At 36.3% G+C, this 121896-nt stretch overlaps 1 protein-coding gene across 3 annotated transcripts; it reads left to right on the top strand.

Annotated features, from left to right (window-relative positions):
* Positions 1 to 238: 238 nt before the first annotated feature.
* Positions 239 to 60845, top strand: LOC137254654 (glycerophosphocholine phosphodiesterase GPCPD1). Of its 3 annotated transcripts, none has more exons than XM_067792501.1 (2): positions 239 to 422; positions 58357 to 60845. In XM_067792501.1, the coding sequence occupies exons 1-2, from the start codon at positions 411 to 413 to the stop codon at positions 60280 to 60282; spliced, it is 1938 nt and encodes a 645-aa protein (XP_067648602.1). In that variant the 5' UTR covers positions 239 to 410; the 3' UTR covers positions 60283 to 60845. The 3 variants fall into 3 exon arrangements, with proteins under 3 accessions (XP_067648602.1, XP_067648601.1, XP_067648600.1); XM_067792500.1 differs by lacking the exon at positions 239 to 422 and adding an exon at positions 35350 to 36004; XM_067792499.1 differs by lacking the exon at positions 239 to 422 and adding an exon at positions 53365 to 54326.
* The last annotated feature ends 61051 nt before the right edge of the window (positions 60846 to 121896 follow it).

The raw sequence follows: 121896 nt of genomic DNA, 5'->3' as shown, positions 1-121896 counted from the left end.
TTTTTTAATATCTTTTTTTTTGTCTCAGTTTCAGTTACGATAGTTGCCTATTGCAAACAAAAATTTCAATTCAAAATATCTACCCATAAACAATAATTTGCATATATAAAATAACGTGCAAAAATGCATTACTATATTAGCTCTAATTCAATTTATCCATTTTTAAATTGAAGATTTAGGTCGCACAATTTTCTCAAAATCTCACATTCAGCGTTTGTTCAGCCAACACGAAAGATATCTCGAGTGGAGAATTTTTATATTAAAATTGGAGGAAGAAGGATAATAAAATTTAAATATAAACGCGCGCAAAAAAGGTCGAAAGAAATATTAAAATTCTGTTGCCAAGCAAATAGTACTAAAAGTAAAAATATTTTATTAGCTGATAAATCAAAAAGCAAAATTAAAAATTTATGGCGCAAGAGGTAATTGGTATTTTAGAACATTGGACTTATATCGTGATAACTGTCGAAACAGGGATTGCAAATTTGCAAAATTTAAAATAAACAAATCACGCTGAATTAGTTTTTTTATATTTATCGACCAAATCAAATGAGTTTTGTTGTTTTTATAAGTTTTTCGTATTTTTTTCCATTATCTTAGAAACTTTTATTAAAACAAAATCAAAAGATGTTTATTATTTGTCGTCCCACAAATAAAAAAATCATAGAAAAAACTTATATCTGTTACGATCCCTAGTTAAAATAGTATTTTTTAATTACATTGTTTGTTTGCTACAAAAAAGCTAATGCAATTAATTTTATCTTTCGATCGTTGTGATAAGATGAAATGAGTGTGGACCTGCTATAAAACTCACGCCATGCGAATGTGTTTAATTTGACTTTAGTAACATCAAATTTCACGCTATCCGATATTTGTAAGATTGCGATATAGCTAATCCGTTGTTGTTGTTGTAGCGATAAGGTTACTCCCCGAAGGCTTTGGGGAGTGTTATCGATGTGATGGTCCTTTGCCGGATACAGATCCGGTACGCTCCGGTAACACAGCTCCATTAAGGTGCTAGCCGGACCATCTCGGGAACGATTTATATGGCCACATTAAACCTTCAGGTCATCCCTCCCTACCCACCCCGAGTTCCATGAGGAGCTTGGGGTCGCCAGAGCCTCGCCTGGTAGTGAAACGGGATTCGCCGCTCGAAGGTGAGGTTGACAATTGGGTTTGGAGAAGCTATATATTGTCCTGGCACCTGAAAAGGTTGCGTTACACAACCACTTGAATCTGGTATCTTAGACGCCTCTTACGACAGGCATACCTACCGCGGGTATATTCTAACCCCCTAACCCGCTGATCCGTCTCTGCATTTATTTTGTCCTTGATAGCTCAAAGTGGAGCTGCCTCTAAGGCTATGCCTGCCTTATACGTATATGGCAAACAACACTGACGCACACAACTGACTCGATACACAAGCTTCAATTTCCAGTATATGAGTGAACTCACAATCCTTACGTGTACGAAAGAAGGTCCATTAAAAGTTTCCAAAACTTTAATAAGACAAATGAAGTCCTTTTGGGATGGCGTCTCACAAACAGGTTAGGTTAGGTAAGGCTAGGTTATGGCGGAACCATACAATGTGACATAAGTACAAACATAAATACAAATTCCATGTACTTTGTTTAAGTAGATCGATGGCCTAATGTCAAAATAGTACTGCAACGGAAGTTGAAGTGTCAAATCATATTAAAAATGTACAAATCAGCTGATTGTTGGCTGTCACCTGTTCCTGATTCCGCCATGGGCTAGGTTTACGACCTTAGATATATACTCCAGCGAGCGGAATTTGTTCCAACCGATATATTTACGCCTCGTTTCAACAAGACTTGACAGCAATCAGTCGATTACAAAGTGACTAAATGCTTCCACCTCATCGTCTCCCATACAGCTATTACAGCTGAGACTGTTCAGAATATTTACACCACATGAGCTTTGATTAGCTAGTACCCTTTTATAATTTTAGCAGCCAGGGATAGATACACTGAAAAATAAATGGACTGGATGATATTTAAAATTCTGTCGAGCGTTTTTAGTCCACAACTGGTCAGAAAGTTCCCTACCCCTACCACAGTGGATTAAGGTTGGCGTAAAAAATACTGCAGTAATGCATGACTGTCGTATGACGCGGCTAAAAACAATATAAAGGAGCTAGAATTCCAAAAAAGTGTCAGCCCAGCGCTTGCTTAGCTGATTACAGGCGCACCTGTTTAGAAGTAGGCCCAGCGTAATCCCAAAATATTTACTGACAGTCATATTCAGCTCGCAAGTGCTTGCTCGGGTCAAGAGATCTGCGTGAGAGTTGCCAAGGATATCCTTACACGGGTAATCAGACTATTTAAAAAAAAGTGTGAAATGCCGTTGAGATCAAACAATGCATGACCGGGAAGGGTCGACCCAGAGAAAGGTGAGAATGGATATGTCACAGGAAGGCGCAATTTTCCCCCCGATCGAACTGCTTCAGAGAGTTTGGACTAGCTTAGCTGTCAACCCAAGAAAAACGGAGCTGGTATCATTAACGAGGAGTCGCAACATTACTATATTTAGACCAGCAAAAATTGGGGAAGTATCACTTCGGGCTGACAGGGTAAAGTACCTTTCGATTAAGTAAGCTTAATGTGGAAGACACAGACGTCGTCATCCTAACAGCTGCTATCTTAAATGCATTCTAAGTTGATATATGCCAAGCCAATAATCGAAGATCGTTTGTAATGCTGAAAAGCAGGATCTTTTAATGATTGCATAATAAAGTTTTCTAGCTCGCTAGTTTTAACACGTGGCCTAATCGGCTTATTCAATATGCCCCAGTACCAGTACTTAGGAAGCTATAAAACAATCAAACAATAAAAGCATATTATGAACAAAGAAATTATAAAATAAGCCATTATAAATGTGCGATAAAATGTTACTATAAAATAAACTCAAGAAAAAGAAAACAAATATTAAGAAATCATAGTTTGTCTGAACCTGACATTATATACCCAGCTGTCACATAAATAGCAGGGATGAATTTTCAGAGAAAAGGCAGATTAAATAATATTAATAAAAAATAAAAATAAAAAAAATACTTGGCGGAATTTACCTTCGTGGAGATTCAGCCCGAGGTTCTCTACCCGCTTGTCTCTTCGTCTTTCAAAAGTTTCCTAGAAATTAGTGGGACGGGGCTTTCATGTTTTATATCGACTCCAAACGACAGCTGCAAAGCAGATGAATATTCACTAAGAAGTTTTTCATGGCAGAAGTACACTCGAGTGTTGCGATACCACTGCAGTAAGGCCCGGTTTTTCAGTGCTGGTTTAAATTCTAGTTAAAGCTGATTAGATTTTAGCCCTGCCACTTAAACTAAGATGAGCAGCAAAATTGTATGCTATCGAACTGAGTGACAAAGTTGATTAACTTTAACGTTATTTTAAACTTTCTTCTCTCATATGAGGACGCTTATTTTTCAAAATTTTTTATCTTGCGGCTTAAAGTTAATGCACTCACCAAGTTTCATCAAATTATCAGTATTAAGTAATGAATTATCGCATCATTTCCTTTTTTCGAAATTTACAAAATCGAAAAAGTGGGCATGGTTATCGTCCGATTTCACCGATTTTCGATACCAATCTATGCTGGCGCCAGATAAGCTAGTGTAAGTACCGGATTCGGTAAATATATCTCCATTTTTAACTCATGTTATCGCGTTAAAGGTCGGACGAGCGGATATACGGAAGGACGGGCATGATTCAATTAAAGTTTTTTTTCGATGCTGGTAATTTTCATACAGGGAAATCTATCTTTCCTCTATGATTCCTCTACAACGAACCGCTAACCGATTAAAGTTAAAATACCGTTGTATACAAGTGCAGCTGGGTATAAAAAGCACAAAAAAAAAAGAAAAAACTACATAAAATTGTACTTTGTACCCATCAATAGGCGAATATTTTGTTTTTGTTGTTACTATATACAATGTTGACAAATATGCAAGTACCAACAGCAATAACAATAACATTTTGTTGCTGTTCAAAATATAAATACAGAACAGCAACAATAAATACAAAGACTGCAACAACAACTAAGTACACATTGGTTGGTTTATACCTACCAGGTAGTAAACAAAAATAATGAGTTTATAGCTGATTCATAACAATGAATAACAGAATAATAAAATTTATGTTTATTACTTGAAAGTTATTGGGGGGCAATCGAATAAGTTGCCGAGGCGATTGCCTGTTTCGCGATGTCTGACGTTTTCATTCATTCATACGATTTGTCCCGTATCAACCATGGTATGTTCGAATGAAACTCGAAAATGAAATTCGTGGGTAAGCAAGACCAAGCTTACACATCTACAATAAATCCAAGATAGCTATTCTAAGCGTTCGAATGTGTCCCATTCCTAAGAATTAGATTATAAGCCGTAAAATTGCCACGTTTATGACACCCTGAAGATTGTTATGGGACTAGGAAAAAAATCACCATATCTAAAATTTGTTCATAGGTAGTTGACGAATTTATTAATTTATTACCGATTTGGAACAAAGTATGAAAATGAACATAATCTGGTTATACGTAAAATAGATCTAAGAAATGTTATATTGAGTAGGCACTTGCGAAGTATCAATAACCTGCAAGTATGCAACTCTAGGAATTTTTTTTTTAAATTGAGCTGTAATGACATTAAATAGAACAAAGCAAACAAACAAATTATATATCAGGAACTTATCACATTACAACAAAAACAATATTGCAGTAAAGAACACATTTTGCTGCAAAGATGTGTAAAAAGTAATTCGATTACAAATGAATGTTTCGTAGAAGTGTCAAGCAAGCGCAAAAATGTAAACTTTTGCTTATGATAACACTAGTCAACAAGAGAAATTACTTTGAAGTCTAACTATTTAATTTCCATGTATTATGGCCCCCTAAGTACAAAAACACCCAAAATTTAAAATTCTATGGATACGATTTTTTTCTCTTTTTCTAAAATCACGAATTTTCATAGAGGTCTTTCCATTTATTTTATCATATCTTGGAAATTACTTATCTAAATTCATTGAGAGAAACAGCAGTGGATTAACCGCAAAATTTTTTATATGATCGACGGTTTTGGACTTATTCACATAAAAATGTAAATTTTTTTTTTTTTGCAAAATCGAACATTTTTTTATTTTTCAAAAATTAATAAAATATCGAAGGTTTTAAAAACTTACCAATTTTATTTCACGGTCTTAAAACTGTAAATATTATAAATTTTAAACGTTATTTCGTGAAAATACGTGAATAAATGTGGTTTTATTGACAATAAAGTGAAAATACCCAATTTAGCGAAAATTTGGCATATCAAGCCTTTTTTGACAAACAAATCATTTAGGTATGACATTTTGCGCAACTTTGTCTTCTTAAAGCTTACTACGGGCATCGCCAGAAATGAGAAAACTCCATAATGACACTCAAGAAATTTTTCCCCGTAAATTTTTCTTAAGGCAAAACGCAGATCATACGAAAAAATGCCTCATACTGTATGGAAAATTTAAGTTGCCAACGCGGGTTTTCGTAAGAAACAAGTATGGTCATATATATTTGTTATCAAATATATACAACTTTTTCCTTGAGGCATTTCTTGCGATGTTCTTAGAATGCTTAAATCATAAAAACAAAAAAATCAAATTATCACTCCGTTATAGAAACTGTTATACCTACCTCCTGAACATCCCAGGCCATTTCCCATAGCATATGAAGTTTTTTTGAAAACCCTTCTTTTTCAAACCCTTTCGCAGGTAGTGGTTAAAAAATTTACAGAGTCATTAGACGCCTGCCCTGTATGGTATATTGTCGCCGATTAAGACAAACTTAACGAAATAAAATAATTTAAAAAAAATTTTAAGTTAAACGGTTTTATTGAAAACAATACTTACGTGAAATAATAAAAATACGAAAAGCAAGAAAATAATTAGGTAGGTCCTAGGTACTAGTCATCACACTCCTTATCAATCTAGGGCGTTGATCAGACAATTAAATAAAAGCGTTGGGCGCGTGAAATTTCTAAAAATGTGAGGCGTAGCATAACCTGATTAAGGTTCAGTTGGTTTTATTTATGACTATCAATAGAAATATGACGCGTCCAACGCCTTTATTTAATTGTCTGATCAACGCCCTAGATTGATAAGGAGTGTGATGACTAGTACCTAGGACCTACCTAATTATTTTCTTGCTTTTCGTATTTTTATTATTTCATGTAAGTATTGTTTTCAATAAAACCGTTTAACTTAAACATTTTTTTTTAATTATTTTATTTTCAAGTTTTTAGTCTTTATTTAATTGCCTATTATTTCTCATTCTATTTAGTTCATTTAGTAACTCATTATTACAAGGACTCTTTCCTGACAATTTGTAACAACCTAAGTCCTCAATACATAATCCTTCCAAAGACTTTACTCGACTCTGCGCCACGTATGCTTGTCCCTCCTCCAACTCCAAAATATTTTGATGTCACTTCTACTGGACTGTATGCAATATTTGTTCCAAATATGAGCCAAATCGGGCATCATAGGTCGCTTTCTATTCATGTATGTATTATGTGCTTCAAATATGGACCTAATCAAATCGGACCACAAATACGATTTTTGTGAATATCTCGATCCTTGCGCCACCTAGCGGCGATTTTTTTTGATAGGTCGCTTTTTATTCTTGTATGTATTATGTGTTCCAAATATGAGCCAAATCGGACCACACATACGATTTTTAGGAATATCTCGATCCATGCGCCATCTAGCGGCGATTTTTTTTAACAGGTCGATTTCTATTCTTGCACGTATTATTTGTTCCAAATATGAGCCAAATCGCACCACAAATGCGAATTTTGCGAATATCTCGATCCATGCGCCACCTAGCGGGTTCTGAACTATATTCCAAGTTTCAAGCTTGTAGCTTATCGGGAAGTTACTTAAATTTCAATTACAAGATTCGTTCACAACGGCCGTGCATGCGGCCGTGCAGCCTGTCAACTCAAGCTAAATAAAACCGTTTAAAAAAAGATACATACTTTTGAAAATCGAAGTGGCTTGCGAATATTTAAAGTAATTCATTTAGTTCATTCAATGTTATTTAACTAGCATTCCTGATCGCGAAAAGTCAAGTTTTCAACAACAGCGAAAAACTATTAATTGGTTAGTGAATTTTAAAAAAATTAATAATAACAGTAGAAAATTTGTCTGCAAAAATGACCCGAATATATTTTGTTATGTATGTGGTCTTTACACTACAGCAAAAGGGCGGAGAAATTTCACTATTTCACTACAAAATTCATATAAGGATTATTTTAAAATAGATGTTGAGAATTTGAGCCAATATTGGACGCCAAATTCAATTTGTGATAGCTGTATATATTTTAAAGAAATCCTACCCTCAGTAATTAACAATTACATTTATTAATTAAAAATATTTATTTAGACAAGCAAAAAGTAGAAACTATTTTTAAATATTTCAGGTACTAAATTTTGTAGAATTTTTTTAATAAAGGTATCTTAAATAGCTAAATAAACAAAAATATTAAAAGTACGTATTTTCCCCTCATTCACTTAATTTTTAATAATATTACCGTTTATCCATGGATTTTCATGAAATAAAACTTGCCTTATTTGGAATATTCATAGTTTTACGATCATCTAATAAAAGTTGTAAGTTTTTGTTTCTTTCGATTTTTTAAGAATTAAAGAGAAAAAAATGGAAATTTTTAATGATTTTTTTTTATAATGCGATGCAAATAACTCTGAAACCAATAAGTATTTAAAAAAATGATATTTAAACAATTTTAAGGTAATTTCATTTGATATTATATGCTGTTTTCTCCAAGAAAATCGGACAACCCGTTCCAGAGATATGATAAAATCAATGGATCTCCCTTTTCAAAAAAGGCAAATTTTAGAAAAAAAAAAAAAAAAAAACGTATACATAGAATTTTAAATTTCGACCATTTTTATAAGGAGACTATAGCAAATAAAAAAAAAACAGTGGTGATCCAGGGTAAAGTTTAATTTTGTAGAGCAGTGTAATTTTATAAATAGATGTCAATCGAAAGCCGCATATATTATGCACTGTGAAATAAAACATTGGTTCAATTGTTTGGCTATTATAATCGATATTAAAGGTTTGTCAAATATACTAGGTTAGGTTAAACTGGCCGGTAAATAAAGACCTGACAACTGAATGTGTAATTTGTTTGGTGATCAAACGGAATGGCCCCAATCAGGTGCCAGGACTTATGTTATAGAATAAGTTAGTCTTCTTGGCAAATACTAGTTTTCTAGGACCATTATTTGCTGCAACGAAATCTTGCAACTCTGCCGCCCCTAATAGCTGAAGCCTTCAACTGGCGAGCGCAGTACACGTACAGAACTTACTCAACCGTTTCTTCCCGCAGCTCGCGCTTCCTACACGTACTGTTACTGACGAGGCCTAACTTATATGCATGTAACGCCAGAAGGCAGTGTCCAGTTTGACAAGTTTCAAGAAATCGTCCATAGCATTGCAGTATAGTTAGTGTAGTGTCGTTTCGATAGATGTACGCGATACATGTACTCATTTAGCCCGTTAGTCACATATTAAAGCAACTGACTCAGAATCGCAATCGCCTCGTCGTCTCGTCACTATAGAATATTTTCAAGTGGTTTAACCGACAATCTGTCGATTTTTAGCTGGGTATATCACAAAAATTGTTTCTGAATTCACCAATCTCGGAACTCAACTGAAAAACGTCTATTCTATACGCTCTAACTCAGCTGAAAATGTGTTAAAGTGGTACTGAGATATGACATTCCCTAACTATATTGTGAGATACAGCGGTTAAAGGGTCTTGAATATACCCGCGACCGGGTTGCCTGTCGTAAGAGGCGAATAAAATACCCTAATGATTCAAGGGGTTGTGTACTGCAACCCTTTCAAGGGTATGCCAACGCAATTTACAGCTTCTCCAATGCTGCTGTCAAATGTTAGCCGATTTTCACCAATTTTTTCTGTGTATTTGGTGAAAAGGAAACTTTTTCTGCCCGGCGGTTTGAAATCGAAGTTTTTTTTCAAAAAAGGGCCCGTCTAATATACATAAACAATAATAATCACAAATAAGCAAGCGCTTATCACAAAATACATGTTGCATGACAGACGAATGCAAGCCACGTGAGGCATTGCTGATTGCAATACACAGTGGAAATTTCTACTTTGAAAATTAGATTAAACACAATAAGCCGGAAGCAATGAAAGATTAAGATTAGTTATATATACATATACGATAGACTTTTTTGTTTTTCTCCAGTGAAATTGTTCTCTCAATCACAGCGTATGTAAACTTTGACCGATTTATGATTACGAGTAGCGTCCGCAGTGAGATGGACGTAGCTTGCTCGCCTACCATCCAATCCTGGGCAGTGTAATGACAAACAGTCCGAATGTATTGCTGTCATGAAAAGCTTCTCAGTAAAAGCATATAACATGTCGGTCCCGTCCCGCCAATTTAGGCCGAGCTCCTCTCTCAATTTGTATCGTGATACCTTTTAACTGTTTTTACAAAGTCGCAGAATGAGAACTACATGTATTATGCCGACTCCGAATGGTATCTGCAAGCAGATGACATTTTCGCTGCGAAGCTTTCCGTGACAGAAATACATTCGGAGTGTTTGCCAAACTACTGCAGAGGGGCGAACACCTTTAAACATTTTTTATATCTATCATGAAATTGTGGACTAAGTTTGTCAGGCATCTCAAAATTGTAAGTCCCTTAAGAAGAAGGGATAGACCCATGTCTGTCCGTCTGTCTGTTTGAATGCAAACTAGTCCCTCAAGTTTTGAGATATCTTGATAAAATTTTGCCAGACGGTACCTATATATTGATCGTTCGGAACGGACCACTAAAGCATATATCCCCCATACAAACCGATTGTTCAAATAAGGAGCTTTTCGTAACTTTTTCTAACAAAACTGTCAACAATGAAACGATTTTTTGATTTTTTCCCTATTCGCATAGACCCTAAATGAAGGCCCGCTTTCTGGAATGCCCGTTAGCGTGGGGATAACACAACGGGTAGATAAATTTGTCAAGGTGAAAAATTCGGTTTCGTTTTCTCCGTCCTGCTAAGTATGTAGGTGTTCAATTATTGAGAAAGTGTGACAGCGCTGGGAATGGATTTAAAAGATACTGTCAATATCAGATGTAAACAAAAAAATATTTTCTTTAAAAACTGTGTAAATTTTGTGAAATAATTTTAATAGAGGTAAACAGAGAAAGAAATAATCATTGAAAAGTTAATGGAAGAATTTAAGAACGTAATACAAAGCCGGACGCATTGATGCGACACAGGAAATGAAAATATTGCACGTGACAGTCAGCTGTTTCTTTTTTGAAAACGAAACAGATGACGCTGTCGGAGCGACAAATTTAAAAGGGTATATTGGTTGCCTGTCCAATTTTCCGACAGGCCATTGCAGAAAATGAAATTATGTTTAAATGAGAGATAAATTTTAACGAGAAGACGGCCCTAAGGCTATCCCATATCATTTGTTTTTTCTTTTTATTGTTGTTTTTTGTTTCATTATTTTCATTTTTATTTATTAAAATAACAAAATAGCTTAGCAAAAAAACAAAAATAACTTATAACATTTTTTAATTATTAGACCTGCTGTTTTTGTGAGCACAGCTGTAAGTTGTACTGGAAATGACTAATTAAATTATATGCCTAATTTAACATACCTACCCGATTGTTGTTTTCTGCAGTATCTCATTACTGGATTTTTATATTTCAACAGAAAAATTAAGTTATCCACAAAATATTAGAAATATGCGCAATTTTCGCTGTAAACAAGCCGTAATGACAATAATATTGCAAAAAATTAAATAAAAACAAAGAAACGCGAAAATCACGTAAAACTAATTTCATTGTGTTGACGTGTTGTTTTTGTTTCATATAACCAACTACGAAATGTAGCTACCAAGGCCGTAGAGAGAAAATCCGGGGCAGGGACTAAACAATTTAAGGGCCCTCTATAAAAAATCCACTAATACTTTTGATTAATTTGAATTAATGCCGTCTCATTCATGAATCATTATTGATGGATTACATCAAAACAAATTTTTGCCACATAAACTAAATGATTTTTGGACTAATACTGTTTTCACACAGACGGCTTATTGAATAATAAAGGCAGTTTTCTACATTAAGACGCTTATTGAGCTCAATCTTCCCTACAAAATTCGAATATATAATTATTTCATTAGTAGCTAATCGAATGCCTAATGAAGTCAAAAGCACAATGCAACTCTGTTGGGAGCGTTCAGTTTCTTAGTTTTTGGTGTGTTCAGTGCTTAAAAATGTCATTTATCAAATCGGATTAAATTAACGTCCCATTAACACTTAATACAAGATCTTGTTTATGTCAACCAACTAAGCTTCGAGCAGTGTTCTTGCTCCAATTTTAGTGCACTGCCCCCAACTATGGTTTTTAAAACACATGGAACTAATTAAGTACACACTTTGTACTTTTCTCTATTTATTAAGTAAAAATACAGTCATTGTATATATATAAAAATAAACAACTACAGAGAAATTTCCTCTTGTTAGTTTGATAGAACAAAAGCTGTTTGTTCAGTTTTTATTATACTTGAAATTTTATCAGGTAATTTGCCCAAAAATTTCCTCAAGTTATAATGAGCCGAGTGAATAAAACACTTCAATTCTTATTCCTCAGATCTATGTAAAGGAAAAAACTTTTGTTTGTTATTTATTTACACAACAAAATTGGTATAAATAGCGCCCAGAAAAATTAAATTGATTCACTTTAAACTTAACAATCGACGGAAAGTCTTAAACTGAAGTTAATTTACACAGTTCTTTCGCGATCCTGTTTTTCGTCCTTAGCTGTCTTTTGACTAATTCAAATTCGAAATATCGCATTATAGGTGGCAGTGATTGAAATATACAGGATAGTCCATACCTGGTATCAATACATTATGACGGCTTATATAGATGCGTTGGTTCCTTAATTACTTTTTGGCATGTGCTTACAACTGCGTATTGCGTGATAAATTTAAAAGCGAATTACATCACTGTTTTAGCTGGTGTATCCGATTTACTTGCTATACACCAAAATGGACAAACCCGCATTGCGCAGCGTATAGATCGTCCATATAATTTTAATTCGAAACAAGTAAGGAAGGTTAAGTTCGGGTGTAACCGAACATTACATACTCAGTTGAGAGCTATGGTGACAACATAAGGGAAAATAACCATGTAGGAAAATGAACCGAGGGAAACCCTGGAATGTGTTTGTATGACATGTGTATCAAATGAAAGTCATTAAAGAGTATTTTATGAGGGAGTGCGCCATAGTTCTATAGGTGGACGCCATTTAGGGATATAGCCATAAAGGTGGATCAGGGTTGACTCTAGAATGCGTTTGTACGATATGGGTATCAAATGAAAGGTATTAATGAGTATTTTAAAATGGCGTGGACCTAAGTTCTATAGATGGACGCCTTTTCGAGATATCGCCGTAAAGATGGACCAGGGGTGACTCTAGAATGCGTTTGCACAATATGGGCATCAAACGAAAGGTGTTAATGAGTATTTTAAAAGGGAGTGGGCCGTAGTTCTATAGGTGGACGCCGTTTCGAGATATCGTCATAAAGGTGGACCAGGGGTGACTCTAGAATGCGTTTGTATGATATGGGTATCAAATGAAAGGTGTTAATGAGTATTTTAAAAGGGAGTAATCCTTAGTTCCATAGGTGGACGCCGTTTCGAGATATCGCCATAAAGGTGGACCAGGGGTGACCCTAGAATTTGTTTGTACAATATGGGTATCAAAGGAAAGGTGTTAATGAGTATTTTAAAAGGGAGTGGGCCTTAGTTCTATAGGTGGATGCCGTTTCGAAATATCGCCATAAAAGTGGACCAGGGGTGACTCTAGAATGTGTTTGTACGATATGGATATCAAATTAAAGGTATTAATGAGGATTTTAAAAGGGAGTGGTGGTTGTTGTATAGGTAGTCGCCTTTTCGAAATATCGCCATAAAGGTGGACCAGGGGTGACTCTAGAATGCGTTTGTACGATATGGATATCAAATTAAAGGTATTAATGAGTATTTTAAAAGGGAGTAATCCTTAGTTCCATAGGTGGACGCCGTTTCGAGATATCGCCATAAAGGTGGACCAGGGGTGACCCTAGAATTTGTTTGTACAATATGGGTATCAAAAGAAAGGTGTTAACGAGTATTTTAAAAGGGAGTAATCCTTAGTTCCATAGGTGGACGCCGTTTCGAGATATCGCCATAAAGGTGGACCAGGGGTGACCCTAGAATTTGTTTGTACAATATGGGTATCAAAAGAAAGGTGTTAATGAGTATTTTAAAAGGGTGTGGGGCTTAGTTCTATAGGTGGACACCTTTTCGGAATATCGCCACAAAGGTGGACCAGGGGTGACTCTAGAATGTGTTTGTACGATATGGGTATCAAATTAAAGGTATTAATGAGGGTTTTTAAAGGGAGTGGTGGTTGTTGTATAGGTGGTCGCATTTTCGAGATATCGCCATAAAGGTGGACCAGGGGTGACCCTAGAATTTGTTTGTACAATATGGGCATCAAAAGAAAGGTGATAATGAGTATTTTAAAAGGGAGTATTCCTTAGTTCCATAGGTGGACGCCGTTTCGAGATATCGCCATAAAGGTGGAGCAGGGGTGACCCTAGAATTTGTTTGTACAATATGGGTATCAAAAGAAAGGTGTTAATGAGTATTTTAAAAGGGTGTAGGGCATAGTTCTATAGGTGGACGCCTTTTCGAGATATCGCCATAAAGGTGGACCAGGGGTGACTCTAGAATGAGTTTGTACGATATGGGTATCAAATAAAGGTATTAATGAGAGTTTTAAAAGGGAGTGGTGGTAGTTGTATATGTGAAGGCGTTTTCCAGATATCGACCAAAATGTGGACTAGGGTGACCCAGAACATTATCGGTTGGATACCGCTAATTTATTTATATATGTAATACCTGGCAAGATTTTAGGGGTGTTTTATTTCGCCCTGCAGAACTTTTTCATTTTCTTCTACTTAATATGGTAGGTGTCACAACCGTTTTATAAAGTTTTTTCTAAAGTTATATTTCGCGTCAATAAAACAATCCAATTACCTTACCATGTTTCATCCCTTTTTTCGTATTTGGTATAGAATTATGGCATTTTTTTCATTTTTCGCAATTTTCGATATCGAAAAAGTGGGCGTGGTCATAGTCCGATATCGTTCATTTTTCATACCAAGGTAAAGTGGGTTCAGATAAGTACGTTAACTGAGTTTAGTAAAGATATATCGATTTTTGCTCAAGTTATCGTGTTAACGGCCATGCGGAAGGACAGACGGACGACTGTGTATAAAAACTGGGCGTGGCATCAACCGATTTCGCCCATTTTCACAGAAAACAGTTAAAGCCATAAAATCTATGCCCCTACCAAATTTCAAAAGGATTGGTTAATTTTTGTTCGATTTATGGCATTAAAAGTATCCTAGACAAATTAAATGAAAAAGGGCGGAGCCACGCCCATTTTTACATTTTCTTTTATTTTTGTATTTTGTTGCACCATATCATTACTGGAGTTGAATCTTGACATAATTTACTTATATACTGTAAAGATATTAAATTTTTTGTTAAAATTTTACTTTAAAAAAATTTTTTTTTTAAAAGTGGGCGTGGTCCTTCTCCGATTTTGCTAATTTTTATTAAGCGTACATACAGTAATAAGGGTAACGTTCCTGCCAAATTACATCATGATATCTTCAACGACTGCCAAATTACAGCTTGCAAAAGTTTTAAATTACCTTCTTTAAAAAGTGGGCGGTGCCACGCCCATTGTCCAAAATTTTACTAATTTTATATTTTGCGTCATAAGTTCAACTCATCTGCCAAGTTTCGTCGCTTTATCTGTCTTTTGTAATGAATTATCGCACTTTTTCGATTTTTCGAAATTTTCGATATCGAAAAAGTGGGCGTGGTTATAGTCCGATATCGTTCATTTTAAATAGCGATCTGAGATGAGTGCTCAGGAACCTACATACCAAATTTCATCAAGATACCTCAAAATTTACTCAAGTTATCGTGTTAACGGACGGACGGACGGACGGACGGACGGACATGGCTCAATCAAATTTTTTTTTGATCCTGATTATTTTGATATATGGAAGTCTATATCTATCTCGATTCCTTTATATATGTACAACCAACCGTTATCCAATCAAACTTAATATACTCTGTGAGCTCTGCTCAACTGAGTATAAACACTAGATATGGATATAGCTATGATTAAAGCGAGTGAGCCCTTTGTCGGATGTGATACAATAAAAACAATAGAACTTTGCAATACTCCATTAACCCCGCGTACAGAAATGCGAGTAAGTGGATGGGGTTACATAACTCCATACAATGGGGTCCTCTCGTATCCGCTGTGCATCCCGACTTTGTCCATTTTGGTATATAGCAAGTAAATCGGATACACCAGCTAAAACAGTGATGTAATTCGCTTTTAAATTTATCACGCAATACGCAGTTGTAAGCACATGCCAAAAAGTAATTAAGGAACCAACGCATCTATATAAGCCGTCATAATGAATTGATTCCAGGTATGGACTGTCCTGTATATTCCAATCACCGCCACCTATAATGCGATATTGCGAATTGGTATTAGTCAAAAGACAGTTAAGGACGAAAAACAGGATTGCGAAAGAACTGTGTAAATTCATTTTAGTTTAAGACTTTCCATCCATTGTTAAGTTTAAAGCTGCGGTCATTGGTGCCGTATGTCGTATCGCTGTATCCGTATCCCTAACGTAATCAGCTGTTTATCGTTACGACGGTAAACCAAAACCCAATTGGTTGGCTACGATACGGTAACGACTTTAGCGGCACCAATAATCGATTGCATTGATTCTCATAAGGTTGGTCGAATCAGCTGTTAAAAGTTTACCGATACGTTTACCGATAAAGCACCAATGTCTCCAGCTTAAAGTAGGCAAGTTGACTTTTCTGGGCGGTATTTATACCAATTTTGTTGAGTAAATAAAAAACAAAGGAAAGTTTTTTTCCTCTAGATCTGAGAAATAAGAATACTTTTTAATCAGGATTAAAGGAATTGAAGTCAATGCTAATTGTTTTATTCACTCGGCTCATTATAGTTTGAGGAAATTTTTGGGCAAATTACCTGTCATTGTTTGCATGGCGGAACGATACAAGGTGGCCGCTTCGATGCTGATTATAATCTTTTTTTATTTGATTTGATACATCAACTTCCGGCGCAGTACGATTTTGACATTTGTCCATTGAATTTACAAAAACAAAGTACATGGAATTATTATTTATGTATGTAGGTATGTCACCATGCTGCCACCTTGTATCGTTCCGCCATGATTGTCTGTCATATAGCATTGTCATTTTATTCGCTTGACATTTCATCCTTCATACTAATCGAGCAGTTACTTCTGTGTGAAAGCAAAAAATTTACGATTTCATTAGAAGGTGAAATGAGATCATTAAGTTTCTGTGTGAAAACAGTATAAGAGCTGAAAATAAAATTAACACAGAATATTTACTATTTATTTTATTTTATTGTAACGTAGAAATAAAATTCTCTTTTAACAGCCACATATTATTTCAAATAATCTTTTCTAGTTATTTGGTAACATTTTAATACATGTCTGATAAATTTAATGATGATAATAAATTTTAATTATTCAATATATGTAGAAGGTTCGGATATCAAAGAGTGGCTTTTCTTGTTTTTTCGCTGCAAAATTTTGTATAATAATATCAAAATTTAACTGTCTTGCCAAAACGGATTCAACACAAAGCGTGGCAAGTCCTGAAATTCGCTCTTGGGATGAACACGATCTATGAAAGTTTTTGATTCTTGAAAGAACGCTGAAGGAACGTTCTGCACTAGCTACAGTGACATGTTTAGTGCAAAAGATACGTAAAGCAACACAAATGTTGGGGAAAATTGTATACAGATTTTGAACATAGATGGCATTTAGCAATTCCAATGGTGACAGACATTTATCAAAATTTGCTTCGTAAATGTGTTTCAAGTGAATTGTTTCTCATTCTAAGCTTTGAGAAATGTCCGACTTGTATTTTTCGGCAAATTTTGTTGCGCTCGCCCGAACCGTAGTTTCATCCATGTCTTCAAATTGCCACAAAAAGGAAAACGTCTCGCTCAAATTTCTCATAGCTGCAAATCGTTCAGTAATGCCAGTGATTACCGAATCAACGATCACCAGGAATGTATTGTTTTTAAAATCAGACTCTGAATCATCCGTAATCATCTCATTTAAATTATCTTCAGAACGTCTTTTGGGTTTTCTCTTTCGAATATCCGGAAACTTTGGCGCGGAGTTTAAAATGGTTTCCCATTGGTTCCTGATCAACTTAAAATCAGCTAATAAGGCATCTAGATGTCGAACCTCAACATTTATGGTGGCGTCTCTAGCTTGGAGGACCACGTTTCTTTCATTAATGGTAGTGAGTATTTTGAACCAAATTGAGGACAGCAAGATACATTTGAACTTGTTGATGTACTGGAGAATGCCGGTAACATCTCCGTATGCTTGCGCACTGAAATTTGTCTTTTGTCTGAAAGACTGTGAAGAGAGCTCGGTACATTTTTTTTGAGGATGTCCCATCGTCGTGGAGTGCTGCTGAAAATAGTAAAACATTTTTGTACAACTCCGAAGAAAGTAATTGCAGCCATACAACATTCTGCAGCATCATCACCACATAAATTGAGACTGTGGGTTGCACAAGGCGAGTAATCAGCGTTAGAGTTTTTGTCAAAAATGTGACGTAGTACTCCTTTCATATTGGCGCCGTTATCGTACCCTCGTGCACGACAATCTTTTAATGGGATTTCATGTTTACCTAGAGTATGGCAAATTAGATCAGCGATATTCTGACCAGTTTTTTTTGGTTACAATTCACGAAAGCCAAAAACCGTTCTTGAATTGTAAAATTTGTTCCTTTCGAATTGAAATGGAGTTAGAAAATGAACGTAGTCAACGTGGCATAGCATCAACGATAATAGCTAAATACTTGGCTTTCTTGCCTTGATCTAATATAGTTTCCCTCACGTGCTTTGCACAAATTTCTATAAACTCGTTCTGAATGTCTAGGGAAAGATAGTGAACTTGTAAACGTTTGTGCTGTCGTTGTGAAATCCTAACTTTCTCAAAATGATCTCTAAGTATCGGATTGTAATGGCTTATGAGTTCTAAGATGCCCAAAAAATGTCTATTGTTTCGTTCACCAAGATATATACTTTTGCCTTTCAAAGCTAGGCCTCTGTCACCCAAAAATAAAATAGTGTCCAAAATTCTATATAAAATTTCTTTCCATTTTTGAGTTTCAGTGATTAGCTGTTCATTGATAAGTGTATCAATTGTAGCCTCCTATTGAATTAGATTTCGTAAAGATCGCCCCCTGAATATAACATTTAATATGATCTTGAGTATTTTCGTGTGATGGCAATTTATCATTTCGAATATCCGCCAGGACAACAAATTTTAAGTCGATTTAAAATATTGGTGCTTAACAGACGACATGGTAGGCAATAAAAAGCACTCCCCACTAACCAGTCACGCTCCACTTTCTATCCATTTGCCAAGATTCTGTTTAACAACGAGGTAGGAATTGCCTCGTCATGACAATCACGCGGAAAAATAACAGGACACTTGATGATCTCGACGAATTATTTCGTTGACTCCTTCAGATCGCAAAAACTCATTATTCACGGTACCGATATCGAAGTCGTTTAAATAATCTGGACTTTGATACACAGTTGTTGGTATTGTTGGAAGACTTTTTGAAGATGAACCTTCATCAGTGTCACCACGAAAACTTTACGATTTCGGATTCATGTAAACATACATTTTTCTTTGGTGTTTTTATTGTCTCCTCCCTGTTCGAAGGCCCAGGCAAAAAATCATTATCAATATTCGTAGCTTTTGAAATTCGGCTTAAAATTTGCACATGGAACAACTAAAGACTCTCCTGAATTAAAAAACAAGTAAGGACGGGACTTCATACCTTTCATGAATGGGGCTGAACAATAATCTTATCCCGTTCGTAATCTCCAAATAATCGGATGTATAAGATAAGAAATATATAGTGAACAGATGTACATACCTAAACGATTTTTAAGATAAATATAAAATAAAAAATGCCAAAAAACCCCCTTAACTGAACGATCGGTTGTATGAGATATATATTATATATAGCTCCGATCGGAATGAGTTTTACAGGAACTCTTCTTTGATATATTAGAATATACTATATCACCAAGTTTCACGTTTTTATATTGGAAACTAAGGGAGAAATGGCCAAAAATCTTTCTATCTGAACGATCGGTTGTATGGGATAGGTATATACATAGCTCCGATCAAAGTGATTTTTCCAGGAAATCTTCTATGATATATTAGAATAAATATCACTAAGTTTAACGTTTTTATATTGGAAATTAAGGAAGAAATGGCCAAAAACCCTGCTATCTGAACGATCGGTTGTATGGGAGATATATGTTATAGTGGTCCGATCCTACCGGATCCAACAAGTGTCTAATATAATACAAAAATACATCCTTGCGCCAAATTTCATTGAGATATCGCAACATTTGAGGGACTAGTTTGCGTTCAAACAGACAGACGGACGGACGGACAGACCGACATGGCTATATCAACTCAGCTCGTCGCCCTGATCAATTCGGTATACTTAATGGTGAGTCTATCTTCTACATATATTTCTCAACGTTACGAACATCGGACCAAAGTTAATATTCCATTTCATGTTCATGAAAGGTATAAAAATGTCTTAGTACCTCTAAATCGCGGGCCCTCTGAGATACCCCGGCCCGGGGGGAATCCCCCCATTTCATCCTCCCTCCCGTCGGGCCTGGTAGCTACATGCATATAATAAATAAATTTGTTTACCACAGTCTATGTGATAAGAACAGGAAATTTACAGTTTATTGTTCGCTATATTTTTACGAATACCACTTGGCAAGTCATGTAATACATATATTCGACGACAAATAAAAAATATCAGCTGTAATGATATCAGAAACGAAGAGAGCATGTTGGCAATACGTTTTAAGGGAATGTTGTTTACACAATTAAATGGAGTTAAATCTATAGAAATGTACATATGTATATATCATTGAATGTATGTCTTTATGTATTTAAAAAAAGTGGGCATGTGCTGTAGCGTTTGTATTGTCAACTGCACGTCAATAAAAACTAAACTTGACATGTTAAAGATATGTATGTACGATTCACGTGCTTGTGCTTCTTCTTAACGAAACTGTACCTATTGCCTTTCAAAAATCATAAAATAATAATACGAGTAGCGGTACGCCAATGCTTTATGTACATTCCAAGAGAAAAAAGTAAAGGTGAGACCGTCTTCGGCTGTGCCTACGACTTCATACCTCTCATGAATGGAGCTGAGCAACAAACTTATCCCATTCGTAATTTCCGAATAATCGGCTGTATAAGATATGTAAAATATAATGAACAGATGCATATACTTAAGCGACATTTTAGAAAAGTAAAACATAAAGAATAGATCGGAACTTTGTGTGGGATACAAAATTTCACGTTTCTTGTGGTCTGCATGAGATACCTTTGACGATGAATCACATATCTCTTAACAACATATAACGTATGCGTAAGTATCTGATGAAGTTTGAAGTTTCTAGCTGCAAAAACGGGAACGAAATTAAGAAAAGCTCCTTATCGGAGCAATAGGTTTGTAAGCGGTATACACTATATACATATACGACCGATCTCTAAGAATTTTTCAAACAAACAATATAAACTATAGCTGTTAAAATGGTGTAGAAATTGCGAAATGTTTCTTATCTGAGCAATCGATTGTACCGGATATATGCTATATACACTACCGATCTAAAAAAAATTTCAGACAACAATGTATGATATATACACAAGCACTTAATGAAATTTTAAGCGTCTAGCTATTAAAATGGTAGAAATCGCGAACAGATTCTAATCTGAACAATCGGTTGTATGGAATTTCTGCTATATATACGACCGATCTCTTCATACAATAATAATATGTGCCATATAAGAAAGCATTTGGTGAAATTCGAAGATTGTAACTGATAAAATGAGAAAGATATTAAAAAAACATCTTTTCTGAAAATTCGGTTGTATGGGGGATGACCAATGATATAGTGGTTCGATACCTTTGGTTCCGACAAATGACTAATCTGACACCAAAATATACTAGCTGACAAAATTTCAACAAGATATCTCACATATTGAGAGACCAGTTTGCTTTACAGACAGACGGACATGGCTAAATCATTGTCAACCTAATAAATTCGGTATACTAATGGTGGGTCTATATTTCGTACCAAACCTAATATACTATTTAATTTTCATGAAAGGTATAAAAAGCATGTTTAATATATTTCTATTTTATAGCTTTTAAAGAGCCTACGAATTGTGTACAAATTTCGTATATAGCATAAATGAGCAGTCGCACAGAGATATGTATATACATTAGACTGGTTCGATTTATTAACCGATATCGCGCCATCGATTTTTTTTTTATTTTTAAGGTTTTTTTCAAGACCTACGAAAAAAATTTTCATGTATACCCTGTCGGACTCAAAAATGTCCGCTAAAAACTTGGCGATAACAGTTAAAAAAAAAAAATACATATACAAATTTTTTTAGTAGGTCATGAAAAAAACCTTAAAAATCAAAAACCAAATTTCGCAGCCTCGAAAATTATTTTTTTGGGTATGATTAGTGGAATTATTTTCCTGAGCCCAAATCCTATCGAAAAATCGATGGCGCGATATCGGTTAACTTTCGTCCATATAAATCGACCCAGGTTAATATACATCCATACATGTGCGTATAAATATTTATAAAACTTTAAAAGTTTCAATAGCTCCTAACAAGCACAATATTTACCATACAATCTTATTTTGTTTTTGCTATTCTATTCGTTTTCATGTACATACGTTAATGAACCAACTGTGCACGTGTTCACGTAGTAGTTGTCTTTAACTTTGCACAGTGTGTTAAATCGAATAAATAAATATTCGTATAGATTTATTTCAAAAATCATATTAGAAACATAATACAGAGCATTTGAGCTATTTATCGAACCTTTCTAACATGCTTCATTCTGGGAAAACCAATTTTATTCGTTGATCCCTTTGGAATAAGAGCTTAAGTAAATTATGTAAAATTGTTAGATGCATATTTTTGGAAACAAATTGATATATCAAAAGAAAATGTTAAAATTTGATGATTACAACTCAACATAACATGCCTTTATGTAGCCGTTACTCATACGCTCCGTTCAACAAATTCACATACCTACTCGTACTTGGGGCAATCCTTGCCTACTCATCATACCGTTGAATTTGATAGGAGCGATTTCGCGGGTACCTGCGCATCTTTTTTGTACCGTTCAAACAATTTCTTGAATTTGATTTAAAAAGCTGTTGTGGTACTCTTAAATCACAAAATTTTTATACTCAGTTGAGCAGAGCTCACAGAGTATATTAAGTTTGATTGGATAACGGTTGGTTGTACATATATAAAGGAATTGAGATAGATATAGACTTCCATATATCAAAATAATCAGGATCGAAAAAGAATTTGATTGAGCCATGTCCGTCCGTCCGTCCGTCCGTTAACACGATAACTTAAGTAAATTTTGAGGTATCTTGATGAAATTTGGTATGTAGGTTCCTGAGCACTCATCTCAGATCGCTATTTAAAATGAACGATATCGGACTATAACCACGCCCACTTTTTCGATATCGAAAATTTCGAAAAACCGAAAAAGTGCGATAATTCATTACAAAAGACAGATAAAGCGACGAAACTTGGTAGATGAGTTGAACTTATGACGCATAATAGAAAATTAGTAAAATTTTGGACAACGGGCGTGGCACCGCCCACTGTTAAAAGAAGGTAATTTAAAACTTTTGCAAGCTGTAATTTGGCAGTCGTTGAAGATATCATGATGAAATTTGGCAGGAACGTTACTCCTATTACTATATGTACGCTTACTAAAAATTAGCAAAATCGGAGAAGGACCACGCCCACTTTTAAAAAAATTTTTTTTTAAAGTAAAATTTTAACAAAAAATTTAATATCTTTACAGTATATAAGTAAATTATGTCAACATTCAACTCCAGTAATGATGTGGTGCAACAAAATACAAAAATAAAAGAAAATTTCAAAATGGGCGTGGCTCCGCCCTTTTTCATTTAATTTGTCTAGGATACTTTTAACGCCATAAGTCGAACAAAAATTAACCAATCCCTTTGAAATTTGGTATGGGCATAGACTTTATGACGTTAACTGTTTTCTGTGAAAATGGGCGGAATCGGTTGATGCCACGCCCAGTTTTTATACACAGTCGTCCGTCTGTCCTTCCGCATGGCCGTTAACACGATAACTTGAGCAAAAATCGACATATCTTTAATGAACTTAGTTCACGTGCTTACTTGAACTCACTTTATCTTGGTACGAAAAATGAACGAAATCCGACTATGACCACGCCCACTTTTTCGATATCGAAAATTACGAAAAATGAAAAAAATGCCATAATTCTATACCAAATACGAAAAAAGGGATGAAACATGGTAAGGTAATTCGATTGTTTTATTGACGCGAAATATATCTTTAGAAAAAACTTTATAAAATGGTTGTGACACCTACCATATTATGTAGAAGAAAATGAAAAAGTTCCGCAGGGCGAAATAAAAAAACCCTTAAAATCTTGGCAGGTATTACATATATAAATAAATTAGCGGTATCCAACAGATAATGTTCTAGGTCACCCTGGTCCACCTATAGAACTGAGCCCCACGCCCTTTTAAAATACTCATTAACACCTTTCATTTGATACCCATATCGTACAAACATATTCTAAAGTCACCCCTGGTCCACCTTTATGGCGATATCTCGAAAAGGTGAACACCTATAGAACTAAGGCCCAATCCCTTTTAATATACTCATTAACTCCTTTCGTTTGATACCCATATTGCACAAACGAATTCTAGAGTCACCCCTGGCCCACCTTTATGGCGATATCTCGAAACGGCGTCCACCTATGGAACTAAGGATTACTCCCTTTTAAAAAACTCATTAGCACCTTTCTTTTGATACCCATATTGTACAAACAAATTCTAGGATCACCCCTGCTCCACCTTTATGGCGATATCTCGAAACGGCGTCCACCTATGGAACTAAGGATTACTCCCTTTTAAAATACTCTTTAACACCTTTCTTTTGATACCCATATTGTACAAACAAATTCTAGGGTCACCCCTGGTCCACCTTTGTGGCGATATCTTGAAAATGCGACCACCTATACAACAACCACCACTCCCTTTTAAAACCCTCATTAATACCTTTAATTTGATACCCATATCGTACAAACACATTCTAGAGTCACCCCTGGTCCACCTTTGTGGCGATATTTCGAAACGGCGTCCACCTATAGAACTAAGGCCCACTCCCTTTTAAAATACTCACTAACACCTTTCGTTTGATGCCCATATTGTACAAACAAATTCTAGGGTCACCCCTGGTCCACCTTTATGGCGATATCTCGAAAATGCGACCACCTATACAACAACCACCACTCCCTTTTAAAACCCTCATTAATACCTTTAATTTGATACCCATATCGTACAAACACATTCTAGAGTCACCCCTGGTCCACCTTTGTGGCGATATTTCGAAACGGCGTCCACCTATAGAACTAAGGCCCACTCCCTTTTAAAACACTCACTAACATCTTTCGTTCGATACCCATATTGTACAAACAAATTCTAGGGTCACCCCTGGTCCACCTTTATGGCGATATCTCGAAAATGCGACCACCTATACAACAACCACCACTCCCTTTTAAAACCCTCATTAATACCTTTAATTTGATACCCATATCGTACAAACACATTCTAGAGTCACCCCTGGTCCACCTTTATCGCGATATCTCGAAACGGCATCCACCTATAGAACTAAGGCCCACTCCCTTTTAAAATACTCATTAACACCATTCGTTTGTTACCCATATTGTACAAACAAATTCTAGGGTCACCCCTGGTCCACCTTTATGGCGATATCTCGAAACGGCGTCCACCTATGGAACTAAGGATTACTCCCTTTTAAAATACTCATTAACACCTTTCATTTGATACCCATATCGTACAAACGCATTCTAGAGTCAACCCTGATCCACCTTTATGGCTATATCCCTAAATGGCGTCCACCTATAGAACTATGGCCCACTCCCTCATAAAATACTCTTTAATGCCTTTCATTTGATACACATGTCATACAAACACATTCCAGGGTTTCCCTCGGTTCATTTTCCTACATGGTTATTTTCCCTTATGTTGTCACCATAGCTCTCAACTGAGTATGTAATGTTTGGTTACACCCGAACTTAACCTTCCTTACTTGTTCATTTTATATTTATCTTAAAAATCGTTTAGGTATGCAGATCTGTTCACTATATATTTCTTATCTAATACATCCGATTATTCGGAGATTACGAACGGGATAAGATTATTGTTCAGCCCCATTCATGAAAGGTATGAAGTCTTCGGCACAGCCGAAGACAGTCCGGTCCTTACTTGTTTCGATTTAAATTCAAGTAGCACTAAACAAGCGAATTAAAGTATAAATTTTTGAACAGAAAAAACAAATAGAAATTCGGACTCTAATTCTATTCACGTTTTGGCTAGAACCGGAACAGGGGAGGGTGGGGGGGGGGGGGGATTGCTGTTCTATTTTGAACATTTCGAAATCCTTTTATATAAACTATAGTTTAATTAATTTTTATCACCGTTAATTGGAGCTCTACCGCCTAGGCAGTTTTGGCAATTGCATAGCAAGTTACACTTCTACAAAAGTCAAAGGAGGCCTAACGCTTTCTCTACTGGCAAACACGGCTGTCGATGGGAGAGTGAGTCTATGTCCCATGGCATAAAGATACCTAGCCAGCGAATTCTTTGTAAAGAATCATACCTTGCCCGGGATACACATGACAGATACAATAAAAAACTAATTGTGTTCAATTTCTGTTCGCTTAAAGAGGAACTTAGTTTTGAATTGCTGACTGAGTCCAAAGTATGTACCACTTGTAAGAAATAGTAATTTCAAGACTGTTAATGGTAGTTCCCTAATAGACGAATTTATATCGGTCTACAGTGAAGTGGCAGACAAGGCCTGAATTCGAGGTGTCTTCAATTTCAGCAAGACCTCTCTTTGTTGCCTTCTTATGCCAGACAAGGCAGATCTTACTGCCGGAATATTACTATTTTCTCTTCGTTTTGTGCGGGTTATATTATATAATTCTGCAACCAGGGATTGGGTTACGGCAGCTCCCACGGTATCTGGCAACGAGGGGAAATAATTTCTCCAAAACTCAAGAATGTTCGTACGTCGACTGCAGGGTCACCATTTTCATTCCTGTTGGAGATCTGCCTCGTTTTTAAAAATTTCAGTCATATGCCGGGTTTTCTGGGAGAATTACGGAGCATTATTTGTATCTATTTCCGTGAACGACAGGGCTTGGAGTTGAATTCTTTTTCTTACCACAAGGCCAACACGTCGCCTTTGCCTTTTCCTTTTCCTGGCCACAATAGAAGATGTTGCTGTTCCTGTATGGCGTTAACGCCAGCCTTTTTCTTATACCTTTCAATGGGATGTGTTTTTACGTAACGGGTCTCAAAACCAGCGCACAACCCTGTTACTTGCACCGTAGACCTAAAATTATTAAAAAAAATCATACAAACAGACAAAATTGGTTAATTCGTTGTATTTCTCTAAATAGAACAAAAACAGCAACAAAACCAAAGTTTCTTTGAAAATCGCCGTACCAAGCATAGCTTTGGCACATAGTTGCATACGAAGTATGCAATGTGTAAAAGATTAAACTATGCAAAAAGAAGGCAATTGGGAAAAACTTTACAACAACTAAGGCATGACGTAGCTGAATGCGTTTATAACCATTTCAACTATCGTAGGAGTGCGAGTTCGACTCCCACTCCCGGGAGAAAAGGCTTTGAAGAGATTTACAAGGTATAATCGAAACAGCTGTCGCCTTGTCCGTCCTGATGTCACGTTGTTTAAATTTTTCCCAAATTATTAAATAAATTATAAAATTAAAAAAAAAAAAATTGCTTCAAATAAATGCTTTCATACATTTATAAAAGCAATATGGGCAATCCCCGATTATTAAAAAAATCATACAAACAGACAAAATTGGTTAATTCGTTGTAGTTCTATAAATAGAACAAAAACGGCAACAAAACCAAAGTTTCTTTGAAAACCGCCGTACCAAGCATAGCTTTGGCACATAGTTGCATACGAAGTATGCAATGTGTAAAAGATTAAACTATGCAAAAAGAAGGCAATTGGGAAAAACTTTACAACAACTAAGGCATGACGTAGCTGAATGCGTTTATAACCATTTCAACTATCGTTTAAATAAATTATAAAATTTAAAAAAAAATTGCTTCAAATAAATGTTTTCATACATTTATAAAAGCAATATGGGCAATCCCCGATTATTAAAAAAATCATACTAAAAGTTTTTCTTTAATATTTTTTTCCATATGCCATGACTTCCATCCCACTGTACAGCAGCGCTTAAAGCAACTACATTTTTGTGGTTACCTCTGCTAAGTAAATCGCCTAGACACTGTCTTTCGCAGCATCAGCTGGCTTTTCACGGTACGCAGCAGTGTAGGTATCTGCGCCATTGTGTTGTTTTCACAGCGCATCAAGTACCTATTCACAAATGTTTCTGAAAATGCAGCTATGTACTTATATTTTCATACATATGAGGATTGGAATATATCTACATATATATGTTTTTCTTATATTAGACCTGTATACATACATACGTATGTATGTAAACAGAATACAGCAGATTTCTTTGAATAATATACACGCTGTCAAAATAAGTAACAAAACAACAAATAAAAACAACTATGCATTAATATTGTACTTATGTCAGCTGATCTGAGTATTTTTATAAATGAGCACGAGAGAAACGATAAAAACTCAAACATATTTACATTAAAACATTTGCCTTTAAGTGAGAGTTGAAAACAAGGTATATGTACATAACTGCGATAACAATTTATGTCACAGCCAGTGTTGCCAGGTTAGCCTTTTCGAGGCTAGATTTAGCCTTTTTTTTGCCTTTAGCCTCGAAATTTTGTTTTAGCTTCGTGACTTTTTTCTAGCCTTTTTTACTCGGAATGTATTTTTAAAAATTTCTAAAATAAAATAATTTCAATAGTTCCTGTGAACACCTAATACCTAATAATATGAGTTCTCTACAAAAGATTAATTCTTTTTCTGCTGAAAATTCGTTGAAAATTTCAAAGCCAGATGTATTTTCTTACTTTGAAAGAGAGAAGTATAGTTATTCTTGAAGTCAAATAGCATTAATAGAGCTGCAGTGGCGAAAACTTATAACTATACAATGGAAAAATGTACACTCCACCATGGAATTTACATAAAAATACATTAAACGAACCTCATTTTTTAGAACTTGTCCATATTTAGTTTTTTAGTATTACCTCTCAGTAACGCGGAGGTTGAGAGAGTTTTTAGTGGCATGAAAATTCTGAAAACTAAATTAAGGAACAAACTAAAAATTAAAATGCTTAATGCGCTGCTTAGTATTAGATGCTCGTTAAAACGATTATCTAAATGTTGTAATGACTTTGAAATTACCGATGATCTCATATCTATGGTAAATAGCCAAACTTTATACCCAGACTTGAGCTCTTCTGATTCTTCAGACGGAGAATATTTTATATAAATAATTAGTTTGTAATATTTTTTTTATGGATATACACATATGCAATCATTTAAAGTAATTCCATGTGCTAGTCAAAGAAAATGTGCCTGATATGTTTTGAAACAGGAAGTTATGCTTAAGTTATGTTTATAAGTTTTTATTTACAAATGTGTAAACTAAAATACAAAAAAAAATTAATGAATTAAGGAAAAAATTTCTGGCCCTTTTTTAGCTTCTTTTTTTCTAAATTTAGCCTTTTCTAACCTTTTTTTTTGCCAATCTAACTTCTTTTTTTGCATAACCTGGCAACACTGGTCACAACAAACAGCTACTAATTACATATGGTTCTGTTAGCGTCATCAAATATAATTTACGTACAACGCAACAGTTATGCGGCAGTTACCCACGAACGTACGTAGAAAAAACGTGTCAGCTGACAGGACCTATCTTATGAGTGTGCAATGTAAACGAAAACTCACCGACGTGCAACGCCCGTACGTACGTAGCCCGGAACGTAGAAATCAAAACAATTTTGATTTTTTCCGTAAGAACGTGTCAGCTGATCGCTCTCTCACTAGACAGAGTTGCCTAATAAACTTTTGTGCGCTAATTTTTGACCGTTTGCAATTTTATGCAAAAACGCCTAATTAAAGTTTGAAAAATTGTGGAAATAATTCGAAATAATTATGTAAAAGTGCTGATTATAAATATGTAATCTAGTTATACTTATTTAATATGTATTCCGGCCTTTTACAATATCAAAAATTAAATTGGAAAAAGTTGATGTTTCCATAAGCATACATGCAAAATGGTCAATGGCAACAGTGCTTATCTGTAAACAATACACACACAAATATGTTATGTACATGTACACAGACGCACACATTGATTCCTACGGGCTTGAGAGTTCGGTCAAACGTGCTTCGTACGACAAACGTCCTTACGTACGACACACGTCGGTGGGTAACTGCCGCATTACAGCTACGTACTCAAAAAACAAGAGAGCTGAGCGTAGAAAAATATAAACCGTTTCAGCAATGACGTGAGCACCGCCGTCAGCAGCAAAGCATTGTCATACGATTAGGGTTGACCGCCAGTGCGTGTGTATGAGTATATTTGACAGCTTTAGTTGCTATTGTTTGTGTTATCATTTTATTATTTGAATCGTACGACTTTTTTTTATGAAGAGAACACGTGAGTGTGAAGAGCTAAGTAATCTTGCACATAGATATTTCCCCGCAAAAAATTTTGCGATCTATCTCTAAAGCAGGCATGCTTAACCAACGAAACGATATCATTTCGTTACGATAATGACTTCGTTTCGTTTATTAACGTTAAGATCGTCAAATTAACGAAATTATTTCGTTTCGTTTTCTGCCATATCAAAACGAAATCAAATCGTTTATGTTGATTATTAATTTCAAACTATGCTGGCAAAGCTGATTGATGGCGGAGTCATTAAAGGTGAAAGCATTATCCAAGCTGATTGCAACTTTTCTCATGAATTTTGACAGTACGAACATTTCTCAGAGTATTTTTGACATTACCACCAACGAATTACACAAACAAATTACATAGAGTTTGCGTATGTATGTGCGCTCGTTGTTGCCACCTTACGGCTTCACCATGGCTATAGCATTGCCAGCACAATTCAAACATAAAGTATCACGTTTCTGTTAACGTTTTTAACGCTAACGAAAGCTTTTCGTTTCGGTTAAAAACGAGATACAATTTATCTTGATAATTTCTTTATCGATAATATTTCGAAGTGTTTCAACGGAAACGGTGGAAATTTTTTGATAAACGATTAGCTTAACGTTAAGGTGCATCCCTGCTCTAAAGATAATTATTCCGGCTACGTCTTTTCCGGGTACAATGGCGGCATACAGATCATAAGAAAACGCTCAAGAAATGTTTATACTCAGCTGAGCAGAGCTCACAGAGTAAATTAACTTTGTTCGCATAACTGTTATCCGTAACGGCATAAACTAATCGAGATAGATATAGACTTATATATATCAAAATGATCTGAGTGAAAAAAGAAATTCATTTAGCCATGTCCCTCCGTCCGTCCGTCCGTCTGTAAACACGATAACTTGAGTAAATTTTGAGGTATCTTGATGAAATTTGGTATGTAGGCTCCTGGGCTCTTGCCTCAGATCGCTATTTAAAATGAACGAAATCGAACTACAACCACGCCCACTTTTTGATATCGAAAATTTCTAAAAACCGAAAAAGTGCGATAATTCATTACCAAAGACGGATAAAGCGGTGAAACTTGGTAGGTGCGTTGACCTTATCACGCAAAATAGAAAATTAGAAAAATTTTGGATAATGGGCGTGGCACCGCCCACTTTTAAAAGAAGGTAATTTAAAAGTTTTGCAATCTGTAATTTGGCAGTCGTTGAAGATATCATGATGAAATTTGGTATGCATGTTACTCCTATTACTATATGTGTGCTAAATAAAAATTAGCGAAATCAGATGACGAACACGCGCACTTTTAAAAAGAAAATTTTTAAAGTCAAATTTTAACAAAAAATTTAATATCTTTACAGTATAAAAGTAACTGATGTCAACATTCGACTCCAGTAATGATATGGTGCAACAAAATACAAAGATAAAAGAAAATTTCAAAATGGGCGTAACTCTGCCCTTTTTCATTTAATTCGTCTATAACATTTTTAATGCCATAAGTCGAAAAAAATTTACCAATCCTTGTGAAATTTGGTAGGGACATAGACTCTATGACGATATCTGTTTTCTTTGAAAATGGGCGAAATCGGTTGAAGCCACGCCCTGTTTTTATATACAGTCGACCGTCTGTCCTTCCGCGCGGCCGTTAATACGATAACTTGCGCAAAAAACGATATATCTGAACTAAACTTAGTTCACGTACTTATCTGAAGTCACTTTATCTTGGTATAAAATATGACCGAAATCCGACTATGACCACGCCCAATTTTCCGATATCGAAAATTACGAAAAATGAAAAAAATGCCATAATTCTGTCCTACCAAAAATGAAAAAAGAGATGAAACATGGTAATTGGATTGGTTTATTGACGCAAAATATAACTTTAGAAAAAACTTTGTAAAATGGGTGTGACACCTACCACATTAAGTAGAAGAAAATGAAAAAGTTCCGCAGGACGAAATAAAAAGCCCTTGGAATCTTGGAAGGAATACTGCTCGTGGTATGACATATATAAATAAATTAGCGGTACCTGACAGAAGATGTTCTGGGTCACCCTGGTCCACCTTTTGGTCGATATCTTGAAAACGCCTTCACATATAAAACTAAGGGCTACTCCCTTTTAAAACCCTCATTAATACTTTTAATTTGATACCCATATCGTACAAACACATTGTAGAGTCAACCCTGGTCCACCCTTATTGCGATGTCTCGAAAAGGCGTCCACCTATAGAACTAAGGCTCACTACATTTTAAATAATCATTAACACCTTTCATTTTATACACATGTCATACAAACACATTCCAGGGTTACCCTAGGTTCATTTTGCTAAATGGTGATTTTCCCTTATTTTGTCTCAAAAGCTCTCAGCTGAGTATGCAATGTTCGGTTACACCCGAACTTAGCCTTCCTTACTAGTTTTTTTTTATACCCTTGTAAGCGAAGCTTGACGTCTTTTTTATTTGAAAACGAAATACGAATTTTCCTTTTAAATTACTAATTTTCTTAACAAAATTTCGTCAGAGATGCGTTCTACATGCATCAATTGAAACGTTAAAGAGTTGCTTGGACATTTCTCTAACGGTCCAAGAAATGCTCAAGAACTCTTTGTAAGCTTAAATCTATGGTTGCAACACGCATCTCGAAAGAAATCTTGTAAAAAAACTGTATAGTAAAGAAGGAAAAACATATTTTCAAATGAAAAATTTTCAAGTGTGGCTTACAAGGAAAAACAAACAAAAAAATTCCTGAGCGTTTTCTTATCTGAATACAGCACTATAATTGGGCATTGTTTCTCCCCGGACAAATGTATTTTGGGCGCAATTAGGGCCTTTTTATACTCAGCTCAGCAGAGCTCACAGAGTATATTAACTTTGTTCGCATATCGGTAATCCGTAACGGGATAAACTAGTCGAGATAGATTGAGACTTCTATATATAAAAATGATCTGGGTGAAAAAAGAAATTCATTTAGCCATGTCCGTCCTTCTGTCCGTCTGTAAACACGATAACTTGAGTAAATTTTGAGGTATCTTGATGAAATCTGGTATATAGGTTCCTGGGAGCTCATCTCAGATCGCTATTTAAAATGAACGAAATCGGACTACAACCACGTCACATTGTTGATATTCTCTTTTGCTTGCATGGCAGGGCTGTCACATCTCTCCCTTCTTTTTCAGTTTCAGCTTCAACCCGGCAGATGGATTACCTAGGCCGACATTCTTCATTGTTCGTTGACGATGGGTCGGCCTGCTCCACTTGAGATTGGTCCAGGATTGTTGAGTTGCGAATGCCGGTGTCAGCCGTTGGTAGTTAAGCTGATAACACCTTCTTGAAGTGTCTTACGTTCCGTTTTATCTTTCTTTCCTCACCCAGTAGCTCCACTTCATTGTCTTTTTCTTCAACAACTTCATATTCAGTTAAGTCATAATTTTGGTCTAACTTCGTAATTTTCTTGTATTATTATATTTATATTTATGGTCACTTACACTATTTTTTAATGGCTGAAAACAACGACACGCATGCAGCATAATAAACAATACGCGCTCCAAGAGAGACGATAAAAATCTTTTCTATCAACACAACAGCAATATACACTCTCACAAAAGACAAAAAATCAAAACATACATACATACTCAAGTGTGATGATAAAGGCGTTCGTATGACCACCTCACGCTACTAACTCTATTATACATGTATTTATATGCGCAAATAAATTGAGCGTGCTCTGACGCTAAAATCGTCGTCGTCGCACTATGGCGCCTCTGCCCGAAAAGCCTGGCAAAAATCAAAAATTTTATGAAAACGTTTGATTAACCCGATACATGTATTTTCCAGGGCGACTGAAAAGGATCAAAAACAGCATTCCCACACCCCCAAATGTGCTACCTAGCTGCTGCTATCTGAGCTGCTACTTCAAAAGTATCCTGAGAAAAAGCTCACACCAATGGTATATAAAATTTTAGCCCATGGAAAAGATTTAATAGAATACCAGTGTTTACCATTAGGAGAATTGTCTTAAGAATTTAAAAACAAGGACTACAAAAGATATAGAAGTACTAACCCTTGCAAAATCTCACGAGTTAGACAAAACGAGGACCTTTCCAACATGTTGGCCATCTCTTCTGATCCAGTCATATCATCCATGAGGCATGTAAGATCACAAAAGGAAATGGTTTCCTTGTTAGATATGTATTCAAGTGACGAAGACTACGTTAAGATTAAATAAATGATCCACCTTTTTCTATCACCGCAAAAAAATTATTTAGTACTTAGTTTTGTTATTTTATTGAAAAAAAAAAGAAATCAATAAATACAATTTTATTATTTATTATAAATAATATAGTTATTTCATTTAGTAATTATAACATATAATTTTCGTTTTTACACCTTTTTAAAATTTATCAAATTTTAAGATTAGTTTTGAAGCACGCTTTATGGTATATTTATGTTAAAGCTTAGGCTTTGGTTATCAGATGAGTAGTAAATTTTTACAGAAATCAATAAAATTGGTAAAATGGGTTTTTAAAATACAACTGTTTATCATAAGTGGGCAGTTCTAAAAAATTTATTAGTTTTTCATCTTTGGCACAAATACAATAATATTGAAAAACTTTTAATAAATTTTCTTAGTTAAGTATTAATAAAATAATTGGTTTTTGAATTTTTCAAATTCAAATTTATACAATGAATTTTCAAGCAATGTATATATACTTATCCCCTAGCGTACACATTTCACTTTTATAAGAGTATAACATCTTAAAAGAAGTAATTCGTCCATCAAATTTGGTGGATATTGATAACCTTGCTACTAAGACAAAACTTTTAATCATAAGTGGGTAGAGCCACACTCCTTCATACAAATCATAAGTTGATCTGATTTCATGTTCAAATATATCCTCTTAAAAAAAAATTTGAAAGTTTTTCCTTCAGTTTTTAACAAAAATTTGAAAGTTTTTCCTTCAGTTTTTAACAAAAAATTTTTTTTTGTATTTCTCTACAATTTTTCAATTTGGACGAATTATTGTGAAGCACCCTGTTCTTTGGCATCCTGTATTTTAAATTGTGCAAAGTCTAAGTAATTAGCTTTCAGGTGCAATATAAATCTTTAAAATACCTTCATTAGTTCAAAAGTTATGATTTTTGCAAAGAAAAAACTCAAAGGGCGCCATAGTGCGTCGCTAACGGCACCCAGTTATTGCTTTTGTGTGCGGCGGAAACAACGCAAAAGCAGCGAAATAAACGATTTAAATTGAGACGTTGCCTGCTCTTCGGCTAACAAAACGTTTTACACTTTGTGGCGAAAAAGACATAGTACAATACTTAAATAAATACTCAGCGAGGAAGGACCTCTAAAAGAAAACAAGGAGAAATGTTTTTTATGGAGAACAAATAAAAAAAGATAAAAGTGAAATTTAATTTATCAAAAGGACAAAACTAAAAAACTCAAATACAAAAACAATGTGTGGTGAAGCATAAAAAGTGAATGCATAGCATAAAATTATTTAATAAAGCAAATTAAAACTAAACCGAATTTATTAACAAAGAATTTGCATTTTTTATTAAAGTGCCAAATGTTTAATAAACACACACAAACATATAAAAATGTCTAAACACAAAATATGCTCAAAAAATAATAAAAAATTTACTTAAAAATTCCTGCGCAATATTCTAAAATTGCCTCATTCTTCAACAAGGCGAAATAAGAGAATTTCCGCTTCCGCTTTACTGTTTGCTGAATTTTCTTAGTTTCTTGCTGAAAAATCTACGCTTAGCAAAAAATTAACGTTTAGTATACAATTTTGAAGAAGAAAACGAAAATTCATAAAATGTCTGTGCCAATACTTTTAACCATACCGAATCCTGCCATCAATTTGGGTGCAGAGCTCACGGAAACGCTGCAACTGGATGAGCATATCACTAGTGTAAGTATTGTACAAGCGTATATCAAAATTCATTTATTAACAAGAATTTAAGTACGAAATTGGAAAAAAAAATTGGAGAATTGGAGAAAAAAATTTGAATTTTTTTTTTTTGGAAAATTTCAAAAAATTAAAAAAAAAACAATACTTACAACGCATTGCTGCTGCTCGTTCGCTCTTGTCCTTAAACATTTTTTTTTTTTAAATTGCTTCATATATACAGTCATACATATGAAGTATAGACAATATTACTTGACAGCTGCACTTCAATTAATTTGAAACGATTTCTTTTAATTAAAAAAAATAATAATAAAACTAAAAATTAAATTTTTTTAATTTACATATATTTCTTTTAAAAACGGTCTAAATTGAATATTTTTAATGTATTGTTTCTCTGCATAAGGCTTTTTCCAAAATTGAAAACAGTTTTGTTTTTTGTGTTTGAAAAAAAAATAAAATGTTTAGACACGACATAGTTAACCTTTAATCTAAATTTTGCAATACATATAAAAAAGAAAATCAGTATATTCTCTTGTTACATTTTTTAAACGAAGTTTTTCTGCATTATCTTTATTTAAAATTAAAAAAAAAAAAATAAAACAATGTGGAAAAACCAGTGGAGGCTCGGATTTTAGTAAAATATTTAAAACTGTGTTCCTTATTAAAATTATTAGATTTTTTATATTACATTTAAAAAAAAAACAGTTTTTAAAATATTTTTGTTTTAAAAAAAAAATTATGTGCGAAATTAAAAAAAATTAATTAGGCTTAAACATAGCTTTGATACAATTAATTCTTATACATTTTTTTATTTTGAAATTTGTTTTTTAACTGTCTTCAAGAGAACAGTTAGTTTTTATTTTCACTTGTTTTCATGCATTGCTTTTATTTTAAAAATGTAAAACCAAATTCGTAAATTTAGAAAAAAAATTGTGTATGAAAAAAGTTGAAATTAGATACGTAATTTCTAAAAAAATCTTAAATTAGTTTTGAAAATATAAAAGAAAATAAAACAAATTAACCAGTAACAATGAGAGTGAAAAAAAGTTAAAATTGGACAATTCTTAAAAAAAAAATAGATTTAATTTCTAAATTATAAAAAAAAAATTATAAATTAAACAATGATGTTTTTCATCATACTTCAGTGCTTCACACATTTTCTTGGGAAACTCACTTATGAAAAAAAAATTAAATTTTTGCGTTGCATTGAACAAATATTTTATAAAAATATTTTCTAAATTTCGGAAAATTTGTATATAGAAAATTAATCACAAAAATTAAAAATAAGAATAGAATTAAAAATAAAAATCGAAAATTTTCTTACAAAAGTTTTGCCCGTTAAAAACATGTCTTTGAATTCAAAATAATTTTGGGTAAAAAAAAAAATATATATATATTATAATGTAAAAAGGTACAGCCGGGTTAAAAATGTGTGATCTCAAAATTTGTATTGTTTTACGACGAAGTCATGTGAAAAATATTTCGAAAAATTTCTGAATAAATTAGTCATATTTATTTAAAGAAAATTTTATGCAATTTATTAAAAAAAAATTTATAGCAATAAAAATTATTTTATAATTAATTTATAATTTTGTTGCGAAATAATTAATTCTTTTTTGTTTTGGAAGTTCCCAAATCAAAAAATTGTTTGCTGAATTTCTTCTTATTAGTCTACAAATTTTTTGAGTCATTCTTCCTAGAAAACTTTGCAACAAATTATGTTTTTTTTTTTGAAAAAAAGGAAATTTTGTAACAATAATTAGATAATACAAAATTTTTTTAAAATTTTTATACCAACCAATCTTTTTTAGAACATAAGAATAAAAACCGATCTTTAATATTATATACTTTCTTGTAATGTGTTAAACATAAAATAAATTTTAATTAAACGCTTAATCGCTAAGAAGCAAATTAATTAAAAATGTTAAATTACACTGTGGAACAAATTCAGGTTACCAAAGTTCCGTCGATTCTGAGAATAACGGGGGAAAATAGAGGCTAAATTAGAAGAGCCGTATCGCGGAGTTTGTTTAAGTTAGTTCGAATTTTTTTGAATCGACCTTCGAACTTTGTAGTCAAATGCCGATTTTCAGCATATTGTTTGTATGGTTTTTTGGCTATAACTCGTCGACTAATTGATATTTTTTCAATCTGTTAAAGACAAATTATTGCTAGAGATCTGTGCAACAATTAAAATTAAAAAAAAAAAAAATTTATTTAGAACATTTTTGTAGGGCTTATGAAGCAAAATGTTGGAAATTTTTTTTCATGCTTTTTGAACATATTTTCCACAAAACTCAGTCTTTTTTTCCTCTGTTTGATCTATATTATGCTTCTTAGTTTCTTCAATAAATTTCATTTGAAAAGAAAACAATAATAATACAAAACTTGCGTTTTCCAGCTTAATATTAATTTACTTCTCATTTCTTATGTACCAAATTTTTCAGTGTTGGTTTTGAAGAAACATTGAAAAAGAAATTATAAAAATACGGAAAAAATATAATTTTGAAATGTTAGTTATGAAAAGTTTAAAGTAAAAAAATTAAATAAATTAAATTAATGACTTGGCCAGTCGCAGTTTAGCAGGTGGCTGTGGAGCAACATCACTGCTCTCTCTTGGCATCTTGGTCATCGTCATCATGCATGGATATAGCAGCGTCGGTTGTAGTACTGATATCTGTTTGAAGATCAATACTTCGGTATGTTGGTACTGGAACGAATTCTGTGTGCGGCAATGGTAATTGGACACTGGGCACTACTACATAAGTTTTATTCTTTGCTTTCCTTCTATTCAAAGTTTCATGGTAATGGATACATCCATAGCAATTTCCTTGTTGATGCAGGCTGTTGTCTAACCACATCATTGGTATACCAAAAGGCATAGTCTTCTTCTTTTCACTTTTCCATTGCAGAAGACGTGAATAGCAATTAAAGTAAACCTTTTTAAGGGCATAGTTTACGTCAGTGATAAACTCTTGCGAGAAATATTGTTTATAGGCTTCTAAAAACCAACACTCGTATTGCCACATTTTTCATCGCTTGCTATGAAACGTCCACAAACATTACAAAAAAGACATCGGCTTCGGCTGAGTATCGAGTCTTAAATGAATCTTTATTTTTGATATTAGTCCGCATGTACGAAATAAATAAAAATCGCTACCTGTGCGGTGGTTGGAAACAAAAAAGAAGACGAGGAAGAAATTTATTGTATTTGACTGCAAAGTTAAAAGGTCGATTAAAAAAAATTCGAACTAACATAAACAAACGCCGCGATACGCGTCTTCTAATTTAGCCTCTATTTCCACCCCTCACTCTCAGAATCGACCCAAATTTTGCTAACCTGAATTTGTTCCACAGTGTTATTTTGTGCAAGAAAATCGTACACAAATAAACGCAGTAAAATTGTCGCAACAGCTGTTTATTCAGACTTCAATTACTTTGTTTTGAATAAATAAATTCACCTATCATAGCAAACCTCCTCACAGTAAGTTGATACTCCTCTCTCATGCGCACTCCTAAACCCGCACCGTTTCCAACACTAGGCATTGAAAAAGTTAACGCCCGAGCGTTGTATAGGTGACGTTGTTGAAGTCACTGGTTTTATTTTCAACGCATATTTACTAATTATCACGTTTTGTATTTTGGTTTCCATTCGCCCTCTTTCAATATTTAAACAAATAATTATCTCTCTGGTTCGCGCGTATTTGTTTGCTTAGCAACATTTTCGCCGCGCTGGTAAATTATTGCTTTGCAAACGCCCTTATTTGTTGTTTTTTGGCATTAGTATATATGTATACATTTTTTTTTGCTTTTTGTTTCTCACTTTGCTAGTCGTTCATTGTATATTTTTGTGGCAACTGTACACTGCGAGATATTTTTGTTGGTAATGGTTCAAAGTACAGTTGATGCCGTACAAATTTTATCATACCATTCATTGTATGTAGGGATGCAAATTTTGAGGAGGAACATCGATACATCGATGTTTCGATGTATCGACAAAATAAACATCAATGATAAAAAGCATCGGAAGAAAAACATCGATGTTTTCCGATGTTTTTTTTCAGTAGAATTCAATTTAGGAATAACTACGTGGCTCTAGTGGGTGGGTGATAATTATAGTCGCCTAGTCTATGACATTAGCTCACGCACCCCGAAATCGAGGAATTTTTAAGAAAATTCGACCAGAAATGTATTTTAAAGGCCCCTTTACAATGTGCAGAGGTTTTATTATATATGTATGCAGTTACCGGCCAAAGGCAAAATAGACACTTTGCGGAGTTGGCACTTAATTTTTTAAAATAGCGCCACACCTTACTTTTGTTCGGCATATTGATTTCGGCAAGAAGCTGGTGGAAAATAGAAATTATTAAAAATGTGCAATTTTGTTTTAATTTAATATTAATAATTATAAATGATAGCAGTGCAAGCAACTTCCTTTTAGAAGTAATCAAAAAGCAGCCCATTATTAAATAAAAGCAATGTTGGTCAAAGTAGCTGAAAATAAAAGCTATTACGCTGTTACCAAAGGTAATCAAAGGCGATTTAAAAATTAATTATTATCCACATAATAAAATTATTCCAAAAAGCCCGGGATACTACTTCACGATCTACATATTTACCTCACGCCTTTGCACTGGCCATACTGCAATTTCGATTAAGATATTCACCTATTTATTTAGTATAAAATATTCATTAGAAGTCACATCATAATTTGAAACAATTTGTTATTAATAACCTACCATTTTTACATCAGGTTGCAGCAACTTAACAAAAAAAAAAAAAAATAATAATAATGGAGTCAATAAATGCAACTTTAGAGATGTGGATGTTCGAAACATCGTCAAAGTTGACATCGATGTATCGGAAATTTTTCGATATTTAGTAATTTTGAAACATCGATGTTAAACATCGGATTTTCATCCGATACTATCGATGTTTTAAAAACATCGATGTATCGTTTGCATCCCTAATTGTATGGATTGAGTTGAGTTCAAATGTGTTGGTGAACTGTCTGATTGAATGGCTGACTTTTTTATTAGCGTCGCGCGTTGATTGTCTGTACTGCTTGTTTCACACTGTTGATTTTGTGTTTGTATTTCATCTTCACTTGTGGGGATGTAGTATTAATAATTTAATTTCTTATATTTATTTTTTTCAATATATTGCTTAGCTCAGAGCCCCCAGTGCTCGCCCCCACATTAAATAAATAAAAGGTGTACTGATGCTATGCATCCTCCCATGACTTAAACACACCAATAACACTAAAACTACCCAACTTAATAAACTGAATCCCTTAAAATAAACACAAATAAATAAATAAAGGTGTACTGATGCTATGCATCCTCCCATGACTTAAATACACCAATAACACTAAAACTACCCAACTCAATAAATGGAATACATTAAATCAAAAACCCCATAAACTCAATACAGTCCATTAATAACAATAATTTATAAATTAAAAAAAAAAAAAGGAATGCTTGGTGGGAGTTGAACCCGCAACCCCGGGCGCTTGGTCGGGTACGTCAGCCACTGTGCCACGACTCATACGCTTACAAGCACATAAAATTGCTCATTTATAACTCTTATTAAACTGCTCGCCCTCAATTGCCCAAAGCTTAGACATGGTCCTTCGAGCCGTCTCACTGGCTCGTATGGAAGTTTCATTAGATAACTAAGCCGTCTAAGGGGGGAGTATGTTTAAGCGACTTAAACTATGAACATTTTTCGTTCGTTTGTTTCAGTAGCCATTGAGTGTGCTTGTAATTCTCAACTGGTTAGTGAAATATTCTAAAGACATAGTTTGAGTTTTTTAATTAAAAGCGAGGTTCTTCGGATGGTGTGCTAATACATCAGAGCCCAGTGCTCGCCTCCATATCACACTTTGAAGGGGTTCTTCAAATAGAAGATGAGGTGGCTCATTAGAGCGAAACCTCAGAGTGCCCAACGCTCGCCCCAAATTAAATAAATAGAGGTTTTTCTTGTAGAAAATGGGGTGCCAATACCTCAGAGCCGTCCCGTGCTCGCCTCCATATCACATTTTAAAGGGTTCTTCAAATAGAGGATGAGTTGGCTCAGTAGAGCGAAGCCTCAGAGCCCCCAGTGCTCGCCCCCACATTAAATAAATAAAAGGTGTACTGATGCTATGCATCCTCCCATGACTTAAACACACCAATAACACTAAAACTACCCAACTTAATAAACTGAATCCCTTAATACACCAATAACACTAAAACTACCCAACTCAATAAATGGAATACATTAAATCAAAAACCCCATAAACTCAATACAGTCCATTAATAACAATAATTTATAAATTAAAAAAAAAAAGGAATGCTTGGTGGGAGTTGAACCCGCAACCCCGGGCGTTTGGTCGGGTACGTCAGCCACTGTGCCACGACGCTTACAAGCACATAAAATTACTCATTTATAACTCTTATTAAACTGCTCGCCCTCAATTGCCCAAAGCTTAGACACATATTGACCCAAAGATGAGCCGCAGGAGACCAGAAATGTGCTTTTCTAATACGGACATTAAACGAACGATATAAGCGACGTCTGAATAACTTTTCGCATTGTAGATTGCACTTTTCCTTTCCACACATATCTAGTTATATTGATCTAAATACCGTGCCTCTTGACGGTTGCCCCGTAGCAAGCTCGTTGTCCTTACAGTGAATTTTTTTTATTTTCTTCATAAGGCTACGCTGTAGTATTGACGTTCTGTAATTTCGTTCCCTCGGATTTGGCAGGGCCTGGGGATCCAGCAAAGAGCAATTATTATCGAATATCTTTAAGGTAGCCTGGCTGTCAATTAAAGATCATTTTTGGTGCCGCCCTGTCATGAAGCAATCTAGCTGGTAGTTTTAATGCATAGACCTCGGCTGGGTAGATATTGAAAGATTCAGGAATTCGGTAAAATTATTTGACCTCACACGCAAAGCTGCGTTGACGAATCTTCTCCACAGTATGTTATGAATTCTTTCAGCTTTATGTTGCATATCATGCAAGTGCCATGCAGATGACCTCCGTAAAAAAATATACTAAGTTTAAACTTTTTAGGATAAACTGCATTCTATCCACATACAGTAGGTAAATGGTTTTATATAAGGTTCAAGGTATAAAAACCATTGCTAGTATGTCTCAAAAGCCTAAATCTAGATTATGCAACTACAAAATTTTATGCGACCAGCCAATTAATATCTAAGTGGCAGGAAAAAACAAAAGCGCAAGTGCTCTTAATAATTTTTTATTTTTTTTAAATTTAATCAGCAATGCAAATTACGTTATTCAATTACTTGGCGACGAATTGTCTGCAGACTAAAGAGAAACAAAGGAAACAAGTTACAGCTTGTTTACATAAGAACGAATAACATTAGTACCCAGCAGTATAATCATCTATCTAGCTGAAAACTTTTTGACAACTAGTACGACGACTAATCAGTAAGATCTATATGTATAATATCAATGCAGCGACTAAACTGAATGTCGAGAAACTCGTGAAACACGTCTATTTCAAGATTCGAGAATCTCACAAGAGTCGATAGTCGTGATAAATTTCTTCTCGAACAAATTCGACAAATCAAAAAACAAAATCAAAAAAAGCTTTAGTCAAAATAAGAAAAAAAAATACTCCAGATTCAAGGTTTTTATTTTAAAGTGAATAGTACTATTCGTCGGACGGGGAGCTGGTCCTGTCTTCGAGCACTGATACACTCAGAGGAAAACGCCGTTCTAAAATCCAGCACCACCGGACTCAATTCATGCTTTTCATGTTCTTACTTTTTTGTTCTTGAAAAACGAACGACCTGTTCTCAAAACAACAACCTTGTTCTTGAACTGACAACCATTTTCTTGAAAAGAGAACGGCTGGTCTTAAAATATAAACAAATGTTCTATTAATGAGAACAATGTTCTTAAATTAAGAACAATGTTCTTAAATTAAGCTCAAGAAAAAAGAAACGGTATAATTCGTGTGCACTAAAATGTTAAATACAACATTTGGCACAAGTTACCAAGGAGTTGTAGTGGCCCAGCGGCTATGATGTTGCGGTTGTGATCGTGTGACGTGAGTTCGATCGCCGTCAAACTCTGAAGTTTTTTAAAACATTTTTTTTTTCTAAATTTTTAACTCTTATTTTTCGTTCAGCTCCATTCACATATGCACAGGTAATTCCCAAACTTGTTATGAAATGTTTTAAATATATATTCAGATTGCATTATCAAATAAGAAAAAATTCCCGATAGGAGAAATATATGAAAAAAATGCATATTATGCGTTTTTTCAAACCTTTTTGGAATTTTAATAGTAATTTGTTTTGTTATTAATACTTTTTATTAATGAAAAAGAAAAAATTATTTATTAATGGAAAAATTACCTTCCCCACTCCCCCCAAACATCAAGCACAAACCGTTCTTGGACTGACACCGAAAAATCTTAAATCGACCACAAATTGTTCTCGAAGCGTGAGATCGCAAAATCTTAAATCAAGCCCAAATAGTGCTTGAAATGAGCACAGACGGTTCACACATCAATACCAAAGCGGTCATAAAATACGAACGGTGTGCTTGGAAAAACTGTTCTTAAAACAAGCCCATCGGTCACGAGTTAAGAAAAAATGTACTTAACAGACTTTTGTCATCGAATGTTCTTAATTTTGAACGTGCTTCATTCGTTTTTTCTCTGAGTGTAGCAGAAATCGAAATATAAACCTAGAAATTGAGCAAACACTTCTACTAACTGTATTCTCAACCCAGTATTCTCGAAAAATTTTAAATTGCAGTTGGTTCAAGTTTGTTCTTTTTCAGACTACTTCGATATTAGTCAGAAAATCCTGTTTGTAAACTACAGTATGTTAAGCGCCTTGTTTGGTTTTTGGCTGCGGGGTTAAGCGTTAAATATATTAACTATTTACATTAAGGTGTCCTATTTTAAGGTGATTTTTTTATTCTTTGTCCTACATGCTGAATTTGAATATGTTTTTTAAAGCATAATATAAAAAATTGCAAATTTGTTTGAATGAAATGAGTCAATAGCTGTTATAAGGCATAAAATTAACTACAAAACAGATACTCTGCTCAAATAAGGTTCTACCAATATTTGTTGAGTTATAAACCTGAAAGATCGCAGTTTTTGTTTTGTAGACAAAATACAAAATTGGCAAAGAGGATGAAGTTTGTTGAATTTTCACCGCAAAAAAATTTCAACTTTCCAACGCTATAACACAAAAACTATTGAGAGGGGAACATTTGCATCGAGAAATTGTTTTGTAGTGAGCTTCATGCTCTATAAGAGTTATGTATGACAAAGAAACTAAATTGCTTTGTTTAAAAGGACTAAAATACACAAAAGATGAAGAGCATGAAAGGTGATGGCCGTACACATATGAGTACGACAGAAAAGGTTTGCAAAAACACCTATAGTTTAGTATAATACAAACAGCTATAAAAAGCATTTCGCTAAAATAAAAATGATCTCATCACGAAAAACTAACAGTAAACAAAATGAAGAAAAAAAATTTGATCCAAAATAATGCATTAAAAAAAGTTTCACATGTACAAAAAGCGAATGAAGAATATGAAAGTAAAAAAGACTAGGAAATACTATAATGATATAAGCAAATATGCCACATTTACATACATATGTTTGTACATTAGATCGGCCCTTATTTTGACAATTTTTTTCTCTTTATTTACGGACAAAAAAAAATTTCCTTTTCATCAATAAAAAAATAAAAATAAATAAATGTAAGGGGCGATAATCTCCCAAGATATTTTAGACCGAGCTTCTCTTCCAATTGGCGTCGTGCTCCTTTTAATTTTCTCTACGAATTGGCCGGACGGGAGAGGTTCTTTGCAGGCTCCGAACGGCATCTGATGACAGAAAGACAGATGAATTTTCACTGAGAAGCTTTTCACGGCAGAAGTACAATTAGAGAAAACACACAATAAATGCTGTCCTTATTCGTCCTTAAAATTCAGTACACATTTTTCAAAAACGTTTTTGTTGTTGTTTTTTATTTCATTATTTGCTGTTGTTCTTCATTATCCTTTATTCTGGCCGATATAGCCACTTCCAAAAATAAAATAAAATTTTCCGAGTCTTCATAGAGAAATATTAACTTTAACCACTGTGCGACCGACCCACTTAACCGTTTTCAATCAGCACCAAAATTTAGATGTAATAATTTAGCTTAAGGTATTATTGTGGAACTGGCGAGACAGGAAACAATCGTTTATTTAATTTATGAAGACCACCCTTATATACATATACCGGCCTCTGAACAAAGATATTTGCATATGAAAATCAAAGCTTCCAGTTGTTTTGAAAAAAAAAATAAAATATTTTCAAAGCGAAGCAAAGAACTTAAAAAAAAGAAAATAAAAGCGCGAAAAGTAACTGTTGTTCTCCGGGTGAAATAAAAACTCTCATTTTCCAAGAGAAATAAAAAATTCCTAAAATAAATATTGTATTTCGAGCGAAATAAAGAACTCAAAAAATAACTGCTACTTTTCGAGCGAAATAAAATATTTCCAAACAAAATAAAAAATCCGGAAAAATTGTGTTTTTGTCTAAGCGTAATTGAAAACTAAATGTATAGGTATTGTATTCCAAGATAAACAAAAAACTCAAAAAAAAAGATATTCTTTTTCAAACGAATTAAGAAACTAACAAAAAAAAAAACTATTATTCCAATTTTTCGAAAAAAATAAATAACTCAAAAAAAAATTTATTATTTTCAGATTGAAAAAAAGCTAACAAATTATTTTCTTTTTCTGAGCGAAAGATAACTCTTGTTCTCCAGGTGTAATAAAAAGCTCAAAAAATAGCTCCCATTTTCCGAGGGAAATAAAAAACTCAAAATATAAATTTTATTTTCCAAGCGAAACTAAAAACGACAAAAAAGTATTAAATTAAATAAAAAAACTAAAAAAAAATAAAATTCCTATTCAAACTCAGAAAATTAATATTGTTCTTCCAGCAAAACGAAAAACTCCAAAAATAGCTAATATTTTCCGAGTGAAATAAAAAAAGCTCAAAACTATCTTTTATTTCCGAGCGAAGTACAAAATAAATAAATGTAAGGCGCGATAACCTCCGAAGGGATATTAGACCGAGCTTTATTTTTCCTACAAATTGGCGGGACGGGACCTACTCGTTTTATGCCGCCTCCGAACAGCATCTGCAAGGCAGATGAGAAAAATTGTATTCTAATTGAAAAACCTTGTTTCTAAAATTTTGATGTTGCTTTCCCCGGGGCGTGAACCCAGGATCTTCGTTGTGGTAGGCGGAGCACACTACCATCACACCACAGCGGCGGCGGCCGAGCAAAGTAAACACTCAAAAACTAGCCGAGTGAAATAAAAAACTCAAGAGCTAGCTATTATTACTCGAGTGAAATAAAAAACTACAAAAATAATTAATATTTTCCGACGGAAATAAAAAGCGTAGAACAAAAATATTATTTTCCGAGCAAAATGAGGAAAACTTTTTTTTTCTATTTATATTCATTGGTTCAAATCTAAGGCTGTTAACTTTTATAAGTATTATTTTCCGAAAAAAATAAAGTTTGACCAATAACAGTTATTGGCCTAGAGTTTGGTGTACGATATGATATTTGCTGGCGCTCCATATCTATCCAAAAGTAAAACTTGGTCATGTTGGTCACATCTTTTTTGCGTTAAAGACTCGGTTGGTTAAGTTGACTACTTAAGTAAAAAGAGCCCAGTAGGAATATCCCAGTTGAATATGAATACTGTGCGTTTTAAAACTTTGTTTCGTTTTAGGACGGAATTTGATTTGTACACTAGATTTACTTATACAGAGACCTCACTGCATATTTATTCGTAAAAGTACATTCACATTGCTTTCATAGTAAATTGGATGACAGTAACTGATGAGTCATAACTTGATAAACTTTTATGGGGAATATATGAAGTTGGGTTGAAGGTGAAATAACATCAAATGCACAATAAATCATATATGTTTTCTTGTAAGATGAGTATTGCAATAAACAGCTGGAATAATGTTACAATGTTTGACCTGTCTCTCGTGACACTCTTTTTGCACAACATAAACAAAAATATTAAACTTCAGCTCCTTAGATATGTGTAGCGCATGCGCTCCTTTTCTCTGGATAGTGAAAAGGATTAAAAAATTGAATAAAATTGCAAACTCGTGCACTTGAAGAGCAAAGTTGAGGCGTGTTGCATTAGGTCATTATGTGTCAACTGGTATACATAAAACAAATTATTTACATGGCAGTGTTAAGTGAAATTATTTAAATTAAAATAATGCGAGAATTTACAAAAATAACAGAACTAGGAACACAATTCGGAAAAATATTAGATAATGTGACTATACCAAAGTGAATATCTCAAAGTGTAAATATCTACAAACAACCTGAACGAAAGCCCATTCAGTGCTTTGCTATGAAATAACGCAAAAATGAGAAAGTTTGTAGTGTTTGTTTAGTGAGGAATTTGCAAAAATTACTTATTGATTTTTAAATTATTATTTTTTTCGAATTCCTTAAAAAGTTGGTAAAACTGGGGAAGAAGAGAAAAGTGGAATGAAAGAGAAATTAAAAACTGATTTTGAATTAGCAAAATAATTTAAAATCGCAAAAGTTCAAACAACAGAAATGTCTTCTTAGTCATAGGTATATCTTTTTTTTATACTCAGCTGAGCAGAGCTCACACAGTATATTAATTTTGTTCGCATAACGGTAATCCGTAACGGTAAATCCGTAACGGCACTTCTATATATCAAAATGATCTGGGCGAAAAAAGAAATTCATTTAGCCATGTCCGTCCGTCTGTCTGTCCGTAAACACGATAACTTGAGTAAATTTTGAGGTATCTTGTTGAAATTTGGTATGTAGGTTCCTGGGCACTTATCTCAGATCACTATTTAAAATGAACGAAATCGTACTATAACCATGCCCACTTTTTCGATATCGAACATTTCGAAAAACCGAGAAAGTGCGATAATTCATTACCAAATACGGACAAAGCGATGAAACTTGGTAGGTGTTTTGACCTTATGACGCAAAATAGAAAATTAGTAAAATTTTGAACAATGGGCGTGGCACAGCCCACTTTTGAAAGAAGGTAATTTAAAAGTTTTGCAAGCTATAATTTGGCAGTCGTTGAAGATATCATGATGAAATTTGGCAGGTACGTTACTCCTATTACTGTATGTGCGCTAAATAAAAATTAGCAAAAACGGATGAAGAACACGCCCACTTTAAAAAAAAAAAATTTTAAGTCAAATTTTAACAAAAAATTGAATATCTTTATAGCATATAAGTAAATTAAGTCAACATTCAACTCCAGTAATGACATGGTGCAACAAAATACAAAAATAAAAGAAATTTTCAAAATGGGCGTGGCTCCGCCCTTTTTAAATTAATTTGTCTAGAATACTTTTAATGCCATAAGTCGAACAAAAATTTACCGATCCTTGTGAAATTTGGTAGGGGCATAGATTCTATGACGATAACTGTTTTTTGTGAAAATGGGCGAAATCGGTTGAAGCCACGCCCAATTTCTATACACAGGTGACCGTCTGTCCTTCCGCTCGGCCGTTAACACGATAACTTGCGCAAAAAATATATCTTAACTAAACTTAGTTCACGTACTTATCTGAAGTCACTTTATCTTGGTATAAAAAATGAACGAAATCCGACTATGACCACGGCCACTTTTTCGATACCGAAAATTACGAAAAATGAAAGAATGCCATAATTCTATACCAAATATGAAAAAAAGGAATGAAACATGGTAATTGGATTGGTTTGTTGATGCAAAATATAACTTAAAAAAAACTTTGTAAAATGGGTGTGACCACCTACCATATTAAGTAGAAGAAAATGAAATAGTTCTGCAGGGCGAAATCAAAAGCCCTTGGAATTTTGGCAGGAATACTGTTCGTGGCATTACATATATAAATAAATTAGCGGTACGCGACAGATGATGTTCTGGGTCACCCTGGTCCACATTTTGGTCGATATTTCGAAAACGCCTTCACATACAAACATATTTTAGAGTCACCCCTGGTCCACCTTTATGGCGACATCCCGAAATGGCGTCCACCTATAGAACTATGGCCCACTCCCTTATAAAATACTATTTAATACCTTCCATTTGATACCCATGTCATACAAACACAATCCAGGGTTACCCTAGGTTCATTTTCCTACATGGTGATTTTCCCTTATTTTGTCTCCAAGTTGAGTATGTTCGGTTACACCCCAACTTAACCTCCTTACTTGTTTTAATGTACTTTTGCTGTACTTCCTTCCGCATTTATCTTCAATTTAGTATAGAACAAACAAAATGTGTGCGAGTACCTGGGAAGTCTATCAAAAATCTGCTGCACGTGCTGCTATTCTTTTGAGGTGCTAATTTTAAATTTTGTTTGCGTAATTTTCATAACAACAATGAAACAACAACCACAATTGCCTGCCAAATGTAGCTTATTTTATATGAGCGCTTTCTCGTATTTTATTTTTGCTTTCATTTTTGTATAAATAACGATTTGTATGTTGTATGAATTTGCTGATGAATATGTAAATGTAAATGATTCTGCATACACAGCAGCGAAAACGAAAAAAGCAGTGGCATTTCGTTAAATTCATTCTTATTTTTTAAGGTAACTTGAGAAAAACTTGCTATGAATTTTGTAACTGAAACTTTGTAAGTCAATCTCAAAAACGTTTCCAGAAAAATTAAAAAATCGTAAAAAAAAAATATCGAACTTTTTTTTTAGGGTTCTGTAAGTTTTTTTGAGTACTTAGTTTTTCAGTTATAGGTCTCACAAAATTCGCATTGATTTTTAATAATTTTTTTCCGATGCGTGTTTCAGATTTTCTTCATTATAAAAAATAAAGCTATGTATGCGTCCTTCGTATGAAAGAAAATATAAAATATCCTCCGAAAACAAGTTTTTCAAAGATAAAAGTACATACTCGAATAAATATAAAAAAAATTAAATAAAAAGTTCGAATTTTCGTAAAACTTTCACGAACTTTCGAACTTTTTTCGAAAGTGCTTTTGAAGTTGAATTGCATGGTTTTAGTTACAAAATTCATGTAAGTTTTTTCGAAAGCAAGAAAAAGAGGAATTTAATTGACAAAGTTTGATAAATATTGCCACTGCTATATTCATGTACGCTGCTGTAGCACCTGCCTTAAATATTTCTAAATCATGTGACTGCGCCAAAGTATGCCAACGTTGAGACATAAATTTGAGTTGAAGGAATAACGAGAAGAACTGTTAGTAGTGACTTGGTAAGGATTTAACAATGTAGTTAGTTTCAAAAGCAATTTTGTGGTGCTAGGAAATAGTACCATTACCGATAGCTATTCAGAAATAACTAGATTCAAGAAGTCTTCGTGAAAGAGAAGAAGTTTTTTTTTTATAAAATTTTGTTTTGGCTCAATCACTGAAAGGATCTCAACTTCCTTAAGGTAAGTGAGATTGGTTTGAAGCAGGTATAGTTTGGTGTGCAGCTAAATAACTACAAAAAATTTTTATTTTCCGACCACAATTAAAAACTCAAACAAAAAGGCTAAATACATAACTAAACTAAAAACTTCCAAAAGCTTACTATTTTTATTCAAGTGAAATAAAAAACTCAAAAAAATTCTGGTTGTTTTTCGACTCAAATAAAAAAAAATCAAAAAATTACTATTATTTTACTAGCGAAATATAAAATTATTTTCGATTTTTATAGTAACACTGAAAAAATAAAATAAAATCAATCCAAGTTAAATCAATTAAATTAAATCTGTCCAATTCATATTAAAAGCGACTCTACAATCCACTCTAACTACGTATTGAGTCAGTAGTCCCTCATACTCAAACGTAACGAACTGATGGGATGTATATTGGAACGATTTTCCGCCATCTCTTGTCTAATTTGTTTTGGAGATGAAGCGGATTCGGCTTTGTGCCATCTTCAGTATAATTTTTTGTTCTGATCTGTTGTTGGCCGTTGTCTGGTATTTATAGTTCGTAGAATGTTTGTATATGTGTTATGTGTTCATTCAAAAACGGGAGTGGTTTTTGGTGACCAATTTGTGTGGATAACTGAGGCAGGTAGAAGTCAGTTATTTTAGTAGCGCAACCTTTTTTGAATGAAACAAAATTAATTAATTTGCGCTAGAGTGCCGTGCATCTCCCTGGGGAAGTTGTTCTTCTCTACTGCACATTTAGAAGTTTTCGAGCTCTTTTTCTTAATGAGGCCGAGCTCTCAGGTGCCGTATTTCCTCATTACGCTTGCGGAGATGACTTCCTAAGTCCCTTAGAGGCGTGGTCTCTTCAATAAAATGTCCTTTGGGATGTTCAGGCTTTTGGGTATTCAGTATTAAGTTTGTGTGTTGAATTCACTTACCAGCAGATAAGAGAACGCCCTAATTCATTACCAAAAGAAATTCAAGTTTGCTCGCGAAATTTTTTGCTTATATCACTCAATTAATTTAAAGTGTTTTTACTGCTTTTCCTTAAGTATTTTAGAGGTCAAATTGCAAACAATCATTTGCAATACTACCCACAGACTGCATGACAAACCGAGCTGATAGCAGAAATGAATGAGCAATGGCTTGTTCTATTTTTTAAAAATTGTCAACAATTAAGATTTTAATGGGAAGAGGAAGAACTAATTTAGTAAATTTTGAAACATACATATGTTTATGTTATTGATATAAGAGAATAATAACAAAATCTACACACGGCAATGGTTACGAGGACATGGTTATGAATTTCACTTCTTCATCCGCTAGCTTTTCGATAGCTGAGTATTGAACTCGAAATCTCTTTCATACTTCATACTGGTGTTAAGGCCTTTATGGAATAAGCCATATGAATGCCCCATTGTTTGTTTTGTAAATTGTCTCTAGGTATTGCCTTTTTTGTCTCTTTTTCTTTTTATACACCATCTGGTACATACCATGTATACATGATGTTTTTAATCCACATTGTATGGAATATTTATAGGCGCGCTTTTAACAGCTTAGTAACATTGGCTTTTGAGCAGTGATTTATAAGCAATGCTTCCGCTGTTCACAATTAGATCAATATTGTTATGTCTATTTAATTAGGGAGCAAGACTGATATTATTATTGTTAGGGAAAAGCAAAATGTTAAAAAAGTAGAGCGGACAAAGAAGAACTCGTTTTAACCTTCTTACTACGCCCCATTGTCTAGCGTTTGAAAAGATTTGCGAAAAGTCAAAGTATATTATAATGGTGTAAAGTATCTGCATGAAATAAGTTGAACATTTGCCAAACATTTTTTGTTGAAAAAAAAAATTACATATAAATGCTGAAGCAAAAAAAGTAAAAAGATGAACTGCTAAAAGGAATTTACAATACTAACTCGCAATTGTGTCTATAGACAATTGTATTGGCCACAATAGAAACAAATTTTATTTACCTAAAATGTTGACACGTATCTGGGCGAAAAAAAATTGTCAGTCTAAGGCCTGCTATTGCTAAAATTGTTTAGTTAAACATCGCGAATTTCATAGCAAAGACGCTGAACGCTTGTCTCTTGTAAAAATTTGTAAAAAAGAAAGCCAAATAAAAGAAATATAAAATTATGAAAATAAAAAAAATGAATATATATAAAAATGATGTACCACTAAATATATCAAATTTTCAAATTTAATCAAAAATTTTAAATCAAAGCTAAAAAAGACAGAATAAAAAAAATATTATAAGGAATACATTTCTATAATATTTATACAAAAATAGTTTTCATACAAAAATTAAAATAAAAAAACTTGTAAACGCAAGCTCTTAAAAACTCGCTAAATACAATTTCAATGCGTAAAAATTTACAACAACGCTATCTGGCAACCATAAAAAAATGTGCAACACCAGAAACTATAATAATAACAACACAGCCGCAAATGCAATGTCAAGAGAAAACACAAGCAATACAAATACAACAACAAACGCAGAAACAAACAATCCCATGCACAACAAATGCATCGCAACGCTATGCAGTGTTGAGTGATATTGGTTTTTGTTTTGAGTGTTTGCATGTGGCAGCAGCTATGGTGACAAAATTACCGCCATATAGTTCAAGGCCATTTACGTCAAGTGCAACAACATCAACAACGAAACAAACCACAACAACAACAGACATAGCAACGCAAGCATCCATTATCAAAACAGCTGAGACAATACCAGCCGGCGACGTTGATAATCAAATAACACGAGTAGCGAATAAAAATATATTAATAACAGCTGTTGTGGAAGAAGAAGAAGATAAAGCAATAACAACAACAACAACTAAGCAAGCAAGTGACGTAGAGGTAAAAAGTTGTACACATGCTGCTAATACATATTAGCGCGTGTTAAAAATTATAATGAATTTTTGTGTGCAAAAGCTTTGAAAGCTCTCGGGCACGCTTTTCGTTACGTATACGCAGTGTGAGACAGGGTGCAGAGAAAAATGTGAAAAAAAAATGCAAAAAGAACACAACTTTTGAAATAAATATTACTGAAATATTGTAGACGTTATTGTTATTGATAATAGCGCAAGAAGAAAGGTAAATAGCGCCCTAACCAAACAGTGGTCCCCGCTGGCTGCATGGTTGTGTGGACTATGCTGTGCAGCTTTCTTACATACCTACAAGACGCGCTGTTTGTTGTCACGTGCATTGTGCACAAAAAAAAATATTTGTTTGTATTACTACCAAAGAGTTAAACTTGCTGGAGCTTTGTATTGCTATAATAAACGAGAAAAGCTTTAAGGGGTTCAAATTCAAATAGATTTGAGCAAATGTGGACACATTTGTTAAGAAAAATGTTTCTATTATAAATATGTACACATATAGACATGTTTATTTATGAAAGTACAGCAGCGATAAGAGAAATATTGGTGGAAATTTTAATAATATTTCGGGAATTTAATTATTTTTGTTTTCGGTATTTTAAGAAAAAACTTCTATAATTGCAGCAGAAACTATGCAATCCAATCTCAAAAACATTTTCGAAAAAGTTGGAAAACTCAAGAAAATCATACGAAAATTTCGAGCTTTTTATTTGAAGTTCTCTAAATTTTTGGGCATGCAATTTTGTAGCCAAACAAATTTTAGTCTAATGAACTACAAGTTGTAGGCCTCTCAAAATTCGCATAATTTTTTGACAACTTTTTTCTGTTTTAGATTTTACTACATACAAAATGTGAAAATTTTGTTCTAAATGAAAGAAAGTCTTAAACACACTTCAAAAAAAAAAAAAAAAAAAAAAACAATGGTAAAAAATCAATGCAAATTTTGAGAGACTTATAACTTGTACTTTGCTAGACTAAAATTGATTAGGCTACAAAACTGTATACTCAAAAAAATTCTGAGAAATACAAATAAAAGTACGAAATTTTTTAAAAAATTTTCTCGAATTTTAAAATTTTTTCAAAAATGTTTTTAAAATGGATTTGTATAGTTTCAGTTACAATATTCATAAGAGTACTCATAAGATATCAAAAACAATAAGAGAAGAATATTAGTCATAAAATTAAAAAAAAATTGCGACTGCTACTGTTTTGTTCGCTGTTGTACGTCGAATTATTTAAATACCCAGTGCCTCTTATCTTAAGCCGATCTCGTTTATTTGTTTCGTAAATTATGCAAATTTATTCTCTGCACAAAACTTATTTCAATAATATATATTTTAAGATCACGCTTTTTGATTAAATGTTTGTTAATACAGGCACGTGATGCCGTTGGCTGACGTTCGTATTCGGTTCGTTAACGCCAAAAAATGCATATTCGTAGAATACAAATTATAGATAATAAATTGAAACATTTTGATTAGAAAATCGTCTTTAGTAATGTGCTTTATTTCAAATTTATGGAAAGCAAAAGCTTTTTTGATAAAGCCATTGTATCAATAAAAATTTTATTGCTATCCGAATGTTTGTATAATTAAATTTCTTGCAAAAAGAGCTTATTTTTCTATTAGGGCGGTTTTCACTATATTCAGTTATTCACTTATCTATAAGTTATCGAAACTCCCACTGATGCATCGAGTGTCAGTTAAGTGCTGGGAAAAAGTGTAAACAAAAGTCATCTGCTTCGTTGATTTACGTGGGTCACCCTGTGTCTTTGAAAGCGAATATGTGAAATGAAGCTTTCTGAAGGTTCGAAGAAAGTTTTTTTAAGTAAGGTTGCCCCTCGGCAGTGTTTGGCAAGCACTCCGAGTGTATTTCTATTTCTGTCACGAAAAGCTTCTCAGTGAATACTCGTCTGCCTTGCAGATGCCAGTCTGAGTCGGTATAAAACAAGTAGGTCCCGTCCCTTCAATTTGTGGTAAAACTTAAAAGGAGCACGATGCAAATTGGAAGTGAAGCTCGACCTAAAATCTCTTCGGAAGTTATCGTTCCTTACATTTTTTTTTATTAGTTCATAAGTCTGTTCAAGAGATTGTTGTCACCCTGTGAAAAAAGTTTAGTAGGCAGAATGACAACAGGGCTTTGGCAGCAAAATGCACCAACACTGGGATACTCATATGGTTAACAAAGCTGGACGAGTGGCGTCCGCTGAAACGCTACTACTTCTTAGTTCACTATGGTCATCTCAACAGTGTTGTTACCCTGTGAAAAAAAGTTGGTAACTAGAATAAATTTAGCAAATAAATGAATCAACGCGGGGATAGTCACATGGTCACCAAAGCCGATCAAAAGTATTCTGTTAGGGATAACGTCCGCCGAAATATATGAATAAAATAAAAATAAAATAAAAACTTCCTTTATATAAATATTTATGAGAAGTAAAAATATAAAAGTGGAGGGTACATTGATTGGAAAGTTGGTAGGAAAGGAGATATTATTAGTCAATCAATTGCGCTCCACCTTTATATTTTTACTTCTCATAAATATGTTTGCAATTGCTATGTCAAAATTTAAAAATCAAAGTTTAGCAAGAATATGCCTTTATATAAGGGGCCTTTTTCTGATTTTTGTCCATTTATATAAAGGAAGTGCTTAAAATTTTTTTATTATTTATTATTTCTCCTTTTCTTACATTTTCTCGGTGTTTAAATCTATCTGTTAAGTCTTATGCTTGTAGCGCAAAGAGAACTTACATAAAAATCAATCCCAAAATTCCCTCCGTTCCGTTTGATTTTTCTAAATATCTCAGTCCATGCGCACCCTATCGAAACTTTTTGTATTGTGTCATCGGCTGTCATCGACCTATGAATTAAGCTCTAAATTTTTAGCCTCTAGCTCATCGAGAAGTTACTTAATACCCGGTTTCAAATTTCCAAATTATTATCTAATTTTTTCGATCCGTACGCCATCTAACGGATTTTTTCTTTTGGTTGCATTGTCACGGTGTTCCAACCTATGTGTAAAGTTTAACGTCTGTAGCTCAATGAGAAGTTACTTAAAAATCGATTGCAAGATTTGTATGAAAAGCGGAAAAACATTCAACCGACCTAATATAAAGGAAGTAATAAAATAATGAGAGGCTAATAAAACGGTGTATTATCTGGGTATAGATACATGTTAACTTTGCCACCAATCTGCGATTAAGGGAAATGAATAAAAATAAACTTTTGGTTTGTGTTCTCTGGTATACTCAAAACGTTGATGGTTTTTGACATAACTAGTACAGTTGTTAAGCATACTTGCTTATAAAAATATGCTACATTCGGAAACTATGTGATATGTGTTTACAATATATAGTTTATGCTTGATTGATGCCTAAATTACGATTGAATATTGAACTAATGTGAACGTAGTATAATATGATGTTCGAATTTTATAGGCGATAGTTTGATTGCTGGCCAGAGTTAGTTATCACTCGACAACGTAATAAAGCATTACGTTTGCGATGTTTTTGCTAATTCGAAATCTTATCACGACTGCGACTTTCTGGTGCATTTGCGAAGGCTGGACTGACGCACGTGAACTCAAAGCCGAGACCTTAAAAATAAATTGAGCCAAAAACTTTATCAGCGGATTTTTAAACACTGAGCAGTTCAACTATTTACTCTATATTTTACACAAAAAAAAAATACTTGTATATACATAAGTGAAAGAGCTTAGCCGCCTATTAAAATTCTAAATTTTATTGTTTTTGCAAAACCTGATGAAAATGATAGCAGCAAGATTGCGGAAACTTAGTTGCTTAGATTTAAGTCAAGGTTCTAAATAAGCGTGATTGCATTCAAAGATTAGCCTGTGTTTGAACAAGTTCGCGCTTATATTTTAAAGAAATTAGTTTCATATATATTATTTATTAATAGTTTAAAATTAAAACTAGCAGCGTCATGTTTTTAACAAACGCACTAAAACATTTTCGTTTCTTTTTTCTGTTGTCTTTTCTCTCTGTGCAGTGCGCATCGTACGTGGACGCCGCATCGATTGTAAACGAACTTTTAGTTTTGGATACCGCAACGCAATCAACGGCCAACGCAGCATGCACGCCCACACATCAACAATTCACCGTCGAGCTGCACACTGATTTGGGTCCTAATGAACGCGTCGGTCTGACAGGAGATGTTAAGGCTTTGGGCGAATGGCGTTTGGAACGCGCGATTGCATTGGAGCCACAACAGGGTGGTCGTATATGGCAAGCAGCTGTACTATTGCAAACTTGTCGGAACATAAGCTATCGCTATTTTGTGTATGTTGAGGATAAGCAAGAACGCAAGCAAATACGACGCTGGGAGACACGTTTACAGCCGCGCGTGCTCAAACCATCAGGCGAGCGCGCTAATGAGATCCGTCTCGATCGTTTTGGTGATGCTGATGGTAGTGGTGAGACGCAAGTAAATCGCGGTTGGCTGACGAATGAGTGTATTGTGCAGTTGAAGTTTGAACGCGAGCAAATGTTTCAAGTACTTGACATCGAGAAATTTGATCCAGCCGATGAAGTGCTTGTCAAGATCTTGCCATTAAGCGAGGATAGCAACGAGCAGTCGCCAACAGAGTCGGGCGTACATGTTGAGGTGGCCAAGCTGAAATACGGTGAAAGTCATTTGCAGCCGCAGCAAGCATTTGGTATTGCCTATGAGCGTGGTGATATCGTTGTATTCCACATCACAGCGCCATGTCCGCTGCAAACCGCATTCGCTTTACTCTTTCACACACCTGATCAGCGCGCAATCGGTAAGGCAGTTATAACTGCGGCGCAACTTGCTGGCAGCGATGGTGTGTTGGAGCTTTCGATAACCGAGCCAGTGCCTGAGGCGACTACAATAATAGCGCGTCTCACGCTACCGTATCTGATTGTAAAGCCATTTGCTGATAAAACGCTTGATTTTCGCACCACATATGCGCATTATTGGCCTAAAAGTTGGCCAAATTTGAATGTTGGTCATCGTGGTAATGGACGCAGTTATATTGCTGATCCGCCAGCGGAACGTGAGAATACGATTGCTTCGTTTATGCGCGCTTATGATAAATTCGCTGATATGATTGAATTAGATGTGCATTTGACAGCAGATGGTGTGCCCATAATTTATCATGATTTTGGTATGCGCACAGCGCGTAAGGGCAAAGTTGTGACCAAACCAGAACAGTTGGAGTATGTGCTCATCAAAGATATAACTTATGAAAAGTTGAAAGATTTGCGCGTATTTGCGATTATCAACGGCAAGCCTATTGAGTTTCCATCACACAACGAAGAGACGCGCGTTGAACATCGCATCTTTCCTACACTCGTCGATGTACTCGAGGGCCTGCCCAAATCGTTAGGTATCGATGTTGAAATTAAATGGCCACAACGTCGCGCTAGTGGTGCGCCTGAAGCGCATCAAACAATCGATAAAAATTTCTTTACCGATCGCGTATTGGCGACCGTCATCAATCATCGTTGTGGACGTCCGCTACTCTTCTCTAGTTTCGATGCGGATATTTGCACAATGCTGCGCTTCAAACAAAATTTATTTCCTGTGATGTTTTTGACGCAAGGTCAAACTAAGAAATGGTCACCATTTATGGATTTGCGTACGCGCACTGTTGAGCAGGCCATAAATAATGCGCAAGCTTTTGAGCTGGCTGGCACAGCTCCACATGCTGAGGATTTGCTGAGTGAGGAAGGTGCAGTATTGTTGCAGAAAGCGCGCATTCTTGGACAAATCTCTTTGGTATGGGGTGATGACTGCAATTCAAAGGAGCGCGTAAAGTACTTTGTAGAAATTGGCGCTACTGCTACATGCTACGATCGTACAGATCTTTATATACCCGATGGCAAAGAGCGCGCTTTTTTCAATTCATCTAGTCTGCTGGCAGAGTTCGAGGATCAGTGTTTGCGCTAAGTAGTCTAGTGAACATTACCAGTGTTCGTATGCGATTATAGTGGTGACGAGCGGGCGGGTAGTTCTTAGGAGTTATGACAAATGAGATGAACATGTGATGGGGGGTCAAATGCCATTATTGTATGTGTGGGTTTTATAAATCGCGTAAAGAGGCATTGTTTTCAATCTATTAATAATTATATTTATATTTATATATTTTTTTTTATAAAAAATAATCACTAGCATTATTATAGCAATATTACAAAAAAAAAGCAAAAATACACTTAAAAAATTATACACTTCTGCAAATATAAAAGTTTACACTTATAAGCGGACAAGCAAAAAAAAAAAAAATTAAAAAATGATGCATAATAAATTTTTAAATCAATGCACACACAAAAAGCAAATGTTAATAATATAGAGACATATTACAATAATATGATTTTATGTACCAAACAAAACGAAGAAAATAAGCAAATATGCTAACCAAAGAGAAAAATAAAAAACAAATGCTTTAGTAAGTTTTAGAATATAATTAAAAATATAGTTCTCTTAAAGATAACAAAAGAAACATCATAAAATTAGCACTCTTCTTTTTTTATTTATTGTAAGCCGCTGCTTTCGATCGTGTCTGTTTGCTGGCGAAGATACATCGTACAGTGTGCGCAAGTGAGAATGAATCAATGACGAATGTACATGGTAAAGTAGAAATATGTTTGGCGCTGAAGCAGAAGCAGCTGTTTGGCTCGAGTCCCAGTGTGGAAATGCTTTGCAGTGACCTAAAATGCAGTAAGTAATTCTGCCCCTGAGCACAATGCCACATAGCTGTGAGTACTACTCTCGAAAAATTTAACAAATTATGCCTTTATAAAAATCTGGAAAGTTGTTTCAAAATATATTTATAATGAAGTTCTGATGAATAATTTGAAAGCGCAGAAAATATAAATATTGACTAATCTGGCGAGTAATCACACAATATTCATTATTCGTAAAACAAAAAAACTAATCAAAAGATATAGCAAACATATAACAATCTCACGATTACTAGTCACCTAAATAGTAACTCAAAAGATCTTATTGAATTAATTCAAATCAATTGATTGACAAAGGAAAGACAGTTGGATTTAAAAGTTCAGTAAAATTTGTATATTATATTCATATAACGTAGTATTTATTAATCTTTTGAGTAACAAAATTTAAAAATGTGAAGTCTAAGATCAGACATCTTTTGAGTGCCTTTTAAGAAAAATAATAATAATGGCATTCAGCTGTCTAAAAGCATTTGCTGATTACGAAAATCTGTAAATGAGACTTTAGTTGAATAATTGCCTATTCATTTTTCGTTACTAAGTCATATAAAAATATGCAAATATTTAGTCGAATAATAAGCTTATAATTAAGGCGCTTAATTCATTATTCAATTGATTTACTGCATGGAAAATAATGTTTCAGTCAGCGATTGATTATTGATTGAAATTGGATTGATTGGAATGTGAATATAAAACCTTCTCACTAACACAATTTTTCAACGAAGAAAAACTTTCAATGAGAGCTTAGTTCTGTATCATATTTTTCTTCTAAAATTAAGTTGAATTTAGTTGAATAACTTAATTTTGATGACAATATTGGGTTTAAGTTACAGATTTTCTATTGATTAATTAATTTAAACAGTTCAAATCAATTTTAATAAATATAAATAATATAATTAGGCTTGATGAACTAAACTGATGAACTATGTAAATGAATTGATCATGTTTAATAAGATTAAAGAGCAGCACATGATGCGTATTTAATTTCAAAAACGAAAAGAAACATTAATAAAACCACAACTTTCCAGATTTGATATTGCGAGTCATTTTTGTGAGAACATCAGGGTGAGCGCTCCTTAAGCACATTCCTTTGGAGATCATGATCTGCCTACTCTGAGTCCATATTACTATTTTACCTTATAATATTGATAATTATAGTACACATACATTAATCACGTCACAGTGGTAGTACGGCACCGAAAATCACCGTCAAACTTTCATACCGAATATTCACGGAATTATGTCTCGTACTCTGTATAAATTTTGCCATATAATTATTATGTACATATACCGGAACGGTTTTCCATCAGTACTTTTCACGTTTTGTTGGGAGTATAGACTCTTACGACGTTGTGCCTTCTCTGAAGCTATTTCTTACTATGTACTGACACTGAAGATGGCGCAATGATGAAACCGGTTTTTCTAAAATGAAGTTTGACTAAGGATGACGGAAAGGAAAAATATATTTTTAGTGCCGGAAGTGTTTGACCTGTGACTGATGTGAACGAACGTGCCGTTATGCTCACGTACAGAGCAGCAAGATATTGGATTCTTATAAGGGATTAAACTCATTAATTTTTGAAAAATTTTAAAAATAGCTCTTGAGTGAAAAAGATAACTTGTCGTTCAGAAAGTGGGACTTAAAAATTTTAGATCGGTGCTTCGTAGGGTTTTAAAATGACAATAATTTAAGTTTTTGTTTAATAAATTTTAGTTTTATACTTATTATTTAAAAATTCATGAGCTTAACACCGGCTTATAATAATTGAATATTCAATACTGAATACTCAATTATTATTTTTTTCGGAGAGAAACAGATTTTTTTTTAATTTTGTAAATTTATTTCTATTAGCATTTAATTATTTTTAAAATTCCGTTTTATAAAGTACAAAGCACAAGTGTGCACAAATATAGCAGCTTAAATTATTAACATGATGTGTAATTTACTGTACTACAAATTCAATAATCATAAAGTTTCTAAAAATTGCAGGTATAGATTTTGATATTTTCTTGAAGTTTTATCTATACGCATTTCGTTAAAGCTTCTTTTAAAATATATAAACAATACAAAATATTATCAAATTTGTAAAAAAAGGTTTGCCGCTAATTTTGTGCACACAGGTGTACATAAATTATTTTCTTATTGAAGGTGGACATTTTATTTCACTGTAGTATCAAAACAGATAATTTTAAGCAGAAAAAATATATGCAAATTTTTAATACTCGAAAAATACTAGATTATATTAGTTTTTGAAGAAACTGGATCTTGGACAGTTTAAGTACTGAAATGATATACTAAGCGTTATGCTTCAAAAAAATGATTTTGAGGAACCAGCACTAGGCTTATGGAAAACATTTTTGTAGGATCCATAAAGCAAAGACTCAATATCATTAATTGGCCTTTAACCGCCTATGCTATTTCGCCAGCTAACCTTGATCCACGATAGCTGACTTCAAATGGGAACTAAAGAAGGTCAAGTCATCCTCCACCTGCCTCACCCAATTCAGTGGAGATCTCTCCTTCCTCTGCTTCCAAACAACGCTGTCGACTGAAATACTTTCTTTGCCAGAGCGCCTTCATCCATTCGCATAACATGTCATAATTAGCGAACCCGTTGAGTTTTCATTTGCTGCGCAATTTCCATATCTGCCTGAAGCTCATACAATTCATCAACCGTGGGCAGCACGGATAGGAGCATAAATCGTCTGAAGAACCTTTCTCTCGAAGAATATCACCTGCAAATGCCAGTTATTGTACGCTCTTAATATAGATTGTGTCGTCACAGTTTAGTTCTGCAGCTAGGAGAGGTGCCTACCACTCCTTACAGAGTGGTGGTGTGGCTCAAAATCATTTGGCCTTACTAAATTTGCAGGGAATTAAAATTCAGACACAGCAGCATACAAGCAACTTTTTTCGCGCTGTTAAATAAAGGTTGATTTGAAGTCGACAAAATGGCTAGCCATGAGTGTCGATTCTTTTATCGCAAGCCATTTTTAGGATCTGGCGCATTCTGAAGATTTGGTGGATAGTGGATATTAGATTTACAAGGTCGAAGCTGCACTGATAAGGTCCGTTTGTTTGCCTTACACTCTTTCGCACAGTACGATAGAAATAACCTTATTATTCAACTAGCCAATCTTGTGGATTGGGTCGAGCACACTTAAATTCCAATCTGGAGACATGCGCTCATCCGACCATATTTTGCATAGTAGTTAAGCATGCTTTTGACCAACTCATCGGCTATTACGGTATCGGGTTCGCCTTCTCCTTCGCTAGCTAGCAATAAGGAGAAGTGTTCCTCCAAAATTGAAACACACTCTGTACGTCAAGTCGCAAGAATGTTCCACAGCATCCGTAGAATTTTTTTGGTCGAATTTTCGGGAATTATTTCTATCAGCTAGCATCTGGAGCTGCACACACTCACGCCGTTTTTGTTATTTTTTTCCTTTTAAATATGCGTCTCTTTTCCTTCTTTGCGTCACGATCGACATCGTAATTTTTTCCAAGGGTACGCGTCATTAATCATCGCACCAGTTGTTTTCGCGGGATCGCTGGAAACCTTTGATTGCTCCAAGGAAGCGGATCTGAGAGCCGAGTGGAGTAATCACCATCTGCCTGTTTCGTGAGCAGCTTCTCAAGCGAAAACTTTCCTTTCGTTACTGCTCGAAATTTCTTTGAAGACAGAGGTGTCTTGGCTATCAGAGTCAAAATTTGGGGCTAGTAGAGTACGCACGTTTAGAACACTGGAGATTTGCCCTGTCGTCGATCACAACGTGATCGATTTGGTTTTTCGTGTTCTTCGATCAGGAGACAGCAAAGTAGCTTGGTGTATCTTTTTATGCTCGAACAAAGTTTTGAAAATGACCATAATTCTAACCAGGCAAATCAATTAGCCGCAACCCGTTAGGAGATGTTACATCGTGGAAGCTAAATTTTCCGACTGTAGGGCCAGAACCCCTTCCTTGCCCACCCAGGCGCTTAAATTACCCAATCGCCCCATGGCCGGTGCAGTCATCAAGTTCTTACATTCTAAGAAGATGTCCTCAAATCATGGCTTTTGAAATCATAGCCCGTTAAACATTTGCCGTGGTCGTCATCAAAAAAAAAGATTTCTCATTCTTTGGGATACATATTAAATTGGTGATTTCCTCGACAATTATCTACATAACTATTGAAATCTTTATTAAATGGATCTTCGATTTTGCTTGATGTTTGCTGCACAATTTTTTTCTTAAAGTTAGAACTAGACTTATCAAATATAGTAAATTTAAAAAATACCAAAATAATATTGTGATATAATTTAAGTTCCAAATTTCTAAAAACGTGAAGAGGTTTAAAATAAGGCTGTCAGTAGAAATATTTAAGGACATATTTTATTCTGCTGTTCTTCGTCATTATTCTTGATTTCGAACGAATATAAAGATTACATTTTTTTTATTTTTATATAGTTTATAAGTTATTGACTCCTTTCAAAAATAACTAATCTTTTTGATGTTTATTGGTCGATTTATGTACATCTTTTACGGAGTTTTTTAATCACATAAAATACAAAATAGTGATTTGGAGTAAATGATTAATTTAAATATAAAAAAGTTATGAAAATCAATAAGGGTGACAATAACAAAGTACAGATAAAAAAAATCTAGATAAAAACTAACAATTTCACATTTAAATATATTTAATGTCAATTTCACACAGAGGCCTAATGAAATAATTAGTCAAGTTTTCTACTTTAAGTCAATTTTATTTAATTCAATCTTCCATACAAAATACAAATTCTTAATTATCTCATTATTGCTTTATTGAGTGCCTAATGGAGTGAAAAATCTAGTCGGCTTTGCTTGGAGCTTCGGATTTTATTTTCAATGTAACAAGTGACAATAAAAAATAAATAATTTTCAATAATTTATGAAAAATTTAAAAACACGAAAAAACCCAAAATTTTATTTAAGCTGCATTTGCTGCAAAAGATTATATGGCTTTTCAAAAATAGGCACTTATTTGGTTAAGTGCAACATCTATGAAGAGTTGTCTTTTTAGTTAAGGGGGCAACGCTTACTAACTATTTTAACTATTTTTTGTAAAAGCGTAATTTTTTGTTGGTGCTGCTGGCAGATCATCGCCTAATGGAGCAAGTGGTCCTGTGTGAAAAGGAAAACTTAATTATTTCATTAAATTAAATTGTGATTCGATTAAGTTTCTATGTGAATTGGTATAATGTCCAAAAATATTTATTATAACTACATAACAATACTTAGTAATTAATGTCTATATGTATATACTAGCAAACCCGGCAGACGTTGTTCTGCCCTAAATTTGGTCTATCTGCATACATTTTAATATTTATATTTAGCTAAAAGTCACGAAGTCAAAAACTATCGAATAAACATTTATATAATTTTTGCGTTTAGTAAATTCCCAAAGTTAAGCAGTTTACAAAAACTTGAGAGCTTATGCAAAACTTTAAAGCACCACAGAACAAAACGACAAATATTTATTAGACGAAAATCTACATAGAAATAATTTATGTTCCACCAAGAATATTAATAAATTTTTGTCAAAATACTATCTTAATTTTTAATAAAATGAAAAACGAAAAGAAATAAATTACTATCGAATAAGTTCCAATAAAGTGTTTTTATTTAAAAAGTTGGTAAATTGGATTCCATTAGAACAACTAAAACCTTTAGAGCAGCTGGCAGCAGCCGAAAACAAAATCCATTGCTCAATTCTATAGGGGGATTCGCTTTCTCTTGCACGGATTGCGCGGACTGTTTATATCCTACGACAAACTATGCAAGACTACGAGAGCACATCATTGCAAAGTTACAGCATGCATCAGTAAGAAGCATGGCGGAACGATACAAGGTGGCAGCATGGGACAGCTGATTATAAACTTTTTTTATTTGATTGGATACATCAGCTTCCGGCGCAGTACGATTTTGACATTTGTCCAACGAAATTACAGAAAACAAAGTACATAGAATTTTTATATATGTTTGTAGGTATGTAACCATGCTGCCACCTTGTATCGTTTCCCCATGGTAAGAAGCATAGAAAAATTGGCACACAAAATAACTAAATACGACAAAAAACATGAAAAACGGTTGCTCAATCTTTTCGTGAGCGAAATGAGAGGATTGAGCACAATAATGTTAAAGCAGGGTTGATTTTCATTTCCTACAATTCGTTGTATATATATTCAGCGTAGTTTTGTTTTTGCAACTTTACAATCCGTGCAATCACTGCATTTCGTGCAGCCCATACACCGTTTGCAGGACAAAGCAAATCCCCCATATGTATAATAATAAAGATTTTAAAAAGTGAAGCCGGATTGCAATACTCGCCTAAATGATGAAATACTGAGGCAACCCAGTTCTCATAGCACGTTTAAAAGCGATTTTGAAACATAAGTTGAGATTTTGTTGCGTTAAGTGTTCGCTTTGATTTCGTCTATTTGGAAGCAAAGAAATCAAGCGGAAAATAATTTTTGCCGCCAAGTGCTACTTTGGAATGATTAGGCAATTGAAAAGTAAAGTTCTTTCTCGACAAACAAAAATCACGCTCTAGGAGTTGCTCATCATACCTATTCGATGTATGACTCAGAATCATGGACGATGGCGAGCAAAATTGAGATGGCCTTTGGAGTTTTCGAGAGAAAAGTTCTACAGAATATTTATGAACCGGTGCGTTGTGCCGACGGCAAGTATCGAAGGAGGCATAATGATGAGCTTCATAAGCTTTACGCAGATATGGCGAAAGTGCAGCGAATGAAAACCCAATGGCTTCGCTGGTTAGGTTATGTTATGCGAATGGACGAAGACACTCCGACCAAGAAAGTATTTCAGTCGACATCAGTGTTTGGAAGGAAACGAAGGGGGAGACCTCCACTGAGCTAGTAGAGGCAGGTGGAGGAGGACTTGACAGGGATAGCTGGCGTGACTTGTTGCGAAACGACCAAAATTTTTTAGGCAGTTAAGCGCCATTTAATGATGATGATGATATCTTCGCCAGAGGTCGCTAGTTCAGCAGTAAAAGTCGTCAAAATTAGATTTCTTTTTCAGAATCGGAAATGACCATGTTCTGCAAGTTATTGCTGTATTTGGATAATTGTGTTCGTTTAAGTTAGGTTGAACTGGCCGGTCCGTGAGGACCTCACATAGACTGAATGAGTCCGTAGTGTTACCAGAATTTTGTTTTAACGACCAAACTGAAAAACCCTATCAAAAACCATGGCCTATGTTATAAAATAACTCCATCCTCTTTGCAAATACTAGAAGCTTCCTAGGACTTAAGCCACTTGCTGCTTCTAGATCTGACAGCTGTATCACTGCCTAATAGCTGGAGTCTTAGCCTGTCAAGCGCAGGGCACGAGCACAGAACGTGCTCGATCGCTTCCTCCCCCATCCCGCACTTCTTGCTGCTATCACTGAACAAGCCTAATTGTTTTCCTTTAGTATTTAAAATATGTGAAATCTTTGTTATAAGTAATGAAATACAGGAACATTATTATTAGTATTGCTGTTGAAGAATCGTAGCGACATTTCACACCCCATCATACAGTAATACAAACAAAAGCTAGTATAATGAAGTCTGTCTACAAAAATATTCCGGACTATGACAGTAGTATTTACTTCAACTGCTAGTATTTTGCGCTTAGCTGTAATTTAATTTCACACGATTAAACTTATGAGCTGAAGTATATCAACCGCGCTGGAAAACGTTAGTAAAGAAAAGCGATACCAATTGACTTGTTACATTTACATACTCACAGTTAATTGAAATATTTATCTGAGAAACTTACATTGTCATTGACAGAAATGTAAACAGCGAGGAGAAAAGAGAAACAAAAGAAAGCGTGCAAGAGGTGTACGTGCATTGAAAATAATCCATTTGAAAATTACTCATTGAGACATTGATCGGCGTGTTAGCAGCTTAATGCCGTGGAGTATGTCATTGAGTTTTGATTGTGAAACAATCCAAGTCGCGTTAAAGCAAAGATAACAATTCAATTACAAAGATGTTGTATGCATGATGAAAACATGAATACACATTAAACCGTACAAAGAAAACGTTGTTCCCCCATCAGGATACAATTATTGCATAGCCCTTTTCCTGTTAGTCGATTCCCTGTTATGTATTTGCTATCTAAAGTAGTACGTTGAATTATTCGCAGTGTAACCCACCTTTTCAGATGCAAATATTGAGAATTGCACTAAAGAAAAGAAATAAAGAAAGTAATGACGATAAATGTAGGAAAGATAGCTCAATGATACTTTTTGGGGGTGCAACTCGCTTAGTTGGATGTTAAAAGGAAATGAAGAGTTTCTCAAAAAAACTAAATGTCTATTGAAAAAAATGTGACACCAAATACGTGAATGACAGATAGTTCCAACTATTTAGAGAAGTATTAAAAAAAAATATATGGTATGAAGACCTTTGGAACTAATGGAGATTTTTTTATTTTTTTTGTACCGCCTAATACATACATTAATTTCATTTATAAAAATATGAACATTGCTAAAATTCAATTGTGCATACAAATTGATCAAATTAATTAAATCAAATGTGCGTAATGGTAAGTGTTTATGTAATTATAATAAAAACTACAGTAAGTACTCGATAGAAATAAATATTTAAGTAGTGGAATGCGAGGTCCACAAAGAGCATCACATTCTTAGTTCATTCTCCTATTCTTTATTCAGCCTTGAACCAAGTTCCTAACTGTGCCCAACTTCATCTTAAAATCTTAGCTCAACACAACATATTTTTTCATTTATATGTATATCAGGAAATTGTGCTCCAGCTCTAGTACCCAATTGTATTGGATTTTCGATTATAAAAGCCTTCAGCCTTTTCCTAACTCACTAACCTACTTAATTGGCAATTAAACTGTTTTAGCCTTCCAGAGTTTGGTCCGAGGTTTATTATTTCTTTTCATTGGAGTGTTTACGTGCATGGTTCAAAGCTCAGCTCACAACCAGCTCAGCAGGTATGAAACTTTTTCTTTTACGTTCGTATAGCGAGCCGTTTGATCCATCCAGGACTGACGCCCATTACAGCCACACCATATCGGTCAGACGCTGTTGATGAGATACCACAGCAAGCCCTTAAAGCGATTTTCTCGGAGTGACCTAGCCAGGTTGTCACTTTCCCTCATTAGCTTACCACTACACGGATGTTCATTCTGTCTCATTATCGCTACAACAACAACAACAACAACAACAACAATGACGTTCAAAACTTTTCCCCACTTATATGGCCTTTTCACAACACCTATCTACTTTTAATGTTGCAGTGTGTTTCTGATTTCTCTACGTTAAATGGTAGGATAAGATGCTATGGAGTATTAAAGACCTTAAAAGCAGAACTTTTCCAGGCACTTATCTGGGTTCCTACTCGGGCGCCACATAAAAACGGTGGCTACCGTGCTCCGCCCACCATCCTTGAATCGATTCCCGGGCAAAGCAAACATCTTTTCGCAGGTTTTTGTGCTATGTATATATTTATTTTGCTAATAGTAGGACCAGATGCTGTGTTAAAGGCCTTGAAAGCAGAACCTTTGCAGGCACATCTCTGGCAATTTTCCTGCTCGGGCGCCGCATAAGTACTGAATGTAAAAAACATAAGCCGGCCTAATTGATGCATTCAAATGAAACACTGATGCTAATTTTTCGGCTTTACTGACGAGATTACACTTAATACACTACCTCTAAAACTCACTATTAGTACCGGACTTAAAACTGCGGTTATTTAAAAAAAAAAAAAATTGTACACTCGCAGTGCTTTCAACTGACACTTCTAATCTTGCGATGTCCTACAATTGGCAATTGCTCCCTTTGTAGACCTTTTGGGCGCGTTCTTATCTGGTTAGGACGTTGGTTGCTCTGAAATAGTCGCAGCCTTTGACAAATTACTTCAAATACATATAGCTAGGCTTCAGCGCTGTTGGTACAAGTATGAGTAATAGTTGTTCTGCTCTGCATCCAATTAGTACAAGTTCGGAGGTAGTCATTAAATCTGTAGTTCGAAACAATAGCTTTGCGTTACTGTCCCCCGTAGTCGCTCAAGTGAAACACTCAGTTAAACTCGCTTCACTCTTGCAATATATCAATATGCGCATTTATTTACTGCAAATACAGTTAGGTGACATTACAAGCATTAAGTTCTCCCTTCCATTTGATTTCTCTTTTCATCTTTCCCTTTGCTCGTTTCGCCACATTTCACATAACTCCGCAGAATTTTAGTTACGGTTAGCGTGATTTTACTGTGCGGTAATTGTTACCGGCGTCACCTTGTCCAGCTTAGAAGCCAATTCATAAGTCGTTTATTAATAATGTGAAAACAGTAAGTAACAACAATTTCCGCGTTTTTAGACCGCTCATGCTGTGCGCTTACTCTTACAGCCTCGAACTTCATTTGGTTTCGAATTGCCAAGCGGCAAACGTTAACGCTAGATGAAAACAACGGTCATAGTAGACGCGACGCGGCGCGCAGCCGAATTGAATAGCGATAGAAAGTGAAGAATTGCAAAAATAAACAAAAATAAAAATTAAATAATAGCAAAGTGTATAAAAAATTTAAAAAAAAAACGTCTACGCTGCGAGCAGTGCGAAGACAAAAGAATCTACAAAATATATTCACACATTTCTATTCATTGACTAATGCGTGCCAAACTATTTAACATACAATTAGCATCATTTGTTTGTGCGCTGCTGTGTGCGCGACTACACGCAAGCGCAGATCAGAAAAAAAGTAACAACGATGTAAATGATGATACAGAAGAACGTGTGCTGAGGTTGAAGAAGCTATCAGCAATTTTTGTTTCACAGCATGCCGAAGGAATTCACAATACAGCGCCTCCATATAAATTAACACAACAACAAATAGGCAATTTTGAAGCGATAATGAGCGCTGGCGCGGATATACCAACAGAAAGTTGGAGCACACTAACAAATCGCACACTTCAACTGCACAAATTCGAACACGGGGATACGCGCAACTTTCACTGCCTACCGCTTATACGTTTTTTCAATGTTGACATGAGACGCGCGCTGCTACCAAGCGAGCGTGTAGCTGTTGTAGGTGATCATGACCGACTGGGGGCTTGGCAAGTCGAGCGCGCTATTGAAATGACACCAAACGAGCGCAAGGGCGCGCAGTCTTCAAACCATAGTTGGTCAGCAAAAGTGCCGGTTTGTGCGAACGCGCGTCTATATTATCGTTATTTTATTTTTAGCTTGGATAGATATGGTCGTAGACGCGTGCATGAGTGGGAGGGCGTACCATATGGACACGTGCTGGAGAAGTATCAAATGTATCGAAGACGTCACAAAGATCAATTCGGTTTGCTGTCGCATATGACAATTGGTAATGTGGAATATGAAAAGGGTTGGTTGCGCAATGAGTACGCTATTGAATTTAAGTTTATTTGGGCGCAGCATTTAAAGTTTTACAGTCGCAAGCGCTTTAAAGGTGCCACGCAATTTTTGCTTAAAATGTTAGTAGCACGTACTGGTTTTGCGCTACAGCCTAACAGCTGGAGCGATACAGATTTGGAAGTTTCGCGGCATGCTTACAACAATTCTTACTTTCAACCGCAGACAAGGAGAGGCGCGCTTTACACAGCAGGCGATGTTCTTATATTTCGTTTCACAATACCGTTAAATATGCAACATGCTTATCAGTTGAATATTTTTACGGCAAATGGTGAAGCGCTAGGTGACGCGGAAATTTCAACACACGATTTGTATGAAGCTGAGGGTGTGCTACGCTTACCCATACTAAGCGCAAAAGATGGTTTTCGTATTGGTACACTTACGCTGCCTTATGTGATCATAAGCCCCTTACAACATGCTATAAACTACAATATGCGCGGTAGCTTTCAGCGCTATTGGCCCATGAATTGGCCGCCCATCGATATAGCTCATCGCGGCTTGGGCGCTAGCTTTGGAGCGGATGCGCCTTTGGTGGAAAACACAATTGCCAGTTTTTTGTACGCGAACGAACATAAAGCGGAAATGATTCAGTTCGATGTGCAGTTGACGCGCGACTATGTTCCGGTGATATGGCATGATTTTGGCTTTAAAACAGCGCGCCGAGCGCGTAAAGTGCGTAATACAGATGACTTGGAATATGTGCTAATCAAAGATTTGACATACAAAGAACTGAAGAACAGTCGCGTTTTTGCCATTGAGAATGAGCACATCTACGAATACACGCACTTTAATTTACGCGCTGCCAACGAAACTGAGCGCATATTTCCAACGTTACGTCAGGTGTTCGAAGCGCTACCACCTACACTCGGCATGGCTATCGAGATAAAATGGCCGCAGACTTTACAAAGCAACGTTGCGGAAGCATCGCAAATGCTCAATACAAATCGCGCAGTTGATATTGTGCTGAAAATCACAATGCGGTTTGGCTGCGGTCGTCCACTTTTCTTTGCAAGCCGCGCTGCTGATATTTGTACTATGTTGCGCTTGAAGCAAAACGTATTTCCTGTAGCGTTTATTACGATGGGTCAAGAGGCGGTACATGCTTGGCCACGCTTCAAAGATCTACGCACGCGCTCATATGTAAATGCTGTGAATTTTGCGCAATCTGCAAATCTTTTGGGTACTGTGGCGCATGCGGCTGATTTTTTGGGTAAAGGCGCGCTACTTGGTTTGGGTTTGGATTTGGGTCAGGCTAACTTTGTATGGGGCGATGATTTGCGTAATGCTCAGACGGTTGAACAATTCAAGCGCTGGCATGTGTCTGGTGTTATTTATGATCGTATCGATTTGTATGGACCGCAGCGTAAGCGTGAGAATTTCTTCAATGCTCCTGAGTTGGTGGATATATTCGCAAGACAGTGTATTGTCATTGGTCATATGAACTGTAGCAGTGTGCTGGAGTTGCCAGATGGAAATGATTTGCATGGAAAACCTGTAACTAAATTGGGTTGTGAGGTGATTGTGCAACATTTAGCATGATGGAATCGACTTTCAGTAAGATGGATCGCATAATGAAAAAAAGCTTTAGATGTAATTTATTTATTTTAGTTGTTAGTTACTCTTTGTATGTAAAAAGTGGAAATAAATATAAGACCTTAAAAATTATTTGGTTTGCTTTAGGTGAAAGTGGTACGCTGGAATTTCTAAAAATTGTGCTTAAGCGTACATTCGCTTACACCATTGATATAAATATATAACAGGCGAGGACCTAACGAATTCAAGTTGCTCAATAAGCAGTGAGTCACCTGAGGCGGGTTTGACATAAAAGATTCGAGGGAGGTGGCAGACCTCCCCTAAGCTGGGAGAGGAAGGTTGAGGTAGATGGAGGAAGCTATGATCTCTTTTGCTGCTCACAATTGGCATGAGTTACCACGTTAGCGCTCAACTAAACCGTGTACACCTCACATGGGTTCCGGCGTACAGTGACATTGCGAAAAACTAAAAAGGAAAGCTTAGGTATGTCCATTGCCACATCCAAGGCAATGCTACAAGATAACATCTACCACCAAGCCACAACATATGCACATTAGAGTGTGCCTAATTCCGCTACTTTGCATACCACGTTTTTGTGATCTACCAAAATTTTTTAGATGGTAGCTTGGCTAGTAAAATTTTTTTTAATCAAAGATAAGGCACATATGTAAATATGCATTTACATATACTTACATGCAAGAACAATAAAAAATTCCATTAACCAATATGTACATTAGGGTGGGTCAGAAAAAAAAGTTCAACTACGCATACCTAAAAAAATAAGTTTCGAGTCTACGAAATTTCATTTTTGTGACTTTTTTTCGACTTTGATTTTTAAGGTTTTTTCGTGAGCTACTAAAAAAATTTTCACATCTATGTTTTTTTTTTCAAAAAACTGTAAATCGACCCAATCTAGTGTACATACATTAAGTAAATACTTATGCGAAGACGTGTTGATATGCTTTTGGCATGTCTTGGGGATCCTGCTATTTTGGCATCCGATTTTGTCAGTGCTTGTCGAAATACTCAAGTAATTACGAGTTAGTGTCGATGTTTTGTATGCACATGTGTGTGTCATTATTAATGGTTTATTTGTTATTGCTTAAACATACTCGTACTTACATATGGGAGCATACGGGAGCTGCACATTGGCGTCTGAGTTTCGTAATTAAGTGTTTTTATGACCTTGAACAGCCATTTACAAATGTCTGCTTATTTTAGAGGCTTTAAGGTGGTCGATTCCTTCAAGATTTCTTATTAATCGATTTTATTAATAGCCCTGTGCAGCTCTCGGTATTGAACGCAACTAATTTGTTTAAGGAGATTGATTGACTAACAATGAGACAAGTTAGTTTAGGTTAGAGTGGCCACCGGTGCGAGCACCAGTGCACTAAGGTCCAAAAGGTCCCATTGTGATACCACGTGGATCTCTCCCCTACTCAAACCAACAGGTCGATTCAGCAAACGTTAGGAATTTCTTAGGATCCACCTTAGCCAAATTACAAAGATCGTCAAAGAAGGCAGATCCCAGAGATTTCTTCCACTTGTGCCAAAGCGCAGGATAATCGCAGAGAAAATGCTTCAAACACTTTCCATAGATTTTTATCCGCTAAAAGAATCGATAGTGGTGCGTATCTATCTTAGCCACTTCCGCAGATACTGAAAAAGGCACCGCTATCCGGCTGCTGAAAACTCTTCCCAGTACTGGAGGGAATCAAACAGCTCGAAATAACGACTCTTCTAAATACTTACGATCGCTGCTCCCAGCACGACAACAAAATTATGCTTAGAGGGTCCCAGCAATCTTATCGGTACAGCTTACTGCCCACAGGGCTTGAATGCGATCTTCGGCTTGAACATATTTGTGTTAAAACTTTCAGCCTAAATATAGGCTACGCAATATATACAGTATGTCAAGTGGGAACACAGCGTGATTCACTTGTCTTGAAAGCGTTTTAAGTTAAGAGAGCTTTGGGAAGGTTATGTGGTACTCAAAAGGAGGATTAGGATACCGTATAAATAGAGAAAAAAGGTGAACTGTAGGGAGTAAGAAATTTATTATAAACAGGGGGTGATTACAAAAATACAAACAAACAAAAATTGAGAAAAGTAGTATCTATGTAAATTTTTTTAGCAATCAGCAGCGTCTCCTTTTTTACAATAATTGTGCACATTCAAAATCCTAAAAATGTAAATAACAATATTCCCAAATCGTATCCGATACCAAAACCATCCAACTGCGATATAATTTACATGCAATCCTCATTGTACACATCCATGTAATCACCAGCCACACAAGCCGCCCCTATGGGTGACTTCGTCTCGCAAACGCCTATCAATTTTGTGGAAATTTCAACAGAGCAATGACGTTGCGGTGCAGCTACAGGTGATGGTGGTGGAGCAAGTGTACCGCTATTTGAGTCGGAATGTTTGTGATGTTGTTTTTGGTTGTGGTTGTGATGTTTTTGTTGTTCGTGTTGCTGTAACGCATGATGTAATTTCAAAAAAGTGCTACTAGCCTTTTTACCATCACCACCGCTATGACCTACACCAGCATTATTGTTGTTGTTATGTTGTTGTAACCACATTGCTGGATGTTGTTTGCTGTAATCGATTGCATGCTTCATTAAATCAGCGCTGCCCATACTTTCTGGCTCGAATGTATGTTCGGCATTGTCCGTTAGCGTAGTATCGTCATCTTCAATGGCACTTGCCAGAAATAGTTCACGTTCGAAACGCGATATATCGCCTGATGACAATGCTGGTGGTTGCATATCATCAATGTCAACGATGTCAGCAGCATCAGAGTTGGCTGAGCTGAAGGCAAAACGTTTCGATTGTCCATGCAATTGCTGTGTTGTCGATATTGGTGATTGATGTTGTTTGTATTGTTGCTGTTGTAATTGCTGTTGTAATTTATGTTGTTGTGGTTGCAGCTGATGTTGTTGTTGTGCATATTCCATTGATTTAAGTAGCATTAACTCAGCTGGCAGTTCGGCTGCTCTGACTACGCTCATCCACATGCATCCGGTAAAAAGCGTCAGCTGCAACAACAATAATAATTGAGTTGTAAATTGTAGGTGCGAGGCATGTTTACGACAATCGCTGTTGTAATGGTGCTTGTTTGCTGTTGTTGTAGACATCATGCAACGCTGCAAGTATCTATGTTGTAGCTTTCGTTTTCTAGCTCAATAACACAGTTGGTATGATTTGTTTTTGTAATGTTGCTAAAAGCGATATCGAATTATATGCGCTGGTTGTACAATGAATTGCTGTTTTATTTCATAAACGAGTTAAATTTTTGCTATTTTTTATTGTTGTTGTTTCTATAATTGCTAGTTGCTGATATTTGATTTGGAAATTGTATTATTCCGTTTTGCTTTGATTTGTTGTGTAACTCTTAACAAACTTTCCGGTAATGACCGACTTCATTGCGGCGCTAAAGCTTTTATAGTTTATTGCATATTGTTAGGCGCGCATGGGAGGATAGGGTGAAATGAAACAACAAACTTCTAGTGATGTCAATCGGAAATTAATTGAATATATTTATAGATAGCTCACGAATATGCGCAATGTATTCCATTAATTTATTTATAATGGCATAGTAAAATCTTGGAGTGTGGTGAGGTACCGGTATGCGGCTGTGGAGGAAATAGCAGATACCTGACTGAGTTCAATTCGGGATTTTTGCGACCTTGTTCTGTCGGTGGGAATTAGAAAATGCCTTTACTACATTAATTGTAGCCGTTGTAGCAGTAATGTGCCCGTAAAATAAAGACCTTGCCGAAATTTTTACAGCGCCGCTCGTCCCAGCACCTATTTTAAAGGTACGAGGCGGTTTTGCCAAACGCGAAGTAAAATTCAGTCCATCCGGAACTACTTAGTCCTACCACAAACCCCTGATAATAAAAAAACAGTATGTATAACTTAAAATCGAATATAAACACACTGTCTTAGGTGTTAGGAGGACACAAGCCCTTCGTACCGAAGAGCGGTGAAGCAGAGAAGACTGATGGTCGAGCTTTTCAGCATGCAATATATGGAGTAGCTGCTAGAGGGCGGTATCGAAGATTACTTCTACAGCAGAGTGGCCGGTGGTTGAAAGCAGTTTAGTAGACAAACCGGGATATGCAGTGTAACTGAGGGCTGCTAAGGGTTTTAGTATTTAACGAACACTTTGGTGGCGGTAGCAGTTGTGCAATAGCTGAGCGGTAGTATGATAGATATCAAGCGACGACGGTTGACGGGCTGTTGAACAGTTGAGAAGCGGAGTGGCAAATAACGACAGTAGACCAATAGTTGCTGAGCCGGAGTGGCAGACAGATACGAAAGCTGGTGTTAATGGCAGTGAAATGTGTCGTGGAGGCATGTCAGCACTGCCAAGCCACAACAACAGAATCAGTTCATAGTTGAAGCAGGAGCTGAGGGTGATAAGTACGGATATACTAACATTCCTCCACGACTTGGTAGGGCGAGCGTATTGTGCTTGTCAAATTGAGGTCGAAATCTCTCCATTCTGCTTGTTGTAAGAAGTGAATTTGATGCCTTAACTAACCGATTTCTGTAACGTATCTTCGAGGATTGATTTCAAATTAACCAATCTGTTATTTTAAAAGCAGACTATAAAGACGTGTCAGCGAAACACAATGCCTATTTGGTAATTCAATAAAATTATATTGGCTGCAGGTGGTCAGCTGTTGCTTGCGTGCTGCAGTGTGGTTTTAAGCGCAGATGAACTTATTTTGGGAGTCGTACGAAAGAAAAGTTAGGTTTTAAAGGTATATTTTTGAAAACTCGACAGCGGTTTGTCCTCATAGCTACGGATCTATTTCTTCTTACAACAAAGAAAATCACATATCTAATTCTATCTAATTGGTAAATGGATGTCCTTGAGAACATGTTTACCTGCAATCTTCTCAAACAACAGACAAATTATTTATTATACTTTGAGGTCTCCCCCCTACCGTCGGAGCGACAACTTAAACATATTGTGGCGAGCATGAGTGACACTAAGTGATACTCACATCCCTAGCCTGATGCTAAGTAAATGAAGTCACAACAACAATAAAGCAGACAGTCACTTTTTTTTCAGTCACATGTATCTAGATAAACGAATCAATCATTATGTCTACACATATTTACGTACACGCAGCGGAGAAGAGACGCACAAACACATGCAGATATCTTATCTGAAATGCTCATAAAGGTATGCAATTGTGATTGTGAAAGTGTCGCTCACACATACAAGCGCATGGGGTATGAGAGAAGCTATAAAAATTATACATCTGTAGTTGTAGCTGAGAAATTTATAATTAAGTAAATTCTGGAAGCGCCTAGAAGATGCCACGAGGAAATCACAGAGTATAAAAGCACCAGCGGTAGAGGCGCTAGAACCAGTTTCAGTTAAGCACGCTATCTGTCGGGCAGTAAATCAGTTTTACTTGTGCTATCAATCAGTTTGATTATTAGTCAAGCTATTCGTTGCAAAGTATAAGTGTTATTGTAAAGTACTTTAATAAAGGCCATTTTTCCATTATTCAATATTGGAGTTATTTACTCAACAGTTTAGCGATACGAACGTTGGCAGAAGATTGCAAATAAGGGGAATTGCAGTAAATTCGTTACAATATATAACCTTTCATTCTGATCATCTTACTTGTTCCGTGTCGTGGTTGAAGGCGATGTAAGGTCAAGTGAGCCTTTAAGAAGTCGAAAAATGAGGACGTTTCATGCAGAGTCACATTGTATAAAAGTCCAATTTGCACAGTTACATTAATCAATACCATGACGCGAGGAAAGAGCAGATACTCCTACTTAGAAAAAAAAAACCCAAAAGAAAAAAAGACGAGGAGATAGGGTCTTCAAAATTCAGAAGATATAGAGCTCAAGCATCTTCGCCTTAAAGTATGCAATGAAACTTTATTTCAAGTTTCCTTTCTTTAATTTAACGTAAAAGAATTGCTTGAGATAAGGATAAGTAACCTTGCAAAAAATGCGGGTAGTGTAGAATGAATCAAGGATGAGTCGCAAATGAGTATGCGACTATAGCCAGTTCTGAAATCTTTATATGGGTTGGAATGGCCCCTTTTGTTTGAGCATGTACTATGGAGAGAACAACTGTACCTGTTTATACCTGAACGGGTAGTGTCGGACTGGCCCCCTTTATACCTCTGCGGGTACTGTCGGACAGATCCCTTTTGGAATGTTCGACACTTCCCCTTTTTGTACCCCTTTGGGTTCGACACACCCTCTTTGTGCCCCTACGTGTACTGTCGTACAGATCCTTTCTGTACTGTTCGACAATTCCCCTTTGTGCCCCTATGGGAAGTATCCGATAGGCCCTTTTTGTATCCATACGGGTAGTGTCGGACATATTCTCTTCGTAGCTCTACAGGCACTGTCGGACAAGTCCTCTTTCTACCCGTACGGAAATTAGTACGGATTTTATAATTTTTTAAACTCTAATCCAGTATTCTTTTTTTTTCGTATTGGTGTTGTAGAATAATAAAAACAAATCAAATGTTAAGATAATAGAACATATGGTCCTAGTATTTTAGGTTCGTTATAGATCTCCGCATTTTTCTTAAATAATGTTATTCAATCACATTTAATCTTTCTATTTTACTCATTTTGTTTTGTTGCTGTTTGTTTTTTATTGTTTTTTTTTTTTTTTTCAATTAGCTACATAAATTTCAAACTGACTGAAGCCAAATATACCCAAAAGGGACTAGAGAGGATCAATTATACCCCAATGTGGATAAAAGAGATAAAACGCAGCCCGCTCTCCTTAGAGATTATTCGCACGATTTTTTGCAGGCATTAAGCATAAACAACATATATACGAGTATGTCCAAAAAAATTTCTCAAAGGCACCTATAGAAATCTGAAGCTGCCTTTTGCAACTTTCATATTTCGTATGGGGGTTAATCCAGTCTAATATATGTACATTAGGGTGGCTCAATTTTATTGTTGAAAATACACATCCAGTTTCTGAATCTATGGGTCATACTGAGTAATATTGTCCATGGGACCATAGGTCTGAAATGAATTTCGAGTCTCCCTAATTTTGTTAGAAAATATATTTTTTTAGACATTTTTATTATTTTTTTTTGTTACAAAATATTTTGGGCTATTTAAAAATTGAATTTGCAATATGGAAAAGTAAAATATTCTTCACTATAGGGCGTTTTCCTACAATTTTTCGCATTTTATCGCTTCTTTTTGGGGAAAATCGACAAATTTGTTGCAAAAATCGACAAATATTTTACTTTTCCATATTGCAAACTCAATTTTTAAATAGCCCAAAATATTTTCTAACAAAAAAAAAATTAATAAAAATTTCTAAAAAAAAATATTTTCTAACAAAATTAGGGAGGCTCGAAATTCATTTCAGACCTTTAGTCCCATGGACAATATTACTCAGTATGACCCATAGATTCAGAAACTGGATGTGCACCTGAAGTTTTTTCCCCCATACAATTTGACCCGCTCTAATGTACATACATATTTTTCTGCGCTTGCATTAGTGGGTCGGCATGTCCTGTAATACAATTATGTATGTATGTTATGTGTATTACTAGTTACATTTCATTTATAGATTTCAATTCATTACAATGACTTCAATTGGCATTTGTCCGTAGTTTTTTGCTAATCATTGCTTTATATAATCATTGCGATATAATGCAATATAATGGAAATTTTGCCGAAACCATAGAAAATAAAGCATTGTTAGAAATAAAAAAAGAGAGGAAGTATGTAAGCTTTGCTGATAATTCAATTTCACTATTATTAACTAAGCAATGTTTGCGCATGTTTGCTTTTTATATTGAATATCGAAAAGAAAAGAAGAAAACCAATACCTACATATGTATGTATGTATGTTCATGTGGTGGTGGCTGTAAGCAATAGGTATAGATGCGTGATTTAATTATATTTTGTATGTATGTCCAAATGTATGATGTGGGCAGTAAGTTAATTTAGTAGTTCTTTTATTTGATGACTGAAGGTCTGGAATAATTCATACAAATGCCAACCAAACAACATCAACGTAGATACACACACATTTGTACACAGACATATGTGAGTGGTTACTTCATTTGAAAAAGTTTGATACGAGTTTTCTGTGTAAAACTAAATTTTTTTCTGAAATAAGTGAAATCCGACCTCGCCAATCACGGAATGCATTAAGAGTGAGAATTAAGTAAGATTAATTTCAATTAATTTTTTGCCGAGCTTTGACGCCAATTAGTTTTACGAAATAAAAAACAAATATAAAAAAGTTTGTGAATTCGATTTGGTCATATGTCACCTGTGGTAGCAATTGCATGTGTTTATTGTATTTTAGATGCAAAAGACAAAAAAATAGCTTAAGTTTAGAGAGTCTCAGAAACCATTTTTTTCATATTTTTGATTCCTCGTAATGCGTTTTTCAAATATCATACCCCATATAATGTTTATTTAGCAGACGAAGCTTTGGCGAGCACAAGTTCGTCACGAAAGAAGTTGGTTGGATTCACTCCCGCGATGGTCCGGCTTATACTTTTATTCGCAAGAACCATTAGGGAGTCTCCTTATCGCTACAAGGTGAAGAAGGTGGTTAGCAGCATAGAAGAATCTGTGACTTCAAGGCAGGCTTCCCATGTTGTTGTTGTTGTCGTAGCGATAAGGACACTCCCGAAGGTCTTGGAGAGTGTTATAGATGTTGATGGTCCTTCGCCGGATGCAGATCCGGTACGTTCCGGTACCAAGTCCGATCATCTCGGGAACGATTTGTTATGACCACATGCGACCTTCTAGGCCATACCGCTTTCCCACCCCCTAGATCCATAAGGAGTTCGGGGACGCCAGAGCCTCCATTGTTAATGTAACAGGATTCGCCACGGATAAGTGAGGTTGACAATTGGATTTGGAGAAGCCATATATTAAGGGGCATTAAAACAGGGGCTATCTAATGAGTACTTAAAGGATATGGAATTCAAGCTTCTACAGTTGATTGGTTTGAGTGTATGCTCAGGATTACCGTGCTATCGGAGTATTATACAGTAATATCGATTAAGCTCCCCTAAATCTTCCCTTTATCTCTACAAGAGAAAAAAGAAGTTGGTGAGCTGAACAAAAAAATCTCTGAACTGCAAGAAAGTTGTATTGTGTTGTGGCAGGTTTCCTGGTTTCCTGGGCTAAGGGAAATCTCTAAGCTCTTAGGCACGCTTTTTCGACACCAAGGCTGCATTCAGTGACGTTAAAAGAGAAGCCATCTGTTGGGCACTTGTACGTCATAGAGAGCAAGCCTCTGTAGTTGTATGAATTAAGTCTATGTTTAGGAGTAAGGTGGCCAGCGTAACTACCAGGGGCACCCTTCAAAAACCTTGCGATCGGCTCTTCTATGGGTACTGGTAGCTAACGAAATCCTGAAAATACTTTCGAGCAGAAGAAGCGAGTCCCTTCTAACGGGTGAATTCCTTGCAACGATGAATGAACTCATAAAAGCTGCTGTTTGTGACATTTCTAAATGGATAGGGGAAAATATCTGGGGACGAGTCCTACAGAAACTGAGATCGTACTGTTATAGACAGATAAACGAAAAATTGTTTTCTCAATATGTTGAAATTGAACGGAACAGCGGCTAATCTGCCTTCTGAAGCCAAATTTCTTAACTTAATTATCAACTGGAAAAAGGCATGTTGGGGGGAAATCGAAGTGTAACTGGGGACTGTCGCGATATGTAGAGACCAGCGAACATGTGTTTCACAGGTTGGCGTTGTAGCCTTCATTTGATGCGAGAACAGTCCCCTTAGCAAAAAAATCATGTACTAGCTCAATAAAGCGGTGAGGTGAAAGACACTTTTTATGAACAATTAGAACGCACATACGAGCGCTGCCCCTGCCATGATATAAAAGTTGTGCTTGGTGACTTTAACGCCAGGGTGGGCAAAGAAGGTGTTTTTGGCCCTACAGTCGGAAAGTTCAGCCTACATAATGAAACTTCTCCTAACGGACTGAGGCTGATTGACTTTGCCGGTGCTCGAAACATGGTCATATCCAGCACGAGGTTCATGCATAAAAAGATGCATCAAGCTACATGGCTGTCTCCTGATCCAAATACTCGCAATCAGATCGATCACGTTGTGATAGACGGACGGCATGCCTCCAGTGTTTTAGATGTGCGCACGATTCGAGGCCCTAATATCGACTCGGACCATTATCTCGTTACAGCCAAAATACGCACCCGCCTAAGCGCGGCTATAACCAAGGAACAAAAAACACAAGGAAAGCTAGACGTCGAAAAGCTTCAATCACAGTGGACTGAATACAGGAGCATTGGGAGCATATCTCCAAAGCACGTACTGCCGCCGAGGATAAAATTGGTTACCGGCGGCCACAAAAAAACAACTGGTACGATGAAGAATGCCGCGTTGCAAATGAAAGAAAAGACGCTGCCTACAAGGCTACGTTAAAAGCGAGCGCGACAAGAGGAATGTGTGAACGCTATCGTGAGTTGAAAAGGGAAGCGAGACGCCTTTTCAGAAAGAAAAAGTAGAAGCAGAAAGGCGTGAGTGCGAGGAGCTTGAGCTGCTAGCCACCAGGAATAACGCCCGAAAATATTACCAAAAAATACAGCGAGAGACGGAAGGTTTTAAGACCGGGGCAAACTCCTGTAGGAACGAAAACGGCGAGCTTGTAACTGATGTTCACAGAGTGCTTAGATTATGGAGGGAACACTTAGCCGCTCTCCTAAATGGAGACAGAAATTCACCGCACAGAGATGAAGAACCCGATCCCGCAATCAATGATGATGGAATATATGTCCCCCGCCCGATTATGACGAAGTTAGAAGAGCAATAACCAGATTGAAAAACAACAAGGCCGTGGGCGCTGATGGATTGCATGCGGAGCTATTCAAGTACGGCGGCGAAGAGTTGGTAAGGCGCATGCTGCAGTTTCTTAGCAAAATATGGGCGGACGAGTGTATTGTGCGAAAGATTGAAGCCCACCGTGAACCGGCTGATTGGACCTTATCAGTGCGGTTTCAAACCTGGTAAATCTACCATCGACCAGATTTCCACAAACGCCAAATCTTGGAAAAAACCCGTGAAAAGAGAATCGACACACATCACCTCTTCGTCGACTTTAAAGCCGCCTTCGACAGCACGAAAAGGAGCTGCATATATGCCGCTATGTCTGAATTTGGTTTCCCCGCAAAACTTATGTGTAAAATGACGTTGAGCAACACCATCAGCTCAGCCAGAATTGGGAAGGACCTCTCCGAGCCGTTCGAAACTAAACGAGGTTTCAGACAGGGTGACTTCCTATCGTGCGATTTCTTTAATTTGATGCTGGAGAAAATTATACTAGCTGCAGAACAACATCAGCACTGCAATCCAGCGAAGAATCAATCTTGCCAATAAATGCTACTTTGGACTAGGTAGGCAATTGAAAAGTAAAGTCCTCTCTCGGCGAACGAAAATCATACCCTACAAGTCACTTATCGTACCCGTCCTGCTATATGGGACAGAAGCATGGACCATGACAACAGCAGATGAACCGGCTTTGGGAGTGTTCGAGAGAAAAGTTCTTCGAAAGATTTATGGACCTCTACGCGTTGGCGATGGCGAGTACCGAAGAAGATTTAATGATGAGCTGTACGAGCTATACGCAGACATCAACATAGTCCAGCGAATTAAAACGCAGCGGCTGCGCTGACCAGGCCATGTTATGCGAATGAAAGATGATGCTCCGGCCAATAAAGTGTTTCTATCGGAACCCGCCTATGGAAGCAGAGGTAGAGGGCGGCCCCCACTCCGTTGGAAGGACCACGTGGAAAACGACTTAAAATCCCTTGGTGCGACCAATTGGCGCCGGTTGGTAGAGCGAAGGAGCGACTGTTGGGCGGCCATAACCGTTTAGACGGTTAAGCGCCAATTAAGTAAGTAAGTCAGCTCAATAAAACAGTCATAACACTACCATTCAGGTAATGCGGCGTCAAAATATATCCCTATATGTCTATGGTCTATTAAAAAACCTGAGCTAAATTTTTCAAATCTGATACAATCCCAACTAGTGAATTCCTTCTTCTTTTTCCTTCTTATTTTTCGCGTTACAATATTGGTATTTTTGTATTATTATAAACTTTATCTTCTCTCCTAGAGAATAGCACAATTTTAGGCGTTACATAATGGCCAATTTTATGTATAAAGAAATCATTAAAGCGCCATTAAGGCACAAGTGGGCGTCATATTAAATCACTTTCCAGCACATTTTACTACATTTATTAATGATTTTAATTTATTGTTGCTAGGATAATTTTTTAAGCGTGGAAATAACTTTACACAAACATTTCTAGCAAATAAATTAGTAGCATACTTTCAGGCGCTTATGTTAAATTTTTTTATGCATATTATTGCTAGGTTACTATACAAAGTATATTGTGACATGTTGCCACTTAAACAGCTTTATTTGAATGAAATCGATCTAGTAAAACACAAGAGGCGCTATGAAATAAAAAAAATTGTCTATCAATGTTTCGCCATAAAATCATTGTTTCTTCAGCAATGTGCTTACACTGACATGTTTTGTGCATACCCTGCAGGGTACTGGACTAAAGACTCAGCCAGTTTGGTTTTAGGTCTCAATATTGCTGATAAATCCTAAAATTTTCTTACTCAAAAAATCTTCAATAGCAGCTCGCATTGCTGCTTGAAAATTGAGACATACATCAAGTCGTGGGCCAAGTATATTCCATGAAGTCGACCTGATACTGATCTAGTCGAAAACATGTTTTTTATGATTGATTTTTGGTAGATGTTTTAGAGGAGGTTAAGAGAGAGTTGAAGTGCATAGGAAAAGGATCCAGAGTGAAAGAAAATTTCGTGAAAATTACGAGAAGTGTCGGAATGCACCTCGTTATAGCTTATCATGCCTTATACGGATTCAAAGCAACAGCATTGCTAAGCCCAGTTGTTTCATATTTTTGGAGTTTAAAACTGGGGCAGAGCATTAGAAAAGGTAATGATGCTGCAAAGAATTTGTTTTCCTAAGACATCGCCAATATGAACTCGCTTTTAAGAAAAAGAGAGAGTTTGTCCTAAACTCGCAGTAGTTCTAGATGCAAAACAGCTTAAAAATAAATAAATGTAAGGCGCGATAACCTCCGAAGAGATCTAAGGCCGAGCTTCTCTTCCAATTTGCATCGTGCTCCTTTAGATTTTCCCTTAAATTGACCGGACGGGACCTACATGTTTTATGCCGACTCCGAACGGCATCTGCAAGGCAGATGAGTTTTCACAGGGAGCTTTTCATGACAGAAATACACCCGGAGCGCTTGCCAAACACTGCCGAGGGGCGACCCCGCTTAGAAAATATTTCTTCTAATTGAAAAACCTTATTTCTAAAATTTTGAAGTTGCTTTGCCCTGGGTGTGAACCCAGGGTATACGGTGTGGCAGGCGGAGCACGCTACCATAACACCACGGTGACCGCCAAACAGCTTAGAACTAAATATTTTCCCTACAGGGTATCTATGTTTCATAGTAGCATAATGGCACGCACAATAGTCCTTAAAACACGTACTTATACGCTTCATGAAACAAAATTGAATGAACTGCCAATGGTGGTGTCAAATGACTGACTAATGAATTGTTTGGCTTGCAGAATCTTAATTGAAACGCGGAAACAACAAGTGAAATGTTATGCGTGACTGAGCACAATTGAAGAGGTGAAAATTGGTGCGTATTATCTAAAACCGCTAGATGCAAGGAAATAATTTCTAAATATCCAACAGCAATGATATAGAAAAAGGCATCAAAAATGCTCTAAATAACTAATACTAGGCACAAGCCAGGCAGTGGTTTTTCTGAAGATTTCTTTACCGATTGGTAAATAATTAGACTGCGGTTGACACGTCGGGAGTGTACGCCAAACACAGAATCCCAAGGTAAAAAAAAATCCCAAATACATAATCCCCAAACTTAAAATCCCATAACCAAAATCCCCAACACAAAATCCCCGCACTTTTTTTGGGGCTAAATCCTCAAACCTTTTTTGAGGAAATATCAAAAACCTCGAACACAAAATCACAAAAATTTTAATTAAATCATAAGTCAAAGTTCTGACGAGTATAAACATAATTACGCATTTATATACATTGTTGGCAACCCTTAATTGTAGATTAAATTCCGAAAATGTTCACTTGTCAAATGTATTTGTATAAGTATCTACTATTGTATTGTGCCGTTCATTTAAATATGTATGTGACATCGCTAATGTGTAAATAAGTGTCAAAGGACATAACGTTACATATTCCTTTTTCTTTTGCCGAACATCCCACAACCGGTAATTAAATACGCGTTTAATAAAGATTGAGCTACGGCTAACACCCGACAAACATAACAGTGGCGACGAGATAAAAGGCTCTTAATAAAAGCAGTACCAAAATGACAAACCCATTGGAGCAAGTGGTAGCAATACTTCTGGCGCGGCAACAAGAAACCGCAGATCAACAAAAACAACTATTGGAGCGGTTGATCGCTGCAACGTTTACAAATGAGCAAAATGGTAGGAATGCAACACAAAGCACAACGGGCAGTTCCGAGGCTATTATGGAAACAATTTCGAAAGGTATTCGTGAATTTTGCTATGATGCGGAAGAAGGACAAACCTTTGCCAAATGGTATGTGCGCTATGAAGATAACTTCACAGTTGATGCTGCATTATTAGACGATGCTGCTAAGGTACGTTTGCTTTTACGCAAGGTAAGCACAAATGTGTTCGATAAATACCGGGACTACATTTTGCCTGCACAGCCACGCGATTTAAATTTTGAAGACACAATTGCTACATTAAGAAAATTGTTTGGTAAGAAAGAATCACAATTTAGTACGAGAGTAAAATGTATGCGAAATGTGCGCGAAGAAAATGAAGACATTGTGACGTATGCAGCTCGAGTAAATAGGTTATGTGAAAATTTCTCGCTACAGAATTGCACGGCTGATAATTTTAAATGCTTGATGTTCGTTCAGGGTATTCAATCGACACGTGATGAAGATCTTCGCGCTCGACTTTTAAGCATGCTCGACTCTGAAACTGTAGATAGACCACTAACACTAGATAATTTAGTCGCGGAAATTCAGAGTATTAGAAATTTGAAAAGTGATGCGGTCGTAGCTGAACAGCAATCCAAGGTTCAAGCAGTTTCACAAGCTCAGCATAAACAAAGTAAATTACCTAGCAAGTCAACTCCAGGTAGACCTTGTTGGCAATGCGGAGGTATGCATTTCGTGCGTGATTGTAATTTCAGTAACTACAAATGTACTCAATGCGGTAAAGTCGGACATAAAGAAGGGTATTGCACGTGCTTTTCGGAACGTAAAACGAAAAATGCTAGTACGAAGAAAAAGAGTAAGAAAACGCGTAAATCAATCAAAAGCGTATTTAAAATGTGTGGTAATGGTGCTAAAAATCGACGTTTCGTGGCAATACAAATTAACAACACAACAGTTAAATTGCAACACGATACCGGGTCAGATATCACCATTATTTCCAAACAAAACTGGGCCAGCATAGGCAGTCCACAATTACGTTCGGTTAGAAAATCAATTCGCGACGCTTCAGCAAATCCACTTTCAATTGCTGGCGAATTTGATGCGAATGTCGTGGTGAATGGGAAAAACAAGCGAGCAACCATCACAGTTTCTACTAACCTAAATTTGTTAGGCACAGACATAATTTCTCGGTTTGATCTTTGGGACACTCCCATCACTGATTACACTTCATGCAGAAGCATTCAAACTAGCAGTCGATTAGTCGAACCGAATTTACGTCAGATGTTTCCAACTGTTTTCAGAGATGAAATAGGTCACTGTATAGCATACAAAGTTCACTTACAGCTTAAGCCTCAAGCGGTGCCGGTGTTTCGCCCAAAAAGACCAATACCTTATGCAGCAAGGGAACAAGTCGAAAGGGAATTGAAAAGATTAGAAGATGACGGTATTATTACTCCAGTCAATTTCTCCGAATGGTCCGCTCCAATCGTGGTAGTCAAAAAAGCTTCAGGTAATATTCGTATCTGTGGTGACTATTCTACAGGCCTCAACGCACAGCTTGAGCCTCACACATTTCCATTGCCACTACCAGACGAAATTTTTGTTAATTTCAATGGCTGTTCATATTTTTCTATAGTCGATTTAAACAAATCAACACACATCGCGGGTTATATACATTCAATCGTTTAGCACCAGGAGTTAAATCTGCACCCGGAGCGTTTCAGCTGGTTATGGAATCATTACTTTCGGAACTCTCTGGAGTATTTCCCTATTTAGATGATGTTGTTGTAGCTACTAAAACTAAAGAAGAAAATATAAGCGCAGTAATTAAACTTCTTGAACGTTTTAAACTCCACAACATTACGGTCAATTTCAATAAATGTAAATTCTTTCAACAATCTTGTACGTATTTGGGATATCACATCGATCAGAAAGGCGTAAGGCCAGATAAGAATAAAATCAGCAAAATTTTGGAACTTCCACCACCGAAAGATGTCAGCGAATTAAGATCGTTTTTAGGTGCCATAAATTATTACGGAAAGTTTATCCTAGGGATGCGCGTTCTTAGGAACCCTTTGGATAATTTACTAAAAACGAATGCAAAGTGGAACTGGTCCACACAATGCCAGAATAACTTCGATAAATTTAAAAAACTTCTTTCATCAGATCTCTTACTAACACACTACGATCCCAAACTGCCAATCAAGTTAGCAGCGGACGCTTCTAACGTGGGTTTAGGTGCATATATTTGTCACTTGTACGCAGATGGTAGTGAAAAAGCAATCGCGCATACTGCAAGAGCTCTGACACAAGCTGAGAAGAATTATTCGCAAATTGAAAAAGAAGGCTTGGTTTTGGTATTTGCAGTAGTAAAGTTTCATAAGTACCTGTATGGAAGAAAATTTTATTTACATACAGATCATAAGCCATTACTTGCCATATTTGGTAATAAGAAGGGGATTCCTGCACACTCTGAAAAACCGCCTTCAGCGATGGGCCTTAACGTTGATGTCATATGATTTTATTTTAGAATACGTACCTACCAATGAATTTGGTGCAGCTGGTGTACTTTCACGTCTTATTAGAAGCACATCAAAACCTAGTGAAGACACAGTCATAGTAAGTTGCCAGCTTGAACGTGATATTAAGCAAATTACAATTGATGCCATAGAATTTCTGCCAATTACTTTTCAGATGGTACAAAAAGCGACAATGCAAGACGCATTTTTACAACATGTTACAAAACACGTGAAAACTGGTAAGTGGTCGAACACAATCAGCAACGATTTACGTAGTTTCTATACACATCGCGATAGTCTGAGTATGGTTGATCATTGCATCATGCTAAAAGATTGTCTAGTTATTCCCAAGTGTTTTCGCAATCGAATCCTAAAGCAACTGCATAAAGGTCATCAAGGAATTGAACGCACAAAAGCGCTAGCACGAAGTTATGTATACTGGCCGGATATAGATGAGGATATAAAGCAGTATATTCAATCATGTGAAAAATGTGCAACTGTTGCTAAAACAATACCAAAAACAACTCTTTCTTCATGGCGTAATGCAGAGCATCCGATGCAACGTATTCATATTGATATTGCAGGTCCGGTTAATCAAATTTACTATTTGGTAATAATCGACGCATACTCGAAATGGCCTCAAATATATCAAATTAAGTCGATCACATCATTAAATATTTTAGAGTGCATTTCAGATTTTACATCACAGTTTGGAAATCCTGAGCTAATTGTCAGCGATAATGGTACACAATTTTCCAGTGAAATGTTTGCGGATTTTTGCAAAAGTCATGGTATCGCTCATACATTCACAGCGCCGTATCACCCGCAGTCGAACGGTCAAGCGGAACGGGTTGTGGACACACTTAAGCGAGCTTTAAAGAAATTGGAGGACGCGGGAACGCCAACCCAAATTTTACAAACGTTTTTGCAAACATATCGCACCACACCCAATCGCAATGCACCGCAAGGGAAATCGCCAGCTGAATTATTCGTTGGGAGAAGACTACGTACAGAGTTCGACATGCTTAAAATTTCGAAGCCATCCAATGAGTCACGTAACAAACACATGGAACAACAGTTTAATAAGCGACATGGAGCTAAAGAAAGAAATTATGAAGTTGGAGATCTAGTTTACGCAAAGTTATATAAACTTAACCAATCTTATTGGGCACCCGGAACAATCATAAAGGTTCTAGGCAAAGTTAACTACGAGGTTAAAATCGAAAACTCTGAATTATTTAGAGCGGTAAAATCTCATTCAAACCAGCTTCGACCAAGATTCGTAAAAACACCAAACAACACATTCGATATTTTATATGATTATTTTGAGCTTCCACTTAAGCCAACAACTTCGAATTCCGATTCAACCAATTCAAGAGTTCAAGGAAGTGACATTGCCACAGGGCAAGAGTCAACGCTAAGTAATCCAGCCGAGGAACAGACACAGTCTCCGAATATAGAAATTCTTGTTAACGAATCATTAACAGCAGTTAGCAATGATACACCTACAGATGCTCGAGAGTCAACTACTGAACCACCTGCTGTTTCTCAAGAGTTAAGAAGATCAACGAGACGCAAGAGACCTCCAGCTTGGACTCCAGATTACCATCTAACTAAAAGAAAAAGGGATGTTGGCAACCCTTAATTGTAGACTAAATTCCGAAAATGTTCACTTGTCAAATGTATTTGTATAAGTATCTACTATTGTATTGTGCCGTTCATTTAAATATGTATGTGACATCGCTAATGTATAAATAAGTGTCAAAGGACATAACGTTACATATTCCTTTTTCTTTTGCCGAACATCCCACAACCGGTAATTAAATACGCATTTAATAAAGATTGAGCTACGGCTAACACCCGACATACATAACATACATATATGTAAATATGACTATAAGCATAAAGCCGGAGTCATTGGTGCCGTATGTCGTATCGCTGTATCCGTATCCCTAACGTAATCAGCTGTTTATCGTTACGACGGTAACCAAAACCCAATTGGTTGGCTACGATACGGTTACGCCCTTAGCGGCACCAATAATCGATTGCATTGATTCTCATAAGGTTGGTCGAATCAGCTGTTAAAAGGTTACCGATACGGTTACCGATAAAGCACCAATGTCTCCAGCTTAAAGTAAAATGTTGGGAATAACCCAACGGTACACGTTCTATTTGCATTGTGTTTTATATCTTCTTTCTGTTCTAACCATGTCAATGTTATATTGCGAATTTGACAACAACTTCTTATGTACATCAGTGGCACGGAGGCTTAGGTCTTCAACTACCGTGCAAAAGTCGTCGGTTCAATGCTAGATCACGTATTTAAATTTTATTTTTTATTTATTTAATTTTGGTTTATAAATTTATTATTAAAAATACTATGAAAAAATATTAAAAAATTTAAATGAAAAACCTAAATCTGGTAGTGAAGCGACGATATACCGCAAAATTAGCATAATATCATTAATATAGCTATTGAATAGAAGGAAACTACGAAAGCAAACTGAAAAAGTTCTCCAAATAATTGAAAAAAGGAAAATTCAAAACCTAACAGATCTCCATCGCCTAAATATCTTTTTGGAGAAAAAATTCCGTTAAAGTACAAGTTTTGTTTGTCAAATGAATTTCTATCGCCTTATTAACTGCAAAATGTATCGAATTAGTTACTTCTTGGCGATAGACGATAAAATTATCAGAAAACTGCTGGCAGGGTTTTGTAATGTAATTTATACATAACAAGTAAGGAAGGTTAAGTTCGGGTGTAACCGAACATTACGTACTCAGTTGAGAGCTATGGTGACAACATAAGGGAAAATGAACCGAGGGAAACCCTGGAATGTGTTTGTATGACATGTGTATCAAATGAAAGGCATTAAAGAGTATTTCATGAGGGAGTGGGCCATAGTTCTATAGATGGATGCCATTTAGGGATATAGCCATAAAGGTGGATCAGGGTTGACTCTAGAATGCGTTTGTACGATATGGGTATCAAATGAAAGGTGTTAATGAGTATTTTAAAAGGGAGTAATCCTTAGTTCTATAGGTGGACGCCATTTCCAAATATCGTCATAAAGGTGGACCAGGGGTGACTCCAGAATGTGTTTGTACGATATGGGTATCAAATTAAAGGTATTAATGAGGGTTTTAAAAGGGAGTGGTGGTTGTTGTATAGGTGGTCGCATTTTCGAGATATCACCATAAAGGTGGACCAGGGGTGACTCTAGAATGCGTTTGTACGATATGGGTATCAAATGAAAGGTGTTAATGAGTATTTTAAAAGGGAGTAATCCTTAGTTCCATAGGTGGACGCCGTTTCGAGATATCGCCATAAAGGTGGACCAGGGGTGACCCTAGAATTTGTTTGTACAACATGGGTATCAAAAGAAAGGTGTTAATGAGTATTTTAAAAGGGAGTAATCCTTAGTTCCATAGGTGGACGCTGTTTCGAGATATCGTCATAAAGGTGGGCCAGGGGTGACTCTAGAATTCGTTTGTGCAATATGGGTTTCAAACGAAAGGAGTTAATGAGTATTTTAAAAGGGAGTGGGCCTTAGTTCTATAGGTGGACGCCTTTTCGAGGTATCGCAATAAAGGTGGACCAGGGGTGCCTCTAGACTTTGTTTGTACGATATGGGTATCAAATGAAAAGTTTTAGTGAGTATTTTTAAAAGGGAGTGGGCCTTCGTTCTATAGGTGTTTGCCTTTTCGAGATATCGCCATAAAGGTGGACCACGGGTGACTTTGGAATATGTTTGTACGATATGGGTATCAAATGAAAGGTGTAAATGAGTATTTTAAAAGGGCGTGGGGCTTAGTTCTATAGGTGGACGCCTTTTCGAGATATCGCCATAAAGGTGGACCAGGGGTGACTCTAGAATGAGTTTGTACGATATGAGTATCAAATGAAAGGTGTTAATGAGTATTTTAAAAGGGAGTAATCCTTAGTTCCATAGGTGGACGCCGTTTCGAGATATCGCCATAAAGGTGGACCAGGGGTGACCCTAGAATTTGTTTGTACAACATGGGTATCAAAAGAAAGGTGTTAATGAGTATTTTAAAAGGGAGTAATCCTTAGTTCCATAGGTGGACGCTGTTTCGAGATATCGTCATAAAGGTGGGCCAGGGGTGACTCTAGAATTCGTTTGTGCAATATGGGTTTCAAACGAAAGGAGTTAATGAGTATTTTAAAAGGGAGTGGGCCTTAGTTCTATAGGTGGACGCCTTTTCGAGGTATCGCAATAAAGGTGGACCAGGGGTGCCTCTAGACTTTGTTTGTACGATATGGGTATCAAATGAAAAGTTTTAGTGAGTATTTTTAAAAGGGAGTGGGCCTTCGTTCTATAGGTGTTTGCCTTTTCGAGATATCGCCATAAAGGTGGACCACGGGTGACTTTGGAATATGTTTGTACGATATGGGTATCAAATGAAAGGTGTAAATGAGTATTTTAAAAGGGCGTGGGGCTTAGTTCTATAGGTGGACGCCTTTTCGAGATATCGCCATAAAGGTGGACCAGGGGTGACTCTAGAATGAGTTTGTACGATATGAGTATCAAATTAAAGGTATTAATGAGAGTTTTACAAGGGAGTGGTGGTAGTTGTATATGTGAAGGCGTTTTCCAGATATCGACCAAAATGTGGACCAGGGTGACCCAGATCATCATCTGTTGGATACCGCTAATTTATTTATATATGTAATACCTGCCAAGATTTTAAGGGTTTTTTATTTCGCCCTGCAGAACTTTTTCATTTTCTTCTACCTAATATGGTAGGTGTCACAACCATTTTATAAAGTTTTTTCTTAAGTTATATTTCGCGTCAATAAAACAATCCAATTACCTTACCATGTTTCATCCCTTTTTTCGTATTTGGTATAGAATTATGGCATTTGTGGCAACTGTGTATACAGACAGGTTGATGGCAACCTTAGCCATAAAGGAACATAAAGGAAACAAAATAACGAGTGCGCTCATCGAACCAAGTAACACATACACAAACACTTGTACATACATAAGTACATGATCAATTTTTACAGCAACCATTCTTATTCGTATAAATCGCTTTTCGCTGTCAAGTCGCAAACTCGAGTCGCAAATTTATTATTTAATTCATTTCATTTCATTTTAGTTAAGTTTTGTAATTATAGTTTTTTCATTAATGTAAATATAATTTAATTTAAATAAACGGGAGTTATACAGCTACTGAGCTAATTCGGTGTGTTCATCTATTTACCACAGCATTTTTTTCATTTTTCGTAATTTTTGATATCGAAAAAGTGGGCGTGGTAATAGTCGGATTTCGTTCATTTTTCATACCAAGATAAAGTGAGTTCAAGTAAGCACGTGAACTAAGTTCATTAAAGATATGTCGATTTTTGCTCAAGTTATCGTGTTAACGGCCATGCGGAAAGACAGACGGACGACTTTGTATAAAAACTGGGCGTGGCATCAACCGATTTCGCCCATTTTCACAGAAAACAGTTAACGTCATAAAATCTATGCCCCTACCAAATTTTAAAAGGATTGGTTAATTTTTGTTCGACTTAAGGCGTTAAAAGTATCCTAGACAAATTAAATGAAAAAGGGCGGAGCCACGCCCATTTTGAAATTTACTTTTATTTTTGTATTTTGTTGCGCCATATCATTACTGGAGTTGAATGTTGACATAATTTACTTATATACTGTAAAGATATTAACTTTTCTTTTAAAATTTGAATTAAAAAAAATTTTTTTTTAAAAAGTGGTCGTGGTCCTTCTCCGATTTTGCTAATTTTTATTAAGCAGACATATAGCAATAAGAGTAATGTTCCTGCCCAATTTCATCATGATATCTTCAACGACTGCCAAATTACAGCTTGCAAAAGTTTTAAATTACCTTCTTTTAAAAGTGGGCGGTGCCACGTCCATTGTCCAAAATTTTACTAGTTTTCTATTCTGCGGCATAAGTTAAACTCATCTACCAAGTTTCGTCGCTTTACCTGTCTTTTGTAATGAATTATCGCACTTTTTCGGTTTTTCGAAATTTTCGATATCGAAAAAGTGGGCGTGGTTATAATCCGATATCGTTCATTTTAAATAGCGATCTGAGATGAGTGCTCAGGAACCTACATACCAAATTTCATCAAGATACTTCAAAATTTACTCAAGTTATCGTGTTAACGGACGGACGGACGGACGGGCCGACGGACGGACATGGCTCAATCAAATTTTTTTTCGATCCTGATTATTTTGATATACGGAAGTCTATATCTATCTCGATTCCTTTATATATTTACAACCAACCGTTATCCAATCAAACTTAATATACTCTGTGAGCTCTGCTCAACTGAGTATAAAACAAGTAAGGAAGGCTAAGTTCGGGTGTAACCGAACATAACATACTCAGTTGAGAGCTATGGAGACAAAATAAGGAAAATCAATCTGGGGTAACCCTGGAATGTGGTTGTATAACATGTGTATCAAATGAAAGGTATTAAAGAGTATTTTAAGAGAGAGTAGGCCATAGTTCTATGGATGAACGCCATTTAGGGATATCGCCATAAAGGTAGACCAGGGCTGACTCTAGAATTTGTTTGTACGATATGGGTATCAAATGAAAGGTGTTACTGAGCATTTTAAGAGGGAGTGGGCCTTAGGTCTATCGGTGGACGCCTTTTCGAGATGTCCCCATTAAGGTGGACCAGGGGTGATTCTATAATGTGTTTGTACGATATGGGTATCAAATGAAAGCTGTTAATGAGTATTTTGAAAAGGAGTGATCCTTAGTTCCATAGGTGGACGCCGTTTCGAGATATCGCCATAAAGGTGGACCAGGGGTGTCTCTAGAATGTGTTTGTACGATATGGGAATAAAATGAAAGGTGTTACTGAGCATTTTAAGAGGGAGTGGGCATTAGGTCTATAGGTGGACGCCTTTTCGAGATATCGTCATTAGGGTGGGCCAGGGGTGACTCTAGAATGTGTTTGTACGATATGTGCATCAAACGAAAGGTGTTACTGAGCATTTTAAGAGGGAGTGGGCATTAGGTCTATAGGTGGACGCCCTTTCGAGATATCGCCATTAGGGTGGGCCAGGGGTGACTCTAGAATGTGTTTGTACGATATGTGCATCAAACGAAAGGTGTTACTGAGCATTTTAAGAGGGAGTGTGCATTAGGTCTATAGGTGGACGCCCTTTCGAGATATCGTCATTAGGGTGGGCCAGGGGTGACTCTAGAATGTGTTTGTACGATATGTGCATCAAACGAAAGGTGTTACTGAGCATTTTAAGAGGGAGTGGGCATTAGGTCTATAGGTGGACGCCCTTTCGAGATATCGCCATTAGGGTGGGCCAGGGGTGACTCTAGAATGTTTGTACGATATGGGTATCAAACGAAAGGTGTTACTGAGCATTTTAAGAGGGAGTGGGCATTAGGTCTATAGGTGGACGCCTTTTCGAGATATCGTCATTAGGGTGGGCCAGGGGTGACTCTAGAATGTGTTTGTACGATATGTGCATCAAACGAAAGGTGTTACTGAGCATTTTAAGAGGGAGTGGGCATTAGGTCTATAGGTGGACGCCCTTTCGAGATATCGCCATTAGGGTGGGCCAGGGGTGACTCTAGAATGTGTTTGTACGATATGTGCATCAAACGAAAGGTGTTACTGAGCATTTTAAGAGGGAGTGGGCATTAGGTCTATAGGTGGACGCCCTTTCGAGATATCGCCATTAGGGTGGGCCAGGGGTGACTCTAGAATGTTTGTACGATATGGGTATCAAACGAAAGGTGTTACTGAGCATTTTAAGAGGGAGTGGGCATTAGGTCTATAGGTGGACGCCTTTTCGAGATATCGCCATTAGGGTGGGCCAGGGGTGACTCTAGAATGTGTTTGTACGATATGGGTATCAAATGAAAGGTGGTAAGGAGTATTTTAAAAGGGAGTAATCCTTAGTTCTATAGGTGGACGCCTTTTCGAGATATCGCCATAAAGGTGGACCAAGGGTGACTCTAGAATGTTTGTACGATATGGGTATCAAACGAAAGGTGTTACTGAGCATTTTAAGAGGGAGTGGGCATTAGGTCTATAGGTGGACGCCTTTTCGAGATATCGCCATTAGGGTGGGCCAGGGTGACTCTAGAATGTGTTTGTACGATATGGGTATCAAATGAAAGGTGGTAAAGAGTATTTTAAAAGGGAGTAATCCTTAGTTCTATAGGTGGACGCCTTTTCGAGATATCGCCATAAAGCTGGACCAAGGGTGACTCTAGAATGTTTGTACGGTATGGGTATCAAACGAAAGGTGTTACTGAGCATTTTAAGAGGGAGTGGGCATTAGGTCTATAGGTGGACGCCTTTACGAGATATCGCCATTAGGGTGGGCCAGGGTGACTCTAGAATGTGTTTGTACGATATGGGTATCAAATGAAAGGCGGTAATGAGTATTTTAAAAGGGAGTAATCCTTAGTTCTATAGGTGGACGCCTTTTCGAGATATCGCCATTAGGGTGGGCCAGGTGTGACTCTAGAATGTTTGTACGATATGGGTATCAAACGAAAGGTGTTACTGAGCATTTTAAGAGGGAGTGGGCATTAGGTCTATAGGTGGACGCCTTTTCGAGATATCGCCATTAGGGTGGGACAGGGGTGATTCTAGAATGTTTGTACGATATGGGTATCAAACGAAAAGTGTTACTGAGCATTTTAAGAGGGAGTGGACATTAGGTCTATAGGTGGACGCCTTTTCGAGATATCGCCATTAGGGTGGGCCAGGGGTGACTCTAGAATGTTTGTACGATATGGGTATCAAACGAAAGGTGTTACTGAGCATTTTAAGAGGGAGTGGACATTAGGTCTATAGGTGGACGCCTTTTCGAGATATCGCCATTAGGGTGGGCCAGGGTGACTCTAGAATGTGTTTGTACGATATGGGTATCAAACGAAAGGTGTTACTGAGCATTTTAAGAGGGAGTGGACACTAGGTCTATAGGTGGACGCCTTTTCGAGATATCGCCATTAGGGTGGGCCAGGGGTGACTCTAGAATGTTTGTACGATATGGGTATCAAACGAAAGCTGTTACTGAGCATTTTAAGAGGGAGTGGGCATTAGGTCTGTAGGTGGACGCCTTTTCGAGATATCGCCATTAGGGTGGGCCAGGGGTGACTCTAGAATGTTTGTACGATATGGGTATCAAACGAAAGGTGTTACTGAGCATTTTAAGAGGGAGTGGACACTAGGTCTATAGGTGGACGCCTTTTCGAGATATCGCCATTAGGGTGGGACAGGGGTGACCCTGGTATGTTTTTGTACGATATGGATATCAAATTAAAGGTATTAATGAGGGTTTTAAAAGCGAGTGGCCCTTAGATGTATATGTGAAGGCGTTCTCGCGATATCGACCAAAATGTGGACCAGGTGATCCAGAAAATCATCTGTCGGGTACTGCTAATTTATTTATACATGCAATACCACTAACAGTATTCCTGCCAAGATTCCAAGGGCTGTTGATTTCGCCTTGTAGAACTTTTTCATTTTCTTCTACTTAATATGGTATGTGTCACACCCATTTTACAAAGTTTTTTCCAAAGTTATATTTTGCGTCAATAAACCAATCCAGTTACCATGTTTCATCACTTTTTTCGTATTTGGTATAGAATTATGGCATTTTTTTCATTTTTCGTAATTTTCGATATCGATAAAGTGGGCGTGGTTATGGTCAGATTTCGCCCATTTTTTATACCAAGAAAAAGTGAGCTCAGGTAAGTACGTGGGCTAAGTTTAGTGAAGATATATCGGATTTTGCTCAAGTTATTGTGTTAATGGCCGAGCGGAAGGACAGACGGTGGACTGTGTATAAAAACTGGGCGTGGCTTCCACCGATTTCGCCCATTTTCACAGAGAACAGTTACCGTCATAGAATCTATGCTCCTACCAAATTTGAGAAGGATTGGTAAATTTTTGTTCGACTTATGGCAATAAAAGTATTCTAGACAAACTAAATGAAAATGGGCGGAGCCACGCCCATTTTGAAATTTTCTTTTATTTTTGTATTTTGTTGCATCATATCATTACTGGAGTTGAATTTTGACTTAATTTACTTATATACAGTAAAGATATTAAATTTTTTGTTAAAATTTGAATTTAAAAAATTTTTTTTTTAAAAAGTGGGCGTGTTCTTCATCCAATTTTGCTAATTTTTATTTAGCACATATAGAGTAATAGTGGTAACGTTCCTGCCAAATTTCATCATGATACCTTCAACGACTGCCAAATTACAGCTTGCAAAACTTTTAAATTACCTTCTTGTAAAAGTGGGCGGTGCCACGCCCATTGTCCAAAATCTTACTAATTTTCTATTCTGCGTCATAACGTTAACCCATCTACCAAGTTTCGTCGCTTTATCTGTCTTTTGTAATGAGTTATCGCACTTTTTCGGTTTTTCGAAATTTTCGATATCGAAAAAGTGGGCGTGGTTATAGTCCGATATCGTTCATTTTAAATAGCGATCTGAGATGAGTGCTCAGGAACCTACATACCAAATTTCATCAAGATACCTCAAAATTTACTCAAGTTATCGTGTTAACGGACGGACGGACGGACGGACGGACGGACGGACATGGCTCAATCAAATTTTTTTTCGATCCTGATTATTTTGATATATGGAAGTCTATATCTATCTCGATTCCTTTATATATGTACAACCAACCGTTATCCAATCAAACTTAATATACTCTGTGAGCTCTGCTCAATTGAGTATAAATATATATGTAGTATGTACACATGTATTTATAATTTGTAAAAATAAAAAAAATGTTCCGGTGTTTATCTGCAATGCAATGAATTTTGAATTTTTTTTGTTATGTAAATACTATATTAATTGAATTTATAAGTTATTGCGTTGCACTGTATTTTTTTTAATGTGCCCATTAAATATTTGCAGCTACGGAACAACTAGTGACTGCAGCGCCACATCAGGCAACGGCGGCACTACAACGACCAGCCAGTGTGCACGAAACAAGTGGAATTTTACCAACGTTCGATCCACTAAAAGGCAGCATAAATTCAGAGGCATTTGTGCAAAAGGTAGAACAACTGCAAAATATTTACGGATGGTCTGAGAAAGAAATTCTTGTGGCGGCACAGCTCAACCTCAAAGGCGTTGCGAAAACATGGTTGGATCCGCAACAGGTGTTTCAGTCTTGGCAGGAATTCGTATAGAATTTCACGAAAGATTTTCCAAAGACGATCATGTCGGCGCAAGTGCACCGTGAAATGGCACAACGCAAACGTCAACCAAAAGAAACATTGGAAGAATTTTATTACGCAATGCTGAGCATGGGTGGACGAGGTAAAATGGATGAAGAATCCATAAATTCCTATATTATATCGGAGCTTAACGATACTAACTTGTCGCGCACGTTACTCGCGATGAAGTTACCAACGTGTAATGATCTGCTACGTTCTCTAGAAGCTATGGCCGGCATGCCGACACAGAGCTTTACAAGATCTAGTGCACCATACGATAAAGGTAGTGGTGATCAAACGCAGAAAACGATGCATGACAAGAAACCCATCAAATGCTGCAACTGCAACGAGTTGGGACACATTTCGTCCAAATGCACCCAACCACAGCGGAAGCTGAGATGCAGCAAATGCAACAAAAGTGGTCACGACGCAAAATCATGTAAGGTTGACAAAGCAACAGTAGCGGAGGTGCAAAGTGAAGCGAAAGGTGTACCAAACCCTGTCATAAAAACGGTCGAGTGGAATGGCAACCGATACAAGGCGTTCATCGACACAGGTAGTGATGTGTCACTAATTGCACTGTCCAAAGTTCCACCAGGGGTGCAGCGTACAACTTCAGTAAAACGGCTTACAGGTTTCGGAGGTGCGGTTATCAGCAGCACAGAGGCTATCAACGCACAGATTATCGTCGATGGAATTACGATCTTGACCACCTGTCAGATCGCTCCAGATAAGTTCATGACATTTGATATTCTTTTGGGTAGAGATGTACTTTGCCATAACGATTACAGGTTATCTCTCGATGCTGGTGTGATGCGAGTTTCGAAGAAGGCTGGAAATTCATTCAACGTAAATAACAAATTACCAGAAGAAGTGGTCGTCAAAGTGGGTCACTTGCTTAACGAATACGAAGGTTGCTTTGCTGAAGATTTGGCAAAGTTGGGCAAATGTAAAACAACGGAGATGGACATTGTTATCTCAACCGATCAACCTGCGCTACCAAGTACCCTTATCACAGCGTTCTACGTTAACGAAAATAGTGAACAATTTACTGCAACACGGCATCATACGTTATAGTTCATCGCCACACCAGTAATTCTTGTGCAAAAGTTTAATGGCGAAGACAGAATGTGCGTCGATTACAGGGCGCTCAATGCGGTTACGTTGAAGAAACATTTTCCGATGCCGGTGGTGGAAGAGCAGCTTTCAAAGCTTGCAGGTAATACTTTATTTACGTCGCTCGATATGACATCCGGGTATTATCAGATACCACTAACGGAAGAAAGCAAACCGTACACGGCTTTCCTTACGCCTGATGGATTATTCGAGCACAACGTCATGCCATTTGGGCTACGCAACGCTCCCATGGTATTTCAGGAAATGGTTGTGAAACTGATTCGGAATTTAAAGTACCGTAAACATATCATTAGCTATGTGGATGAAGTAGTCATTGCCACTAAAGCCGTCGACGAGAGTATTGAAGTACTTTCGGAATTTTTGCAAGCGGTCAGAGCAGCAGGACTCACGTTAAGGCCGTCAAAATGTACATTTTTAGCAACAAAAATAAAGTTTCTGGGTCACGGGGTGGATGCGTCGGGCATTAAACCAGCTGAAGAAAAAGTAAAATGCATTGCTGAGTTCCCACAACCACGCACACCAACAGAAGTACGACAGTTTTTGGGACTCACCGGATTTTTCCGGAAATTTGTTGAGAGTTACGGCGTAATTGCTAAACCACCAGCTACACTTCTACGAAAGGGTATCACGTTCGAGTGGACTTCGGATCACGAAAGGGCATTCAGCAAATTAAAAGATGTACTCACAACGCAACCAGTTTTGTCAATGTTTGACATCACCAAACCACACGAAGTGCATACGGACGCCAGTGCAATAGGCCTGTCAGGTGTTATGCTACAGTTAGAAGGCAATGGGTGGAAACCAGTCCAGTACTACAGCCGACAGTGTAGTTCCGTTGAAGCACAGTATTCGAGCCATGAGCTAGAGGTGCTCGCTATCGTCGAGTCTCTTGAGAGGTTTCGCATATTTTTGCTGGGCACACACTTTGTGGTGCGAACAGACTGCAACGCGGTAGCAACGACGAAGAGTATTACATCACTACGTCCACGCATAGCCAGGTGTTGGCTACGATTGCAAGAGTTCGATTTCGATTGTGTTCATCGTGTAGGAGCCAAGATGCAACATGTGTATTCTCTGAGCAGTTCACCGGTTGAACCTCCATCGAAACCCGATACGGTAGCTGAACGAGTTCTACAAGTAAACCAGGTGATGAAATCCGACGATTGGGTATATGTCATGCAAACTCAAGATTCGAAATTACGTCAAATATGTGAAGTCCTTAAAGGTATTGGAAACGTGGACGAGGCAATAGCCAAACAAATAAAAGAAGACTACGAAATACGCAATTATAGACTTTTCCGGAAGGTAAGTCACGAATATAAGTTGGTGGTACCTCGAGCGGTTCGGTGGCGCATTACCAAAGCGAGCCACGATGATGTTGGACATTTCGCTCTCGAGAAAACGCTCGCACGAATATCAAAACATTTTTGGTTCGAACGAATGAGACGATACGTGAAGTCGTACATAGCTTCATGCGAGGAATGCTGTTTCAATAAAGTCAAGGGTGGACGAAAGAGGGTCAGCTCCACATTACGAATGTTTTGCCAATTCCTTTTAGGCACGTTTACGTCGATCATGTGGGCCAATTCCCAAAAAGTCGATCTGGATTCATGTACGTGCTAGTAGTGGGCTGCGGAGTCAGCAAGTATGTCGTACTCAAACCAACACGGAATACGAAGACCGAACCAGTCATCAAGGCATTAGAAGAGATGATCGGCATATTCGGTCAACCTATTAAGTTAACGTCCGACCGAGGAACCGCGTTTACTTCTGCAAAATTCCAAGCGTTTGTGGATAAGCGAGGCATACAGCATATCAAGACGGCGGTAAGGACACCAAGGGCCAACGGTCAAGCCGAGCGGGTCAACAAAACGTTATTGTAAGCACTCAAATGTACAGTCGAGGATAACAAAAATTGGGACGCTCATCTCACGACGATACAATGGAGCTTGAACTCACAAAAAAACGAGGTAACCGGCTATGCTCCTAACGAATTAGTATTTTATTTCAATCCTAGAGATGTTACGTGCAACCGACTAATACAAGCGATACATGACGGGGTCGACACGTCGGATATAGATATGAAGCGCGATATGGCAGTCGATAGAATCATGACCGAGCGGAATAAGTGGAAAGAGAGATACGACAAAAAGCACATAACTCCAACGAAATATGAGGTAGGCGACCTGGTAGTAGTTGATCACATTCCATCAGCAACAGGCGAGTCGCATAAATTGGACCCGGCATACAAAGGCCCATACATGGTATCAAAAGTGCTCACTCACGACCGCTATATTGTCGAAGACTTACCAGATGTCACGGTTACGCAAAGGCGCTATTCCAACGTTATGTCATCAGACCATATAAAACCCTGGTGTATATCGAGTCCGGAACTGGACATGGATGACGAAAGCGACGAGTCATCCTGTGAGGACGAAGAGTCAGGAAAGGCCGAGCTGTCACAGACAGTTGATAGTTAGTTGATATTTAGCAGCGACGGCGAGCACACGCATTTGTCCATCATCGCGTAATACCATTCGGCACAAATATTCATACATATATTTTTAAATAATCCAACTTTTCAATATATATATTCTCTTGAATAAATTCTAAATACATAATTTACATGTCAAAATAAATCAACGTTTACACAAGTTTTCTAATGGTGTTTTCTTTTCTGGAAATAATGAAACCTTGTTCGATATTTTCTGATTTCTTGTAAATTTGTATGTTTCTTTCACAAAATATTCTACTTAGGATGAGAAAAGAGCAACAACTAGCTAAAAATTCAGCCAGTTTGCAGAGCGCTATCTGACCTTGTTACAAAATATACGAGTGCAATATGAACACTTTCAAATTTTGTCGACCAGTGTACTAATCCTACTCTTCTCCCTCTATTTTTTGACAAGTCTCCTGATATCCCTCTTGATTATGACTATTCTAAGACCTTGATGCGCGGCGAGATTTATTTAAATACCTCTTCAGGATTTTTCATTCCAAATTACAAAAGGGATTAATAATCACGTCTCTGCTTTGCCAAAGCGACGCATCGGCAGAGAATGGTAAACGGCGTTTTATCCTCCAGCTCAAAAAAGTACCAGATATGTATATCAGATCATTTTAACTTAGTAAGATGATATCGTAGAGTACAATGTCCCGTACAGTGCCCAATAAGAGCTCGTACGTCATCCATGCTTAGATAATTGAGTTTAGTTGATACTCTTGTTTGTTGTTAGTATAAATAATTTGGCGTGTCTATGCCCTGGGTATTCAAAGCAGTGTTGTCTGTATTACCTTGTTACCCAGTTACTTGCGGTCTCCTAAGTGTGTGCCTTTGTGAGTCTACGGAAGTGCTCTGGATCATAGAACGAACATATACGTCCATAAGCTTTAATGCGTGTTCAAATTTTGATAAATCAGATGATTTGCCACACAGATTGTAAATAAGCAGTATATAAACCATATCAACCTCATATAACAAGGTAAATACATCTATGTATGCTAGAGCGGGTCAAACTTTTTTTCCACCATGAGTATAGCAAAAACGTAATCTACAATCAATCTTATTCTAAGAAAAATTGCTGAAGACACCATAGCTCTAAGTCCGATTTGGAGTCCCCCACTTTGGCAAAACAGATATTTTGCCATATAGTGTTTTTGAATTTTAGTAGAGATATCAGACTTAAATTATGAGAAATTAGCCTAAAATGAACTTTTAACTTTAAAAGTGGGGGGCTCGAAATCGGACTTAGAGCTTTGGTGTCGTCAGCAATTTTTCCTAGAATCATCTGTAGAGTACGTTTTTCCTATACTCCTGACGAAAAAAAAAAAATCCATCCATACAATTTGACCCGCTCTAATGTATGCATATTTACCTGGGTCGATTTGTATGGACGAAAGTTAACCGATATCGCGCCATCGATTTTTCGATAGGATTTGGGCTCAGGAAAAAAAACTGTTGTAAAAACGTTGGTAAGGTGATATCGTAGAGTACAATGTCCCGTACAGTGCCCAATAAGAGCTCGTACGTCATCCATGCTTAGATAATTGAGTTTAGTTGATACTCTTGTTTGTTGTTAGTATAAATAATTTGGCGTGTCTATGCCCTGGGTATTCAAAGCAGTGTTGTCTGTATTACGTTCTTTCCCAGTTACTTGCGGTCTCCCAAGTGTCTGATTTTGTGAGTCTACGGAAGGGCTCTGGATCATAGAACGAACAAATACATCCATAATGCGCGGAAATCCATCCGAAAAAAGCTTGTTCTTTCCTCCAAGATCATTTAGTACACCAATTCAGAAGTAGTACGAGTGCAAGGCGCATAAGGCTGCCCCTCTGTCTGACATAACGAGGAGACTTCTCGAGGATAACCCCCTTCATATTTATTCCCTAGTGCAAACTTTTACTGCATGGATTAAAAAAAAATTTAAGGCGCAAAAACCTCCGAAGAAATTTAAGGCTGAGTGTTTGCCAAAAAATGCCGAGGGGTGACCCCGCTTACAAAAATTTTCTTATAATTGAAAAACCTCGTTTCTAAAGTTTTGATGTTGCTTTGCCCGGCGCGTAAACCCAGGATATTAGGTGTGGTAGGCGGAGCACGCTACCATCACACCACGCCGACCGCCATTGCTTGGATTTATGCCTGAAAATTAGTGGGCTAGCATCTCATTGGTATCAGTTTCTTGAAGTTTGGCCTATTCATACCAGCTACCGCTTTTCTGTCATCAAACTTCGGACCATTCATGAATCAGAAATCTGAATCATTGTCAGTCAATGGATTTCCTGTTTCCCCAAAGATTCCTGTCTGCAGCAGCGAGCTCAATGTTACGTGAAATACTGAGCGTAGGGTATATTGCATCACGTAGTTCCAATATGTGATTTCCCTTAAAGTTTCATATAACCTTCATATGCCCTGTCACGTTTTCAATCTCTAGCTCAGAAATATTTTGAAATGTTGCCTTTTTCCATATTACATCCTAAGGTACTAGGTCTATCACCAGGGGACATTCTCATGGCAGTCGTTATACCAATACAAACTAGTCGATGCATTTTGCTTAATCTTGGTATGGATGTTCTTTTCGTGGTCTTCGGCCACCAAACTAACTTATACCATTGGCGGCCGAAGTGGTGTGGTGGTAGCGTGCTCCGCATATCACGCCGAATATCCTGAGTTCCCGGCGCGGGCAAACCAACACCGACAATTTAGAAAAAAAGTTTTTTCTATTAGAAAAAGAGATTTCTAAGCGGGGTCGCCCCACGGCAGTGATTTGGAAAACACTCCCAGTGTATTTCTGCCATGAAAAGATTCTCAGTGAAAACTAATCTGCCTTGCAGATGCAGTTCGGAGTCATAATTTTTTTAATGCTTTTTTATGCCTTTTTGCCAGAAAAACCGCTTGTTTTTCAATAGAGTCTCTCAAGTTCGTTTACGTTTGCCTCTCAATTAACTGATAGTTTTTCTCTCTTTTTTCCATTTAAATCTGATGTCACATAAAAAAATTCTATTTCTTCATATATGTATATGTATATATGTATATGTCACATAAAAAAATTCTATTTCTTCATATATGTATATGTATATAATATTTGCATCTCTAAATTTTTCATCCGAATAAATAATTTTATTATACTCAGCTGAGCAGAGCTCACAGAGTATATTAACTTTGTTCGCATAACGGTAATCCGTAACGGGATAAACTAATCGAGATAGATATAGACTTCTATATATCAAAATGATCTGGGCGAAAAAAGAAATTCATTTAGCCATGTCCGTCCGTCCGTCCGCCCGTAAACACGATAGCTTGAGTAAATTTTGAGGTATCTTGATGAAATTTGTTATGTAGGTTCCTGGGCGCTTATCTCAGATCGCTATTTAAAATGAACGAAATCAACGAGAACAACCACGCCCACTTTTTCGACATCGAAAATTTCGAAAAACCGAAAAAGTGCGATAATTCATTACCAAAGACGGATAAAGCGATGAAATTTGGTAGGTGCGTTGAACTTATGACGCAAAATAGAAAATTAGTAAAATTTTGGACAATGGGCTTGGCACCGCCTACTTTTAAAAGAAGGTAATTTAAAAGTTTTGCAAGCTGTAATTTCGCAGCCGTTGAAGATATCATGATGAAATTTGGCAGGCACGTTACTCCTATTACTATATGTGTGCTAAATAAAAATTTGCAGAATCGGATGACGAACACGCCCACTAAAAAAATTTTTTTTCAAGACAAAATTTACCAAAAAATTTAATATCTTTACAGTATATAAGTAAATTATGTCAACATTCAACTCCGGTAATGATATGGTGCAACAAAATACAAAAATAAAAGACAATTTCAAAATGGGCGTGGTTCCGCCCTTTTTCATTTAATTCGTCTAGAAGACTTTTAAGGCCATAAGTCGAACAAAAATCCAATCAACCCTTGTGAAATTTGGTAGGTGCATAGATTCTATGACGATAACTGGTTTCAGTGAAAATGGGCGAAATCGGTTGAAGCCACGCCCAGTTTTTATACACAGGCTGTCTTTCCGCTCGGCCGTTAACACGAAACCTTGAACAAAAGTCGATATATCTTTACTAAACTTAGTTCACGTACTTATCTGAACTCACTTTGTATTGGTATTAAAAATGGGCGAAATCCGCCTATGACCACGCCCACTTTTTCGATATCGAAAATTTCTAAAATTGAAAAAAAATGCCAAAATTCTATACCAAATACGAAAAAAGGGATGAAAAATGGTGTTTGGATTGGTTTTTTGACGCAAAATATAACTTTAGAAAATGCTTTGTAAAATGAGTGTGACACCTACCATATTAACTAGAAGAAAATGAGAAAGTTCTGCCGGGCGAAATCAAAAGCCCTTGGAATCTTGGCAGGAATACTGTTCGTGGAATGACATATATAAATAAATTAGCGATACCCGACAGATGATGCTCTAGGTCACCCTGGTCCACATTTTGGTCGATTTCTCGAAAACGCCTTCACATATACAACTAAGGGCCACTCCCTTTTAAAACCCTCATTAATACTTTTAATTTGATACCCATATCGTACAAACACATTCTAGAGTCACCCCTGGTCCACCTTTATGGCGATATCTTGAAATTGCGCCCACCTATAGAACAATGGCCCACTCCCTTTTAAAATACCCTTTAGTATCTTCCATTTAAAATCCCATGTCATGCAAACATATTCAAGGGTTACCCTAAGTTCATTTTGCTAAATGGTGATTTTCCCTTATTTTGCCTCCAAAGCTCTCAGCTGAATATGTAATGTTCGGTTACACCCGAACTTAGCCTTCCTTACTTGTTTTTATTCATCAGACAGTTATTGTTTCAATTTCACGAAGAAACGTGAGACTCATTGTTAAAATGCAAACATACTAAACTTGAATAATTTCTTTTTTACAAAATCTTTTCTTAGTAGCGCGGCGTAAGCTGTCAACGCCACCAAAAAACACGTAAACGAAGTCGTGACAATGAAAACCCACGCACACACACACATATATCAACACATTAAGTGACAGCCCAAAAATTTAACACGCAGATAAGGTGACAGACAAGGCAGATGTTAGTGGCAAATAGGCCCTCAGGATATGACAAGCAAATACCAGGATTTAAATTGATGTGCAAAAGAAAATGGAGCTTGATAAAAGACGTTGTACGTAGACACGAATATATAATTTAAGGTCTTGTGTATTGAAAGACAATGTTTTTAAATACGTATTAAAGTTAGGTACTTTATTATTGACAAATATTTACAGACACATTACATTTTCAATGCCGCCATTTAATTTTCAATAAAGGTATTCTCCTCAGCACAGCAGCGAGCATGAAAATAGTAGCGGCAATTTTTATGAAAAATCTACAATTAAGTTCTCCCATTTTTATTTTCGATAATTTAAGAAACAACATGAATATTGTAAATGAAACTATTCAAACCAATCCGAAAGTGTCGAGCTTTTTAGTCTAGAAAAGCACTAATTGTTGTAGGTTTCTCAAAATTTGTGGTTATTTTTATAAACTTTTTCTCGAATGTAGCTTTATTTTTTAAATGGATGTAAATCTGAAATACCTTTCGGAAAAAAATTTCTCAAAGCAAATTTTGGGAGAAATATAACGCTCTTTGTTGAACTAAAGTTGATTGGGCCACAAAAGTTTTAAATTTTCGTAAAACTTTCTCAAATTTTCGAATTTTATTGCAAACGTTTTTATACCCAGCTGTACTTGTGCCCAGGGTGTTATAACTTTGAATGGATAACGGTTGGTTGTACAGGTATAAAGGAAACGAGATAGGTGCATACTGCCATACATCAAAAAACAAAAAAAAAATTCATTAACCGTGCCCGTCCGTTAACACGATAACTTGGGCAAGTATTGAGATATCTTCACCAAATTTGGTGTACGGGCTTATCTGGATCCAGAATATATAGGTATTGACTATGAGCGATGTCGGATCATTGCCACGCCCACTTTTTCCATATCGAAAATTTTGAAAAATGGAAAAAATTAGTTAATTCAAAAACGAAAACCGCTGAGTTAATAAAATTTTTTAAGAGGATTGTTTTTATGAAGCGAAACACCAATTTAAAATTTTGGAATATGGGCGTGGCACCACCCACATTTAGAATAAGAAATTTTGAAAGTTTAAGAAGCCGTAAATCAAAAGCCCTTAAAGATATTTCTTTGAAATTTGGCAGAAACAATATCCTTTCCAAATTATATAGATTGAATGTAGATAAACAAAATCGGTTAAAGACCACACCCACTTTTCCTAAAGGTCTAATCTTAACCAGGGTTGAAATAACTCTATGTTGTTTAACAAAAGTACCTCAGTAGTAGTATGGTTGAGCTAAAAGCAAAACTTAAACACATTTTTAAAGTGGGCGTGATCAGCCCCTTTGTTGTCACTCTCTTTAAAATACTTTGAATGCCATAAGTCGAACCAAAAACTCCCAATCCGAACGAAATTTGCCAACAACCGCGTTTCAAGTGCACAGCTGGGTATGTAATGTTCGGTTTCACCCGAACTTGGACTTTCTCACTTGTTAAAATTGGTATGCTCCCATTGAATACAAAAACCTCAAAAATCAATCAAAATTATTAGACAAAAAAAAATTGGTCTTTGTAATACTAACACACATATTCTAGCGTGCGGTGTCTAACGATCGTTATAGTTGTGTTTCTATTGAAATATTATAAATTACACAGGCCGACAAAATTTAACCAACATTCAGACCCACATACCAGACTATATATTTCCGAAGGTTTATGATACGCTGAATCCAAATCTAGCCACAGAATTGCTCTATCAGCTCTGGTTTTCGAGATATCCTAAACTAAAAGTGCAAAAAACACAGTTTTTGACCATACTTGAGGTTATGTAGCCCTGCAGATGTTTTCTTTCACCAAAACTAAAGGATGGCATCCTTAAATACAAGGCTTCTTCTTTCAAATGCATTTGCTCAAATATCATTTTTTTTTCGCTGAGATATCGCATTTTGAAAATTTTAGATTGATTGATTTTTCAGATTCTGGGTCTGAGATGCTGTGGGCCTGTGTTATAGGAACAAAACTGCATACGCAAAAAATTTCAAAAAACTCTAAATAAACAGTTCAAAATTTTTGTAAAATTTTCTTAATTTTCCAACTTTTTCAAAATCGGTTTTCACATATTTAGCAGGCGAGGCTCTGGCAACCCCAAGTTCCTCATGCAACTAGTGAATGGAAGGGGGTGACCTTGAAGATTCAATGTGGTCATATTAAAACGTTCCCGAGGTGGTCGTGCTAGTGCCTTAATGGTGCTTGTTACCGGAACGTCCGGATCTATATACGGAAAGCACCATCAACATCGATAACACTCCCCAAAACCTTCAGGAAGTGGCTTTATTTCTACAACAACAACAGACGGGTCAAAAATTAGATCGCACAGTTTTCGGAGAAAACTCGCTTCTGCACCGTCCGAAAATAAAATGATTGGTTTTTATATGGAACAACACCATAAAGTCTTTCACACCATCAAGTAACACTGGTTTACAGCCAAAAGGCACCAGAGGCGCCATTATGAACATCCTATGTAAAATCACCCCCTGATTTCGAAAATCAAAGTTATTTTTAATTCTATGGTAACGTTTTTGAGATATTTACGAATAAAGGTTTTTTCCAAAAAAAAAAAAAAAATTTGGTTCACTTAATCGTATATATCTCAAGAACGAATTGAGAAATTCCAAAACCATATAAAAAAATGTGTATTCTCCGAGGAAGGATCTCGACAACTTTTTATTTCTTTGCAGATCTCTAAGCTCTGTTTTATTACAAAAGAAAAAATAAAAAAATAAGCTTTCATCCAACAAAATCGATGGACTAATACAAAAGTTATAAGCATTGAAGTAAATATATTAATTTAATACTTAAGTACCCTACTGGTACATAGGTGTTAGTATTCGTATATCAGTTAGTTAGCGAATATTTACACATATGTACCAGTAGGGTACTTAAGTATTTAATGGATATATTTATTTGAATGCTTATAACTTTTGTATTAGTCCATCGATTTTGTTAAATGAAAGCTTATTTTTTTGTTATAAAATAGAGCATAGAGAGAAAAAAACAACATTGAAATGGCTGAGCAAAAGATGACACGAACTTCAAAAAACTTTAGGGAGCACTTTCGCTTTTGTCACAACAAAGTGAAGTTCAAAGGAATGCAGCGCTACGCTGTTAGTCAGCCGATATTTTTCGATAGCAAATCGAGACATTTTCGATAACAAATCGAAACAGTTTTGATAAGAAATCGATAAATTTTCGATGACAAACCAATAACTCGATAACGTTGTGCTAACAAGCCGATAGCAAGTTGATAACAAACCGATAACTCATCGATATTGCTTGTTATAGATAACGACTCGTGAACTCTTCCTTTACAAATCGATAACACAGCGTCTGGTTTCAGTTTTTGTTTATCCCCTTCCCTTTCATTTTCTTCAAGCACTCGCCACATATAAAGCCTACATTTACACTTCAATTTTGGATCCCCCCTGCCGTGGGCAAGACAGTTTACACATCAAAAAAATGAAAGACCTTCCGTTTGATGAAAAAAGTTCCAGCACTTTGTGCTACCTTTTCGATAAGAACCATAACCCGAAGGGTCGTTGCAGATCTTCAACTGCTTTCATCACAAACACATATACGTACTTGTTTTGTTAAACACAATATCATACTCACAATTTACATTTCGTTAAATTTCCTCTTTGCTTTCATAACCTTAAAGATGCTGTCAACGTATTTACATTCAACTCAATTTTCCCTCAGTGATTGGTTCAGCCGCAGAGTGTCAGCTTTCGCACCAACGAACGATAATAACCAAAACACGTTTGACATGCGTAGGCCGATGAGATAAAAATTAAGATTGACTTGGCGGTTTAAAGTTGAGTAATTCGGTTACAATGTGTTAAGTTAAAGTGATGACAAGACAATGAAGTTAAAACCATGCAAAGGCATTTAAAATTCCTGACGCCAGCAAGAATGTTTGGCTTGAAATATTCTGAAAATAAAATGAGAAAATGAGTTGAGTGTTAAATATTTGTAGAATAGAGGTAAAAAAAGTTGAATGAATTTTTTGATTCATCACTAATATACGACACTAATATACGACGTCGTGTATACATATGCATATATACACTTATTCTAGTATCCGCGCTTCTCTCTATTCTTTTGTTGCTTGTCCCGTAAGGGAATACTTTAAAAGATTTTAAACTTTTAAGTACCTTCATTTGGAATTTACTAAATGTCAGCATAATTTAATTAGTTGATGATAGTAAAACTGGGGAAATTGCAGCTTATAGTTTGCTAAGAATATAATTCGCTTTGTGTTTCTTTGTCCTTCACTAATGCTGGTTGCTAATTAGTTGACAAACTAAACGCATACTTAAACATTCAGAGACACATACATATTTAGGTATATAAAATTGACATATGTTTGTCTATAGGTCACATTTTTAAAGAAAAAGTTAAGCTTTGGAACGTCTGTGTTGAATATTTTTTTCACAATACCTCGAGTTTTGTGAATACAAAAATAATCGAACATATTCGGTGCATATTTGGAATATATGAGTGTAACTTGGCATGTGACACCAGAAGGCAGTGTCCAGTCAGAATACCCGTCATGAGTCTACAATCATCTCTTTTTAATGATAGGAGTAACTTTGTTAGTCTAAGGTAGTAAGACCTAAACATGATCTTCGACACTTTGCAGCCCCACTCTTGAGTCCACGCCTTTCCCGCTTGGTCGATTATGTGCACCTCTCGCCTTCTCTTAATCTCGCCCAATTCTGTGGTTAGTTTAAGCTTTATTCTTGCCTTGCATTTCGGTTCCAATTGCCCTTGACGTTTGCTTTTAGTTTCAGTTCGAGTTTCGGTTTAAGTCTAAGTTCATGTTTTGGTTTAACTTGAAGTTTACAGTTTCTGTTTAAATTTCCGTTTCGGATACTTCGAGTGTTGATTTCGGATAGAGATTTGGTTTCGGTCTTGATTTTAGTTTCAGTTGTGTTTTGGTTCTTGTTTTGTTTCTCTATTCAGACATAGACTCCGATTTAAATTTTTTGTTTCTGGTCTTCTTTCCAGATCCAGGTTACGGTGTCGGGTGCAGTTTTCGTATCGGAAAGTTATAGTAAAAAATTTAGTCACAGATTTGGTTTTAAAAACATCTAGTTTCCGTCCCGTTCCGTTCTAGTTTCTGTTTTGGTTTCAGGTTTCAGACTCCATTCTTGTTTTCATGTCGAGCACGTTAAAGTTTTGCTACTTCTTTCGGTTTCAGTTTCTTTTGTGCTGCAGACCTTTTTTCCTGTTTCGGAATTTTAAATCGTTTTAGTAGCCTAGATTTAGTTCCAACAGTGATTTCATTTACGGGTTTTCATTAAGTTTTGATTCCAGTTTTGGTTATCGTTCGGCCCTCTCTTTTATTTCGGAACAAATTACGGTTCCTGTTCTGGTTTCGCTTGCGAATCCCTTAGATTTAGGGAAGTACTGTCGCAATGGAAGTTTCTGATCGAATATGTACGTGTGCTGTTTTCTTCCGGGGTAAAACTTTAGAAAGAACTTGAATACTTTGTGCTTAATGTTTTGTAATAATTTTAACCGAAATCTCGGCTATGGCGATTGACAAGGTCGAAGCTTCTTAATTTGTAAGAATTGGGCTGCTATGAGGTTGCAGTTCAACAGAGCATCTCTTGTTCCATATGTGCTTCTTTTGGCCAAGTAGTCAAATAAAAAGTCAAGTCCAACCTCGACGAACAGAGATAATCTATTCTGTTGGGTGGATCGGAATTACAGCTGCTGTTAAAAAGATTAGGGGCTGCCTTTGCGAAATTTCTTCTCCCTTTTAATTTCTTCTTGGCTTCAGTTATTGCGAAATCACTTTGACGGTGATGCATAAATTTGCGAAGAAAATGAGAAAGAATATGTTTTAGTTATGGTCAGCCTTGTGCACAATTATCATAATTCTTCTTTAGATTATGTTTCTAACTAAACCAACAAACTTCTGTAGCCATCACATTTGTTGCAAGCTAATCAAGAAAAAATCTTATTAATGACTAAAAGATAAAAAACCCGTAAAGCAAGACGAGGAAAAAAATTGTTCTACTTTGATTATGGTGTTTTCCTTAGGCATTATGTTTTAACTATCTAACTATTTCAGCTTGCGTGGGCATATTGGCCTAATTAAAAATTAAATTGTGACAAGTCGAAGCGGATTGCGAATGAAGAAAACAAATGCTATGAAATGATCATAATGAAGTATCTCCGTTTTGCATGTTTAAACGGTCTATGGCTATTTCACGGGCGACGCTTGCAAATTGCACTCAAATGTAATTTAATTTGCACTATTTTTTCTCCTCAGCAAACACTTTTAAATAGTTGGACAAAAGTTTTTTCTCAGAAATTTTGCTGAGATATAATAATAATTGGTTTTGATATGAAATGTTTTAGTTTTAGGGAGACGGAAAAGTTTATAAAACAATTTTTCACTAAAAACCTGAAAAAATGTAAAAAACATTATAGATTTAAAGAAAAATTCCGCATGCAACAACATTTGAATAAAAAAAAAAAAAAAAATCCAAGGCGTGATAACCTCCGCAGAGATTTAGGCTGAGCTTTTCTTCAAATTCGCGTCGTGCTCTTTCTAATTTTTCCTACAAAGTGGCGAAACACGACCAAAATGTTTTACGCCGACTCCGAACGGCAACTGCAAGGCAGCTGAGTTTTCACTGAGAAGCTTTTAATGGCAGGAACACACTCGGAGTGTTTGCAAATCATTGCCGAAAGGCGACCGCACTTAGAAAGACTTTTTTCTAATTGAAAAAAACTTCCTCCTATATTTTTGATGTTGCTTTGTCCGGGAATCGAACTAAGGATAAGGATCTTCGGTGTGCTAGGCAGATCACGCTAGAACGACTCCATTTCATGGTGTACACATATTCAGAGGCATCACTTCTTATACGGTTTTGATAATTTTATCACATAATCTATGTACTTGAGTCGAGTACCAACCTCTTAATACTGTCATTATCGAAAGTTATAGATAATAAAGGAACCACTACTTCTAATATTTTTCGAATTGTTAGAGAAGCAGTCAAATTTAAATTTTGTTTATTAGACTGACCTTTGAGTAAATAAACGCTGCAGAAAGGATTTATTTCCAAAAACCTTTTGATTTTGTTGAAAAATTATAGTATGGCAAAAACACAGATTTTAACTGATAATGTAGTTTTTTTGGGTTAAAAAACCAATCATGTCTCTCGCAACTCAGCTGCTTGGACAGCTTCTTGAAGTTAAATGTATATTCCTTCCTACGACAGGCTGGCGGAGGCACGAAAACGCCAAAGACCATAGCACATATACCTGCCGTCCTTCACTTTGAAGATAATGAACAAAAGGTAGAAAAAGCCTACACTATATACAATTCATGCAAGGAAAAGTTAGGAGGAATTTGGACCCGAAAGCAAAAGAAAATGAGGTGACTATATATAGCTCTTATGGTGGCCTACCATAGACAAGCAATATGATATCGAAACGGAGCACAACCAGGTCGTAGCCGATGGATGCTATAAATATATATATAACCCTGGTTTTGAAGCTGACGGCAACAGGATCATCCTTAATACTGTGGTAGCGTGGGAGCTGGAACCAGAAGCGGGCTTACAAAGTTGGTGTCGGAGTAGATGTTTTCTCAAAGAGACTGAAGGTCGCACTGTCCTTACGACTCCAAGCAGGAGCATCTCGTAGCGCCAGCAGCGCTTGTGGTGCCTAAAATTCCCATCACACATTCTAAGTTCACGATTAGAGATATATTTTTAACAACGAGAAGGTGGAACAACTAGCAAAGGCTTCACCCACTCATAACAATTAAAAGGACCCCCAGCCAGTCATGTAGGCCACAATATTCCCACGGTATGCCTCAAGAGGCACCTAAGTCTTTAGAACCGATCTTTGAACAGCTAACAGATTGCCAACACGTCAAAAGATAGATCATCTCTTTTCCTCTGCGAGTGTCCTTCTGTAGCTACCATACTTTGCTAGCTCCTCTGTAGGGCACTCTGGTGCAATCCTCCTTATGTAACTGTGAATTTAGCATAATTTTTTCGAATATTATGGCCCTTCATTCTAGTTCGATATTCGAAAAGAATAGATTTGTCTCCTTTTCAAAACTGTTTAAATAAAAATCGAAGCTCTTTTCGATACCATATCACTGAATTCGGCACGAGTAAAGCCTAAAGCTTGAAGCCATGCTTCATGCAGCAAATTCCATCACTGTTTCAAATATTAAGAGCATTGGTGCTGTTTTTACTGCAAAAAGTCCAATGAAAAAGTGCTTAAAATTACAAAAACAACAATCATATTTAAAATGGGAAAGTACTTATGTACAAACAGCACTTAAGAGTGTAACAATTTAGTAAGAAATAAAATTGAATGAATGCAATGTAATGTTAAGCAAGTAGAAATGAGCTGTGAGAGGGAGTGAGCGCGCAAGAGCAGAGTCAAAGAAATACTCGAAGGAAATAGCTCCAGTGCAGCAAACAGTTCAACAAGATGAAAAATATCAGACTTAAGTGGACCTAAATTGTGCTTAATGTCCATTAATGTGATGTCTCTGACAAGAAAGCAAAGTGGACAAGGCGGCCAGAATAGCAAAACCGGCTAAAGCAGAAAAGCAGCAGAGCAACAAAGCTTTAGGCGACAGAGCAGCAATGTTGGTAGCGGCAAAGTTTAAAAGTAGGATATGTAACTACGGGATGCAGAGTCACTGGAGTATATAAGTTTTTATTTAAAGAGATTGTTGAAGCTGCAATGAACATGCAGGAATTGGTAAGCAACTTTTATATAGAAAATTTGATGTTTTTTTTATCTACAAGTGTATGTATGTAACACTCGGAAATTATGGCAGCAGTGAATTTGAACGTAATACAGAACCTTAACCATGCAGCGAGGATTGTAGTTAGCAGAGTGATGAATAAGAACTAGTTCTATATTATCTTTGGTGTACCAGTTTGAAAAATAAATAAGGATTATTATTACTGGATTTGGCTTAAAAACTATAGTATTGTGACGAATATTAGCATCATTAAGCTGATACTAAATAAATAATCACGCAACAATAAAAAACATGAAGCAGCCACTCGTATATACATGAACACATCAATCATCATTTACACGCATACATTAAAGGCAACGAAGAGATAACTCACACACAGATGTAGTCATCAGCCGAAGTTGTTACTCACATATATGTAGCTCAATTACCAAGCAGGAGATACAGCAGTTCTATAAGGCGAAACGTCTAGACTTTAGGAGAAATATGCGAATGAAGCAACGGAGAGTATAAAAGCAGCGCAAGCTGAGGAGTCAGTTTGATTTAAACACGCTATCAGTTGCGAAGTGAAGTATAATTGTGAAGTATAATTGTACTACACACAAAGTAATCTTATAAAGACCATTTTGCTATACAGAATATTGGAGTCATTTATTCAACAGTTGAGCGATTCGAACGGTAGCAGAAGGTTTCAAATAAGCGGAATTTCCCTAAATTCGTTACAGTATTGATTATTTATGTTGTTATATGAGCCCTAGAAAACACGTCTTAAGTTTGAAGCTATTCTCTTTACATAAAAGAATATTCTTCAGCCGTTTATACCCGATTGAAACACTCCAAAGGTCTGCTGTCTGGACATTGTACTTGTGACCGATTTTCACATCCGATAAGCAAAGCGATACGGATGAGCGGAAATTCTAGACTGACAGATAAAGAAATTTGGATGACCGGAAATTCGAGATGGACAGTCAAAGAGCTATGTTTTTTTTTGGCATGGCTGCCGACGGTTGTCTATGCAAGTGACCTTACAGTTCTGGTCAGCTCAAATTTCTGAAAATTATAAGCGGTGCTCTGCAGGGTTAGCAAGACACAGTGTATTGGGGAGCTCAGTAATGTGGATTGTCGGTTAACAGTAGCGAACGGAACAAGTTCCACTCGATAGTACCGCTTGTACTTCAGCTAGGGTAAAATAACTAGAATCAGCAGTCGTCGCGGTTCAGGACTTTTTTCGTAAATTTGACATATTCTCGGACAGTCAAGCGCAAACTAAGGTCCTTAACTTGACCATGATGTGATCTAAGGTGGTCGGCGTAGTAAAATCCTGAGCGACTTTCTTGGCTCCAATAAAAGCAACAGAATTGGACATGGTGGGCTGTATAGCGTGCGGATTTCTTATAGCCACATGTAGTCTGTTCTAGCGCAGACAGTTTGGAGTCAGCTAAAGAAACTTTGGGGGGACAGGAATTTGCGCTACATAATCAGACTGGGGGCATGTTGAATGGCCATAATCGCTTAAAGGGTTAAACATCAATTAATGAAGTAATGAAAATAGTCTGTAATTCACAAGTTCAACTCTAACGTATACAGCTCTGATTTACCCATTGAACAGGACACTCGCTGTGAAAGACTTATTAAATTACTATACAGGACTCTCTTTGAACGGTAAGGTCAGTATGATGATAATGATAATGCATTAGGCATGTGCCTGTCATCGTGGGCCTCGCAGATTCATTAATATATTCTATTCGGCGTTAATTTATCATGACATCGAACCAGTCACATGATTGAGCAACATTGTAATCATCGGGTGAATAAACCTCTAATGAGTAATTATCAAGCAGCTATCCGAAATTGCAACGATCCATACTCCACGTGCTAGTCAGAACTAGTACCAGTTGAGCATTCACCTAACCTTACTCAAACCGATGGCCTAGAGGTGACGTTTAAAATCGTCGCACTCAATAACTTATTTCACAATACTACATTGAAGGGGTTGGGGGGGGGGTTCTCATAGCTACCGTCAGTGGCACTTATTTCCCCATCCATCAACCTCATGTTTCACTAAAGCTTCCCAAGCAGGA

Source organism: Eurosta solidaginis, chromosome 5, assembly GCF_040869045.1.
Source record: "Eurosta solidaginis isolate ZX-2024a chromosome 5, ASM4086904v1, whole genome shotgun sequence".
Taxonomy (NCBI): domain Eukaryota; kingdom Metazoa; phylum Arthropoda; class Insecta; order Diptera; family Tephritidae; genus Eurosta; species Eurosta solidaginis.
This window is presented reverse-complemented; position numbering and strand designations above follow the sequence as displayed.

Excerpts from the sequence above, each read along its gene's own strand:
- LOC137254654 (XM_067792499.1), top strand. The coding sequence starts at position 53,832 with ATGCGTAAAAATTTACAACAACGCTATCTGGCAACCATAAAAAAATGT. Across the intron at positions 54,327-58,356 it reads AGCAAGCAAGTGACGTAGAG|TGCGCATCGTACGTGGACGC; the intron begins GTAAAAAGTTGT and ends CTCTCTGTGCAG.